General features: G+C 46.0%; 1 protein-coding gene across 1 annotated transcript; it reads right to left on the bottom strand.

Annotated features, from left to right (window-relative positions):
• Positions 1-44,583: 44,583 nt before the first annotated feature.
• Positions 44,584-123,652, bottom strand: MANEA (mannosidase endo-alpha). The gene is made up of 5 exons (XM_082248827.1): positions 123,538-123,652; positions 100,540-101,085; positions 70,244-70,353; positions 57,025-57,101; positions 44,584-45,546 (listed from the first exon to the last, which is right to left on the bottom strand). Exons 2-5 carry the CDS (start codon positions 101,057-101,059, stop codon positions 44,910-44,912), a joined length of 1,344 nt encoding a protein of 447 aa, XP_082104953.1. The 5' UTR covers positions 101,060-101,085; positions 123,538-123,652; the 3' UTR covers positions 44,584-44,909.
• Positions 123,653-144,179: the final 20,527 nt, after the last annotated feature.

Genomic DNA, 144,179 nt, shown 5'->3' with positions numbered 1-144,179 from the left:
ACGTTCTCAAGTTTCCAGGCAGAAAGAACACTAAAAGTGCAGGCAGGGCACTGGAAAAGTCACTATGGACAAAACTGAGGTGAAACGGTTTCACACAGTAATGTAATCATGACAGATTACAATGTTTTACAATGTGTATGTGTGTGTGTGTGTGTTTTGTTTATATTTTTGAAAGTCCCGCCGGGTTCTGCCCCGTGTGTCGCGGCGCTCGCAGGGAACAGAACCCAAAAGACAGATCTTTATGTTTAGTCTTTTCACGCCGGCGCAAGACAAATATGCATCCTTCGGCTTCAAGGTGTTGTACCAGGAGGATGCCTGCAGCTGCAATCACCACCCTGATAGTGTTTTTTTACAGCAGAGGGTCAGCTTTCCTGTGATAAGAACCGAGGCGGCTGATTAGCTGCTCGGCTGTTATCACATGCAGTGGGAGAGTACGCTCCCCCCTGCTGCCAGAATTGGCTTTGATCGGGTCTCGGATCTAGTAACCCAGAACCGATGTCATGACATCACTTCCGGTTGCTGGAGCCTTAAAGACACTAGATTAAAAAAAAAAAAATTACAGTATTCAAAACAGCTAAACTTAGCATTTTGAATGCTTTTAAGTGCAAAGGAGGGATTTGGGGTCTTATAGACCCCAAATCCCTCAAAGAATACTGTCACTACCTATTATGGTCTTAAGGGTTGTTTATCTTGCTTGTGACAGCAATAAAATTGAACAAAATAAAATTAAAAAAAAAAAAAAAAAACTTAAAAAAAAGGTACAGTGTAAAAATAAAAATGAAAAAGCATGACATGTTAGGTATCTATTTATTTGGCGTAACATTATCTTTCATTATACAAAAAAATTGGGCTGAGTTTACTGTTTTTCTTTTTTTAAGTGTGAAAGTATTTCTTCCAAGAAGAAGGCTTAGGAATGAAGGGGTTAAGATGCCCGGAGGCGGGGCGTAGCTTAACCACTTTAAGACCAGAAGGATTTGCCCCCTTAATGACCAGGGCCTATTTTGCGATTCGGCACTGCGTTACTTTAATGGACAATTGCATGGTCGTTCGACGCTGTACCCAAATTAAATTGACATCCTTTTTCCCCACAAATAGAGCTTTCTTTTGGTGATAGTTGATCACCTGTGCAATTTTTATTTTTTGCACTATTAACAAAAAAAGAGCGACAATTTTGGAAAAAAATAAAAACACAATATTTTTCACATTCTGCTATATGACAGTCTCAAAAAAAATTTTAAAAATCACAATTTAACATTTTAGGCAAAAAAAAAATCACAATAAGTGTATTTTGATTGCTTTGCGCAATAGTTATTGCATCTACTAACTATGGGAAAGATCTATGTCATTTTTATTGTTTTTTTTTTTGTTTTTTTACTAGTAATGGCGGCGATCTGTGATTTTTTGCGGGACTGCGACATTGCGGCGGACAGATCGCACCCCTGACAATTTTGACACTTTTGGGGGTACCAGTGAAATTACTACAGTAATCAGTGCTAAAAACATGCACTGTTATTGTAATAATGACACTGGCAGGGAAGGGGTTAACAGTATAGGTGATCAAGGGGTTAAATGTGACCCTAGGGGAGTGATTCTAACTGTGGGGGGTCATGGCTTCTGAGATGACCATAGAGACATGTGATCCTATAAAGCAGGATCACATGGACTCTATGATCATCCCAGGAAGGAGGACGGTCGGTTGTGTTTACAACAGTCGACCGTCCTCTCTCAGTGGGGAGCGATCGTGGGTGTCAGGTGGCAATCGGAGCCGCCTCCCCATTGTATCGGCTTCCCCGCTGATGAGCGGGGCGGGAGCGTGCCGCTGGCGGCGCGCACTTGCCCCTAGACTCCCGATGTACGCCGATTTGCCTGGGAGCGGCTGCCTGCCACAGTACGTCCTTCTCTCTCAGCGGGGAGTAATCGCGGGTGTGTCAGGTGGCCGCCTGACCCATGCATCGGCTTCCCTGCTGCCAAGTGGGGGCAGGAGCGTGCCGCCGGCAGCGCGCACTCACCCCCTAGCTTCCCGCATGGGACCGACGTAGATCTACGTTGGTTTGCGCAGGAGAGCCACCCTGCCGCAGTAAAGAGGTGGCGGGTGGTCGGGAAGTGGTTAATGTCATGTCACCCGAAAATCGGCAAAGCACTATTGACTGCAATTCATGCAAATATGCAGCCTCTCTGCGCTAGAGCCCAGGCACTGAGAGGCCACATATTTACGTGCGACCGGTGGGAAGGGGTTAACCTGCTTTATTGATTTTTCAAAATTTACACACGAAAAAAAAAAACAATTAAGAAACGGTATATCACAAAGAATGCACTTTTCACCACAGGTACATTACAGGAGATACAAAGAGAATGCTGGTGCATTTAGTAAGAAAAAGGACATGAGCAAACTTTGGACCAAATTGAGGGTGTGTACCAAGTTAATGTACTCACCCATAAGGGCAGGCACATAGGCGTAAACACAATACTTTGATAGCTCTAAAAAATACAATATAGAAACAATATCAAATCAAGTATATAAAGAGCCTCTGTCAAGATCTTGAATGGCACAAGTATCAACTCTGCCATCTATGAAGCCATACCTATGTGGTAAGTTGTAAAATGGCAGATGCAAATATGTAAAATCAGTATTTTTTGCTAGAAAATTTACTTAGAACCCTGAAACATTTTTTTATTTTAAAGCAGGGGCCCTAGAGAATAAAATTGTGGGTGTTGCAGTTTTTTTATATCACACGATGTTTGTGCAGACGATTTTCAATTGCTAATTTATTTTGGGGGGGCAATAATATGTTTTAATGCACAACACAGTAGAATACCTAATCGTTTGGTAAAATTTAAATGATGTTATGCTGCGTAAATAGACACCTAACATGTCACACTTTAAAATTGAGCAAACAAATGGAACGGCACATTAAATTATCCGAAGATGATGCTTTAAAAGCCTTTGCAGGTTACTAGTTTAGTGTTACACAGGACGCTTCGTGCTAACATTTTTGCTGTTGCTACAATATTTGAGGCAATACCTCATGTAGAAATGATGTGTTTAGTCCCGCGCTATGGATCTATGTAAAGCATAAAGTTCCAGCTGCTGCCCCCACTGAAACTAACTGCCCAAGGTGGCGTCTGAATGAAGTGTACTGAAGGAAGTGGGGGTTGGCACTACTTATAGTGAATATAATAAATATGTGCAAATATCAAAAATGGTGTATGGTCTTAAAACCTCAAAATAAATGCTAATGCATATATATAATTAAATAAGTAAAATGGAAAAAATATAAATGGTATTGGTAGTTTTGAGGACTGTGCAAACAGTGCAGATAATACTTTAGAGAAATCCCATTATATTATAACATATAACTCATAGAGGTCCACTAGTGGTACTATTCACACTGTAAAAGTGCAAGTGCAATATTGAAAAAGTGACTGTGTGCCAAATCCCTAAGGTGCAAGTTAAAAATGTGCAAATAACAGATAACAAAATAAAGTGAAGTTTGGCAGCAAAAAACCCTTTTGCAGGGGGTAACTTCTCTCATAGAGCGTAGATAATTTCCAGGAATAAATAGTTCATACAATTGTGCTCAGTGTCCTATTAAAGTCCATTAATCCAAAAGGTTGCTGTCCCTTTAAGGTGCTTCAAAAATGGAGGATAATTCCAGCAGAGACAGCAAATTTAAAAAAACCCTAACGGTGGTCAGTGGTCATGTTTTTGCATTGCTACATGTTCCCCAGGTCAGTACCCAGACCTCCATACACTTTAGTTGGGCAATAACTTGCATTTAAGCCTTCAAAATGAGACCGTTTGATTTTTGATGTTCAAGTTCCATAGACTTCAATGGAGTTTGTTTGTTCAAACAAACTTTTCCTCTGTTCGCGGTGTTCTGGTGTGAACTGAACTGGGGGGGGGGGGTGTTTGGCTCGTTACTAGTGAATAGTACCACTAGTGGACCTCTATAAGTTATAATATAATAGGATTTCTCTAAAATATTATATGCACTGTTTGCACAGTCCTCAAAACTACCAATATTATTTATATTTTTTTATTTTATTTATTTAATTATGTATATGCATTAGCCTTTATTTTGAGGTTTTAAGACCATACACTATTTTTAATATTTGTACATATTTATTATATTCACTATAAGCAGCACCAACACCCACTTCCATTTAGTACACTTAATAACTCATGTATGATGTGTAGTGGGAATACCATTGATATATGTGTGTGCCTTCATTCACAACCATGGGGGGACAGGGGTGCTTTCCATTTTTTTTCTATTCTAATACTTTATTACACTTCTTATTTTTTTCGTTCACTTTGATGGCTATCACAAGTGATGAACAATATCCCTTGTGATAGCTAGAGTAGTGACAGGTCCTCTTTACAGAGATCTGAGGATGTTCCAATCCTCAGTCATCCCTATGGTTAGCTGGCAGAACCGCTGGATTCAGTCCCGGGCTCCACAGTGGAACAGGAGAATACGCTTCGCCCCTTTCGCTGCCAGTGAAAGCAATCCAGCGGCTAATTAGTTCTCACTAAATTGGCCGCTAGGATCACTTTTACATTAAAGAGCATTGCTGGTAAAAAAAATAGATACTGGAATGAAGTCTGTAGCTGCAGGTCCCATCCTGCTATAACCACTTCAATCTGGCGACGTATGGGTACATTGCTGTTGCTGAAGTAGTTAAATTATCTCCTATTTTCAAGTTTACCTATGAGCCACCTATCTCACTTGAAATCTGTTAAAAATTAGACACTTGCCCTACATGACAGAAATGCTGAAATCTGGCCATTATTATTATTATTACAGGTGTGGATTCCCCAATTGCCCATTGCACACGATCAAGAACTGCTCTTCGACAGCAACGGGAGAACGTCATTTCCAACAGGAGTCGATCTCCAAGGGGGCGCATCATTGCTGAGGACCAGCCAGCAGCAGCCAGACCACCAGCCAGACCACTGGCCAGGGAGTATCAGGAACTGCCCACATGTGCCATCTGCTTGAGTGAAATGGAAGCAAGAGAGGACACTACAATTCTACCCTGCTCCCACGTATTTCATTCAAACTGCATTGGAACAAAGCAATTTATGTCCCCTTTGCAGAGCAGTAACAGATTTTTTTTTCCACAGGATGGACTTGATTTCTGGGAGATACCCAGTGAAGAAGACTACTACAACTTTGCTTTTTACATGGACCTTGCTGAATTTGGAAATCCACTTTTGGTTTCTTACTATGACCTTTGAAATCCAGATTTGGTCTTCTATGTCCACATGAAAGAGGGGGAATTTGGGAGAGATGCAAGCCTGGCGAGTCTGCAGAGAGAGGGCTGCAAGCCCGGCAGGGCTGCACATAGAATGAGAGAGCAGCAAGCCCGGCGGGGCTGCAGAGATAGAGAGAGTGGTGCGAGCCCAGCGGGGCCACAGAGAGAGAGAGCTGCAAGGCTGGTGGGGCCGCAGAGAGAGAGCCGCGAACCCAGCGGGGCCACAGAGAGAGAGCTGCAAGCCCGGTGGGGCCGCAGAGAGGGAGAAAGAGCTGCAAGCGCAGTGGGGTCATAAAGAGAAATGCAGGGCCACAAAAAGAGGTGTGAGCTCGGAGGGCCCGCACAGAGAGAGCTGTGAGCCTGGCGGGGCCGCAGAGAGAGGGGTGCAAGTCTGGCGGGGCAGCACAAAGAGCCTGAACCTGGTGGGGCCGCAGAAAGAAATGAGCCCGGTGGGGCCACAGAGAGAGGTGCAAGCCCCATTAGGGCCGCAGAGAGAGAGATGCGAGCCCGGCTGGGCCGCAGAGAGAGAAGCAAGCCCGGCTGGGCCACAGAGAGAGGAGCGAGCCTGGCAGGGTCACAGAGAGATGTGCGATCACGGCACAGCCATAAAGAGGTGCAATCCAGGCAGGGCCGTAGAGAGAGGTGCGATCCAGGCAGGGGCGTAGAGAAAGGTGCGATCCAGGCAGGGCCGTAGAGAGCGGTGCGATCCAGGCAGGGCCGTAGAGAGAGGTGCGATCCAGGCAGGGCCGTAGAGAGAGGTGCGATCCAGGCAGGGCCGTAGAGAGAGGTGCGATCCAGGCAGGGCCGTAGAGAGAGGTACGATCCAGGCAGGGCCGTAGAGAGAGGTGCGATCCAGGCAGGGCCGTAGAGAGAGGTGCGATCCAGGCAGGGCCGTAGAGAGAGGTGCGATCCAGGCAGGGCCGTAGAGAGAGGTGCGATCCAGGCAGGGCCGTAGAGAGAGGTGCGATCCAGGCAGGGCCGTAGAGAGAGGTGCGATCCAGGCAGGGCCGTAGAGAGAGGTGCGATCCAGGCAGGACTGCAGAGAGAGGTGCGATCCAGGCAGGGCTGCAGAGAGAGGTGCGATCCAGACAGGGCTGCAGAGAGAGGTGCGATCCAGGCAGGGCTGCAGAGAGGTGTGATCCAGGCAGGGCTGCAGAAAGGAACTTGCCCAGCGAGGCCACAAAGAGGTGTGAGCCCGGAGGGGCCGCAGAGAGAGGTGCGAGCCTGGCAGATCCACAGATAGAGGTACGAGCCTGGCGGAGCCACAAAGAGGTGGGGCCGCAGAGACAGGTGCTATCCCGGAGAGGCTGCCGAAAGAGGTGCAAGCCCAGCGGATCGCCAAAAGGAAGGAGCCCAGCAGTGCCGCAGAGAGAGCTTTGAGCTTGGCGGGTCCGCAGAGAGAGGTGCGAGCCCAGCGGGGCCGCAGGGAGAGGTGCAAACCTGGCGGGGCTGCAGAGAGAGGTGCGAGCCCGGTGGGGCTGCAGAGAGAGGTTTGAGCCCAGCGGGGCGGCAGAGAGAGGTTTGAGCCCAGCTGGGCCACAGAGAGAGGTGGGGGCCGCAGAAAGAGGTACGAGCCCGGCGGGGCCGCAGAGAGAGGTGCAAACTCAGCAGAGCTGCACAGAGAGGGGTGTGAGCCCTGCTGGGCTGCAGAGAAAGGTGCGTGCCTGGTGGGGCCGTAGAGACAGGTGGTAGCCCAGCGAGACCGCAAAGAGGTGCAAGCCCGGCGGGGCCGCACAGAGACAAGTGATCCCAGGTGGGTCCACAAAGATGAGCAAGCCCCGCAGGGGCGCATAAATAGGTGTGAGCCCAGGGGGGCCGCATAGAGAGACCAGTGGGGCCGCAAAGAGGAGCAAGCCCTGCGGGGTTGCAGAGATAGGTGCGTACCAGGGGGGCCACAAAGAATGGTGTGAGCCCGGCGAGGCCACACAGAGAGGTGCAAGCCCGGCGGGGCCACAGAGAGGTGCAAGTCTGGCGGGGCTGCAGAGAGGTGCAAGCCCGGGAGGCCGCACAAAGAGGGGTGCAAGCCTTATGGGGCTGCAGAGAGAAGAGCGAGCCCGGCAGGGCTAGAGAGAGGTGAGAACCCGGGGTGCCGCACAGAGACGGGTGCGAGCCTTGCAGTGCCGCAGAGAGGGGTGTGAGCCTTGCGGGGCCACAGAGAGGGGTGCGAGCCTTGCGGGGCCACAGAGAGGGGTGCGAGCCTTGCGGGGCCACAGAGAGGGGTGCGAGCCTTGCGGGGCCACAGAGAGGGGTGCGAGCCTTGCGGGGCCACAGAGAGGGGTGAGAGCCTTGCGGGGCCACAGAGAGGGGTGCGAGCCTTGCGGGGCCACAGAGAGGGGTGCGAGCCTTGCGGGGCCACAGAGAGGGGTGCGAGCCTTGCGGGGCCACAGAGAGGGGTGCGAGCCTTGCGGGGCCACAGAGAGGGGTGCGAGCCTTGCGGGGCCACAGAGAGGGGTGCGAGCCTTGCGGGGCCACAGAGAGGGGTGCGAGCCTTGCGGGGCCACAGAGAGGGGTGCGAGCCTCGCAGGGCCGCAGAGAGAAGAGCGAGCCCAGCAGGGCCACAGAGAGGTGCGAGCCTGACGGGGCCGCATAGAGAGACCAGTGGGGCTGCAAAGAGGAGCAAGCCCTGCGGGGCTGCAGATATAGGTGCGTGCCAGGGGGGCCACAGAGAAAGCTGTGAGCCTGGCGGGGGCCGCAGAGAGAGGTGCGAGCCCGGCTGGACGGAAGAGAGAGAGCTGTGAGCCCAGCGGGGCTGCAGAGAGTAAGAGAGGTGAGAGCCCAGCGGGGCTGCAGAGAGTAAGAGAGGTGAGAGCCCGGCGGGACTGCAGAGAGTAAGAGAGCGGTGTGAGGCTGTACAGCGAGACGAGCGAGCCTGGCAGGGCCAAAAAGAGGAGCAAGCCCTGCGGGGCCACAGAGATAGATGCATGCCTGGCGGGCAGCAGAGAGAGGTTTGAGCCTGGCAGGGCCACAGAGAGAGGGGTGCAAGCCCTGCATGGCTGCAAAGAGAGGTGCAAGCCCAGCGGGGCCACAGAGAGAGGTGCAAGCCAGGCGGGGGCCGCAAAAAGAGGTACGAGCCCGGCGGGGTCTCAGAAAGAGGTGCGAGACCGGAAGGGCTGCAGTGAGAGGGGAGTGAGCCCTGCGGGGCTGCAGAGGAAGGTGAGTGCCTGGTGGGGCCGTAGAGACAGATGGTAGCCCAGCGAGGCCGCAGAGAGAGAGGTGCAACACCGGCGGGGCTGCACAGAGACCAGCGATCCCAAGTGGGTACGCAAAGAGGAGCAAGCCCCCCGGGGCCGCAGAAATAGGTGCATGCCCAGCTGGGCCGCAAAGAGAGGTGTGAGTTTGGCGGGGATTGCAGAGAGAGGTGCGAGCCCGGCGGGGATCGCAGAGAGCGGTGTGAGCCCAGCGGGGCCACAGAGAGAGGTGAGAGCCTGGGGGGCGCAGAGAGAGGTGAGAGCCCGGGGGCGCAGAGAGAGGTGAGAGCCCGGGGGCCCCCGAGAGGTGCGAGCCCGGGGGCGCAGAGAGAGGTGAGAGCCCGGGGGCGCAGAGAGAGGTGAGAGCCCGGAGGGTGCAGAGAGAGGTGAGAGCCCGGGGGGCGCAGAGAGAGGTGAGAGCCCGGGGGGCCGCACAGAGAAGAGCGAGTCTGGCAGGGCCACAGAGAGAGGTGCGTTAGAGGGATTACTTTGACGCAGCTGGCCAGTTTAACCTAAAATGTATATTTCTATATATGTTATAGTAGTGCTGATTAAGGTGCGAGCCCGGCGGGGCCAGATAGAGAGACCAGTGGGGCCGCAAAGAGGAGCAAGCCCTGTGGGGCTGCAGAGATAGGTGCGTGTCGGGGGGGGGCGCAGAGAAAGGTGCGTGTCGGGGGGGCGCAGAGAAAGGTGCGTGTCAGGGGGGGGGCGCAGAGAAAGGTGAGTGTCAGGGGGGGGCGCAGAGAAAGGTGCGTGTAATGGGGGGGGCGCAGAGAGGTGCAAGCCCGGCGGGGCTGCAGAGAGGTGCGAGCCCGGCGGGGCCGCAGAGAGGTGCGAGCCCAGGTGGACAGAAGACAGAGAGCTGTGAGCCCGGCTTATTAAGGCAGGGTGGGTGGGATTTCAGCAGGGTGGAGGGGAGTAGATTAGTGTAATGTTGTGTAGATTATTATAGTGTAGTGTAATGTAGTGTAGTGTAGATTAGTATAGTGTAGTGTAGGTTTGGCCAGAGAGGGATTACTTTGACGCAGTTGGCCAGCTTAAACATGTATTGCAATGCATGTGAACTAAAAATACCTGTTTTTTAGTATTTTTAGCACCCTTAGTGAGAACTTGCTTTCACCTTAATAGTGAATTTTTACTGCAAATTCATAAAATGGTTGTGTTAATCTTGTGTGCCTTGTTGCTACAAAATTGCTAGGGTGATCCCTGGCATTACTGCTTGCACTTGCAAATCCCTACACATGTGTACTCCCTCTTCCTGGTCACAGTAGCTCTGAGCTTAGTGCTCTTCTGACTGGGACCACAAACAACGCATGTATAGGAATCATATTAGCAATATTTTAGCATTAAGGTAGGACAGGGTAGGCGCTATCTCTGAGAAGTGCGTAAATAGCCTACACCAACAGAAGGGGCATAATTCAATATTTCAATAATATTGAAGGGGCATAATTCAATAATTCAACTTTAATCACAGTGCACAGTTGGCTTTATCAGATTCTGGGAAAGGTGAACTAAAGCAGGCCATAGATTTTGCCACTTTCTTCCCTTCCACCACAGGTTGCTCTTTTCCCCATTAACAATGTCAAAACTTTTTCTTAGTTTTGAGTGAAGAGGGATTAGAACACCTGTCATGTTTTTAATGCTGTCTGTGCCCCTATCAGTTCTACATTGTGAGGAACAAATATGGAAGCCACCACTGATATATAATTTAGAAAAGTGCTCTCAGCATTATCACCTGTAAGAATCATGTAGAACAGGAGATCAGACTTGCCTGACCACTTATTGTAGGAGAGTGATGAGGGAGGAATAAAGTTCAGGAGGAAGAGGACAAACCTGGATCAGTAATGCAGAGCTAAGCACACCTCAGTCACCCCCAATCTGATCACAGCTCTTCCTTGGATCAGCTCTTCCTTGGATCAGTCCTTTCTACAAAAATGGGGGTGCTGACCACTGCCCCGGACTGCAGCTCACCCTATCCTGGCTGGGCAATTGTGAATATCTGCAGAGCAAAGGTCTAATAGGCTCTCTAGGAGGAGCATGCCAGGAAGAGAAAACCTGCTAGCTATGCTGAATGGTCAAGACGTACTCAGCGCCTGAGTAGAATGTCCTGTGACAAGGAAAGGTGGAACCTGACCTTTAATGGAATAGGCGCGAGTCACCGTCTGATCCATCTGGAGATGGTAGCCAAAGAAGCAGCCAGTCCTTTCCTTGGTCCACCCATAACCACAAAAAGCAAGTCTGACCTCCGAAAGGACTCAGTAGCTGCCAGATACACCTGAATTGCACGTAACACATCCCAGGTATGCAAAGCAGATTCCTTGGGATGAGCCAGCTTTGGACATAAGGAAGGCAACACAATGTCATCATTCAAATGGAAGTCAGACAACTTTGGGCAGGAATGATGGACAGAGACAAAGAACCACTTTATCCCTATGGCCCACTAAATAGGGACTGCGACAGGATAATGCTGCCAATTCCGATACCCTGCGGGCCGAGGTAATAGCCACCAAGAATGTCACCTTCTGGTTTGTATATAAAGTAGGTTTCTGCTCTGGTATGATGGTGAATCGCTCACATAGGGAAAGGGGAGTTGTAGGTTTTAGGACAATGTCCTATTAGGACAGTGTCACATGCTTGTGATGAATACAACATACTCCGGAAAAGCTATTTTTCTTTTTGGTAACTGAAGAACAACTATGTAATTCATGACATAACTATCATATACTTAAAGGGATCAAACCAATAAAAAGTCAAATTTACCTTCTAGGTGTATCCTGGGGAGTTGGGTCATTTTTGTCTTTTTATATAGCTTGGCTACTCCAAGATTTTCCTATAATAAATTTCAAATGACATTCCACTAGAAAGGTGGGAATCGATGGGTTAGATGAGGAGCATTGATTTTCTAAGGCCAGCCTTCGACATAGCAAATTTCCTCCAACCATAGGTTGCAAGAAAGAAAATCACTTGATTTCCCCATCAATACCGACTCCCACGGAGCCATTGTGTTCTCCTGGCGGGGGAAGCTGTCCACGGCGAGAGAACACAGTGGTTTTTGCTAGCAACTTTAAAAGCCACTAGCAATAATGACCTGTAAAATCCGACAGGCTGGTTTTACCCAGGTTGATCGATCAGCTAGGGTACATTCAGCCTGCCCATACATGGTTCCAATCTCGGCCGGTACCTGCTAGTTACCTAGCTTTCCAGTTGGTTCTCTGACTTCTATACAATGGGAGTCACAGCCGTAGAGGAACAAGTGACATCAGAAAATCTTTGCATGTGGTTCTGGGTCAGTGGCTCAAAGTGCTAAAGCCAAAAAAATGTATTTCTGTAAATAGGCTCCAAATATCTCTGTTTTGAGGGGTGTGTGTGTGTATGTGTATGTGTGTGTGTGTGTGTGTGTGTGTGTGTGTGTGTGTGTTTTCTGTGAGACTCAACTTTCAAACTTCATGCCCTGTGCTGTCCCTCATAGGGAGTTCACAACCAGGCCTATAAGCACCATTGGAAAGGAGTTCACGCCACCTAAGAGTGTCTGATATAATGCCAGGTGCTGGAACGATCTGCCTTCCACCCTCAGACTTTCTGAATACAGTAGCTCGCAAAGAGAAAGCTCTGCATGTAGGGCCTTCTTGCAGGGGCTGGTCTATTGAAACCACCCTGCCATAGTTTGGGGACCTTTGTCTTAAGCCTTCTTCCCACAGGCATTAGGGGGGGGTTCTGCTGGAGAGTTGGGAGGATGTCAGACCCACTGGACCAAAACAAGGCTTGGATGGCATGCTACCAGGTTACCATCATAGGTGGGGTTTCCTCCACCTCCATGGGCTGGTATGCAGCATCTTATGCTCTTCCCACATCTTACAGGCATTCGCAAGTTTAGAGTTTTAAATGATTTTACCCTACAAGGCTTATGGTGGTGTCTTTGAATTTGAATAAATGTTTAATTTCACCTTGGATTTTTTGAACATATGATTTATTTGTGAGATGTTACCACAGAGAACTGTCATATTGAGACATTACAGCACCAACTTGTGGTCATTTGCCATATAGCGCTCTGGTTTGTGTTTCTTTTAGATAGTTCTATATTGCCCAAATATATTTCCCAACTATAACAGAGAATGATGAATGACTGCAATAGTATAATTTGGAGAAAAAATAGCCATGTGTGGCTGTCTTCGAACTTGCTATACACATACTGGCTGAGCAGAGATGCAAATACTGTGGCAGGTAACCCAATCATATTTTTGTATTTTACAAGTGTATTTAGCTGGTTTCCTTGAAAGCAGCTTTTTAAACTACTAAAGAGAATGTCTGCATCCAAACTACACTGTAGTAGCATGGTGCTGATGGAGGCTCAAATATTGGCTGAAGGTTGACCATTATTTGTTTTTCATGGAGGCAATACAGTAAACCCCCCTCCATTGCGGGGGTTACGTTCCGGACTCAGCCGCGAAAAGTGAAATTCCGCGAAATAGAAAAACCCTATTAAAATGCATTGTAGGCATGTTTATTTTACGGTCACTGTACGTGTAGAAGCATTTTAAGGTCTTTAAACACACTTTTAAAATCATAGAAACTCATTTAAACACATAAAATATACTAAGGGACAGAGCAAGAGCTATGGAAAACACAAAAAGATTTCATTTTTAATGATTTATATAGTAAAATAACATTACAAAAAAAACGCGAATTACCGGGACCGCAAAAACTGAACCGCGATGGAGCGGGGGATTACTGTATATATTAGTGGGCAGCTGTATTTTACTGTAGGTGTAGCATTTCAAAGTGACAATAAAATGCATGCATAATATAAAATGTAAATTCGATTTGTCTGTTTTCGCAATTCTTTGCTTCTAAATTACATCAGACTACACCCGGGAAACATTCTAATAGTATGTCATACTTGAAATTAAAACAGTGAAGGCAGCTATATCAGATCAATGTTTCATGATAACACATTAATACTGTGCACATAACTATGTAAACGGTGCCTCGTCCTAAATTGAATAGTGTGAGTTTGAAGAAGAGAAAAATGGACTTTAACCACTTTAGGACCGGAGGATTTTCCTGCTTTACGCCAGGCCACTTTTTGCAATTCGGCACTGTGCGAATTTAACTGACAATTGCGTGGTCATGCAACGCTGTACCCAAATGAAATTTACATCCTTTTTCCCACAAACAGAGCTTTCTTTTGGTGGTATTTGATCACCTCTGCGCTTTTCATTTTTTGCGATATTAATAAAAAAAAGCGACAATTTTGAAAAAATAACAATATTTTTCTACTTTGACAGTTAAAAAATATCCAATATATTTTTGTCATATATTTAGGCCAAAATGTATTTAGCTACATGTCTTTGACAAAAAAATTCTCAATGAGCGTATTTTTAACCGCTTTAAGACCGGAAGATTTTACCCCATTCCTGACCAGGCCATATTTTGCGATTCGGCACTGCGTTAATTTAACGGACAATTGCGCGGTCGTGCAATGCTGTACCCAAATTAAATTTATGTTCTTTTTTCCCCACAAATAGAGCTTTCTTTTGGTGGTATTTGATCACCTGTGCGATTTTTACTTTTTGCGCTATAAACAAAAAAAGAGCGACAATTTTGAAAAAAATAACAATATTTTTCACATTTTTTTATATGAAATTCCCCAAAAAAATTTAAAAATCAAAATTTTTTAACATTTTAGGCCAATTTGTTTTCTGCTACATATTTTTGGTAAAAAAAAAAGAAAAAAATCGCAATAAGCGTATTTTGATTGGTTTGCGCAAAAGTTACTAACTACGCAAAATTTATGTCATTTTTATTGTTTTTTTTTTAACTAGTAAAGGCGGCGATCTGCGATTTTTTTTACGGGACTGCGACATTGCGGCGGACAGATCGGACCCTTGACTGACATTTTTGACACTTTTGGGGGTACCAGTGACATTACTACAGTAATAAGTGCCTTAAATATGCACCGTTACTGTAAAAATGACACTGGCAGGGAAGGGGTTAACTTATTGGTAATCAAGGGGTTAATGTATGCCTGGTGCTTACTGATGTGTGTGGGGGGGAGGGGACTGTGTGACACAGGCACAGATTTCAGGTTCAGCTATGCTGAATCCTGTAATCTGTCCCTGCCTGTCACTTAGGAGATCCGCCCGCTTTGTTTACACAAGCGGGCGGCTCTCCTCATTCGATCCCCGATGATCGGGGAAAAGCGGCGGTGATCACCCCCGCTCCTCCCCTGGCCCGACTCCCACTGTGACTGAATACAGCGGGAGCGAGCCTCCGGCGGCTCACGCGCGCAAGCCCACAAGGGGAGGAGTCCAGCGACGTAGACCTACATCGCTGGACGATAACGAACCACTTTGCTGCAGTACGCTCCATGTGAGCAGTCGGCAAGTGGTTAATGGCACAACACAACTCAAATATCATTAAAATGTAAACATTTTATTAATACAAAAATTGCTTAAAAATTCATATCTGTATAACATCATGTATAACTAAACAGTTTCTTGTTGCCTCCATCAACCCCAATATAGAGTGGAACTCCCCAAAAAGATAAGATAGATATAAGGGTATGATATCCAGACCTACTGGTACAGGGGGGTAACCACTTAAAGGGGTGGTGATATCCAGCTTGAAGTCCTGCTCGACATGATGGCGCAGACATGCTTCTTCAGGTATCTCCAAGAATAAACAAACTTGTTCTACATGAGATAAAAATAGTACAATCAATGTCAATAAAACACAATTATCTCTAAGTACTGCATATAAAGTTTCTTAGTGCCAGCATGGCTGTACATACAATATAGTAACCAACGATGTATAGAGAGAGAGGCAGGTGGAGACGTACAGGTAGGTGATTTGGCAAAGCGTGGTTAAAGTTTAGAAAGATACATGGTATAACCTGTACAACTGTTCAAATGTAATCAACGATGTATAAAAGTACAGAGTGCGGCTGTGAGCCATAGAAAACAGTAACGGTTATGATCATACAGATCATTAAGTATGCATTTAGGTTTTGGCTAGAGTTGAACTTTATCATACAAAGTTTGTCTCAAGTATTGTGGTCTTGTATTTTCTGGTATACACTAGTGATTTGCACAAAAACATATATGTGTTAACACACGCTAAAGCTAGCAAATGTTTTTAATGGTGTTTTTGAAAGACTATTTGCAGTGCGTTAAATAATAAGACACTGGTTAGTATGCCAAAAATGCAACATGCATTCCCAATGCACTGAGGTTGACTTAATAAAGGAAAATAAGCTGTTTACTTTGCAAGGGAATTATCCCCAAAGGTTAGTAAATGCGGTGAAATTTTACTTTGCAAGGTATACCTGGTCAAATGCAAGGAAAATAAAAAAAATATTTTTTTTTTGCTTGCACATGATTGTATGATGGAAGTCAGCAGAGCCTCATGCCATTCACTAAGTTCTGGGGAAAATGTCCCTGCAAAGCGAACAGTCTATTTGCATTTAGTAAATCAATCCCTTTGCGATAGTGTGATCAGGTGCTAACAAAAAACAAAGCATTTTCATTTGGCTGTGTTGGAAAATACAGCAGAATACATGAATACGGGTACCAAAGTGTGTTTTTGTGCAAAATTCATGTGCCAAAGACAACTTAGTCTACAGTACAGAAAGTATTTATATACCCCACACATTCAGTGCAAAGTAGAACATTTTGCGTTAAGAAAAACTTTAAAGCAATGGGCTAAAAAAGAAAAAAAAAAAAAGCAGTAAAACAAGTGATTAATAACCGCGCTCCATAAATGTTAACAATAAAAAATATAAAACCAATCAATAAAGTACATAGACAAGTGCAATAACCATCAACCAGCCAAAGCAACTCAATAGAATAACATATGCAAGTGCAATGTCCATAAACAGCCACCAGATGTCTCCAACCAAGTGTAAATAAAATCTTCTTATAAATTCTTACACCAATATGTGAACGTTTCTGTGTCATCTTTCACCGACATTTAAGCACACGTCCTACTTACCAGATATATATGATCCCCATTAGGGGTAGTCACAAAAAGTTTGGAATAAAGTTTGGATTCCACTCTCAATGGTTCTTAAGCCAAGCTAGGAAGCTGACTTGGGATATCCCATCAGCCACCAGTAATATTAAACCCTCAGGATTCCAAATTCGATCTCACGCAGGAAAGCAGGAAGGAAAAACAAATACTTCTCATAGTGCAGTACAAAAGTTTTATTGAATTACACACTTAAAAGATTACACTTACAGTGTTGACGATCATTAAAAGCTTTTTTAAAAATGCAGGAGCGCTGGTTTCCGTTCCAAAGATGGTGGAAGTGATGTGTCACAAAGATCTGTGTTTCGTCAGTAGCGTGACGAAACTGCAGTAGCGTCTGACGTCACCAGGGGTCAAATGTACTTAAACACATTGTTAGCATGAAAGGTCAGAGGAAAATGGCAAAACTTGTTCAAGCTAACAGAAGTCCGTGAATATTATTACATTATTTATCAGCAGTCATTAGCACTACATATCGAGGCTTGTCCAAGTTTACATTCATTTTCATCTGAAATCACCATTTTGTCCTTGTAGTATATTTTAAATATTTTTACTGAATACAGAAGATGTTCAATTGTTTAATGGGAGTGTGTAGAGAAAGTAAGGAGCAGAAGGCATGCAACCTGCCAAGTTGGGCTAACGGTGGTCCATGGTTGCCAGACAAACAAATTTCCTAGGCTTGCTTCTCCTCAGAAAGGAGCATGGGTTATGTTGCCTTCAGAATCAGCAGATCATGGGTGGTATGCAGGGCTCTTGCAGACTGTGTGTAAGCTGTGTGCTCGTACTTCATACCAGCGTTCAGGTACACACTGACAGGAACGTTCAATGTACTACCACAGTGCTTAACAGTGTAACGGTAGTTCATTGTGCACTACAACCAGATAGCCGCAAAGGCTATCAGTAATAGTAGTAGTAGTTTACAGATCAATACAAAACAGCAGTGCCCAAGAGACTTTGAGAGACATAAAAGGCAAGTAAAAAGATTCAATTTTATACAAAAACTATACCCTAAAAAAAGGTATAGACCTAGTTAAATATGACATACTTTGCCAAAAAATTGCACATAAAAAGAAAATTATGGCATAAAGTACAACATAATCAATAATTCAAGAATATGAAGTACTTATACATAGTATCTGAACTCTTGATCTTGAACACTCGATTCTTGAGGAGAATTTAAAGAAAACAGAAAACAGGTTGTTAGAAAAAAGGTTGGGGGGGTTGGAGTTAAAAAATAAGAGAAGGGGGTTGCTAGAGGGGAAGATTCCAAGCAAGTGTCCACTTACACATTAAGTCGAATTTCCAAAATCACCCCAAACTGCATACAAATCGAATCAATTGGAGTGGTAGTGCCCCCTACCGTTTTTCTAATGACCTGGTTTCTGTTTTCAGATATGAGTATTTCAATTCTCCTGAAGAAGCGAGCGTTGCCTCACAAAATGCATCAAGAGTTCAGATACTATGTATAAGTACTTCATATTCTTGAATTATTGATTATGTTGTAATTTTGTGCCATAATTCTCTTTTTATGTGCAATTATTTGTCAAAGTGCGTCATATTTTAATTATGTCTAAAGCTTTTTTTAAGGTATACTTTTTAAATAAAATGTTATCTTTTCTATTTACCTTGAGTGTCTTTCAAAGTCCCTTGGGCACTGCCTTTTTGTATATATTTGTATACTTACAGGGGCTGAGACACATTATGCCAACATAGCCATTTTATGTAATCATGGTAGTTGTAGTTTCACATTCACAGAACCAGGGCTTTTTTTCAGCTTGAACTTGGTGGAACTCCGTTCCACCACCTTTGGCTCAGGCCCTCTACTTCCTGCTCATCACCATCACTCACAAACACAGAGGTCTGACTTCCTGTGTTTTCCAAGGGCAATATGTGGAAAAAGGAGATGCCAGTGCCTGGGGTGCAGTGCGAATGCTGACACCCCCACTGGATGATCTCCCTGCAAGAGGGGCGAAGCCTTCTACAGTGTGAGGGGAGGTACTAGAGAAGAAGAGGGGTAAAAGTGAGATGTGGATGGGGGATGCAGAACTAAGCTGCTGTGGAAGAAGGCTGAACTCTGTACTCTGTGTTTAGTGCACCCTTGAACCCTGCACTGTATATGTAGCACACTCCCGAACTCTGCACGTTGCACAACTCTGAACTCTGCACTGTATACGTAGATCACCCCTGAACTCTGCACTGTATACGTAGCACACCCCTGAACTCTGCACTGTATACGTAGCACACTCCCAAACTCTGTACAAAGCACAACCCTGAACTCTGCACTCTGTGGGCAACCTCACTGAATTCTGCACTCCTGGTGCAGATGCCCCTTTAAGACCCTCCCACTGTTTTGGGTGGGGGGGGGGGGTTCGTGGCTGAGTTCCTGCACCTTTTTTTCTGAGAAAAAAAGCCCTGCACAGAACACTGCTGTCACAGCGGGGATTGGGGGGGGTCGCATGGGTGCTGGTGCATTCAAAACAAGTTACATGTTAAACCCTGAATATGGGTGTAACATATTATGAAAAAGTGAACTTTGCCTTTAAGAGAGAGAGAATGGCGGTGGTCATGTTCTTTGTTATTTTCTTTAAGCACTCTATACTGAATCTAAATTGATAAAGAAGGCAGAGATGTAAACAGAGCTATTGAAGGACTAGCTTTTAGTGACTTCAGACTGTGTTCATGACTCTGCATGCAAAGCTGGTAATTCAAAGGAGGAAATTAGGGCATCAAAGTTCCAACCTTCAGCAGCTTCAAAGTGTGTACGAATGTCTGCAAATGAGGCTGGAGATTTGGAGGAGATGTATGCAGCCTTAATCGATGTCCTGAGAAAGAAAGAGAAAGAACAAGAGCCGTAGGCTTGTAACTAAACATGGGTACATGCTGTTACTTTTCATAAGTTGGTAGTTACAGATCTTATTAACTCCAGCAGTGAAGTTCAAATGGAATCAGACAATAGGAATAAAGAAGAAAGGCCAGAGATTTCCCAGGAGACAGATGTGGACTGGCTTCCTTACAGTGTATTTCCACCTTTGCGGTCAAATTTTAGAACCCCCTACTGTGTTTTCTATGTGTTCCTATTCACTCAGCATACCTAAAAAATAAATGTTTCTTACCTTTCTAGTGGTTTCTTTGGAGCAGATCTAGATGTAGAACTTTAAATGCAGTTTACAAACTATTTCAAATAATTAAGACCAAAAATAGTGAAAGTGATTGTAAAGTCCAAAAAAAAAAAATTGTTTTTAAATAACAGACATGATATAGTTACCTACTCTGTGCAATTGGAATTTCTGGCTGCTCCTCTTCTTCGTATGCCACCACAGTAAGACACTTCTTTTTGTGGCACACCTGCTGGCTCTATAGACACAGACAGTGCGGCTCAGCCCCACCCCCGTTCCGGAATTTGATTGACATCAGCGAGAGCCAATGGATCCTGCTGTCTCCGCAAAGTCTTTGAGAGCTCAGAAAAGGGAGAGAGCGGCTACAGATTGGCACTGCACTGGATTGAGTAATAGATTAGTTAAGTATAGGGGGATGGGTTAGGGGGTGATACTGGTAAAAAAAACTTTTTTTAACTTAACCACTTGCTGACCGGGCCATAGCTGAAAGACAGCTACAGAGCGGTCGGGTAGTTCTGGGAGAGTGTCCAGGGACATCCTCCCAGAATCATGCTTCCTGTGTGCCCCGAGGCATGCACATGGAAGTGTTAGCGCTCGCCAGGTCCACAGGACCTGATGCATCACGGATCATGGTAAAGGGCCATTGAGAGCGACCCTTTACCATGTGATGGCTCCATCCAATGACAGAGCGATCAGTTGTCAACAAACTGGCACATGTCTGGTTCAGTTTTCTCCTCACCTCGCACGCTGTACAAACCGATCGGTACAGCATGCAAGGAGGGAAAATAGAATTTTTGTAAGAACTTACCGTAAAATTCTTTTCTCCGAGTCCTGACAGTCACCGCCCGATGGTATTAGCCTTCACTAATGGGTAATGGCGCACTCTGCAGGAGCAGGCTAGGCAGATAATTATCAGGTTAGTACAAAAGAAAAAAAACTTTTGTACCTCAGCACGCCACTAGGGGGCCATCCCTCAGCCATTATCCAGAACCCAATCTGATATTACCTCAGTTTGTAGCAAGCAGTACAGGAAGGCAACAACCCCCAGATCCAAAAACCAGAGGGGTGGGGGCAGCGACTGTCAGAGGACTCAGAGAAAATAAATTTACAGTAAGATCTTACAAAATTCTATTTTCTCTTACGTCCTCTGACAGTCGCCACCCGATGGTATTAGCCTTCACAAATGGGACGTCCCAAAGCAGTGCAGGTATGAGGGGTGGGAAAGCAACGCAACCAATTTAGAAGGTAACGCAAATAACCAGGCTAGTAACAACCTGAGCCCACAGGAAAAAAACTGGAACAAACCCAGAACAAAAACCCTATAAGGAGGGACAGAAAAATAATGTCCCCTTAAACAAGTGCCGCACTCAAAAACTTTGCGGCCATAGGAAGAATGGCAGGACAAGGCCGCCAATTCAGACACTCTGCGAGCCGACGTGATTGCCATCAGAAAAGCAACTTTCTGTGACAACACAGAGAGGAATCTCTCTGATGTTCTCGAAAGGAGGTTTTTGTAACACTAACAAAACCAGATTCAGATCCCAGGGAGGCAAAGGAGCCCTCCTCGGGGGAGCCAAATGCCGCACCCCTTGAATAAAGGTGCGGACCAAAGAATGCGACGCCAACGCTCGCTGAAAAGATGGCCAAGGCCTACAACTGACCCTTGACCGTTGTCAGCGCCAGACGCTGATCCACGACCTTCTGCAGGAAGGCCAAGACCTTCGCCACCGAGAAAGTACGAGGATAAAGACCATTCGCTTCGCACCAAGCGATATACGCTTTCCAAGTGCGGTAATACATCTTCCTTGAAGTGGCTTTGTGAGCCTTTAACAAGGTAGGAATGACCGCCTGTGGAAGGCCCCTATCCCTCAGGACCTGGCTTTCAACAGCCATGCCGTTAAAGCCAGCGACTGTAAAGCAGGATGGAAGATCTGTCCCTGAGACAGAAGATCGTCTCGCAGCGGAAGCCGCCAGGGAGGTTCGACGACCATCTGAACAATGTCTGTGTACCAGGACCATGGAGGCCAGTCTGGGGCCACTAGAATTACTGACATCCGTTCCGATGCCACCCTGCAAAGGAACCTGGACAGCAGTTGAATCGGAGGAAAGGCATAAATCAGCCAGTAGCTGTGCCAAGGCACCACCAACGTGTCCGCGGCATCCGCCAGAGGATTGTGAGTTGTGGCCACAAACCTTTCCACCCTTTTGTTGAGGCGGGACGTGAACAGATCTACGTCCGGGGTCCCCCACTGGGCGCACACAAGGCGAAACACCCCCGGATTTAGGGACCATTCCCCCTGGTCCAAGGTCGGGCGACTCAGATAGTCCGCCTGCCAGTTTTCCACACCCGGAATGTGAACAGCCGATATCGCTGGTACATGCGATTCGGCCCAAGACAGGATCTCGGCCACTTCCATGGCCGCCCGGGCACTCTTCGTGCCCCCTTGGTGCCTTGGTGATTTATGTATGCCACGGCCGTGGCATTGTCCGTGTGCACCCGGACCGGACACCCCTGAAGCGGAGAGGACCACCGGAATAGACAAAGCTTTATCGCCCGGAGCTCCAGGACATTGATTGGTAGCGAGGTCTCCCCTGCTGACCAGCTCCTCTGGACACAGAGCATGCCCAGAACTCCTCCCCAGGCCGATAGCCTGGCATCCGTGGTGAGAAACGTCCACAACAGAGGCCGGAAAGACTGGCCCTGTGTCACAGATGGCGACTGGAGCCACCACAAGAGATCTTACCTCACCAGACAACTCAAGGAAATTCTCCTTTCCAAGGACTGGGGCGTCCTGTCCCACCTGTCCAGGATCTCCACTTGCAGAGTCCTGGTATGAAATTGAGCAAATGGAACATCTTCGAAGGCCGAGACCATCAGGCCAAGAAAGCGCATGCAGGTCTGCAAAGAGGAGAGATCGTTAAGCCTGAGGGCCCCCGATCTCTGCCCGTAAAGTCCTGAGTTTGTCCTCCGGAAGACCCGAGATTGAGCAGAATCCAGGACCATTCCCCAGGTACTGAAGACGAGTTGAGGGAGTCAGTGCCGACTTCTGAAAATTGATGGTCCACCCTAATTCCTGGAGTGTCTAAACCGTCACAGCCAGATCGCTCGTCAGGGTCACACCTGAGTTCGACCTTAACAAGCGGTCGTCCAGGTAACCGAGGACCGCAATGCCCCGTAAACGCAGTAAAGCTAGAACCTGAGCCAACACCTTGGTGGAGACCCTGGGAGCCGAAGCGAGGCCCGAAAGGCAACGCCACAAACTGATAGTGCTCCCCAGGAGATCTCTGATGACCCTCGAAAATAGGGATGTGCAGATCCACATTCTTCAAGTCTATTGAAGCCAGGAAGTCCCCGGGTCTCAGCGATGCTATCACCGACCGGATGGATTTCATCCTGAACTTGTGCACCCGCACACAGCGGTTAAGAGATTTCAAGTCCAGAATCGGACGCACCTTGCCCTCTTCCCTGGGCACTGTGAACAGGTTGGAGTAAAAACCGTGAAACCATTCCCGTGAAGGAACGGGTACAATCACTCCTTGGGCAAGCAGATCGTGCACTGCCCCCATGAGATCTCTTAGACCAGTGATGGCGAACCTTGGCACCCCAGATGTTTTGGAACTACATTACCCATGATGCTCAACTACACTGCAGAATGCATGAGCATTATGGGAAATGTAGTTCCAAAACATCTGGGGTGCCAAGGTTCGCCATCACGGTCTTAGACGATCAGGGGACAGCTGGAGATTGGACGGGAATAACCTGTCTGCGGGGCAAGATCGAAATTCGATCTTGTACCCTGAACTAATCAGTTTGTGAACCCACCTGTCCTGAATGCCGGACAACCAGGGTTCCTGAAAACAACGCTGATGTCCCCCCCACCCTGACAATGGGTGAGGGCGTCCCTTCAGGAAGAGGTGGACTGGGCCGCCGAGCCAGACTGTCCAGCTTTTGGCTTACCCATCCACCACGGTTTCTTCTGGCCACCAGGGGGTCGGAAGGGTTTGCCCTTCTCCTACGTCCTGAAGGCACGAAAGGAAGTACGTTAAGTCTTGAAGGAGGGTCCTGGCCGCGCGCGGGGGGACTTATTCTTAGTGACCTGGGGCAACAGAGTACTCTTACCTCCTGTTAGACCCTTAATTAACTCGTCCAGAGTTTCCCCAAAAAGATGACTCCGCGCATAGGGAATCTCAGACACCGTCTTTTTGGATGTGTGGTCAGCCGACCAGCTCTTCAACCAGGTAATGCGGCGGATCGCGATCCCCACCGCCGACAACTGGGCGACCAAAGGAGCCTCGTCCAAGGCCGCGTTGCACAGATACATCCCAGTTTGGATGAGCTGATCAACCATTGCAAGGGCAGTCGGCGAGGCCGACTCTGCCATCAGGGTGCTGCAAAGCCCCTTGCCCCACACCGTAAGCACCTGAGAGGCCATCACCGAGGCAAAAACAGCTTTCAACAGGGAACCTGCCACCATATAAATGTGACGGGAGAGTGCCTCCACCCACCTATCCGCCAGATCCCGGAAAACCAGGGAATCCTCTACTGGCATCAAGGTGGACTTATTCAGCCGAGACACAGCGTGATCCACTTTTGGGGACACCGTCCAACGTTTTTCTACTGCCTCCGCGAAAGGATAGCAGACGGAAAAAGCTTAGGCACCACCAATATGTGCTTAATGCGCCGCCACTGGTCATTCACAAGCTCGTGAAATTCCTCAGGGCAGGTATAAGCCTGACCAGACTTCTTGGGTCTGTCGAACACGAAAGCAGACCGCTTACGTGACTGAGATGGCTCATCGTCAAGAACAAGAGCTTCTTTAATGGCGCTAATGAGAGCATCGATCATAGCACAATCCCGCCCATTCTCGTCCATGGCAACCAATTCTGGCTCAGAGTCAGAGGACTGGGAGGGCATAGGCCATTTTTTGGAGGAGCGTTCTGACATCAGCAGATTCACCTGGGATGCCAAAGTCGCAAGGGCAGCAGATATGGAGACCATGGAGGAGGATTCAGGTGTACCCGAAGCCCCCACCAGGTCTGCGGGGAATTTGTTATCCTGGGAGTCCATTTTGCCTTAAAATTAAAAAAGGGACGCTTGCCCTTTAAATCGGCGATTCCGCGGACCCCCCCTGCCCCCTGCACTAACAGGAATCCCCTGTGAAAACACACTAGCCGCAAGCAAAATTTGATTTGGTTGAAAAATGGCAAAGGAATAAGCACAAATCCCCCCAGCCTGTCAGTACTTGCCCACCATGCGTCCTGTATAGAAGACTGTGAAGGAGGAAGTGACCTCACATCGCTAGAGGCCAGCCCTCGAGCCCAGAGAAAAGGTGCCTATTGAAAGTCTATGACAAAAGTCACAGGGAAAATGGCCGCTTGCCCTTACTAGGCATGTTGCCCACATCCAAGATGGCGCCCTACTGGGAGCATGTGCAGAATCCCAGTATGGCTGCTGTCTTCACCCAGAGCTCAGATACTGCACCCATAAAAACATGGCGCCCCCCCTAAACGGCGGCAAAATAAGTGTACAAACACATTCTGGCTAACATCAGGGACCCCAGAGAGATCCCAACAGAACCCCATAAAGCGCCCCCAGCGGGAGCAGGGAGAACCCATAACCCAGCCAGAAGGGGGATCCTACAGAGACCACCAGCCCTGCTATCCCCTAAGAGTGGGCCCACAACCCCCCAAACATCCCCAGGGACAAGGGGGTTCAGTACTCCAGTCCAGAAGCGGGCACAGATATGGGAGACCTGCCACCTTAAGTGGGGGTGCTGTCAGCCATGGAGGGGCGCTGGCAACACGCGGGCGATCCAGGTTGAGACATCCTCAGTGAAGCGCAGCTCCGCAGGCTCATCCCCATATGGAGGGGCACTGTCGTTGCAAGGCTGCGACGCTCGTTGGCAGGCTGGGACTCCATAAGGATCTATGATACCCAGTCCAAGGCCCAGCTCTGCGGTCACTTGTAGTCCTCCAGGAAAGGAATCCCTGACTAACTAGTGATAGTGAGAGAAAATAAAAATCTATTGTGTAAAGAAAAAAAACACAAATTCAAAAAAAAATATAAAGAAAACCGAGACTCTAGGTCTCAGCAGGGAAGACCTAGCTCTACTCCTGACGCTAGACAGCTTCAAACTGGGGTAATATCAGATTGGGTTCTGGATAATGGCCCCCCTAGTGGCGTGCTGAGGTACAAAAGTTTTTTTGTATTATCCTGATAATTATCTGCCTAGCCTGCTCCTGCAGAGTGCGCCATTACCTATTAGTGAAGGCTAATACCATCGGGCGGCTACTGTCAGAGGACGAAAGAGAAATCACAGCACCGCTCACTCCTGCCTGATCCATGACTCATTCATGCCTCAATCGTGCTTCAGCCATGCCTCAATCATGCCAATCTGTGCCTTAAACATGCCCACCCATGAATCAATCATGGCATCAGTGCTAATCCGTGCCACGTCCATGATATATCCATGCCACATCAGTGCTCATCTGTACCACATCCATGCCACGTCAGTGCTCATCTGTGCCACATCAGTGCTCATCTGTCACATCCATGCCACGTTAGTGCTCATCCATGCCACATCAGTGCTCATCTGTACCACATCTTTGTCACATCAGTGCTCAGCCGTGCCTCATCCCTGCCACATGAGTGCTCATCCTTGCCACATCAGTGCCACTACTGTGCTTATCAGTGCCACTACAGTTCTCAAAAAAGTAATGGGTAGTCAGGAAATTTGATTTGTAATTTTATGTCCCTAAAGCACCCGACGGTGCTTCCTGAATGTTGGGCCTCTATATGTGGCTAGGCTGTGTAAAATTCTCACACATGTGGTATCGCTATACTCAGGAGGAGTAGCAGAGTGTATTTTGGGGTGTCATTTTGCTATGTACATGCAATGTGTCAAAAACTTATTAGCCGAGGAGGGCCCACGTCTACAACAAGGGTCCTTGCTCTTAGTAGGATAGATTTTATATATATATATATATATATATATATATATATATATATACACACTTAGAGGTATATCCCTCGCGCCAATGGACTAGGTAATATGATATTTAGAAAATATAAATAGATAGTAAATGTATATCAGAAGCAGCTGCTATAGAAAGGGTAGAGATATGTTGTATATAGCCACAAGTAAAGGGGCTACCTATAGCGCTTGCTAAGAATAAATGAGGCTGATAATTGTGCTTGACTAGTGCAAACATGGAATTTTTGTAAAATCTTACCGTAAAATTCCTTTCTCTGAGTCTTCTGGCAGTCGCCGCCCACTCATTCAGTCTTCACCAATAGGTATTGACCTCTTATCCATAGGAGCAAGCTAGGCATAAGACTTGTTAAAAACAAAGTCATTTACATAGACACACCTATGGGGGCTGTCCCACTGGTCCAATACCCCCCTGCTATCAGCCATCCCAAGTTTGGTAGCAAGCAGTTAAAGTCCAAAGAACCCCAAAAGAGGGGCGGGGGCGGCGACTGTCCGAGGACTCAGAGAAAGGGATTTTACTGTAAGATTTTACAAAAATTCAGTTTTCTCTTACGTCCTCTGACAGTCGCCGCCCACTCATTCAGTCTTCACCAATGGGATGTCCCAAAGCAGTGTAGACATGTGGGGTGGGAAACGTAACCGTCACAAAGGCAACGCAGCACCCACGTCAGAGAAAAGAACCTTACGTGAACAGAAAGGTATCCTCTGGGCAACAGAAAAGCTCAACTGGAGCAACAACCCAGGAAAGCAAATAAACAAGGGGGAAAACAAACCCCAACAGCCAGGGACCAGCAAAACTAGGGCCCCCTTAAGGCACTGCCACACACAGAACTTTGCGGCCAAAGGAGGCATCTGCCGATGCCAGAACATCAAGTTTGTAGAATTTTGAAAAGGTGTGCACTGACGACCACACCTGGGCCACCGAAGCCTGATGCCGGAAGGCCCAGGACGCACTCACCACTCTGGTAGAGTGCGCCTTGACAGGGAAGGGTGGTACCCTTTCCTTAATCTAATAGGCCTGTACAATCGTCTGTCTGATCCATTTTGAAATGGTCGCCGCAGACGCAGCCATACCCTTCCGAGGTCCCTCAGGAAGGACAAAAAGAGAATCCGACTTCCGAAAGGATTCAGTGGACGACAGGTAAACCCTGATCGCCCTGACAACATCCAAGGAATGTAAGGGAAACTCCTTAGGATGTTTAGGATTCGCACAAAGCGAAGGCAAAACAATGTCCTCATTAAGGTGAAAATCAGAAACCACCTTTGGAAGGAAGGACTGGTTGGGTCGCAAGACCACCTTATCCCTATGAACCACCAGGTAAGGGGAGCGGCAAGACAAGGACGCCAACTCCGACACTCTGCGTGCAGAAGTGATCGCCACTAGAAAAGCAACCTTTTTCGACAGCAGAGGCAAAGAAATTTCCCTGATGTTTTCAAAGGGAGGACGTTGCAAAACGGACAGAACCAAGTTCAAGTCGCAAGGAGGTAGAGGCGCCCTCTGAGGAGGGGCCAAGTGACGCACACCTTGAATAAAGGTGCGAATCAAAAAGTTAAGACGCCAACCAAGGGGCGCTGGAAAAGGACGGCCAGTGCAGACAGCTGGCCCTTAATCATGGTCAATGCCAGGCGCTGGTCCACACCAGTTCGTAGGAAGGCTAACACCCTCGCCACCGAGTAGGAACGAGGAGGGAAGCCTCTGGATTCACACCAGGCAAAATAAGCCTTCCAGGTATGGTAATATAACTTACCAGACGAGGCTTTCCTAGCCTTGAGCAAAGTACGAATGACCTCAGATCAGAGACCCCTGTCTCTCAGGACCTGGCTTTCAACAGCCATGCCAAGCAGGATGGAAGATCGGTCCCTGAGACAGTAGATCGTCTCGTCACGGTAGCCGCCATGGAGGCTCGACGACCAGTTGAATGATGTCTGCGTACCAGGACCGGCGTGGCCAGTTCGGGGCCACCAGAATCACCAACTTCGGTTCCGAGACCAACCTGCGCAGGAACCTGGACAACAACTGAATCGGGGGAAAGGCATATATCAGACGATACCGATGCCAAGGCACCACCAGTGCATCCGAGGCGTCTGCCAGAGGATCGCGCGTTCTAACCACGAACCTTCCCACCTTGTTGTTTAGCCGGGACGCGAACAGATCCACATCCGGGGATCCCCATTTCGCACACAGCATCTGAAATACCTCCGGGTGCAGGGACCATTCCCCCTGGTCCAGGGTCTGGCGGCTCAGATAATCGGCCTGCCAGTTCTCCACACCCAGAATGTGAACTGCCGAAATCGCCGGGACGTGAGTCTCGGCCCAAGACAGAATACTGGTCACTTTCTGGGCCGCCCGGGCACTCCTGGTGCCCCCTTGGTGATTGATGTAAGCCACCGCAGTGGCGTTGTCCGTCAGCACCCGTACAGGGCGGCCCTGAAGACGATCCAACCAATGGAGCAGGCACAGCCTGATCGCTCGCAATTCCAAGATGTTTATCGGTAGGGAGGATTCCTCCACCGACCAAGTGCCCTGGGCAGACAGGTTGCCCAGAATGCCACCGCAGCCCGACAAGCTGGCATCGTGGTAATCACCGTCCACAGCAACGGCCGAAAGGATTTCCCCTCTGCTACGGCTGGGACTAGAGCCACCACAGAAGATCCACTCTGGTTTGGCGACTCAGACACCCTCAGGTCCAAGGACTGAGGGAGCCTGTCCCATCTGGCCAGTATCTCCACCTGGAGAGACCGCGTGTGAAACTGCGCAAACGGTATGGCCTAGAGGGCCGACACCATCAACCCCAGGGACCGCATACAGGTCCTAAGTGATGAGGACTCGTTGTCCCTGAGGGACCTGACCTTGTCCTGCAGGGTCCGGAGCTTGTCCTCCGGTAGAAACACCTTCGCTTGGGCGGAGTCCAGGACCATCCCCAAATATGGGAGATGAACCGAAGGAGACAAAGTAGACTTCTGAACGTTGATGGTCCATCCGAACTCCTGGAGCGTCTGAACCGTAGTGGACAGATCGCGCAGCAGGCTCTGACTGGCACTCGATCTTAACAGGAGATCGTCAAGAAATACCAAGACCGGAATGCCCAGTGCCCGTAACAGGCCGAGAACCGGAGCCAGCACTTTGGTAAACACCCTTGGAGCCAAAGCGAGACCGAAAGGTAACGCCACAAACTGATGAGTGTTCCTCCGCGATAGCGAATCGGAGGTACCTCTGATGACCCTCGAATATAAGGGTGGGTAAATACGCATCCTTTAGGTTGATAGAAGCCAGGAAATCTCCCGGGCTCAAGGAGGCCACCACCGAGCAGAAGGATTCCATGCGGAAATTTTTGAATGCGCACAAAGCGGTTCAGAGCTTTCAAGTCCAGAATTGGACGCACCTTGCCCTCCTTTCTGGGCACAGTGAACAGATTAGAGTAAAACCCCCGAAACCTGTCCTGATGAGGCATCGGGACGATCACCCCCTGGGCGAGGAGATCCTGCACCGCCCGATGAAGATCCTGCAATCGATCTGGGGTCAAATGAAGATTTGAGGGAAAGAATCTGTCCGCTGGTCGTGAAAGGAATTCGATCTTGTACCCTGATCAAATGATTTCCTGAACCCACCTGTCCGGAATCCGGAGCAGCCAAGGTTGGAGGAAACCGTGCAGACGTCCCCCCACCCCTGAAACGGGTGAGGGCGCCCCTTCAGGCAGTGGCGGACTGGGCGGCTTTTGGCTTGCTCGCCCAGGGCTTTCTCTGGCCACCCTGGCCCTTGAAGGGTTTCCCCTTGTCCTGCGCCTTGAAGGCATGAAAGGACCCCTGATTTGGTTTAAAGGAAGGGCCACGCTTACCGCAGAAGAACTTACCCCTAGGATTCTGGGGCAGCAGAGTGCTCTTGCCTCCAGTGACTCCTTTAACCAATTCATCCAGGGATTCCCCAAAAAGACGAGACCCCGCATAAGGGATGTCAGACACCGTCTTCCTGGAAGTCTGGTCAGCCGACCAGCTTTTCAACCAAATCAAGCGGCGGTTAAGTACCGCGACCCCCGACAGCGAGCCACCAATGGGGCCTCATCCAAGGCCGCATCACACAGATACATAACCCCATGATGAATCTGGTCCACCATCTCCAAGGTAGTAGGGGGGGCAGAATCAGCCACGAGGGTACGTCTGGGCATCTTGGTCCAATCTGCCACAGCTTGAGCCACCATGACGGAGGCGAAAATAGGTTTCAGCATGGAACCCGCCACCATATAGGAATAGCGGGCAAGGGATTCCAGCCTCCTATCCGTAGGGTCCCGAAACACCGGAGAATCCTCGGTGGGTACCAGAGTGTCCCTGTTCAATCTGGACACAGTGTGATCCACTTTAGGAGCCACAGACCAGCGCAAATCCATAGGAGACGCAAAGGGGTAACGGACTTGAAACCGTTTTGGTATCACAAAATTGCGCTTCAAATTGCGCCATTGTTCATTTACAGTTTTGTGAAACTCAGCGGGGCAAGGAAACACCTGCACCACCTTACGGGATCTGCGGGTAACAAAAGGTGGACCGCTTGCCCGGAGGATTGGGCTCATCCTCTAAATGTAGTGTATCCTTAATAGCAGTAATCAGCGCAGTCATAGCTGCGCGTTCTTCGGCCGTCCCAGGGGGGAATCATTCCTGTCCTCATCCTCCGCCTCCTCTTCAGATTGGGAAGAACGAGACCCTTCAAAGGGCACACTATCTTCAGGCAACCATATCAGAATCAGAAGGAGAAAGCCTAGGTCTTTTTCTAGTATCCCATTTAGCCATCAAAACATCCACTTTGGACGCTAAAGTCGCAAGTGCAGCAGTCAGAGCAGAAGATCCAGAGGGACCTGAATCATCCACCAAAGCGGGGGGAAATTTGCTGTCCTGGGACTCCATAAGGAAAAACTTTTTTTTTTTTAAAGGTACTGGCCCTTTAAGGGCACAGCGATCCCACCGCAGTACACCGCTAGGAAGGACTATGAAAACCGACCCCGCAAGCAGGAATAAACTGATAGCCAGAGGTATTCCCCACAAAGAACAGCAAAGACAGACTCCACAAGTGTTACGACACTCCTAACGATCTCCTCTGTAGAGAAAAAAATGAATTTTTGTAAAATCTTACCTGTAAAATTCCTTTCCTCCGACAGTCGCCGCTACCTCTAAGTCATCACTATTGGGTATTGACTTCCGCTCCGCAGGAATAGCTAGGCATAAGACTTAGTCAAAAGAACAAATACATTTGCATAGACACACCCATGGGGGCTGTCCCACTGGTCAATACCCCCCTGCAGTGATCACTCCCAACTCAGTTTGGTAGCATAGCAGTAAGTGTACAAGAAAAAACCCCAAAAGAGGGGCGGGGCGGCGACTGTCGGAGGACTCAGAGAAAGGAATTTTACAAGTAAGATTTTACAAAAATTCAGTTTTCTCTTACGTCCTCCGACAGTCGCCGCCACCTCTAAGTCATCACTATTGGGATGTCCCAAAGCAGTGTAGACATGAGGGGTGGGAGATGCAACCGTAAAAAAGGCAACGCAGTACCCACATAAGAGAACCTTCTGGGCAACAGAAAAAGCTCAACAGGAGCAACAGCCCAGGAAAGCAAATAACCCAGGGGATAAACAACCCCAACAGTCAGGGACCCACAAAAAAACAAGGGTCCCTTATGGCACTGCCGCACTGTGAACTTTGCGGCCAAAGGAGGCATCAGCTGATGCCAGAACATCCACCTTATAGAATTTGGAAAAGGTGTGCACCGACGACCATGTCGCAGCCTTGCACACCTGGGCCACCGAGGCTCGATGCCAGTAGGCCCAGGACGCACTCAAAGACTCCTGACGCTAGGCAGAAACAAACTGAGTTGGGAGTGATCACTGCAGGGGGGTATTGACCAGTGGGACAGCCCTTATGGGTGTGTCTATGCAAATGCTTTTGTTCTTTTGACTAAGTCTTATGCCCTGCTACTCCTGCGGAGCGGAAGTCAATACCCAATAGTGATGATTTAGAGGTGGCGGCGACTGTCGGAGGATGTAAGAGAAAGGAAGTGATGTCACCGCATGAGGCTGAACTAGGAAGCAGACCAAGGAAAAATGGTTGCCCATAGAAAGCAATGGGAGGCTCCGGAAAAATGGCCGCCGACATGTGCTCAGAAGAACACATTGTCACACAAAAGATGGCGCCGTAAGGCGCCAAAATACACTACATTCATTGCTGCAGAAGCGCCCACAGTGAAGCCAGCAGCTTGCCCACACCTAAAATGGCGGACCGGCGGTTTTTAACCCTGCAGCGGTCGCCACACGTCTGACCCCAAAACACACAATACAGTGGCACTCAGGAAAGGGACCCCCACATAGCGATCAAGAGGCGGTACAGCCCCCGCAGGACCGGGAGTAAGGGAGCCCCAAAACGCACAGACATAAGGGGATACCACAGACACATCAGAATGCCAGCCCCAGACAGAGGCCCCACACAGAATGTACTTACCGTACCCGATGGCGTGGGTGCCTCATCGACGGGAAGCCTCCCACCCCAGGTGGTGGGGGTGCCGTCAGCGGAAAAATTCAAGTTAGACTTACCGGTAACTTGTTTTCCAATAGTCTTTCAGGACAGCACCTTAGAGAGATGGCTCCTCCCTCTCCTCATCAGGAAACACCCCATCCACCAGATTTTAAACCTCCGGCCCATGCTGGAACACAAAAAGATATGGTTAATCACAGCAATAAATTTTATACAATAGGGCGGGACTCCTGCTGTCCTGAAAGACTATTGGAAAACAAGTTACCGGTAAGTCTAACTTGAATTTCCCCTAAAACGTCTTTCAGGACAGCACCTTAGAGAGGATTATCGAGACTTACTCAATTTAGGGAGGGACCACAGCCTGAAGGACCTTTCTGCCAAAAGCCTGATCCTCAGCTGCCAAAAGGTCCAACCTATAGTGTCTTGCAAATGTAAAGTAACTTGACCACGTAGCCGCTTTGCAGATTTGATCTGGAGTGGCACCAGCTTTCTCTGCCCATGTAGTGGCTAACGCTCTAGTAGAGTGAGCTCTGATCCCCTGCGGGGGAGACAATTTCATTTGGGAGTAAGCCTCAAAAATAGCGGATCTGAGCCATCTGGCTATGGATCCCTTTGATGCCTGGCGACCTTTTTTGTTGCCAGAAAAAAGAACAAAAAGAGAATTTGAGGATCTAAATTCTTTAGTAACCTCCAAGTAGTGTATAAGAATTCTTCTTACATCTAGGTAGTGAAAGCTTTTTTTTTTCCTTATCTCCTGATGGATTAGGACAGAAGGTTGGTAACACAATTTCTTGTGATCGGTTTCTCGTTGAAGCTACTTTTGGGAGAAACCCTGGATCCGTCTTGAGAATTATCCTATCTGGATATATGGACAAGAAAGGTTCAATAACTGATAGAGCATGTAGCTCACTAATTCTTGCTGATGTTATTGCCACCAAGAAGACCGTCTTGAGGGTAAGGTTTTTGAGTGTAATCGTTTCTAGTGGTTCAAAAGGTTCCTTTGTGAAGGCCTGAAGGACCACCGACAAGTCCCATTTGGGGAAACTTCTGATAGGCACTGGTCTGGAGCGGGCAAGGGCCCTGAAGAATCTGATTAGAGATTCTGAGGAAATGGGCCTTTCCAAGAATACCCCCAGAGCTGTTACTTGCACCTTGAGGGTACTTACTGCCAAACCTTTTCCTGCACCCTCCTGTAGGAACTCCAAAATTGAAACAATACTGTCCAATTTTTGATCTTTCGATTCACACCAGGTATTATAGGTTTTCCAAACCTTTGCATATATATTCCTTGGGACTTTTTTCCTACTGGAAAGTAGAGTAGCAATCAATGCATTTGAAAATTCTTTCCTTTTCAGCAGTTGCTCCTCAGATACCAGGCGGTGAGCTTTAGCTTTTCCACGTCTGGATGATGGACTGGACCTTGAAGCAGTAGGTCCTGCCGAAGAGGGAGCTGAAAAGGCAGGTTTGACTGATAATTGGAGGACATTTGAAAACCAAACCCTTTTGGGCCAATAAGGAGTGATCAGGATCACTGAGGCTCTTTCCATTTGGATCTTCCTCAACACTAACGGAATGAGTTGGAAGGGGGGAAAGGCATACCCCAGACTGAACCTCCAGGCATGTGCCAGAGAATCTACTCCCAGAGAGTTGTCGTTTCTGTGGAGTGAGAAAGAGTGGAAGTTTTGCGTTTTCCTTCGTTGCAAACAGATCCACCTCTGGCCTTCCCCAAGTTGTGGTTATCAACGTGAAGATTTCCAGATTTAAGCTCCATTCTGCTTCTTGGATCTTCTGCCTGCTTAAATAATCCGCCACACTGTTTAGTGTACCTTTTAGGTGGATTGCTGACAAGAAAAGTAACCGACTTTCTGCCCACTGCAGAATTTCCGTTGCCAAAAGCTGTAGGGTTTTGCTTCTTGTGCCCCCTTGCTTGTTTAGATATGCCACTGTAGTGGCGTTGTCTGAAAGGGCTTGAACATGAGTCCCCTGAAGATTTTGAGAGAAGGCAGCTAGAGCTAGGCCAACTGCTTTCAACTCCTTCCAGTTTGAGGATTTCCTTGTCTCGGTGTGAGACCAAACCCCCTGTGCCAGGTTTTGGTTCCAGTGGGCTCCCCACCCCCATCTGCTGGCATCCGTTGTTAATCTTTGGTCTGCTGGGAAGGACCAGGCCAATCCCTGAGACAAGATTACCTGATTTCTCCACCACCAGAGGGATCTCTTGACCTTGGTGGGGATCTTTACCTTTAAGTCCAAAGTCTCTGGATTGTGATCCCGAATTCTGAGGAGGAAATATTGGAGTGGTCGAAAATGAAGCCTTGCCCATTGGATGGCTGGAATTGATGCAGTCAGGTTTCCAAGGACTGACATGATCTCTCTGATCGACCACCACTGATTTGTTTGTAGCTTTGCTACCATATTCTGTATTTTGACCTGTTTGTCTTCTGGTAGGAAGATTTTGTTCCACAGAGCATAACTGAAACCCTAGGAACTGAACCCGTTGAGCCGGTGTGAGATTCGACTTCTGGATATTTACTATCCAGCCCAGAGACTCTAGATGACCTCTTGCCTTGTGCAGGTCCTCTTGAAGTTTTTCTTTTGACGGGGCAAAGAAAAGCAGGTCGTCCAGGTAAGGCACCACAGAGATTCCCTGAAGGCGGAGGGGAGCTAAACACTCTGCCATTACCTTCGTAAAAATACGAGGGGCGGATGATAGCCCGAAAGGGAGTGCTTTGAATTGAATGTGAAGCATTTCCTTTCCCAGATTTACTGCCAACCTTAGGAATCTTTGCGAGTGAGGGGCTATAGGGATATGTAGGTAAGCATCCCTTAGGTCGATTGATGCCATGAAGCATCCTTTTGTTAACAGGGTTCTGACTGTAAGAATGGAGTCCATTCAAAACTTTTTGTACAGAACTGACCTGTTTAGTGGTTTCAGGTTTAATATAAGACGAAAATCCCCCGATGGTTTCTTTATCAAGAATATGTGGAAATAAAATCCCTGATGTTGTTCCTCCACTGGTACTGGGCAGACAACTCCCTGTCGCCTCAGGTCCTTTAGCAGGTCCATCATAGCCAGGGCTTTTTCTGCATCTCTTGGGAGGCTTGTGACAAAGAACCTTTCGGGTGGCGCCTCTGAAAACCCTATGTTGTAGCCTTGGGACAGCATATCTAGAATGTATTGATTTTCTGTTATGGCTGCCCAATAGGGGAGGAATTCCCTCAATCTTCCTCCCACCGGCAATGTTTTGTCATTGTGTTTTGCTGGTTGACACAGGAGGATGGAAGAGAACACCTCCTTCCCTTTAGGTTTTTGTGTCGACCAGTTTCTTCTCTTCTCCTGGGGTCTGCTATTCTGCTGAGCTTTTTGAGGTCGAAAAAGCTTCTTTGCTGTCTGTTTTCTCTTCACGGGAAAAAACTTCTTTTTGTCCGCTGTTCTATCTAGAACAGAGTCTAGCTCAGGCCCGAATAGGAGATCCCCTTGAAATGGAAGTCCACACAGTTTATTTTTAGAAGCCGTATCCCCAGGCCATGTCTTTAACCAAAGAGCCCTTCTGGCTGAGTTGGTTAATGCTGCAGATCTTGCCGTCATCTTCACCGATTCTACTGAAGCGTCAGAAATGAAGGCTATGGCCGTGGAGAGCGTGGAGAAGGAATACAAAATTTCCTGTTTAGGTGAATCTGCTGTGATGTGTGCTTTTAGCTGGCTAAGCCAGTATTCCAGATTCCTGGACACACAGGTTACCGCCATGGCAGGTTTCAGATTCCCCATGATGGATTGCCAGGATCTCTTAAGTTGCTGGTCATTCTTCTTATCCATGGGATCCCTCAGGACTCCCATGTCTTCAAATGTTAGGTCCGTTGACCTAGAAACCTGGGAGAAGGCTGCATCAATCTTAGGCATCTTATTCCAGGGAGCCCCTGGGTCCTCATCAAAAGGAAATCGCCTTTTAAAGGCTTTAGGGAAGAAGGTTTTCTTTTCTGGATCAGCCCACTCATGTTTGATTGCATCTGAGATGGTCTGATGCACTGGAAAGGTACGACCCTTAGGCTCTTCCAAGCCTGCATACATTTTATCATGCAGGGACAGTTCCTTCTTATCCTCTTCTAGACCCAGGGTGATGTAAACTGCCCTTAAGAGACCATCCACCTGCTCTAAGGATAGTTTGTATTTGGAGGGCCTACTTTGTGCCCCTTCCTCCTCTTCTTCCTCTGAATCCTCTTTGGAATGTGAGGGGAATGATCTCCTTGGTGGGAGGGACCCCTTCTGTTCCCACCGAAGGAACCAATTGTGAACCCTGAGAAGAATGTGAGGTTGATGGCTGACTCAGGGCAGGATCCTGCAGGAATGACCGAAAGGATTGGATGGTAGCATCCAATTCCTCACAGATGCGACTAAATCGCCACATACTGCAGATGCTTCTTCCTTTACTAGTGCATCAATACACCCCTGGCAAAGTGTCTTTTTCCAGTGTTCGGACAACTTTGCTTTGCATGAGGGACACTTTCTCTTGAAAACAGTTTCAGAGCTTTTAGCCTGGAAGACATGAAAAGGAAAACATACACATGCTTCTTAAGAGTCAGCCTGATTCTCAGGGCCACCAAGATGCAAAAGAAGACATTAAGGGAAGCCCCATGTGCCCTGACAGGTCCCCATCCACCGGGGGGAAAGATAAAAGGGATGGAGAGAGACCCCACAGTAAGATAGGCCATAAAAGAGATACCCCTTACCTGGGCCTTACTGGTGCCTGTGCCTGTCCCACTCGCTGATGAAGCTGTATCCATCGCTTGGCAGCGGTAGCACCCGCGGCTTCGGTACCGGTTCCGGAGACCAATGCGCACCTGCACTGGACCGGAACAAGGCACCAGCTTGCTCCTCCCTTCTTCCTCTGCGTTCGGCGGAAATTACGCCATACGCCCCCTGCAGAACGCTGCCCTTTACGGAAACCTCACTTCCGGCCGGACGAGCGTCACTGGATCTGGTAAAATTGGCGGCAAATTTGAAAAAGGCGGCGGATGCCTAAGAAAAATCATTCCGCTCACCGAAATGCCTTCCCAGGGCTGTGCTCTGCGGGGTCCTGACTCAGCCTAGAGCACTGAAGGGGAAGAAGGAGCCCATGCACTGCAGTCGGTCGCGTGAATGGGAGAAGCAATCGTCTCCAAAAAAGGGTAGGTGGACGTAGGAAGCCCCGGTCTCTCAGGATAGCACCTTGAGAGCCCAGCTCCCCACAGAGGTGTTCCTCGGCCGGAGGAAACACAAAAACTGACGAATGGTGGGAGAAGCCTCCTTTTAAAATCTGGTGGATGAGGCGTTTTCTGATGAGGAGAGGGAGGAGCCATCTCTCTAAGGTGCTGTCCTGAAAGACGTTTTAGGGGGAAAAAAAACGCAGGACGCTAGCAGCGCACGGAACCGTGGGTGAGACGTCCAAGCGAGGTGGCCACCTCGCAGGCTGTCATCCCTGAGGACAGGGATAGGTCATTTGCGAGGCCAGGGCGTACGCATAGCCTGCTAAACGCTCGATGGCGGACTGGGACTCCATAAGGTCCTCTGTCCTGGAACACCAGGACGACCAGTGCGACTCCCAGATCTGCAACGCCGTCGTCATCCGAAGATTTGACTAACTAAATGCAGAGAAATAAACAGCTAGTAGTGTAAAGAAAACACACTTGAGAAAATAAAATCATAAAACAGAAGAAAGGCTGAGACATGTAGCCCCAGCACAGGGAGAGCCTATTTCACTCCTAACTAGGCAGAAGACAAACTGAGTTGGGATGGCTGATAGCAGGGGGGTATTGGACCAGTGGGACAGCCCCCATAGGTGTGTCTAAATTACTTTGTTTTTAACAAGTCTTATGCCTAGCTTGCTCCTATGGATAAGAGGTCAATACCCATTGGTGAAGACTGAATGAGTGGGCGGCAACTGTCAGGGGACTTAAGAGAAATTGTGATTCCAGAGGAATAAATATCAATGGGGATGGGTAAGCCTGATTGGCTATATTGTAAATTATAAAATGCTAATAGTGCATAAATAATATATAAAAATGGGTATAAATTGTTGAGAAAAAACACTAAAGTGCTTTATGTGCTAGCAGTGACACAAATTAATAAAAAAAATATATATATATATATATATATATAAGGGGAGTTGAAATGGAATGTGTGTACCTGAGGAATTCAATTGGATTCTGAAGTGCCAGCAGTGCATATACAATAAATAATAATAAATGCAAATATCATGAATACACCAATGGTGCTTAATAAATAAATAGTAAATATCAGTGCACTGTGATTGTGAATAGTAATAATCAATAAATGCTCAAAAAAGTTCATAAGAATTTCCAAGAAAAAAAAAATCAAAAAAGCAGAGTTCATGGGTGACCTGTAATGCAAATTATACAAGTATATTCCTGGGTGCAGTAAAGTGCAGGTGCTCTGCTTCCAAAACGGTCAAGCGGTGATACTTGTGTCAACCGTGGAGGGTAGAAAGAAAAGTCACTCAACAGAAAGAATGGGTCTTTATAGTATTAAGACCAAGTAACGCTTCTTTGGCCACCTGGACCAGGATAGGTTCTGCTGAGGGATGTAGTACCCCAATCCTCAGGGCTGTCAGCTTCTAATACACCTCCATCCGTGTGTCCGGCCAGGTTATGGAATGAAAGAAAGGCTCCAGATGGTGTAGTACCGCTTGAAGGGATTTATTAAACTTCCACAATACAAACCAAAAGTATAAAAACAAGCGTGCGTTCCACCTTACACGCGTTTCGTCATAACGTTGACGTCTTCAGAGGCCAACTGTCCATCTTGCGGCTTTTTGAGAAATTACATTTTTGGAAAATGAAATGTATTTTTTGTCACTTTTCAAAACCTCAAAGAGATTGGCAAAATACTCACCAAATACTCACCATGCCCCTAATACTTTGGAGTGCCTACTTTCTGAAAAGGGGTTATGTGGAGGTGTACTATCCTGGCATATCAGGGCCCCCGAAATCAAATTGCAAGGTACGCCCTTTGAAAACCTGAAGGTGCTCATTGGCCCATACACAGCTATGCTTCCAAAAACTCTCAAACATGTGGTATCCCCATACTCAGGAGTAGTAGCAGAATGTGTCTTGGGGTGTAATGCCACATACACCCATTACGCATGTGAGAAATCTCAGTAAAATGACAACTTTAATGGAGGAAACAAAATAAATAAAAAATTTGCCCATTTTCCAAAAACTTGGGGCAAAAAATAAAATCTTCCATGGACTCAACATGCCTGTAAACATATACCTTGGGGCGTCTGCTTTCCAAGAATGGGTCATTTAGGGGTTTTTTGTACTGTCCTAGCATTTAAGCACCTCACAAAATGTGATAGGCAGTCAGTCAGAATTTTAAAAGCCGCATACATTTCCAGTATATACACCATAGGTTATAGACGCTAACTTTCACGTAAACCAATATACACCTAATGGGATTTTTTGTTTTTACCAAGGCATGTAGCAGAATACATTTTGGCCTAAATGTATGAAGAAATTGGATTTTATTGGATGGGTTTATAACAAAGTAGAAAATATTGTTTTGGTTTAAATTATTTTTTTTTATTTATATAATACAGAAATATCTAGCAGTGATCAAATAACAAAAAAAAAAAAGCACTGTGTGTGTGAAAAAAAAATTATATAAATGTATTTTGGGTACAGTGTTGCCTGACTGAGAAATTGGCAGTTTAAAGTAGCTGACAGGGCTGAATAGCAAAAAAAAAAAAAAGTCAGGGCCTGGTCATGTTAAAAAAGTGTGAATATGCATTATAGCCCTCCCTCTTCAGCTCTTTATCATATGTATGCTTACATGTTGGCATGAGGAAAATTGTATCAAATACTTACTGTACTTTTCCTTTCCTGATACCAATCCATGGCAGCATATGGATCTTTGTCAATTTTATCATTCCAACTACTTGTCGACCGTCCCACGCAGCTTTACTGCGGCAGGGCGGCTCGGCTGCACATAATCATGTCCATGTACATGGACATGGACATGATTATGTGCCCGCGGTCTCAGCGGGAGGAGCGGGCTCGATCGCCACCGGCCTCCCGCGATCTTCAGAGAAACTGACAGGAGCGGTGCCTGCTTATGTAAACAAAGCAGGCAGGTTTTCTGTCACACAGGCACAGTGAGATTGTGCATTTCAGCTAAGCTGAAACACTGATTTCTCTGTGCCTGTCACAGAGCCCCCCCCCCACAGTTAGCAAGCACATTTAGGCTTACATTTAACCCCTTGATCACTTGATCAACCCCAGTATTAACCCCTTCCCTGCCAGTGTCATTTATACAGTAACAGTGCATATTATTTAGCACTGATTACTGTATTAATGTCACTGGTCCCCAAAAAGTGTCATAAATGTCAGTTAGGGGTCCGATCTGTACGCCGCAATGTAGCAAGCCCCCTAAAAATTGCTGATCGCCGCCATTACTAAAAAAAAAAAATAAAAATAAAAAGTTTAAAAATCTATCCCATAGTTTGTAAACACTAACTTTTACGCAAACCAATTAAAATACGCTTTTTGAGATTTTTTTGTACCAAAAATATGTAGCAGAATACAAATTGGCCTAAACTGATAAAAAAATTAGATTTTTAAATTTTTTTTTATTGGGAATGTTTTATAGCAGAAAGTAAAAAATAGTGTTTTTTTCAAAATTGTCGCTCTTTTTTTGTTTATATCGCACAATCTAAAAACCGCAGAAGTGATCAAACACCACCAAAAGAAAGCTCTATTTGTTGGAATTAAAGGACATAAATTGTATTTGGGTAAGGCGTTGCATGACCGCGCAATTGTAAAAATGGCATGGTCAAAACTTTCCAGAGCTGAAGTGGTTAACATAGAATGTGGTGGGTTCTCTCTTTTTTCTTCTATAGATTTAAACTGGACCCCTTTTTTTTTTTAAGCTTTTTCTTCAAGGATGGCGTGAAACTGGGCAGTGGAGACCAGATCCAGCACCCTATGCAGCAGCAGACCACTTCTAATAGTGATCTATTGCTAGCTGAAATCAGCCAGCAATAGACCACTATAGCAGTAATCTACCACTCAAACAGAAGCTGGGCACAGCTGCAACAGCTCCGCCATAGCTCCCAACTGTCCCCAAATATCAGGGACTGTCCCTCATTTTGAACAAAGTCCCTCTTTCCTTCTTATTTGCCACTCATTTTTGGTCTATTACAGTGCTAAACTTTTCATCCAATTTCTAAATTTATAAATTTCAAAAGCCAGCATAAAGGAATAATAGTAGTAAAAAAGCACTTGTGGGTTTAACCAATCATTGTTTTTGGTATAATTCTCCTTTAAGGGGGGCATAGCAGTGGGGGTGGTGTCCTATACCTACATATTTTGATAAAAGGGTGTCTCATTCCCATCTCAGAAATCTGGGAGGTATGGCTCCCCCAAACCTCTATACTGGCAGGAAGCTCAATGACTCATGATGTGACTACAATTCTGATGTAAACAGTATGTAGAAGCATACTGATAAGCATTCATTTTATAACAGTGCTGTAGACACTCTCTCAGTGCGGTTTTAAAATGGTGCTGGGGACTTGAGTGATTAAATATATAAAAATAGGCTACCACAATATTTGTGCTGTGGTTATATTGTAAAACAATTGGGACTTCTATATACTTACAAAGCAACAAATCTAACATTCACCAAACATTCACAGCAGGTGAAAACTTTTGTACATGTGTTTTAGGGGACTGATTTATTCACCACCTGTGAATAGTTAACCACCTATGGACCGCCCTGTGCAGAAATACTGTTGCATAATGGCCCTTCTCTGCGAAATCATGTACCTGTATGTGATTTGGTGCACAGGGTCTGGACACAGGGGGAGCCAATCAGCGGGTCTGGTGGAGGCAATGTCCAGCGATCGTTCATGGGGATCTTGTGTGTCTGCTAAGCAGAAACAAGGATCTCGGTCTTCCTCCAGTTAAGCCACCCCCACACAGTTAGAAAGCACTCCCTAGGAGCACACGCTTAACCCTTTGATCGCCCCTGATGTCGATCCCTGCCAGTGTCATTAGTACAGGGACAGTGCTTTTTTTTTTTTTTAGCATTGATTACTGCATTAGTGCCCCTAGTTCCCAAAAAAGTTTCAAAAGTGTCAGTTAGTTGTCCAATTTGTCCACCACAATGTCGCAAAAAAAAAAAAAAAAAAAAAAAAAAAAAAAAAAAAGCTTATTGCTCCCATTACTAGCGAAAACAAATTGATACAAATTCCACAAAAATATCAGTTTGTAGATGATATAACTTATTATAATAAACTTATTGGAATTTTTTTTACCAGAAAATATGTAGCTAAATACATATTGGCCTAAACTGATTAATACATTTGATTTGTTCCATTTTTTTATTTTTATTTTTTATTGGGTAGGTTTCATAGCATAAAGTAAAAAAATGTTTTTTTTCTTTTCAAAATTGTCGCTATTTTTGTGTTTATAGCGCAAAAAAAAAAAAAAAAAAAAAAAAAAAAAAAAATAAAAATCGCACAGGTGATCAAATACCACCAAAAGAAAGCTTTATTTGTGGGAAAAAAAGGACACAAATGTTATTAGGGTACAGAGTCGCACGGCCGCGCAATTGTCAGTTAAAATAACGCAGTGTCGTATCGCAAAAAATGGTCTGGTCATTAAGGGGGTAAAATCCTTCCGGTCCAGAAGTGGTTAACTATAGCAAACTTGTACTGTAAATGATACCCAGATGAGAAAACATTTTAAATATTATAAATTTTCAAAAACTGCAAAAGCTGCAAACTGGACCACACGCTAAAAAGGTTTTTGCCTCTCTGTGGTTTAGCAATGGGTTTAAGGTTCGAAGGATGCAGGTTTTAATAGTTTTGATGTTTCGTTGTTTTTAATGGACGTGGTTTTCTTTCAAATTTATCATAAATACTAGCATAAAAACACATGAAGTGACAATCATTTGGTGAAAAAAGCCCAGCATTTACATACATGAACAGATGATTGCTACATGTCTACCAATGTTGTTAAGATTGTTTATTAGAACTTATGAATGCCTTAGGATCTGAGTGCCAAGATTGCATGTCGTAATATTTCCACTTGGTCTACAATGTAAATACCTTCAACAAACAAGGTATAACATTACTATACAAAAACTATATAGTACAACAGTGGTTTGCAAATTAGATTGCAAGAAATTACTTCAATTTACAATTATAATTTAATATAATTTTAAAATATGAATTATAATTTCTTGTATTTCTGAAGCTTGCAAAATCTGCAGCACTAATGTTTACCGTGGTAACTTGGAGGTTTCGCCTGCTGCAAATGATACAACCATAGAGGCTTAATGAGGATGTATAAAGTGCAATGAATGGGCAAAGTGGGCATTTAGTTTTTCCCAGATTTTGCCAATCCAATTCATTTTTCCCAGAAAACTGAATCAGTTTGCTTGTTCGGGGTTACTGCACAAAGTAACTGCACTTTCTTGTTCTAGGCCAACTCAAGATAGGCACTGATGGATAGCATGTTTTACATTTCAGTGGGTAGATTTACCCACAGTCACAGCAAAAAAGCATCACTCTTGCACCTATGGTTTTTAGTTATTTATCCTACATTACTGAAGAACTCACTGGGAAAATAAGTCCAGTGGTTGCAGCCAATGGAATGTGTTTGGGGAGTCTGCAGACAAAAGCTTACCACTTAGGTTTCTAAGAAGAGTTTCAAATTTCCAGCAACTATACAAAAGCAGTTATCAATTAAAAAAACTGTTTCATAAGGAGGAATATCAATGTCCTGAAAGCCATTTAACTCAACATAAATCTAACTATCATTTAAACCAGCCATTGTTCACGTTCCTTCATGTATTTTTCAGACCATTTTTTGGTGATTTCCAGATAAATGCTAGGTTTATGGGGCAAGTAGTCCTCATACTTCATCTGTGGATTCTTTTTTGGAACCGCTGCTTCAATCTGAGTTCCTTCATGCCATTCATTGAAAGATGTAATAGAAACAACACTTGGGCGCACAAATAATGCTGCATTAAGAGCAGTCTCATAGTATTTCCCATTAATTCGGTTTCTTGTATTTTTAAAATTCCAAGGACGTATGCTGGTATCTATGTACCCAGGTCCAACACTTGGAATAAATATCAAATTATTAGAATCGCAAAACTCTTTTAAACTTGGCCAATGTTGATGCGAGGATCCATATGTAAAACCATTGGTGGCAAAGTATGTATAAAGTCCATCAAAACCACTTCTTTTTATATCATACTTATGTTTTTCTTCTACAAGCAAAGCAATAAAAATCCCATCATATGGCGTATTCCGAATACTTAGGGATCCTGATGCTGTGAACAAATTAGCCCACTTGTCAGGACTTGTTATGTAGGAATCATAAATGTAAAACATGGGCACATTTTTGCCAGAATTCGTTTTATATCTGTAAAATGCAGGATGGTTTCCATACCTAAGATAAAGGGTAGAAAACAAAAAGTTAGCAAGCCGAAGTCAACAAACTAATATGCAATAAAAAAAAACAGAATGAAAATTAATAAAAGAGATTTAGATATACTGGCTAAAGTTTGCCTGCATCTAAAAATGTGTCTATTTTGTATTTCGCTCTGTTAACACGGTAATAAATCCAAAAGCAAAAAATGAAGTATATCACAGCTTACCAACCATTAACCCCCCCCCCCCCCCCATCCCTTCCGTTTTTTAACTAGTGATCTGACCAGTAACACCTCCTGTATTAGGCTGCCCTTACATTATACAATTTTCCTCTACATTTATCCTTTATATTTACCAAAAACCATATAAAATTAGGTCAACCTAAACACTTTCAATTTATATGCAAACAGGCAGGCCCTTTCACTACACAGTTGAAGGTAAAACGCAAGGAAATTGCATAAGAAAATTGTATAATGTATTAATGTATGGCCAGCCTTGATGAGACACAACTGTGGATGAATAAGCACAAAAGGCTCAGTAGACTGAAGCACTGTCAGTCTGAGGTGGAAGGTGGTAGCGTTAGGTGTATTAACATAAATTTAAGCCAAATGCAAGCTCACACTTTATTAAAATCGGTTACAGCGAACATTTTGGTCCTTTTTGGGATAAAGGTTTTACACAAATAAAAGCTGATAATTTTGATCACCCCTGCCATGTCTTTCTCTATAATAAACGATTCAGCTCTTCATCCTCGCTAACTTAAACTGTACACAGAGCTGCACATGTGTACCATGTGTTAAAAAGTATCCTGTTCTCTTTGCTGTGCTTCCTTTGTGTGAAATACCTGGTGTTCCTCCTGCAAATTCCCCTGCTTTCCTATTTCAAACCAGCCACACTAAGCATGAGAGCAAATCTTCTCCACTGTTGGCTGTGCTGGGAGAACAGCCTGCCTTTCCTTCAGTGGCAAAGATTTGTGTTGCCCGCCTCCCCCCCCCCCTGCACAGCCATATACTGGGAAGATCAGTGTACTGCTGTTTCCCTAACTCCAATGTTTCCAAGTCCCTTATGCAGTTGAGAACAGAGATATGTGCATTAAAAAAAAATGGATTTTTGTACTTACCGCAAAATCCATTTCTCTAAAGTTTGACAGGCACAGCACTCCATAAATGATAACTACTGGGTTATATTGCCTCCACCAGCAGTAGGACTAGGCAGAACAAAAAACACCTGGTATGCCCTGGGCCATTCTCAGCTGGGTATATAAAACCCTCCTCTCTGCTCTAGGTAATCAGTTTAGCAGCAAGCAGTATTAGAAGTATCAGAACTCCAGGGGTGAAGGCTGTGTCCGTCAAACTCAAAAAAATGGATTTTATGGTAAGTACAAAAATCCAAATTTTGTCTTTTGTTCATCGACAGACACAGTGCTCCATAAATCATGTGGGACGTCCAAAAGCAGTGCCAAAAGAAAAATGAGGGGTGGGGAAAATAAGCCAAGGCTAAACATAAAAGAGCCCTTACTCAGGACACAAGAGCGTTCACTGGGTCACAGGAAAAAGCACTCAAGCGGGAACAGCCCCTCCTAAACAGTAGCCTGTAAAACTTTGTGGCCAAAAGAAGCATCCGCAGATGCCAAAGTATCTACCATATAGAATTTTGTGAAGGTATGCACCGACGACCAAGTGGCCGCCTTGCAAACTTGTGATATTGATGCCTGATGACGCAAGGCCCAAGAAACACTTAGCGGCCTAGTAGAATACGCCGTGACAAGGAAAGGTGGAACCTGACCTTTAATGGAATAAGCCTGAGTCACCGTCTCTCTGATCCATCTGGAGATGGTAGCCGAAGAAACAGCCAGCCCTTTTCTTGGTGCGTCCGTAACGACAAAAAGCGAGTCTGACCTCCAAAAAGGACTCAGTAGCTGCCAGATACACCCGAATCGCATTAACCACATCCAAGGTATGCAAAGCAAATTCATTGGGATGAGGCGGCTTGGGACACAAGGAAGGCAACACAATGTCCTCATTTAAATTGGAAGTCAGAGACAACTTTGGGAAAGAATGATGGACAGGGACGAAGAACCACTTTATCCCTATGGACCACTAAATAGGGACTGCAACAGGATAATGCCACCAATTCCAATACCCTGTGGACCTTCTGGGGTAACGTAGACAAGGGAATCTCCTCATTATTCCCAAATGGAGGGTTCTGGAGAACGGAAAGTACTAAATTTAAATCCCATGGCGGCAAGAGACTGTACAGGTGGAGCCACATGTTGAACCCCCCGAATGAAGGTACTGAATGAAGGTACGAACTAAAGAGTGTAAAGAGTGCGTGGCTAGGGGTTCGCTGAAAGAAGATTGCCAGGGCAGACACCTGGCCCCTGGTGGTACTCAAGGCCAACTTCTGATCAACGACCACATCAAGAAATGTACGCTTTCAATGTACACTTTCAATGTACGTTGGTATATCTTGCTGGAAGACGACTTCCTCGCCTTCACCATAGTAGAGATCACTGATCCAGAAAGATCTCTATCCCTCAGTACCTGGCTTTCATTAGCTAAGCCATTTAAACCAGCGACTGTAAAGCAGGATGGTAGATCAGCCCTTGGGGTAACTGGTCTTCCCTGAGAGGAAGCCCCCAAGGGATGTTTATGACCACCAGACTGATTGGAAGATCCTCGCCCTTGATTCCTCGCAGGAATTGTGGAAGATGCCTGACTCAAGGAAGATACTGGCCTTACCGTGGCCCTTGGACGCCTGGGGCGTCTTCCAGAGGAACCCGTGATTTCGCCACGAACCTCGGTATCCTCCTGTGGAGCCGAACCTGCTAAAGGGGCTGCAAGTAGGACTGTGCAAATAGATCTGTCTTTAAGGTGGAACACCAGACTCAGAACCTGTATGCAAAAAGGGAGACAACCATTTGTGTGACAGCAGCCGGTGAATCACGGCCTGTGGTTCCTGATGTTTGTCCAAAGGACCACACTGGTAACGATTAGAATCAGACCTAGATAAAGCAATTCCCTGTACAGGTATAGGGGGGACCTTCGGTAGTTCAGACATCACCTGAACCTTTGCAGGAATTAAACCCGCACAAGGAGACTTAGGACCTAAAAAACCTGAAAAGGACAAGCTTTGTCCCCCTTTCTGGGTACCTCCAAAAGAATCATTTCATGGATCTCTTGACACTCATGAAGGAGGTCCACAAGGCCGGAAACCAGCGAAGATGTCCCCCCACCCCAATAATAGGGGAGGGCAGACCTTTCTGCTAAAGGGGTCTTGTCTGCGGATCCAGAGAAGCTAGCTCCAGGCTTACCAGACCAAGGATGCTTGGAAACTCCCGGGGAAGATTTGAAAGATCTATTTCCCTTATTCTCCGTCCCAGAAGCACAAAATCATTTTTTATGTGCTGAGAAGGAGGGCCCGCGTCTGCGCCGAGGCTCCTTCCTGTTCCTAGACTATGGCAGGAAGGTACTCTTTTCCCCCCTAGACTATGGCAGGAAAGTACTCTTTTCCCCCCGTGATACCCTTCATGTCATCCAGGATAGCCCCAAATAGGCGAGCGCCTTGAAAGAGCAGATCAATGAGAGCTTTCTTAGAGGTTTGGTCTGTGGACCAATTCTTAAGCCACAGCATGCGCCTAATCACCACCACTGAAACAGAAAGTTTAGACAGCACAGGAGCTATATGAAGGCGATTCACAAATAAACTGCAGCCCGCGAACCAACTGGTCTGCTAAAGCAACATAGGCAGCAGGGACCTTCTCACCCCCCAGGCCCTGGCACAAACGCTTGGCCCATTCAGTTAGGGTCTGAGACACCAGGGCTGAGGCAAAGACTAGCCGCAATAGTAAATAGTAATAGTAAACATGCTGCATGCCACAGCCTCCGCTTTCCTGTCAGCCGGGTCCTAAAAGGACGGGGATTCCTCTACTGGGATCATGGTAGTTTTCAACCTGGAAACAGGAGGTGTAACGGATCAGGACCCCCCTGACTGGGTACCTCCATTGACAGATGCTCCTAGTGCTTCCAGAGGGCTCCAAGCACTCCACCAGACACTGTAACCACTTCAGACCCCACGAACCGCCGCTGGCTGGTTAGGGTCTCGCCGTCTCCTACCAACCCAGGACCTACGACAAGGCTCCAGGTTCCCATGGGTGAACCTCCCTTTCCCCAGAGAGTGCAGCAGAACAAGCTCTTACACAAGCTCTTACAAGAGCTTAGCGATTATCTAAGGGAGTATATGGAAGACCATAGCAATCCCTTGTAGCATATTCCTCCAATAAGAGACAGGACTCTAGATTGAGGGTGAAGTAACTCTAGAACAACTTTATTGAACAAGAAAGACTTATTTACAGTTTTTCCCCCACAAGGTTACCGCCCAGGTGGACCTTGTTGAAGACTGGACGTGACATTCACAATCCAATAGAAACAGGTTCTTAAACTCCCATACAGTGTACACAAACTTACACAATGTGGGACAATCCCCCCTCCCCCTTAGCATCCACTCCACATACATATATACATCCCATACTAAGTTTCTCTTAAGGCATACAGACAGAACAATGTGAGGTCATTAACATTTAACAATGGAACAGACAGGTAAACTTTAACACAATACACATTCCCTTCCAATACACAAACAATAGGGAAGTCTGCGAATGACAGTCTGTGTGTCTCTTTCATAGTCAAGCATGGAATACACTGTGTAAGGTGGTATTAAATCTTCATATTTCTATATGAAGATTTTGCTGACAAATATTGAAGCAATCCAAACCATTACTTATTTGTCTTTCACTCATAGTGAGTGTTAGTACCGTCACATATCTTCCCCCCAAAGGTAGACGAACCAGCGTCTACTATCACTTTTTAATTTACTGCTGCGACCACGGAGGAATCATCCTCACTATCGGATTGATCTGGGGGTGTGATATTAAGCCCCTCCTGGAAGGGCCACGTTCATGGCGGCATCAGGCTTAGAATCAGAGACAGACTAAGCAGGGAATGGCGGGAACGCTTCCTCCTGGGCCTTTGCCAACATGCCACTTCAACCCGGGACACTATGGACTGCAGGAGCACCGTCAGTGCAACCGTAGGAAGCTGATGTTCCGAGGGATCTGCCACATCCATGAGGGCGTCAATGGGGGGAGATGTGACCCTGAGGCTCCGTTAGGAAAGGAAGACCTTGCAGTACAAAAACAATCTTTTGGAGCCACTAAAGTGGTCAGCAGAGAGATAACAAGGACCCCCAAGGACTCACCCTACCGATTGGAGTGCCAAGAATTCGGACTCAGCATCACCTTGGATGCCATCCCTGTTCATATGTCCCAGGCACAGGAAGAGGAAATTGAAGAGGAAGAGGAGGAGCTTCGGCATCCCCGCGAGGCTTCGGTTGTCTCCAGCATCTCCTGGTCTAGGGGAAAATGGCCCCCGTGACATCATCCGCTATACAAACATGGCCGCCAATTGGAGAACAGCCAGACTAAGGGAAAATGGCCGCCATCAGCTACAGCAAGCTGCCAGGATCTTCCCTGTTCCCTCTGCAATGCTGCGCCCTCTGCAAGGAGACCCCCTTCTGAAGGTAGGGCACATGTTAGTGTAGACTCCACTGCACCGGCCTCTGCACTGGGACCACCCTCCCCCGCACAATACCCACACTGCAAACAGTGGGGCATGCACCTAGGGGTCTCCTACACTGGGACCCCTCTAGACTACCAGGGAAGGCAGACTATCCCAGAATCCTTACAGAGTGGGGATACTGGGGGAACCCCCAGGGTCTCAGCTGCATCCTCTGCCCTGGGACCCCCTCCAGACTTCAGGTCCAGAAAGGTGGGAAAGGGAGTGGGAGAAGCCCGGGCCAACCTCTGTCTGTGAGGCTATGTTGAGGCTGACCTAGCGCGTAGCGGATTGTAAATCTTTCCGAGAGAAAAAACAGAAACAAAAAAAAGATGTAAGGAAGGAGACAAAAATTGCTAGGACCAGAGATCCCAACCGGGAGCCTAGGTCCTTACTGCTGACTAAACAGAGTAAAAAATGATTACCTAGAGCACAGAGGGGGTTATATACCAAGCTGAGGATAGCCCATGGGCGTAGGAAGGCGTTTTATGTTCTGCCTAGTTCTACTTCTGGAGGAGGCAATATAACTCAGTTATGATTGATGGAGCGCTGTGTCTGCCGAAGAAATAAAGAGAAAAAAAGAAATACACACATATACAAGCATACACATATATATATATATATATATATATATATATATATATATATATATATATATATATATATATATATATACACACACACACACACACACACATATATATATATATATATATATATATATATATATATATATATATATATTACATACATACATACATACAAACTTTGAAACCACCTTAGAAGGAAGGATGGATTCGGATGAAGAACAACCTTATCCCTATGAACCACCAGATCTGGGGAACAACAGTATAATGCAGCCAGTTCTGACGCCCTGCGTGCAGAAGTGATAGCCACCAAGAAGACCACCTTCTGGGATAAAGTAGGCAAGGGAATCTCCCTGATATTTTCAAAGGGAGGTGTCTGAAGAACCGACAGCACCAAATTAAGATCCCAGGATGGTAACGGCGCGTGCACTGGCAGAGCCAGGTGTCGCACCCCCTGGATGAAATTCCGCACCAAGGAATGAGTAGACAAAAGCTTCTGAAAGAAGATAGCAAATGCTGAAACCAGACCCTTGATAACACTCAAGGCCAGCTTCTGCTCAACTCCCTGTTGCAGAAAGCCAATATTCGGACTACCGAATAAAGATGTAGATGGAACCCAAGGGATTCACATCACACAATATAAGACTTCCATGTACGATGATAATCTTTCTGGAAGTCGCTTTCCTTGTTTTAACTAGAGTAGGAATAACTGAAGCTGACAATCCCTTGTCCTTCAGCACCTGGGTCTCAATAACCAGGCCGTTTAAAACCAGCGATCGTAAAGCAGGATGGAAGATCGGTCCCTGAGACAGTAGATCCTCCCTGAGAGGAAGTCTCCACGGGACGTCCGCCATCAGTCTGACCAAGTCGGCGTAACAAGCTCGACGAGGCCAGTCCGGAGCTGCCAGGATTACTGGAATTCCTTCCTCCTCTATCTTGCGAAGAAGTCTTGGCAGTAACCCAAGAGGAGGGAAGGCATACATTAGCTGGTATTGCCCCCACGGGGCGATCAGTGCGTCTGCGGTTTCTGCTAGAGGATCGCGGGAGCGAGCCACGAATCTCTGAACTTTCCTGTTGAATCGAGATGCCAACAGATCCATATCCGGGGTGCCCCATCGTAGGCACAACTGGTGGAAAACGTCTGGATGGAGGGACCATTCCCCCTGATCCAGAGTCTGACGGCTGAGATAATCTGCCTGCCAATTCTCCACCCCCGGAATGAACACCGCAGAGATTGCTGGAACAAATCGTTCCGCCCAGCGAAGAATGCAAGCCACTTCTTTGGCCGCTCGGACACTCTTGGTGCCCCCCTGGTGATTGACATAAGCCACGGCCGTGGCGTTGTCCGACTGGATCCGAACCGGGCTGCCCTGGAGCTGCTCGGTCCAGTGAATCAGACAAAGTCTGATCGCTCTCAGTTCCAATACATTTATCGGTAACCTGGATTCTTCCGGGGACCAAAGTCCCTGGACAGATAACTGACCGAGAATTCCTCCCCATCCGGATAGACTGGCATCCGTGGTCACTGTCGTCCTATATTTTGGCAAAATGACTTTCCCTGGCTGAGCATCGGAGACCGAAGCCACCAGACCAGAGACTCTCTGGTCTGTTTGCTCAATCGGATCTGATTGTCCAGGGATTCCGGATTCCGATTCCATCTGAGAGGAATCTCTTGCTGAAGAATTCGGGTATGGGACTGGGCAAATGGGACTGCTTCGAAGGAAGCCACCATCAACCCCAGACCCCTCATGCAAGTCCGAAGGGAAGACCAGCTGTTGGTGGACTGCTGATTGAATCTTTCGGAGTTTCCCTACCGGAAGAAAAAAACTCTTGTCCTGACTGTGTCTAGAATTAGACCCAGATATTCGAGCCTCTGGGTGGGAACCAGAAATGACTTTTGCTGGTTCACCAGCCACCCGAATTCCTGTAAAGAAATCATAGTAATTTCTATGTTTTGTAGCAAGGTCTGAGGAGACTCTGCATGAAGCAGAAGATCGTCTAGGTAACCTAGAATCGATATGCCTCTTTGGCGCAGAAGTGCCAACATTGGGGCCAACACCTTCGTGAAGACCCGCGGAGCCGTGGCGAGACCGAGAGGTAACGCCACAAACTGATAGTGGTTCTCTTCCATGGAAAAACGTAGAAACCGCTGATGTCCTGCGAAAATGGGAATGTGAAGATATGTGTCCTAGATGTCTATGGACGCTAGGACATCCCCTGGATGCAGAAAGGCTGCTACTGTGCGAATGGACTCCATTCTGAATCTTCTTATGTAGACAAAAGAATTGAGTGCCCTTAAGTCCAGAATTGGACGCACTTTGCCCTCTTTCCTGAGTATTGTAAATAAGTTTGAATAAAAACCCCTGAAAGCGTTCTGTCCAAGGAACGTGGACTACCACTCCTTGTTGTAGTAAATCTGTGACTGCTCTCCACAGATCGTCTAAACGATCCGGGGATAGTCGGCTATTTGAAGGGAAGAATCGCGCCGGTGGGAGAGATCGAAGCTCGATCTTGTACCCTGACCTTATGACTTCGCAAACCCATCTGTCCGGGATTCTGGAAAGCCATGGATCCGGGAACCAGCGAAGACGTCCCCCCACCCCAGTTATGGGTGGGGGGCGCACCTTCAGGCTTTGGACGGTTTATCTTCAGGTCTAGAGGGGGCGGGCTTTTGCTTGCCCGACCAACGACCCCTGACGCCTCCTGCAGGAGCTTTGGAGGACTTAATTTTTTCACCCGCGGGACGAAAAAAAACCTCTTGTGAGCAGAAAAAGAAGGCCCTCGTCTTTGACGAGTTCCTTTACCTTTAAAATTTTTCGGTAAAAAAGGTGCTCTTTCCACCCGTGAGATCCTTAATGATCTCATCTAAGTTGGCTCCAAATAGACGCTCTCCTAAAAAGGGGAAATTAGCCAATGCTTTTTTGGAACCTTGGTCGGCTAACCAACCTTTTAGCCACAGTGTACGCTTGAGAACCACCGCTGAGACAGATGCTCGCGCCAATAATGAAGTGGCGTCTAACGCCGCATCACACACAAACTGTAACCCCTGTATCATCTGTTCCAACAAATCTGATACCGCCTGAGGGACCTCTTCTAGGTCCCGGAGTAACCACTTGGTCCATACAGTTACAGCCTGCGAAACCAGACCAATAGCAATTATTGGTCTGAAAGCTGATCCAATCAAGGTAAACATGGTGCGAGACATAGCTACTATCTTGCGATCCACTGGATCTTTAAAAGACGGAGCGTCTTCTAGAGGAATAACCGTGGCTTTATTCAATCTAGCAATTGGTGAATCCACCACAGGTGGTTCTGTCCATTTCTTAATGAGGGTTTCCTCAAACGGATAACGCCTGTTAATGCGTTTAGAAATAGTAGAAATGCGTTTTGGCAGACTCCATTCTTCTTTGATTGGATTGCCAAAACATTTGGGCAATGGAAAAAACCTTCGCCACTAGATGCGTTTTTAGTCCCAAAAGGGATTTCAGTTTCAGCTATTTCTGACGGAATACCCTGTAATCTTAAGGTCTCTTGAACAGATACCATGAGTGCGTTTACCAACGCTTCCTCTCTGGCTATGGCGGATGCCGAAACATCCTCCTCACTGTCTGAAAAGACAGTACACGAGACACCAATACCAGATGAAGTACCTGCAACTGCAGAAATAGGCTCAGAGTCTGAATCCGAGGTTTCAGATAATAAGGGGTTAGGTGGGGGTCGCTTTCTTGCGCCCTGTCCCTGACAAGCCACTTCCACCCGGGACACAAGCTTCCATAATAGTGGACAATGATTTAATCGTCAGTGGGGTGCTGGAGGATCCCGCAGACCCCTCGAGCGGATCCGGAGGAGATACATGAGTGGCAGGGTCCATGATAATTCAGGACACCTTTGCCAGAAAACACATTTTTAAAAATTTTTTTTTTTTTTTTTATGTGTCTCCCCCTAGCGCAATAGCGCCCCTCAGAGTACCTGCTTCTCGATCCCACAGAGAGAGAGAGGGACCCCCAAGGCTCACCAACCGATGCAGTGAAGTTTCCAACCAACTGCAGTCAGCGTCTGTCTTTACAGACTGGAAGGAGCTGTTGCTTTTTCCCGGGTAGAAGGACGTGGCTCCGCCCCCTGTGTACGCCTTCCGGCGTTCCCAGCTCTCCATGAGGTAGCTGGGCTCATGAAACATGGCCGCCCCCATATAGGAGACATTAGACTCCAAAAACATGGCGGCCGGCGTGACCTGAGGACATGCATGCACCTGGTCTACGGCAAAATGGCGGCGGACCGCCGAAAACGTTTTTCCCAGCACATCCACCTGCATCTCTGCTGAGTGGCGATTGATAGATCTACAGGAGATACACTACAAATAAGGTAGGATTATACCTCCTATGTCTGCTGTAATGCTACAGTCTGCTGGGTAGAGTGTTAGCTCTCAAACCAAGTCCACTTCCCACAAACACATACTGTATTTACAAGGGGGACTTTTAGTGTCAGATATATACTGACCATGTATGGAGGGGCCCATAATTCATACTGCCTCATAACGAGGAAAGAAAAAAGGGAACGTTTACTCACCATACCGAACCAACAGGCACCCTCTCTTCACAATACCCTCTCCACCGGGGTGGGGGTTTGTGGACCACTCCGGACGCCTCGACTCTCAGGTTCCTGGCGTCCAAGCGAGACTTTTAACTCGCAAGGTCAGTCCCTCCACTGGGACTCCGTCGCGGCCGACCCAGCGCGGAGCTCTGGTCTGCACGCGCTCGTAGGCAGAAACCGGGGTGACCACTGGATCTCAACATCCAGCCCGTCGCCCGGCCCCGCATACTTACTTGAATGTGTCGCGGCCGACCAAGCGCAATGCAATGGTCTGCGCGCGCTCGTAGGCCGGCTGGGGTGACCACTAGTGTCGCCCAGTCCGGCGTTTTTTGCTTGAAGATCTCACAGGAAAAACACTGGAGAAAAAAACTACCTAAAAAATATTTCTTCTAAAGAAAAAATCTTGCCAGGACCAAAAAGATCCCAGCAAGGAGCTTAGGTCCTTACTCCTGACTAGACAGAATAAAACTGATTCCCTGTAGCAGAGAGAGGGAGGATATACCCTCAGGGACTGCCCCTAAGGTGGAGCCAGAACGTTTTGTCTTTCTGCCTAGTCCTACTCCTGCGGAGACAACATAACCCAGCTCTTGAGAATCAAGAAGACTACGTCTGTCAATGAGCGATAGAGAAAAAAACGTGCTGAGCAAAATAAAACAAAGTAGTATGGCTCACTGGCAGTAAAAAAATAAATAAATAAAAAACACATACTTGTCAACAATATATTTAATATTGTCACGTAGATTAACATCATCTCTGTCTTTGTATGGCTCAATATGAAAATTAACCTACAAAAAAGGAAAAGAAAGGGCAAAAATTACATTAAAACATAGAAGTACATTTTCCGTGCAAGCAAAAAAAAGATGTGGTTTAAACAGAAAGTGTAGTTATTTATCTTTCACAGAGGACAGTCAAGGCTGAAATTACAGTGTAGGACATATCTGCAGTGTCATTATAATCAACACATATGCATTAGAGGCTATAATTTAAAGGTCATTTACCACACTATGCATACTGATAAAACAACAACAGGAAAGTGAAGCAGAGAATAAGGTTGCCTTACAACAAATGATGCCATCAGTACTGTAGTATTACAATCATGGCCAAAAATATTGGCACCCCTGCATTTCTGTCAGATAATGCACCATGTTGCCTAGAAAATTGTAATGCTTATTTCTTTTGTTTGTATTGGTAGGACACAAAAGTGTCGAGAAACAAAAACCCAAATCTGTCACATTTCACACAAAACTCCAAAAATGGACAGGACAAAATTGGCACCTTCTCAAAATTCTAAGGAAGAATTGCATTCCAAGTCTGTGATGCTCCTTTAATTCTTAATTAACCTCACCTGTATTAATTAACCGGTGCTGGCAATATAGAAAGAATACCAGCAACCTGTTAAAATGGTGAAAAATTTACTCAACCTTTCTGTTGTGTCTTTGTGTGTCATACAGGGCATGGAGAAGAGAAAATGCAGCAAATAATTGTCTGAGGATTTGAGAACAAAAATTGTGGTAAAGCATGGACAATCTCAAGGTTACAAGTCCATCTTCAGAGATTGTAATGTTCCAGTGTCTACTGTGTTTAACATTGTCAATTAGTTGCTAATCTTCCTGGAAGTGGATGAAAGAAAAATGTATCAAAGATTGCAATTTAGGATTGTTCAAATGGTGGATACCTCAATCAATTTCCAGACAAATTCAAGCTGACCTTCAAGCACAGGGTGCAACTGTATCAGCTTTCACTATACATCACCATCCATCTGAATGAAAAGGTTGCTATAGAAGGAGACTCAGAAAGATCCCACTGCTGACTCAAACATTAAGCCAGATTGGGGTTTGCCAAAACCTGAAACAAACTTACAGCTTTTTGGTAAAGCCCATCATTCTACTGTTCAGAAAAAGGAATGAGGCCTTTAACCACTTCCAGACTGCCCGCCCCAGTTATACGTCACTAGTTTGACGTTAAATACTGGGGTTATGGCAGCAGACAGCTGCCATAACCATGGTATTTTTTTACTGGACAGGAGGTCCTCTTTCTCATAAAAGTGGTCCCAGCTGGGTCACTTATGGGCGGTGGGTGCCCCCCCCTCCCGCTGCTTTCCGGACGTTTTCGCCACTACAGGAACCGACGGTAGTGGGGAAAAAAATCTGGTCCTCTCCCCTTCTAGGCAGGAAGTCAAGTGAGGGCAAGCTGGCCCCCACTAGGCTATGGCCTTGGAGGACCAAAGCCCATCTTTTCATGATGAAAAAAAAAAAACTTTTTGAGCTTTTTAAGGTAGATGTGAGATTTGAGGTCTTTTTGATCCCAGATCACACATAAAAAAAGAGGACCTGTACTGCTTATTTCTATTACAAGGGATGTTTACATTCCTTGTACTAGGAATAAAAGTGATCAAAACTTTTTTTTTCTTTAAAAGGGACAGTGTAAAAATAAAAAAGGTAAAAAAAAATGCTCTTACTCCTTCCCTCAGAGCATTGAAGATGGGTCGTGGCTGGGTTTTCCAGCATTACAACAACCCTAAACACACAGCCAGGGCAACTGAGTGGCTCCGTAATAAGCATCTCAAGAGGTCCTGGAGTGGCCTAGCCAGTCTCCAGACCTGAACTCAATAGAAGATCTTTGGAGGGAGCTGAAAGTCCGTACTGCCCAGCGACAGCCCCGAAACCTGAAAGATCTGGAGAAGCTCTGTATGGAGAAGTGGGCCAAAATCCCTGCTGCAGTGTGTGCAAACCTGGTCAAGAACTACAGGACACGTATGATCTCTAATTGCAAACAAAGGTTTCTGTACCAAATTTTAAGTTCTGCTTCAAATACTTATGGCATGCAATAAAATGCAAATTAATTATTTAAGAAAAAAAAAATCATACAATGTAGTTTTCTGGATTTTTTGTTTTAGATTCGGTCTCTCACAGTTGAAGAGTACCGATGATAAAAATGTATGTATGTATGCATGCATGCATATATATATATATATTATATATATATATATATATATATATATATAAAATGTTTGGGGGTTCCAAGTCATTTTCTAGCAAAAGATAGATGTAATAGAGGCACTAGATGTCTTGACAGTGTGCATGGCATTATGGAATCTAAAGACTGCCAAAGACTTCTGGGGTGCAATATAGAGTGCAACTGGTTAAAGTGATTGTAAAGTTTCGTTTTTTTTTTTTTTTTTTTTCTCTTCTTTTCCATTAAAATAACAGACCTGTTATACTTACTTCCTATGAGCAGTGGCTTTGCACAAGGCAGCCCAGATCCTCCTTTTCTCTGGTCACTCTTCAGCTCCCCTGGCTTCTACCACTTGTTAAGTGCCCCCAGAGTAAGCAGCTTGTTATGGGGGCAACCGACCCGAGCTGCAGCTTCGTGTATCTATTCAGACACAGAACCGCTGTTCGGTTCCGCCCTTCTCTCTCCTGATTGGCTAAGTTTAATTGAAAGCAGCGGGAGCCAATGGCTGAGGCACTCATGGACATTGCTGGATAGAGATGGGGCTCGGGTATTAGGGGGGCTGCTACATACAGGCTTTTTATCTTAATGCATAGAATGCATTAAGATAAAAAAAACCTTCTGACTTTACAACCCCTTTAAGTCGAAGAAGGTTTTCAATTCCTGAGTATGCAAGGTTTTTTTTTCCTCTAAATCCTGACTGCCATTCTAGTTTGGTCAATACTGAAAATCAAAAAATGAAATGTGGTTAGAGTTAGGGAAGTGGACATTTGCCAGGATTAATGTATTTGGCATTATGTGCCACCACCATGTTTCATGGTGCGTTTAGGGTGATGTGTAGTGTTAGTTTTCCACCACACAGCATTTTTCTTTTAAGCCTTCAAGGCTGACAAACAAAAATCTGTCCTTGTCTGAATCTAAGACCCCTGAATCTGGAAACTGCCATAGTATCAATTTGGAAAGTAAAATGCTCTGTTCGAATCCTTGGATTTTGTACACAGAAATGCGCTATGATAAACAGTAGGAAAACTATTCTGTAATTTTGGGGTTTTGTCAGCTCGGAAATGTGTTTCTTGTAAGACCTCAATGTAAGCTCTTGGTCTCCAATGGCATCCAAACACAAGGTCCACTTTTCAGGTAGATTTAGCCCTAAACGTTCCATGAGACATCATTGGTAATGGGCAGAGGATAGGAAGAAGAAAAAAAAAAAGAAAAAAAACACACAAAATCCTAGAACTCGTGTCTCAGGAGAAAACCTGAGAATACAATGCAAATGCAATTATTTTAGTAAATAAAACTGCATATCTTTTCTCATCAACAGTCCTTGTAGGAGGAGTTTTCTGACTGTGCTATGAGACTCCAAGACCCCTGACCCTCTGTCTGGACAGTGTTTATTGCCCTGTGCTGATCACATGCACTCTCCCAAGCAAAATAAAAAAAAAAAAAAACCACTCTCTAGCAATACACACTGAGCATATGCAGCCCGACTCCATAAACTCTGTTATCAGGAAATTATCAGGGGACAGTGGAAGGAGGGGATGATCAGAGAAGACAGGATCAAACAGCCTTTTTACACAATGCTGAGGATTAACCCCTTTGGTTCCACAGTAAGTAAAACAAGCATGCTTTATGGCATATACAGACTGATTTTACTGTTGTGAGTTAAGTAACACTTTAAAGCATACACAAATTCAGAGTAACCCAAGGGACTGTTGCGTGATGCAAGCATAGCCCATCTCCTGTTATATTCCCTTTAATCTATATATAGTGCCTTGAAAAATAAATGATTCATACCCCTTGAAATTTTCCACATTTTGTCATGTTACAACCAGAAACGTATTTTATTGGGATTTCATGTGATAGACCAACACAAAGTGACACATAATTTTGAAGTAGAAGGATAATGATAAACGGTTTTCAAAATTTTTAAAATATAAAGATCTGAAAAGTGTGGTGTGCATTTGTATTCAGCCCCCTTTACTCCGATACCTCTAACTAAAATCTAGTGGAACCAGTTACATTTAGAAGTCACCTAATTAGTAAATAGAGTCCACCTGTGTAATTTAATCTCAGTATAAACACGGCTGTTCTGTGAAGCCCTCAGTGGTATGCTAGAGAACCTTGGTGAACAAACAGCATCAGGAAGGCCAAGGAACACACCAGACAGGTCAGGGATAAAGTTGTGGAGAGGTTTAAAGCAGGGTTAGGTTGTAAAAAAAAATATGCCAAGCTTTGAGAATCTCATAGAGCACGGTTCAATCCACCATCTGAAAATGGAAAGAGTATGGCATAACTGCAAACCTACCAAAACATGGCCGTTCACCTAAACTGACAGGCCGGGCAAGGAGAGCATTAATCAGAGAAGCAGCTAAGAGGCCCCGTGGTAACTCTGGAGGCGCTTCAGAGGCCCACAGCTCAGGTGGAAGAATCTGTCCACAGGACATTAGTCGTGCATTCCACAAATCTGGACTTTATGGAAGAGTGGCAGGAAGAAAGACATTGTTGAAAGAAAGGCAATTGGAAGTCCCGTTTGCAGTTTGTGAGAAGTCATGTGGGTGATACAGCAAACATGTGGAAGAAGGTGCTCTGGTCAGATGAGACCAAAATTTAACTTGAAGGCTTAAAAGAAAAAACGCTGTGTGGTGGAAAACTAACACTGCACATCACCCTAAACACACCATGAAACATGGTGATGGCAGCATCATGTTGTGGGGATGCTTTTCTTGGGCAGGGACAGGGAAGCTGGTCAGAGTTGATGGGAAGATGCATGGTGCCAAATACAGGGAAATCTTACAGGAAAACCTGTAGAGTCTGCAAAAAGAGTATGGAAGAGAAGCGGTTTAACCTTAAACTGTATAGAGGCTTCTTTACTGTCAGAGCAGTAAAGGATGTGGAATTCTCTTCCACAAGCAAGTGGTATCAGCAGGGAGTGTAGATAGTTTAAAAAAACTATTAGATGGGCACCTTAGCAAGCACAATATACGGGGATATACAATGTACTCATGGCAAACACATACACACACACCATAGGTTGAACTGCATGGACTGGTGTCTTTTTTTCCAACCTTACAAACTATATAACTTGAGACTGGGGTCGATGTTCACCATCCAGTAGGACAACGACCCTAAACATATAGCCAGAGCTACAATGGAATGGTTTGAATCAAAGCATATTTATGTGTTTGATTGGCCCAGCCAAAGTTCAGACCTAAATCCATTTGAGAATCAGTGGCATGACTTGAAAATTGCTGTTTACATATACTCTCTGTCCAATCTGACAAGGTTTGAGCTATTTTGCAAAGAAGAGTGGGCAAAAATTTGACTCTAGATATGCAAAGCTGGTAGAGACATCCCCAAAAAGACTTGAAGCTGTAATTGCAGCGAAAGGTGATTCTACAAAGTATTCTCAGGGGGGGCTGAATACAAATGCATGTCACACTTTTCAGATATTTGTAGAATTTGAAAACCATTTATCATTTTCCTTCCACTTCACAATTATTTGCCACGTTGTGCTGGTCTATCACATAAAATGCCAATAAAATACATTTATGTTTTTGGTTATAACAAGACAAATTGTGGAAAATTTCAAGGGGTGTGAATACTTTTTCAAGGCACTGTATCTCTTGTCCACCTGAGCAGACAGTATAGTATACCCAGACCATGAGCTCTTGGTAGGATATGGGAAGGTGGGAGTACTGCAACTAATAGAACAACATGCATCAGCCAACAGTGGCAGAACCCACAATTGAAAACAGGAAATATTCAATAGCAGTTATGTGAATCAACAGTACAGGGTCTTTAAATAATAAGTGTCAGGCCTGTCATACTGCAGCTCCTGAGGGGGGGATGGTGGGGCTGCCACAGACTCCGCATAACCAGAGGGAGAAGCAGTCAGGCTGAAAATTTAAGGAAAGAAGCTAGACCCCAACCCCTAACGTCCCAGCTGAAAGTAGATAAAGTGATTGTAAACAATCAGCTTGTAAAACAATCCATTCAGTTTAAAACATAAAAGGCAAAACCATTTGTTTATAGATATTAAAAAACATCAATTCCTTGGTTTCCTTTTTTCGGAAGCAATCACATTCCCGCTGTTCTCAGCTGCATAAGAGATGGGGCGAGGAGAAGCAACAATATACAAAGCTTCCCAGTAAATGGTTGGGCAGGGGAGGGGTGTTAGGACATGCTAGCACGGAACCTATAGCAGTAGGGGCAGACATTCTGTACCAGGGTCTTTACATTGCCGTTACCTCGACAGCTAACCACTTTGCCAGGAATAGGCCTAGCATGGAACCTCTAGCAGTAGGGGCAGACATTCTGTACCAGGGTCTTTACATTGCTGTTACCTCGACAGCTAAACACTTTGCCAGGAATAGGCCTAGCATGGAACCTATAGCAGTAGGGGCAGACATTCTGTACCAGGGTCTTTACATTGCTGTTACCTCGACAGCTAACCACTTTGCCAGGAATAGGCCAGGTTTAATAGGAACCTCTGGTCCCTCACAGCACTGCATAAAAATAAATCCTGAAATTCAATCGACTTATTATTACTTGTTCTAGGTCATTGCGAAAGATCCAAAAAGGAAAATACAGGATTAGCCAGAACCCGTTGAAGACAGGTCACTGACCCCCGCTAACTATCAAAGAAAATACAACAGGAATTCGTTAAAAACAGGTTCCATCCTGGGAGTTCAATGGATAAAGGTATTAGAAAATCCAAATCTTCCAAGAAATGAGGTAGGGATTGTTGTAGTAGGCCTCTACCATTTGTTACTATTTGGTGTTATAGCTGGACCCCCTTGGTGGTGTTGTACCCTCCATCTTTTGCCAGCTCTGTCAGCAGGCACAGGCAGCTGAGGGGGTGGGGAGGTTGAGAAGTCAAACCAGTTCGGAACCTGGAGAGGTTCTATATCAACAAATTCAAACAAAACGGGTATCGCCGAGGGATGTTTCAGCGTACAAGAGCTATTACCATTATGAACACTGAGGTGAAATGGGTGACCTAATTTGTAAGGCAGGCCTTGAGATCGGAGCTCATCCAGGGGAGGTTTAGGGATCATCTCATTTGCAGCATTTTCTTGAAGACATCCCTTATGCCAGGCCCTTGGTAGGTTTCATCTTTCATGGTAAATTAATGCAGACAACGCAACACATCCTGGGGATGGTCAGGGTTGGTGGAACTGGGTCCCATCGCTCTGTGGATCCTAATGATCGTAATATCGGTCTGAGGTGAGCGATCCAGATATCTTTTAAAGATCACAGTGACCATGGCCTGAAGTCTGTTTTGTGGCTTCTGGGATACCCCTCAGCCTGATGTTATAACGGTAGCTGTAGTTTTCTAGGTCATCAATTAAAAGATGCAGCTGTGTCACCTGTGAACTAAGAGCCCCCTGTGAGCTTTGGACATTGGTGAGAACATGTCTTAAAACAGTAGTGTCTTGTGCTGCAGCAGTTAGTTTACCATCTATTGCTGCCAATTCTTGTTTCAGGAACAGCATGTGCCCCCTTATGACTGTTTCTGCTCTGCTCACCAACATCCTAAAGTCATCCTTAGTGGGCATAGTGTGAAGAAAGGACCAGAGGGCATGTACCCCTGGATTTGCTGAGGCCAGCCAGCTGGTTTTAGAGCAGGGCAAGGAAGCTGTACTCACTGTGGGATGTAGCTGCTCCCACAGAGTACAGGAGGCCACACAGCCTTAGGTTAGCATCGCAGCAGATGGAGTGGAGCTGCCATGCCTGCGTCCTGCCTGTCCTTAGTGGAATGTAAACACTCTGCTTCCCCATAGCTGGCGTCCAGGGACAGTGTAAAGTGTGGGAGGCAGGTAACTGATCGGGGGGAAAGGAGGCAAGGTGTGATCATCTTCCACCTTGTGGTGGTAGAAATAGAGGTAGAGGGGGAGGGACTTATCCACCCTTTTCCCTACCTCAGTCTAGCTCCGGAGGAGGGAGGGAGACCATATCATGATTATCCACCTCCATATAACAATAGTTATCAGGGTACACCAAATCAGAAATTCCTATAATTATGGCCCTCCTGTTAATTATAACCATAGGAATGTATATCCTCATCCGAGAGAGCCAGTCCCTGTTCAAAATAGACTTCAACCTCTGAAAGATGGAGATGGAGTAGACTATTCCCATTTTTTAGGGACTCCGGGCCTAATGAGGGAGGGGCCATTCCAATATACTCCCAGAGGAAAAAGAAAAGCACGAGAGGGAGGAGATCAGGAAGACGCTACCAACAGCAAAAGGTCCCGATAGGAGCGGGTATCTTTAACATTAGTGACTCAGATTTGTCTAGAGAGGAACTAAGGTCCTGGATAAGGGACTTAAGTTTGCCCCTGTGAGAAATCTGCAAAAATTTCATACTTTTATCAAGGTTCAGAAGTTCATAAGAACACTAAACATGAAAAAATATTTTTTGAGTAGACCAGGGGAGATATTGGCATTGCCCCAAGGAGGTAGTCATTCCAATCTCTCAAATAAATCTATTTTTAATCCCCTTGTTAAGATAAGCACCTTGTGGTGTCTAAAAACATGGTAGCAAAAGACCCGGAGGAACTGCAGATCACCACAAAAAGGTGCAAGACCCTGTTTATGTTAAGCGGGGGATAAAATCACTTGAACAGAAGCGTGATCTCGTTATCCATCCTGCTGACTAGGGGGGGGTGGGGGGGGGAGGGTTAGTTGTGATGTCCAAGTCCTATTACAAGGAGGAAATGGGACTGTGACGAGACCAATCTCGCCACTGGGCGTTGGAGAAGCCTGGTTGCTCGCCTCCTGCAATATGACTATGGACCCTCTCATCAGCCCAGGCTAAACGTAAACCCCGTGGCAATTTGACTGTGTTTGTGGCATCTGAGCGCTGTTGGAGCGCTCAGATCCAGGCTATCTGGGGATGGGTTGAATGTGGGGGTTCTGTTCAGTAGACTGGGAGTTATGCATTTTTGTGTCTTTTTGTGTTTCTTTAAACATGTGGCTAATGGAGCCTTGCCTCTCCTGGAAGCTAAAACGTATTCCTGTAAACTGTAAGGAACAGGAAGCCAACTCCTAATATGGGCATTACAGGAAGTTCTGAGGAGACGGGTGGTCTATTGACACGCAGAGTAATGTGTATTGAGGGCTCGTTAGGGAACCATTGTTCTGTGTCTGACTATTGTGTACATTGATTGCCCCCTGGGGCTTCTGTCTCCTTGAGTTGGTCAAAGCTATCTGACCAATCCCTGTTGACTCATTTTCAAGCCCTCATTTGCATATGCTGGAGAGGACCTTAGTGAGAACTGCAAGTACTTTACAATTGACCAATGGGAAAGCGGTTGTTGGGGGAAGGATGTTCCAATTTCTGTATAAAAGTGTGCTCTGTTCTTCCAATAAATGTTGTTCCTGTTTTACCCTCATCTCGGAGCTTTGTCTCGTTATTGGGGGAATCTGCTGCAGGGATTTCTATGGTCTTCCATACTCCCTTAGAGAATCACTAAACTCTTATAAGAGCTTGTGTAAGAGCTTGTTCGTGCTGCACTCTCTGGGGAAAGAGAGGTTCACCCACAGGAACCTGGGGCCTTGTCGTTGGTCCAGGGTGGGTAGGAGATGCCAAGACCCTAACCAAGCTGCGGCGGTTCGTGGAGTCTGAAGTGCTTACAGTGTCTGGTGGAGTGATTTGAGCCCTCGGGAAGCACTAGGAGCATCTGTCAACGGAGGTACCTGCTCAGGGGTGCCCTGTTCCGTAACAGGGACGGTTAGTGGGAGATCAGGACACCTATCAGCCTCTTAGAAAAGACCCGGTGTTTGACTTCCAGAAGGAGTTGCATATTCTTATTAAGAAAGGAAAGGACTTGAATATTCTAAATAAAAAGGAATCTCTGTTCCTTGACCCAGTTTCGTGCAGCACTCCCATTATTTACTTTCTCTCCAAGGTACACAAGGATGCTCTTCGACCTCCGGGGAGACCGATTGTTAATGGGATTGGGTTGGTCTCTGCACGTCTGGGTTAATACATAGACCACTTTTTGAAGCCACTAATTTATGACACTAAGGCCTATTTAAGAGATACTAGACATATCATCCAAATTTTGGAGAGGACTACAATACAGTCTGATATTTTTCTTGTGACTGCTGATGTAGGGTCACTCTACACCATTATCGGTCACGAGGACGCTATGGCATCAGTCCAGTGGGCATTGGAAGCCTCGACTTTGAGCAATGAACATCGGTCCTACCTATTGGACTGCCTTAATTTTTGTCTACATAAGAACTACTTTTGGTATGACCATCGTTTCTACCTTCAAAAGAAGGGAGTTGCGATGGGAGCCTGCTTTGCTCCCAGTGTGGCCAATTAATTTATGGCCCACTGGGAGGAAGCTGCGGTGTTCCATCATCATCCAGAAGAACTTGTCTGTTACCGAAGGTACATTAACGATGCTTGATTTGGAAGGGCGACATTGACGGTTTAAGATCGTTCATGAACCAGTTAAATTCCAATGACAGAAACATCGTCCTCTCCTGGAATATTGATCCATACAAGATTCTTGATTTGGAAATATTCAGGGAAGGTGATGCCATCAGGACTCGTAGCTACTTTAAGCCTAGGGAACGGATATGGCTACATTCCATTAAGTAGCTGCCATCATAAACTGTGGCTGTGTAACATTCCCAGAGGGCAATTTGTCCGATTAAAAAGAAATGGTTCCTCTGAAATTTATTTTTTGTCTCAATCAGCACAGTTGTCGGAAAAATTTCTACAGAAGGGTTATCAAAAAGCAGATCTGGATAAGGAAATATCACGAGTGGCTGGCCTTGACAGAACGTCGTCGGTGTCAGGGGCCACAAGGAAAAAATAGAACACCCAGGAATTTATGATGATTTTAGACTAGTGTACAGCATAAACAATTTGAGAGGATAGTGGCGAAACATTGGGATATCCTTCTAAGGGACAAGGATTTAGGTCCCTTCTTGCCTCCCCGTCCTCGTTTTATCTACAGGAAGGCCAGGGCGTTAAGAGATAAGTTAGCTCCTGGAGTGGTAGATCCTCTGGTTATGAAGGAAAAACTTTTTTCTTTCTTGTCAGGCCTTTATGCTTGTGGTCGATGCCAGGCGTGTGAACATTCTAGATGCAATCTTTAAGAAACGTAAGGAGTTCTCGGCATCTACCACTGGCAAGTCCTATCCAATACGGGAACTCATCACATGTCAGACGCAGGGGGTAGTCTACATGCCAGAGTGTGATTGTGGCCTCCAGTATGTGGGCAGAACCTCCAGGGCTCTACATGTCCATATTGGTGAACATGTGAGCAACATTAAAAAAGGCCTCAAGTCTCATAATGTGTCTAAACACTTCAGAATGTTCCATAATCGTGACCCTAGGGGTTTGTGTTTCTGGGGCATTGAGAAGGTTAATAGACACTGGAGAGGGGGACACTTCAGATTTTTGAGTCAGAGAGAATTCTATTGGATTTATGAGACAAAGGTTTCTTATCCGTCTGGCCTGAATGTAGAATTTGATTTAAATTGTTTTATTTCAGATAGGTGATTTTTCATTTGTGTCTTTTTTCTATTTATGTCTGGGTTTTGATTTAATATTTTACTTTTAATATTTGATGATTTTTTCTGTATTTGCATTTTTAATACGTTTTTAATATGTTTTTATTGTACAGTCTACATGTGTTTGATGTATTCTGTTAAAACAGCAACGGTTGATGTCATGTTTTTAGCATATATTTTAATATATCTGGATATACATTATATTTAACAGGTCTGTGACCTGGGAGCAGTATTAATTTTAAAAGCTACTATTTTAAAATATATTTTTTTGAATTATTGGTATCATTCCCTTTTGAGACATCCGTAGTGGATGTATTAAACATATTAAGCCACTAGATGTCCTCATCAGTGTACTTGGGATGAACGTACTGACATCATTGAGCAGTGTCTTGTTATATTAGAGCATTGGTGACTCCACCCCCGTTGACGAAGTCCCGTAGGACGTAACGCCGCGTATGGGAGGCGGAGTCACTTTCTCTGACGTCACCCGCTGCGGGCTCGAGTGTCTACTGGGCTGGCTGCCGTTGTGCAGTGCCCGCGGCGCTGCTTCACCCGATGGATGTTTTACTGCGCTCTTATGCCTTTTATGCAAGTGTGATTCTTTTTATTAAAACTTTATTATAGCATACAGTTTGCACTTAGAGGCTTTGTTTATTTCTTTCATACACATCATATGGAGCCTTTGCCCTAAATGACTCGAGTATAGGAGGTCAGCTGCTTTCTGAGTCCATTGGAGGAATTTGCAATACTGATTTGTTTGACCTGCTGGTGAAACAGGGGTCAAACCTTGAGGTGAGCGCATTGGTGTGCTTTTTGGTGAAGGGAATTCACTGATTGGATTCTGTGTGATCTACTTCTTCCAGCACCTTAAGCGGATTTAGGAGCCTTTGAGGACTCTCTGGGACTTTTTTTATACAATACATTCTATGGACAGTTCTCATTCTTCTGTCATAATACTGTTATAATATTTGTTATGTATTTCTATTGATTTGCGCTGCACCATTTTTTGCATTATAAGGTGTGATCAGCAGCAGGCTCACCTGTCTGTAGGAGTACTAGGGGCTGTGCTGAAATAGGGGGGAGCTCACATGGCTCTAGGGGATCCACTGCCAACTCCATCTTGCCAGCTATCAGAACAGAGGCTGCCAGCTATTTGCTTCAGAAAGCAGTCCATAGCTGTGGTGGGGAAGTGTTGCGGAAGCTTCTTAGGCCTCTTTTTTTGTCATCCCTTCCTGAAGGTATACTAGGGCTGGTAGGCGACTGCAGGGTAGAAAGTAGATGGGCGGGGGGGGGGGGGGGGGGGGTCGGCTACGGTGATAAGACCATGCCCCCAACTATACGTTTTTAGTCACGGTCACATGATGTATGTGAAAACATTCAGATAATTAAAGAGAATTAAATGAAGACCAAAACATACATGCACACAAACATCTCAACTTACCTTCAGGCCATATTTATGAGCCATGTCTAAAACATGTGGCACCAAATCATCAGAAGGGACACCACTGTCATCACTCATTTGCGGTGGATACCATGATAAAGATAGCACACCTGTAATCAATATTGATAAACACAGTTGATATTCAAAGCTACACAGATCGCCTGTAGAAACATTATATATATATATATATTAGTTCAAGGAGAATATGGGGTTGATTTACTAAAGGCAAATAAATTCTGCACTTTGAAACTGCAGTTGCACTTATTTTCCCAAGAGCTTAGTGAGCGTGGTAAAGCTTCACTTTGTAAAGAATACCCAATCAGATGCAAGGAAAATAACTAAACAGCATTTTGGCTTGTACATAATAGAATGGTGAAAAGCTAAGGGGAAAAGGAGTGCAACTGCACATTCAAAGTGCACAGTTCATTTGTCTTTAGTAAATCAACTCCTATACATTTTATATACACATATTTGAACTTTTGAATTTGAACAACGCAGTCCAGATAGTGAAGATCATTTTGTGTTCTCAAACAATGCATAGGTATCTATCTTTTATTCCATTTTCTGAAAATGAGAACTTTGGATTGATTCAAATATCTAAGAATTATCATCTTAGTTGCTATGATCAAAAAAAGTAACAAAGTTCGTACAGTACATCCTGGGGCCAAGCTTTGATATGTCAAGGTTAAATAGAACACACTCTGCTTGTAATTTCCATTGAAACTCCTTAAGAGAACATCAGTGGAGCGCTTTATCACCCAGTGACAAACAAAAAAAATATTTCTTGTAAAAAAACAGACATTACTGTACGACGTTGATATCCTTTTCTATATCTTTCCTTGCTGTAGGAAGGATTATACATTTCTCCTTTTTTTTTCTTTAGATGGCGGTGTGTAAATTCTGAAAGCAGAACCCATTCACATATGCAAGGTTTAGATTAGAAAGGTCATGGGTAGAAGAATGGGATTTTTGACTTACCGTAAAATCCATTTCTCTGATGTTCATTGACGGACACAGCTCCTGATCTTCTTAACCATTGGGTTATACTGCCCCCTACAGAAGTAGGACTCTAGGGAGAAAAAAAAAAAGTCCGGCTACGCCTATGGGGAGTCCCAGAGGGCATACTCCCTCTCTCTGCCATAGGTACCCAGTTTTGTTACAAGAAGTGTCAAAAGAAATACAACTCCACAGAGGGGTGGGTGCTGTGTCCATCAATAAAAATCAGAGAAATGGATTTTACGGTAAGTCAAAAATCTAATTTTTTCTTACTCGTTTATTGACGGACGCGGTTCCTGATCTTCCGAACCATTGGGACGTCTCAAAGCAGTGTTAAACATAAGGGGTGGGAACAGCAAAAAAAATTACCAAGACTAAACAGTAGCCAACTAGCTAATAGGAGCTCAACCAAAACAACTGGCGCCCATCTGAAAAAAACAATACATCCTCAGAGGACCAGGTCGTGTAAACAGCAGCCTGCAAAATTTTGCGGCCAAAGGAAGCATCCGCAGATGCCAACACATCCACCTTATAGAACTTTGTGAAAGTGTGCACCAACGACCAGGTGGTCGCCTTACATCGACTACGCCTGATGACGGAAGGCCCAGGAGGCACTGAGCGCCCGAGTAGAGAGTGTGCCTTAACAGGGGAAAGAGGAAATTGACCCTTGATGGAATAGACCTGGATCCCCATCTGTCTGATCCATTTGAAAATGGTCACAGAGGAAGGGGATAATCCTTTCTGAGGCCTATCCGTGAGCACAAATAGTGAGTTTGACTTCCTAAAAGACTCAGTAGCTGCCTGGCACACCCTAATTGCCTGGACCACATCCAAGGCATGCAAAGCAATTTCCTTTGGATGTTTTGGCCTGGGACACAGGGAAGGCAACAAAATTTCTTCATTCAAATGAAAATCCTAGACAACCTGATGAAGGAAGAACGGACAGGGGCGAAGAACCACCTCATCACCATGAACCAACAAGTAAGGTAAATGACAGGCTAACGCCACCAATTCCGACACCCTGCGAGCAGAGATGAAAGTCCCAAAAAGGCCACCTTCTGGGACAGCGTAAGCGGGAGAATCTCCCAAAGATTCTCAAGAGGAGGCTTCTGGAGGACCGAGCACACCAAATTGAGGTCCCTAGGTGGCAAAAGAGATTGCACTGGATGGGTCAAGTGCCTAACTCCCTGAAGAAATGTACACACCAAGGAGTACGTGGCCAAGGGCGGTTGAAAGAAGACCGATAAGGCCGACACCCAACCCTTCATAGTACTCAAGGCTCAACCCGCCGTTGAAGGAAGGTCAAGATACGAGCCACCGAAAAAGAGCCGAGGATAAACCCCAAGAGACTCACACCATGCAATGTACGTCTTGCATGTAAAATAGTAGATCTTCCTAGAAGTATATCTTCCTAGAAGTAGATTTCCTAGCTTAACAGCGTTGGAATCACCGACTCAGACATACCTCTATCCATCAGCACCTAGCGTTCAACAGTAAGGCCGTCAAAGCCAACGACTGTAAAGCAGGATGGAAGATTGGTCCTTGGGACAGCAGATCCCCCCTGAGAGGAATCTTCCAAGAAACGTCGCTGACCAGCCGCACCAGATCGGCGTACCAAGCCGGTGAGGCCAGTCCAGGGCCACTAAGATGACTGGAATACCTTCTGCCTCGATCCTATGTAGAAAGCTTGGCAGAAGCTTGAGAGGCACGAAGGTGTAAATCAGACAATACTGACCCCATTGGGACACCAGCGCATCTGTGGCATCCACCAGAGGATCCCGTGACCAAGCACAAACCGCTGCACCTTTCTGTTGAGCCGGGACGCCAACAGATCCACCTCGGGAATGCCCCATCAAAGAGACAACTGATGAAACCCCTCCGGATGAAGGGACCACTCCCCTTGGTCCAACGCCTACCGACTGAGGTAATCCGCCTGCCAGTTTTCCACCCCGGGAATGCGTACGGCAGGGAGGGCCGGAACGAACCGTTCTGCCCACCGTATGGTGCTTTTCCACTACATGGAACCGAACGGTACGGCTCGCTTAAACAGTACCACCTCAGTTGTGGTTCCAAGAGGGCCGTACCGGTACCATATCCCACAATCCTTTGCATGCAGCCTTGACTTTTTGTCACTACTAGCTACTGATTGGTCAGAGAATTGTTATCCCACCCACTTACTTTAGTACTACTTTAGTGGAACAGCAAACCGTACCAAACTGTTCCAACACCGTACCATGTGGTACCATGCAGTGGAAAACCAAACCAGGCCAAGCAGGGCCAAGTGGAGCCCAGCCGGTACTTGCAATGGAAAAGTGCCATTAGAATGCTGGCTACCCTCAGAGCAGTTAGGACATTTTTTGTGCCCCCCTGGTGATTGACATAAGCCACGGCCATGGCACTGTCCCGTTGAATGTGCACTGGACATCCCTGAAGACAATCCGTCCAATGTTCCAGGCCCAATCTGATCGCTCAGAGTTCCAAGACATTGATAGGAGTCTGGACTCTACCAGTGTTCAGATCCCCTGAGCAGAATTTTTGCTGAGGACCCCTCCCCACCCGTACGGGCTGGTATCAGTGGTGAAACCTGTCCAATATAAGGGGAGGAAGGATTTGCCCAGCCGAAGCACAAAGCCACCATATCAGGAACTCTTTGGTTCCCTGCCACAGCCGGATCTGATTGCCCAGAGACTGCAGATTCTTGCCCCATTTGGCCAGAATCTCCCTTTGCAGGGACCTCGTATGGAACTGTGCAAAACGGAATTGCCTCGAAGGTAGACACCATCAGGCTCAGCACCTGCATGCAAGACCAGAGGGATGACCATCTGCTTGACAGCAGGAGACGAACTGCCGCCTGCAGATTCTGGAGTTTGTCTAGAGGAAGGAGCACTCTGGCTAAGGACCAGAGTCAGACGCAGATAGTCCAGCTTTGTGGATGGAACCAGGAGCAGACTTCTGAAAACTCAGAATCCAGCCAAACTTCCTCAAGAACATATGGTGGTTTCCAGTTTTTCCACCAGAGCAGTAGGAGTTTCGGCTCGCAGGAGGAGGTCATCCAAGTAGCCCAGTACCACGATCCTCCATTGGCGTAACAATTCTAGCACCGGGGCCAACACTTTCGGGAAGACCCGAGGAGCAGAGGTGAGACCAAAGGGTAATGCCACAAACTGATAATGCTCCTCTTCCACGGCGAAGCGGAGGAATCACTGGAGACCGACACATATTGGAATGTGAAGGTAAGCGTCCTTGATGTCGATGGAGGCAAGAAAATCCCAGATGAAGGGAAGCCACGACCGTGCGGAATGGACTCCATACTGAACTTCTGCATCCGCATAAAGCAGTTCAGCGCCATAAGGTCCAGAATTGGATGCACCTTGCCTTCCTCCCTGGGGACAGTAAACAGGTTTGAGTAAAACCCCTGAAAACTTTCCAAAGTCGAAACCGAGACCATCGAACAAAGGTCTTGCACCGCCCCAAAAAGAGCCCGGGAACAGTCGCACGTTAGAAGGAAGTGTCAAGTGAGTGTAGCGGAGTACCAGAGGGTGAGAAGGTAGGAGTTAGGAAGCCAGGAAACAGCCACACAGGACAGACTTTAATTACTAAATCCCCATTAGATTGATTAGTAGGTACAATGCCCGGCGGGTGTGGAGATGCGACTCGGTGTACATCTTGTGGTATCAGGGTTCATACACATTTTCACCAATGAAATTACATGACTTTTCCATGACTTCACGTAAATATTCATGACCTAATGTTTCATGAAATGTCATATATATATATATATATATATATATATATATATATATATAATCAAAGTGTCAGGCACTGGTATTTATTTAGGTTTTTTCTTTTATCCGTCCATTTTTATAGATAGATATAAAAATAAATAAACGGGAGGATCAAAAAAAAAAAAAAAAAAAGCTATATTATATATATACATATATATACACACACACACACACACACACACACACACACACACATACATATACACACACACACACACGTATATATATATATATATATATTATATATACATACACACACACACACACATATATACATATATACACTGTATATATCTAATATATCTACACATATCTATATCAGGAAATACCGCCATGGCTAACAGAAGATAGACTTAGAACTAAACTAGGGAAACTTAACATAAATAAATCACCGGGACCGGATGGCTTACACCCGAGGGTTCTTAAAGAGCTCAGCCAGGTGATTGCCAGACCATTATTCTTGATCTTTAAGGATAGTTTACAGACGGGTATGGTGCCAGCTGAAAAAAAGTCAACGTGGTACCAATATTTAAAAAGGGTCTGAGATATATCCCGGGTAACTATAGGCCGGTCAGCCTAACATCAGTAGTATGCAAGATTTTGGAGGGAATGTTAAGAGACCACATACAAGACTTTAGTAATGAAAACTATTAGTAGTAATCAGCATGGATTCATGAAAAATCGTTTTTGCCAAACCAATCTATTAACCTTCTATGATGAAGTGAGCTGCCACCTAGATAAAGGTAAGCCTGTGGATGTGGTGTACCTGGACTTCGCAAAGGCATTTGACACCGTTCCCCACAAACGCTTACTGTTCAAACTAAGGAAGGTAGGTATGGACCATAAGGTGAGTACCTGGATAGAGAGCTGGCTCCAGGGGAGGCTGCAAAGGGTGGTGATTAATGGGGAGTACTCAGATCGGGCGGGTGTGGAAAGCGGGGTTCCCCAGAGTTCTGTCCTGGAGCCAATCCTGTTCAATTTATTCATAAATGATCTAGAGGAGGGGATAGAGAGTAAAATTTCAGTATTTGCAGATAATACTAAACTAAGCATGCCAATATCTTCTGGGCAGCATGTGGAAACCTTACAAGTGGACCTGAACAAAATTATGGGGTGGGCAACTACATGGCAGATGAGGTTTAATGTTGAAAAATTTAAAGTAATGCAGCTGGGTGCCAAAAACCAGAAAGCAAGCTACTCACTGGGGGGGGGGGGGGAACCTCTGGGTGAGTCTAGGATGGAAAAGGACCTGGGGGTACTGGTAGACAACAGGCTTGGCAGTGGCATGCAATGCCAAGCCGCTGCAAGCAAAGCCAACAGAATACTGGGATGTATTAAAAAGGGGATTCACTGCAGAAATAAAGAGATTATTCTTCCACTCTACAAGACTCTGGTCCGGCCACATCTGGAGTATGCTGTCCAGTTCTGGGCACCGGTCCTCAGGAAGGATGTGCTGGAACTGGAGAAAGTCCAGAGAAGGGCAACAAAAATAATTAGGAGAATGGAGGACATCAGCTATGAGAAAAGACTGCAAGCACTGAACATATTCTCTCTGGAGAAGAGATGATTGAGGGGGGATATGATATCAATGTACAAATTTTGTACTGGCAACCCTAGCATATGGAAAAACCTATTCAGAGAAAGGAAATACAACAAGACACGTGGCCACTCACTAAAACTAGAGGAAAGGCGGTTTAACCTTAAAATACGCAGAGGGTTCTTCACTGTAAGAGCAGTAAGGATGTGGAATTCTCTTCCGCAGTCGTATCAGCAGGGAGCATTGAGCAGTTTCAAAAAACTATTAGAATATAACCTTAAGGGCACCTTAAAGACCACAACATACAGGGGTATACAATGTGCAGTTAACAACACACACACACACACACACACACACACACACACACACACACACACACACACACACACACACACACACACACACACACATCATAGGTTGAACTGGATGGACTGATGTATTTTTTCAACCTCACTAACTATGCAACTATGCAAGGAAGAACCTTACTGGAGGATAAGAAGGAAACTTGATCTTGTACCTGGATCAAATGATCTCATGGACCCACTTGTCTTGTACCAGGGGAGTCCACGGGTCCAGGAAACAGCAAAGACGTCACCCCCACCCCAGATACTCGTTACGCGCACCTTCATGCTGAAGGGGGACTTGTCCGCGGGTCTGGAGAAGCCCTCTCGACTTGTCAGACCAAGTTCGCTTGGATCCTCCAGAGGAGGCCCCGAAGGGCTCCAATCCCTTGTCAGTCAATCCTGAGGGATGAAAAAAATTGATTTTTGTAAGAACTTACCGTAAAATCCTTTTCTCTGAAGTTCATAGACAGACACAGCTCCATCTTCTTTAGACCAATGGGTTATGCTCCTCCAATCAGGAATAGGTACGAGACAGGAAAAGAGTTTAACCATGCCTATGGGGCTGTCCCTGCAGGCATAACCCCGCACACTCTGCTATCAGGAATCCGTTTAGTTGCAAGCAGTGTTTAGAATACAAAAAAAAAAATAAACGCATTCACTCAAAAGTAGAGGGGCGGGTGCTGCGTCTGTCAATAAACTTCAGAGAAAAGGATTTTACAGTAAGTTCTTACAAAATCCATTTTTCTATCGTTCGACAGACGCAGCTCCATCTTCTTTAGACCAATGGGATGTCTCAAAGCAGTACAATCATGATGGGTGGGAAGACAATGCAAGAAGACGTAATTCCCCAAAGGCTAAACCTAGCCAATCAGGTAACATGGAGCTCAACCAGGAACAACTGGAGCTCACCATGAAAAAAAAAACATAAACCTTTAAAAGAGAAACAAAAAAAGGATTCTCTTTAAATAGCAGCCTTGCGGCCAAAGGAAGCATCTGAAGATGCCAACACATCTACTTTGTAGAATTTTGTGAACGTATGCACAGACGACCAAGTTGCCACCTTGCAAACTTACAGCACTGATGCCTGATGGCGAAAAGCCCAAGAGGCACTCAGCGCTCTAGTAGAATGCACCTCCACTGAGAAAGGAGGAACCTGACCCTTCAGTGAATAAGCCTGAACTACCGTCTGCCTGATCCACTGTCTGCCAGATCCATCTGGATATGGTCGCAGCAGACGCAGTCAATCCTTTACGAGGTCCTTCGGTAAGAACGAAAAGAGCGTCCGATTTTCTAAAAGACTCAGTGGCCTCCAGGTAAACCCTGATCGCTCGTACCACAGCCAAAGAATGCAATGCCATTTCCTTGGAATGCTTGGGCTTAGGACAAAGTGAAGGCAGCACAATATCTTCATTCAAATGAAAATCAGAAACCACCTTAGGAAGAAACGAGTGATTAGGTTGGAGTACCACTTTATCTCTGTGGTCCACCAGATAAGGTGAGCAGCAGGAAAACGCCGCCAATTCAGATACTCTGCGGGCAGAAGTAATAGCCACCAAAAAGGCAACCTTCTGAGACAAGGCAAGCAGAGAATCTCCCCAATGTTCTCAAAGGGTGGTTTTTAAAGAACAGAATACCAAACTCACATCCCACGGTAGCGGGTATCGCGTCGGGGGAGCCATATGGCCAAACCCCTGAAAAAAGTGTGAATAAGGCCCTTGCGTAGCTAAAGGGAATTGGAAAAACACAGCCAGAGCCGACACTTGGCATTTGAAAGTGACCAAAGCCAACCGCTGTTCAACACATTTTTGAAGAAAAGTCAAAACCCTAGCCACAAGAGAACAAGCTAGGGTGTACCATCAATGATTCACACCATGAAATGTACGATTTTCACATACGATAATAGATCTTCCTGGCCTTCAGTAGTGTAGGAATCACTGAATCAGAAAGACCTCTATCCTTCCATACCTGGCTTTCAACAGTCACGCCGTTAAAGCCAGCGACTGTAAAGCAGGATGGAAGATCGGTCCTTGAGACAGCAGATCTTCCCTGAGAAGAAGTCTCCAGGGAGCATCGGCAACCAACTTTATCAGGTCTGCGTAGCAAGACCGGCGAGGCCAGTCTGGGGCCACCAGAATGACCGGAACCCCTTCCACTTCTATCCTGTGAAGAAGCCTAGGCAGAAATTTTAGCGGAGGGAATGCATAAAATCAGCCGATACTGACTCCAAGGAGCCACCAGTGCGTTCTGTGGCATTGGCCAGAGGATCCCGAGACCTGGCTACGAACCTCTGAACCTTCTTGTTGAGTCGAGAAGCAAACAAGTCGACTTCGGGTGTCCCCCACCGGACACACAGGACATGAAAACACCTCCGGGTGTAGGGACCACTCCCCTTGATCCAACACCTGACGACTCAGGTAATCCTCCTGCCAGTTCTCCACACCTGGGATGTGCAGAGAAGAGAGGGCTGGAACAAACTTTGGCCCAATCCAGGATATCGGCCATCTCCCGGATTGATGTAAGCCACAGCCGTGGCATTGTCCGTTTGAATCTGGACTGAACAATCTTGCAGACGATTTGTCCAGTGGCTCAGGCAAAGCTTTATCGCTCTGAGCTCCAAAATACTTTATCAGAAGTTTTGGACTCTTCTGCTGTCCAGGACCCATGGGCGCAGAACTTCCCCAGCACTCCTCCCCAGCCTGACATCCATGGTTATCACCGTCCAATACAACGGAAGGAAGGACTTGCCCTGGCGTAGTGCTAACGAGTGAAGCCACCATAGAAGAGCAGTCTTTGTGTTGTGACTCAACCGAATCAATGCGTCCTAGGACTTTGGATCGTTGTTACATTTGACAAGAATCTCCCTTTGTAATGGTCTTGTGTGAGCAAACGGAACCGCCTCGAAGGTAGACACCATCAGACCCAAGGCCCGCATGCAAGTCCGCAGAGGACAGATTGCTTGTCAACAGCAAACAGATCGCCCCTTGCAACTTGTGCAGCTTGTCCGGAGGAAGAAAGACCCTCGCCAAAGCGGAATCCAGTATCAGCCCCAGATAATCCAGTCTTAATGAAGGTATCAGGGCAGATTTTTAAAATTGATGTTTCAACCGAACTCTTGCAGAGTCCGTACAGTGATCATCAAGTCGCCCAACAGGGCTGAATGAGAGTCAGCCCTTAGTAGGGGATCGTCTAGGTATCCCAGTAATGAAATCCCCCATTGGTGTAGTAATGCCAACACTGGAGTCAGCACCTTGGTAAAGACCCTGGGGGCGGAGGAGAGACCAAAGGGCAATGCTAAAAATTGATAATGCTCATCTCCTACAGCGAAGCGAAGAAAACGCTGGTGTCCAGTGTAGATAGGGACGCGTATAGAGGCCAAAGAGTCTCCTTGGTGTCGAGACGCCACTAACGCTCGAATGGATTCCATTCGAAACTTCTGTACCTCGGTTCACCTTGAGATCCAGAATTGGACGTACTTTGCCTTCTTTTCTGGGCACAGTAAACAGGTTTGAATAGAATCCCTGAACGCGTTCCAGAGAGGGAACCGTCACAATCACCCCTTGCTCCTGCATGCCGAAGGCATGAAGGGGCCGCCTGTGTGCTGAAAAATAAGTGCCCCGTCTATTACGCGGTGACTCGCACTTAGCGGATTCCAACAAGGACTCAAATAGGCAGTCCCCGTAAAGAGATCTGTAGAGCCTTTGTGGAAGCCTGATCCGCAGACCAGCTTTTTAGCCACACCAAGTGTGGTTACCATTATTTCATTTAGAACAACGCCACTAACATGCAACAATTTTGTCACAGTAGGCGGGAAAATGGTGTACTTTTTCCGCCTTTAGGGGACCTGCGGGCCCCAAGGGAACAGCCGACCCTCATGTTAAAATTTTCTGCACAGATACAATCAGTGCATCCACCAGCACCCTTGCATGCGCATATGCAGTAAAAGGAATCATCCTCACTGCAGAGCACCCGAAGTGTGTGGACGCAGACCCATTAGAGTCGCTATATGCTAAGCTCACCCTGGGAGAATATTAAGCAGGGGAGGTCGCCGACCACAGTCCCACAAGGAGACGCCGGGGGAAGGTGAAGAGGGGGCAAGCCGTGACACAGACATGCAGGCAGAGTACCCCCACACAACAATGTTCCCATGGCCCCCCTGGTTCAAGGGAGGTGCCAGGCAGTCCATATGTCCACCCCCCTGAGGGCGGGGGAGCTGCAAGCAGGCCGCGGCCTCAATTTTCGGCTCAATCTGGCCGTGTGACTTGATCCATCGGCATTCGCCGGTCAGCTCAGTCAGGCACTTCAGACAGCTTCACATGGTACTCGGACAGTTTGGCATAGCATCTGAACAGCCGCGAGTAGGCCGTAAGCCGCGGCCTCCAATTTTCGGCCCAAACCAGCTGCTCCCCCTCAAGCCTATAACTGCCGCAGGGAGCCCAAAAGACATCCCTGCCTCAGTCACTAATAACCAGGGGGCTGGGAACTTGCGCAAAGACCCCCCGGTGAGATCCGGACAGCTCGGTCAGCAACATCCGCCTCCATCCCCCTTACTGGAGCAAGTGGCAAAGTCAGCTCCTACCTACCCCGGGAGGGAGGGAGGTGGGGTGGGGGGGGTAGGATGAGGCCAAAGACTACCATGACTGTTAGGCTGGGGGAATGGAAAAGAACCAGGGGGTCCGACCATTCCAAGGAGGGACCAAAGTCCATCCCGAGACCGCCAGAGGTTTTGGGGGATAATCTACTCACCATACCACGGTACCAGGTGGGTGCCACACCAAAACAGAACACCTCCCACCCGGGATGGGGGTGCTGTCAGCCAGGGCGAAGCTGCAACTCAGGGCGTTCCAGGTCATCACGTCCCAGCGAGACGGTCCACTTGCAGGTTTGTCTCCATACGTTGGGGCACAGTCGTGGCGAGGCCTAGTTCTGGACTATAACCTGCTCATGCTCGCAGACCAGGCTGGGAGACCTTAAGGATCTAGATTATCCAGTGTGAAACCACAGTTGGCTGTTGCTTGTAGTTCCTCTGGATCTAGGCCCGTCAGGAACTTGTGTAAAAAATACCAACACACAAATTTCCCTGTTAAAGAGGAAGTAAACTCGGCTATGAAGATCAAACTTTTACAATGTATTAAACAGACATGCAATATAATTACATTACACATAAAATATATACATCATAACCGTTTAAAAATACCTTTATTTCAAAGTTAATATTTCTCCTACTTCCTGGACTCGGCCGCGCCATGTCTTCTCCTGTTTTATGCTACCCCCGCTGACGTCATTTCCGCCCTTACTGCATTACTTGCTGAAATCTCACGCATTGTAATTGTAATGCAGACGCTCTGTATAAAAGACTGGCTCTCACTGTCTAGGAATGCTTCCGTTTTCACTTACTCCCCCTCCCCTTGTGTAACTTCTCATGGTCACTCCCCCTGTGAGAGAGATAAGGAAGCTGGAGAGAAAGGTATGAAAGGGAGAATCGCGAGACTTTAGCTGTGCCGTTTTGAGAGATACAGGAAGAGCTCAGAGATTTTCTTAATGAAACGGCACGCATATCGGGGATTGGAATAGACACTGGGCATGTGCCGATGACGTCATGAAATATTACAGAAAGGATTACAGGAAGAATATACAAGTAAGAAATCTTTTACAGGCATCTATCGTTTGCTTTGTTTATGCAGATTACAATGAGCTGAAGTGAAAATTGTGAGTTTACAACCTCTTTAAAAGCTAAGAACGAAGTCCCAGCAGGGAGCTAGGTCCTATTCCTAAAACTGGGCAGAAACTGATAGCAGTTTGTGTGGGGTTATGCCTGCAGGGACAGCCCAATAGGCGTGGTTAAACTTTTTTCCTGCCTAATGCCTATTCCTGACCGGAGGAACATAACCCATTGGTCTGGATCTGGGTCTGTCGAACAATAGAGAAAACTTCTTGCGCCAAGAAGGAGAGCCAACATCTACGACGAGGGTGTGTGCCCTTAGTAGCCTGCAGAAGAAAGGTACTCCCCCCTCCGTGAGACCTTTAATGATGTCATCCAGGGTAGCACCAAACAGGCGATCTCCTTGAAAGGGAAGATCAGTCAAAAATGGATTTTTGTAAAATCTTACCGTAAAATCCTTTTCTCTTAGCTCATCGACAGACGTAGTCCTCGGTGATACACCACCTTCGGGTTATGTTACCTCCGCAGGAGCAGGACTAGACAGGAAATTAAAAAGCTCTGGCCACACCCTAGGGGCAGTTCCAGAGGGTATATCCTCTCTCTCTCTGCCTCAGCAAATCCGTTATGTGAAAAAGCAGTGCTTAGAGAATTTAACCCAACCCAACTCCAAAACAGAGGGGCGGGGACTACGTCTGTCGATGAGCTAAGAGAAAAGGATTTTACGGTAAGATTTTACAAAAATCCATTTTTCTCTAGCGCTCATCGACAGACGTAGTCCTCGGTGATACACCACCTTCGGGACGTCCCAGAGCAGTATCACAACTGAGGGGTGGGAAAATGGAAATCAAATCCCAATCTAGAAGGCCCAACCGGTGCCAACTAGAAGTTTACAATGCTCATCCTTAATGATGAGACTCAACCAAAAAAAAGAGAAAACAATTTTTTTTTTTTTTTTTTTCAAACAGAAAAAAACCCTCGAGGTAGACCACCGGTCTCCTCAAATTGCGGCCTGCAAAACCTTGCGGCCAAATGAGGCATCCGCCGATGCCGTCACATCAATTTTATAGAATTTTGTAAAGGTATGTACCGACGACCAGGTGGCCGCCTTACATACCTGGACCACTGACGCCTGATGGCGAAAGGCCCAGGAAGTACTGAGTGCTCGAGTGGAGTGCGCCCTAACAGGGAACGGAGGACTCTGACCCTTAATAGAATAAGCCTGTACCACCGTTTGTCTAATCCATTTGGCAATGGTCGCGGCAGATGCAGGCAAACCCTTTCTGGGGCCATCCGTGATCACAAAAAGTGAATCCGTCTTACGGAATGATTCCGTAGCTTTCAGGTATACCCTGATTGCCCGAACCACATCTAAGGAATGCAACGCATGTTCCCGATGATGCTTGGGCTGAGGACACAAGGAAGGTAGTACAATATCTTCATTCAGATGAAAATCTGAAACCACCTTGGGAAGAAAAGATGGCTTAGGATGAAGTACTACCTTATCCCTATGAATTACTAGGTATGGTGACTGGCATGATAATGCAGCCAGTTCTGACACCCTGCGAGCAGAAGTAATAGCCACCAAGAAGGCCACCTTCTGGGATAGAGTAAGCAAGGGAATCTCCCTGATGTTTTCAAAGGGAGGTTTCTGTAGAACCGACAAAACCAAATTAAGATCCCAGGGCGGTAAGGGCGCGCGGACTGGAGGAGCCAGGTGCCGCACCCCCTGGATGAAATTCCGCACCAAGGATTTGGTAGCTAAAGGCTTCTGAAAGAAGATTGCTAATGCTGAAACTTGACCCTTGATGGTGCTCAAGGCTAGCTTCTGCTCAACCCCTTGTTGCAAAAAGGCCAATATTCGAGTCACCGAATAGGTACGTGGAGGAAATCCTAAAGATTCGCACCACGCAATATAAGTCTTCCATGTGTGATAATAGACTTTGCTGGAAGTCGCTTTCCTTGCTTTAATAAGGGTAGGAATGACTGAAGTAGACAAACCTCTGTCCTTCAGTACTTGGGTCTCAATGGCCAGGCCATTAAAACCAGCGACTGTAAAGCACGAAGGTAAATTGGTCCTTGAGACCACAGACACTCCCTGAGACGAAGTTCCCACGGAACGTCTGCGACTAACATGTCCAAGTCGGCCAGGCCGGCTTGAGGAGGCCAGCCTAGAATTTCTAGGACCACTGGCGCTGATTGGATCTGAACCAGGCGTCCCTAGAGCTATCTGGCCCCGACCATCCGAGAAAGTCTGGTCGTTTTCTGTTCCCACACATTTATCAGATACCTGATAGTTATCAGGAAAGGTGATCTTTTCTGGTTGAACCTCAGGGACCGAAGTCACCCGACTAGAGGCTACTTGGCCTATCTGGTCAACCAGATCCGATTCCTGTGAGGTATCGGGACTAATCTTAGGAAAAGGTAAAGGAAAAGATCTTTTCAGGGAACGGTAACTACCGCTTCCTGTGGTACTTAAAATGTTGGAAGGGAAGAATCGCACCGGTAGTAGTGGTTGATGCTCGATCTAATGTCCTGAATACCGGTGAAAACGTCCCCCCACCCTGAAACCGGGTGGGGGCGCACCTTCAGGCTGTGTACTCCTTTGCTTCGGGTTTGGCTGGGTTGGTCCCCTTCTTGAACCCTCCTGGAGGAGTCTTGCCTTTCCCGCTAGTACCAGCCGGGCGCCCTTTATGGGCGGTAAAGAAAGGTCCTCGCTTGTTGCGAGGTCCCTTAGCTTTTGCAGCCTGTGGCAAAAAAGTGCTCTTGCCCCCAGTGGCATCCTTAATGATTTCATCTAGGTTGGCTCCAAATAGACGATTCCCCTGAAAGGGGAGATTGGTCAAGGTCTTTTTGGAACCTAGGTCAGCTGACCAGCATTTTAACCACAGCACACGTCTGAGGATCACTGCTAACTTAGATGCATGCCCTAATAGGGGAGTAGTGTCCAAGGCTGCGTCACAGATAAACCGTAGCCCTTGTATGATCTGTTCCATCAAATCAGATGTCTCCTGGGGAATATCTTTTCCCCTAAGATCTTGGCGTACCATTTTCGCCCATTCCGTAAGTGTCTGGGAAACTAGACCAATAACGATTACTGGTCTAAATGCTGACCCTATCAGAGAAAAGATAGTGCGGGACTCTGCTTCTATCTTTCGATCCACCGGATCCTTAAAGGACGAAGTGTCCTCCACTGGAATAACCGTGGCTTTATTCAGCCTGGAAATAGGCGGATCCACGACTGGTGGTACCGTCCATTTCTTAATGATGGATTCCTCAAACGGATAGCGTCTAGCAATACGCTTGGAAATAGTAAAGGTACGTTTAGAATGCTCCCATTCTCCTTTAATCTGATTACCAAAACATTTAGGTACAGGAAAAGCCTTCGCCGTCTTGATGGGCTTATTAGTCCCAAAAGGCCTCTCTGTTTCAGTTGCCTCTGCCGGTAAAGCCTCAAGTTTTAAGGTTTCTTGCACTGCCACAACTAGTGCGTCCACCAATGCTTCTTCCTGAATTATAGCAAGAGAAGAAGCGTCCTCCTCACTGTCTGAGGGGGCTTTACCTGGGATAACAGCCCTTGCAGAGGAACCTGCAACTGCCGTGACCATCTCTGAATCTGAGTCAGAGGTGTCAGATGGTATAGGGGTAGGCGGGGGTCGCTTCCTTGACCCCCGTCCCTGACAGGCCGCCTCCACCCGAGCCACCATAGACTCCAAAATTGCTGTAAATGACTCTATACTCTGTGCACCGGCGGGTCCCGAGGCCCCCTCGAGGGAAACAGGTGGGGGAATATGTGTGGCAGGGTCCATAATAACTCCAGTTACTTCCTGGATAATATAATTCAAAAGTAAAGAAAAAAACTTTTTTTTTTTTTTTTCTGACCCCCAGCGCCACAAAAAAGCCCCTTAGTGTTACCTGCTTAGGGATCCCTATCGATCGAGAGAGAGAGAGATAGACCCCCAGGCTCACCACTTGATGCTCAGAGTTAAACTGCAACAGCTTACAGCGCTGTCTTGACAAACAGGAAGTCTTTTGGCTGGCTGCCCAGGAAGAAAGGAGGCGGCTCCGCCCCTCTGCACGCCTTCCGGCGCCTCCCCCAAGCTCCACGAGGTGTAGGATCACCTCAAACATGGCCGCCCCCATGCTGGAGACACGAGGCTACGCCAAAATGGCGGCTCGTGCGATCCAGCAAAAAAAATGGCGGCGGCCTAAACTGAATAGCGGTGTGCTGCAGGGCACACAACACTCTCTCTGCATGGGGATATGGCGTGGTTGGCGGTACCGGCCCTGGCGGACCGCGTGGCCGTTCGGGAGGCCTGCTAATAGCTGGAGATCTGATTTGGAAGGCAGTCTACATGTCCGTGGCTTCTGACTGGTAGGTAGCTTATACTTAACCCATAAGATTCCCAGAATGCCACAGATTACATCTTTAAAACATGTATACAATAGATTGTTAGCTCCCAAGCCAAGCCTCCTGGCTTTTGCACACATAAATCACACTCAAAGTAGGAGGATTTGTGACATGTTATAGGATAGAAAGGACTCTTTCTTACCATACAGAGAGGGGCCCGCGTTCACCACAAAACCCGTCAGGGAAAAAGGGGGAACATACTACTCACCATACCGAAACCAGGCGGGCACCAACTCCTGACAGTACCCCTCTCCACCGGGGCGGGAGGGCTGTCGACCGATACGGACGCCGTGACTCATGGTCTTTGGCGTTTCGGCGAGCGTTTAACTCGCGTGGACAGTCCTTTAATGGGACTTTGTCGCGGCCGACCCAGCGCGGAGCTATGGCCTGCACGCGCTCGTAGGCTGAACTGGGGTGACCACCGGATCTCAACATCCAGCCCGTCGCCGAGTTCAGCTTTCTTGCTTGAAGATCTCACAGGAACACTGGAGAAAAAGCTGTCTAAAAAAATCCTTTAAGAAAAAATTCTTGCCAGGACCTAAGATCCCAGCAAGGTGTCTAGGACCTTACTCCTAACTAGACAGAAAATAACTGATTTGCTGAGGCAGAGAGAGAGAGGATATACCCTCTGGGACTGCCCCTAGGGTGTGGCCAGAGCTTTTTAATTTCCTGTCTAGTCCTGCTCCTGCGGAGGTAACATAACCCGAAGGTGGTGTATCACCGAGGACTACGTCTGTCGATGAGCGCTAGAGAAAACCTTTTTAGAAGTCTGGTCCGCAGACCAGCATTTGAGCCAAAAGACATGCCGACGTACCACTGCCGTAACAGAGAGCCGAGCCGGATCCAAAGAGGCATCACAAACTGCAGCCCCTGGACCAGCTGGTCTGCCAGCTCAGCAAAGGCAGGGGAAGCTCCTCCCACTCCAGGTCACAGCGAAAAAGAATAGCCCATTCGGTCAGAGTCTGCGACATCAGGGCAATGGTGACTACCAGCCTCAGTGCCAAACCAGCCAGGGTGTACATATTTCGGGCAAAATCCTCGGCCTTCCTGTCAGCCATATCCCTAAAGGCAGAGGACTCTTCAACCAAAATCATGGTTGCCTTGTTTATTCAGGTAACTTAAGGGTCCACCACCAGTGGAACAGTCAACTTCTTAAGAAGAGACTCCTCATAGGGGTATCGCCTAGCAAATCACTTAGGGACCCCTAGGGGATGCTTTGGTCGTCCCCACCCTTTAGTGACAATTCTGTTAAAATAGGAGGGAAAAGGGAACACCTTTTCTGCTCTGGCTGGCTTGTGAATGCCAAAGGGAACCTGCGGCTCTGTCGCAGCTGCGTCCATCTTTAAGGTCTTACGGCACAGCTACAATCAGTGCGGCGGTTGCAGAAGAAGTGGAGGAATCCTGCTTACTATCTGAGGTGTGCGTGTTCTCAGACCCAGCAGGGTGACCCACATCTGCGGAGGCCGAATCAGATTCAGGATCGGATGAGACAGATGAGGCAGGGGCGCTTTATGCCAGCCCATCACCAAAAAGCCACCTCCAGGAAAAAAGGACTCCAGGACTGCCGTCAGTGCATAGATGGATGGGACCCAGAGGGCCCTGCAGCCCCAGAGAGGGGGTCAGGTGGGGAGATGTGCTCCAAAGACTCCACGAGTCACCAGGGGGACCCCACAAAAAAGTGTAAAACACTGCTAAGAACACCCACCACTCTGGCAGCACCATCCGGTTGCCAGTCACAGAGCACCAAGCGGTCCTCAGCAGAGAGGGAGAGGACCCCATCAGAGACTCACCACCCCTCAGAAACCAGCCACCGCAGCCACCAGGAGAATCTGCACTGCACGAGCGGCGATCTGGAAACAAAAAGGATCCAGGAGTCAGCACCAGGGGGTGAGGGGCTCCCACTGCAGAAATCACCGCACAGAAGGCTCCACAGATATGGCTGCCGCTGTTTTCTATGGCAGACCACTGCAAAATGGCTGCCAGACTACACAAACATGACCGCTGTGCATTGCAGCACAAGGCTACAACAAAATGGCAGCACCATTAGGCTTCCAGGGACACAGGAGGGATCCCTAGGTCTCAAGGACAGGCCCAGGCAGGACAGGGGGCCCTGGCAGGAGCCCCCACCGGGTACAGCCCACCCCCCCAGCACAGCCAACTGTCCCGTCGTTGGCAACGCTCCCTCTTGCCCCCATAACGCCCTGCCCCCACCCCAGGAGGTGGAGCTATGTCAGAGCTGAGGTCTGCAGGTGCTCGCTAGCCAGACTGGGGTGACAGCTAGATAATTATCCAGCCTGTCCCACAGTCCCGCAGTTGACATTAGATCTCACAGGGAAAAAAAACACGAGGAAAAAAATCTATCTAAAAAGAAAAAAAAAAAAAATGCCAGGACCACAGATCCCAGCAAGTAGCTAGGTCCTTACTCCTGACTCGGCAGAAAAAAACCGAGTACCTATAGCAGAGAGAGGGAGTATACACCCCCTGGGACTGCCCATAGGCATAGCCAGACACTTTCTGCCTAGTGTCCTACTCCTGTAGGGGGCTGTATAACCCAATGGTTAGGAAGATCAGGAGCTGGGCCCGTCAATGAATGAAAGAGAAATAATATTTTATAAAAAGGTGTTTAAAGGTTTACATGTGAAAGACTTATATTAACTGACTTCCCTAAGGAGATTTTGCTTACTATTTATCCTCATTGCACACAGATAGGAAATGATACAAGTGTTGTCAGTACAGAAAGGCACAACAGTTTTGTTGCAGTTAGCCCTGATCCACACTGCCGCGGCTTGTCATGCGACTAGAAAGTTCAAAGTCACACCCCATTAACTGCAGTGAAACCATTCTTATTGGTTAAAAAAAAAAAAAAAAGGTTCCTGCTTTTGGTGTGACTTCAATCCGACTGGTATGGACTTCTGTTAAAGAAGTCATATGCAAGCCACAATGAAGTCGCACAGGAATGTCAGAGCGCAAGTCACGTCAGTGTGAACCCAGACTTAAAGGCCAAGCCTATCTTTTGCAACAAAACAATACATGCATCCATAATTAAAAAAAAAAAAAAAAAAAGTTAATTTTTGATTTTTTGCCTTGGAGAATTCAAAGCATTGCAATGGCAATCCGTGCATCTGAACTGCAATGCTTTGCCTCCTGAAGATTATTTCCCCAGCAATAGGTTGGTGCCAAGGTATGAACCTTCAGTTACGGAGCTGGAGGAAGTACTATTGGACTACAAGTGTGGTGACATCATCGTTCTTCATTGAAACTACAAATCCCTCAGCTGAGGTGAAAAATTTGACTTTTAGTACTTCTTTTCACATACCTCAAATAATGTCAGGAGCTGGTGGAGAAAAACCCCCAGTTTCTGTAAGAAGAAGAGGGAATTTTTTTTATGGGGGGGGGGGGGGGGGTTGGGAGTCCACTGTCCATGCTTCACGTTACATCCTAGATATGGGTGTAGAATGAAACATGGTTATATTGAACTGAAAAGTACCATACAAATGGGAAGAAGATGTTTAATAAATGTTTCCCCGAGAATAATGTACAGGTCATTCTCATACACAATACCAATGGAAACTCCTGCTCAAAGCCAGCAATGAGCCCATCTCTTAGGTTGCAGGTACTGGCTGATTGAGATTGACAGCGTTCCCCACATGGAATAAAATAAGCTGGCTGCACGACAACAGACTTTAAACAATTTTATTGTTCCAGATCACAATCATGTCTTGTTTATTCAGTTTTTCATTGTTTAATCACTTGAAAACCGGGCCAATTCTGACACTTCTCACATACATGTAAAAATCTGCATTTTTTTCAGTCCTGAACCCTGTTTACTGAGCGTCACGCAGTCCTGAACCCTGCATTCTGAGCGTCACGCAGTCCTGAACCCTGCATTCTGAGCGTCACGCAGTCCTGAACCCTGCATTCTGAGCGTCACGCAGTCCTGAACCCTGCATTCTGAGCGTCACGCAGTCCTGAACCCTGCATTCTGAGCGTAATGTACTCCGGTACACTGCACTCTAAACATAGTGCACTGCTAAACCCTGCATTCTGTGTGTAACACACTCCCAAATGTGTTCTGAGCATTATCCACTGAACCCTACACTTTGTGCATACCCACTCTTGAACCCAGCACTTATGTGTTATGCACCCCTGGCTTTACTTAATACCACTTTAGGACCCTCTCACTGGTGCAAGTTGGTTCCTGTGCCTCTTCTCTGAGAAAAAAAGCCCTCCTGAGAGATGCCATACAAATACAAGGAATAGTAATTATTCACATCCAATTGGACATGTTCTATATAAAAATACATAATGAAAAGAATAACCCAATAGCAGACTAGAAAGGGTTCATGAAAGTCAAGTCATGTCTAAATGAATCAGCTTTTATGAGGATGTAAATTCAGGATGTTGGTACTACTATTGTATTACATTTAGTATCTGACAAAGCATTTGGCACAATTCCTTAAAGCAGTATTAAACTTAAAAGCAAACAAACATTCATTATATTGCAGCTTACCAATTCTTAGATGTGATGGCTGTATTCGTTTTTTTTAGGCTCTTTCTATTTTCACCCGGTGATCCAGCCAGTATGTCAGTTGTCTCTCAAAAGAACTAGCACTCTTTCCAGATCTCAGTTTTCAAAAATGAGACAAACCATTTTACACTGGCAGGGGAGCTTACAATGATTTTTTTTATTATGTAAAACCATTTTTTTTTTTCTTTTGGGATAAAGGTTTTCTCTTATCGAAGGATTGGTAAGCTGCAAGGCATTACATTTTTTGGTTTTAGGTTTAATATCACTTTCAATGGTAAAATTAGGTGAAAAGAAACAGTCCAATGTTGCGGTCTATTTCAAATAGGCGCATAGGCTTGCCAAAAACACTAGAAGAATTTGAAAAAAAAAAAAATAAAGAAGAGCCAATGCTTACAGATCACTTGGCGCTTTTAAATTTAATAATGCATCACATTTGCACTAGAAGTTACTTTATTTCACACAGGCGTAGTAATGCGAGTCTATACACTGTTCAATTTGTCCTAAAAATTTCACATCTTGTTGCAGTGATGGGGAAATCTAGAAATTGTGCACTGCAATGCAGAAGGATAATACACAATTTAAAATGAGTTTAAATGTCACTCATTTACTTGCAAAGCCCTTTATGTGCAAACGTGAAAGTTTTATAGCCATTCATATTATAATCCTTGCTAACTCAAGAAAATATGAAATTCAGTCGTCATATCACTTACACCTTAATTTCTGTAACAAGTCCCCTGACCAGCAATAAAAAAAAAAAAAAACTGCATTTTTCCACATGGTAATGCAAACTAATGGGAAACATGTTCAGAATTAAAAGGGTCCAGTAAAAAAAAAAAAAAAAACACAATATCCTTGGTTTTAGATAGTATATTTCGATTATTTAGGTATATGTGTGAAATCATTCATTTGCTTCTATGCTGTATTAGGTTATTTAAAAAAAAAACAATATTAGGTGACTACAACTGTTTGGAATCATATGGACTTATGCCTCGTACACACGTGCAGATTGTCGGCCGAACGATCGGTTGTCTTTTGTCCAAGGTCTGTCGTGTCTGTTGAAAAGTGCAAAAGACTGCACACGAATTTTGTCGGCCAACAACAGCCGACTGCAGAAGTGATGTCATGTGATGGTTAACTTTCCCTGCGTTTTTTCTTTTCTGAGCATGCCCAGTCTTGCAAATCTGCTGTCTGTCGGCCGAAATCTGTACTGACTGGCGAACAATCGGCCGTTCTGGTGTCGGCATACAAAAATTTTTATGCTTGCACGACAGATTCTGTTCGGCCGAAAGTGCGCTGTCGGCTGTCGGAAGCATCATACTAACAAGCCTACAATCGGCCGATCGGTCGCGGCCGACAATCTGCACGTGTGTACGGGGCATAAAGGTCAGTTCACACCACATGCAGTCCAGGGAGGTTTTTTTCTGCATCATAAATGCATGGATAGTAGGTTATATGGTTTTCAAAGGCATAGTTCAAACCAGTGCAGTCAGTTCCAGAAAAAAAAAAAAAAAAAAAAGTAGAATGCTGCATTTTTTTTGCACCAAACTGTACTGGTAAAACAGCATGGTAAATAGCAAAAAAAAAAAAAAAAAAAGGGGATGGGAAAAATGCACTGGAAAGCATCAAAAATGCACCAGGAACAAAAACATGCATACAGAAATGCATTTGGAACGTAACCGGACTTTGCTTCTATGATGTGAACTGACCCACTGGTGCAGAGATGTACAGGACAGTGCAAACCCAAATAAGGGCTCCTACAATATAAGGCTACATGGTACATGCACACAGGCAATTTGCATCAAATTTTGGCATTTTCAGGTGCCTGGGATTCACAGGTGCAGAGTCCGGCCTCATCAGTCTGTCCAAATCTATGACAGAAAGTTAGAACTAGATCAACTAGACTACAAGATAAACAGTAAGGGTCCTTTCACACGGCCGCTCCGTGTGAAAGGTCCGCTGCGGGACTTTTTTTTTTCCACTTTTTTCCAGAAATGTCATCCGCTCCGTGTGCCCGCATATCATCCCATCCGTTTGCGGATGATATGCGGACATAATGTAAGTATATGGCACTGCGGGTGTCAGCGGATGACACCGCTGACATCCGATTTTCCTTCCTTTCCGTTTTTTACACGGAAGAAAAAATAGGGTTCTGTTCCATTCGAAAAAACGGAACAGAACTGAAAGGAGGAAAATCGGATGTCAGCGGATGGTATTCCGCTGACACCCGCAGTGCCATTCACTTACATTATGTCCGCAAATCATCCGCAAACGGATGGGATGATTTGCGGACACACGGATCGGCCGTGTGAAAGGACCCTAACTTTTCTGTACTTGCAGAAATTATTCTTAGCAGTTAGTGTCAGTTCACACTAGGGCGACTAATGCCTTCGCCTGTGCACCGCGACTTCGGCGCGGCTTGCAACGACTTCACATAATGGAAGTCAATGCAAGTCGCTCTGACTTTGCAAAAAAAAGGTGCAGGAACCTTTTTCTAAGTCGGAGCGACTTGAGTCGCTCCTATTAGAACGGTTCCATTGCACAGCATTGTGCGCTACTTGTCAGGCGACCAAGTCGCCTGACAAGTCGGAACAGTGTGAACCGGTAATCAATGAAACAAATGCAGCTACTGTATCTTTGTTTTGCTTTTGGGTGTAGATTTCCTTCAAGGAATAAATGTTTTAAACAATCACGGTTCTTGGTGGAAAAAAGTATGGGATCATCCAGGATAATGATGAGATAAAAACGAGGTAAATGTGACCTAAGAGAACCTTAGGAAAAGAATTATAGAAAAAAAAAATATCTACAGAAACTACATAGAGAAGGCTATATGCATAGGTTTTCAGCAATCCACAGTAAAACAAACTTTACAAAAGAAATACACTAGGGTTACTTTTCCCCCTGCAAAGTGTGAGGCAAGCAATACAAGAACCCTAGGGTAACAACAGAATAAATCTGTTATTCTGTCCACTAAAAACACTAAAATATGGATTATGCTGACAAAATGACTTCACAGAAATAGTCATCACTCTTAATAACAGGTGATGTATGAAACAAGTACATAGAAGAGTACCTAGATTCTCCACAATACTTCTGAGACTGGAATGATTACACAAAAATCTGGACTATATGGCAGAACTGTGCAATTTTATGCTTGGGATAAAAAACAGACAACGAATGTGAATGCCTCACTTCAATTGTGAAGCATTAAAGTATAACTAAAGTCAAAACTTTTTTTTCTTTTCGTTTTGGATGGAGTGCAGAGGGATTAGAATGCCTGTCAGGTTTTTATTGCAGCCTATGCTCCCATTAGGGAGATTCACCCCCTCGGTTTGTCCTGTTTATTACTTTCAATGTAAATGATAATGGTAAAGGGCAAATCTTCCAATGCTGGAGAATATCAGGGTTCTGGTATGTGCCCTGAAGAGCTAATAGAGATTGGCTGAGACAGAAATAAGACACCAAAAATCTTTAGGATTCAAAAAGAAATATCAATGAACTGATTCACTATCATGAGATACAATGGTCCACATCACTGTTTTTCAACTGGGGTGCTACGACAACATCCTGGTCTGAGTGTGAGCCTGTTTTAACTCCCATGCACAGAGAGGAGAGGGGGAGCACAACCTGCACTTACTCCCTGCTGCTATGTGTACTATAGCTGGCAAAACAGAAAGCTGTGTGCGCCGCCTGACATGTCCTTAGCAGCCTACATTATCAGTTGGTAGGACGTTGGCAGCCCGGCAGCTTTCTTATTTTTCCCGGCAATAGTACACATAGAAGCAGGGAGGAGGTGCAGGCTGTGCCCTCTCTCCCATCTGTGCACCGGAGTTTACACAGGCGCACACTCACATCTCAGTGTGCAGGTTTGATTTGATTACTACCTCCTGTACAGGAAGTAGGAGGGGGGATTGTGTTTGTACTAAGAGTGGGAATTTGGAGGGTGAAGAGTTACAACCTAAGATCACTGAACTCCCAGACTACATTTTAGGGCTTGCTCACGCCAGGTGCAGTGCAGTGCAGTAACACATGCAAAATCGCATATTTTCCTGTACCACAGAAAAATGTGCAGCTGTTTGCAGTCACGCATGGGTGCCATTAATTCTTAACACCACATGCATGTATCAAATTTGCGTAGGACTGCGCCCATTACAAAAATGCAATGTGCTGGAACATTTGAAAAACAAGCGCGCTTGGACGCACCTCCTGGTGTGAACGAGCCCTCAGACTGGTGTGCCCCAGGATTGTGCACAGTTCTTAAGGATGTCTTGACTAAAAAAGGTTGAAAAACACTGATCTATATTGATCCTAGCATCCTGTGTATTTCGGGTTCGTAGCTACAGTAAACAATTGTTGGAGGCTATTGCTATTCAAGTTGGTTTGAACAAATTACCAAAAACACAGATTTACACACTTTTCCTGCATGGACTGGAAATATACTGTAAGTACAGGCTTGTTTAACCACTTACCGACCGCTCACGTTGAGGGCACTGCGGCAAAGGGGCTCGTTATCGTCCAGCGACATAGACCTACTTCGCTGGATCCCGCCCCCTCTCGGCGGCGCGCGTATGCCGCCGGAGGCTCGCTCCTGCTGTATTCAGACACAGCGAGAGTCGGTCCAGGGGAGGAGAGGCGGTGATCGAGTGTGGAAATCCGCCCACTTGCGTAAACAAAGCGGGCGGATCTCCTATGTGACAGGCAGGGACAGATTACAGGATTCAGCATAGCTGAACCTGCGATCTGTGTCACACAATCCCCTCCCCCCACACACGTCAGTAAGCATGAGGCATACATTTAACCCCTCGATCACCAATAAAGTTAACCCCTTCCCTGTCAGTGTCATTACAGTAACAGTGCATATTTATAGCACTGATTACTGTAGTAATGTCACTGGTACCCCCAAAAGTGTCAAAAATGTCAGTTAGGGGTCTGATCTGTCCGCCGCAACGTCGCAGTCCCGCGCAAAAAAAAAAAAAAAAAAAAAAAAAAATCGCAGATCGCCGCCATTACTAGTAAAAAAAATAAATAAAAATGACAAATCTTTCCCGTAGTTAGTAAACGCGATAACTTTTGCGCAAACCAATCAAAATACGCTTATTGTGATTTTTTTTTACCAAAAATATGTAGCAGAAAACAAATTGGCCTAAAATGTTAAAAAAGTTTGATTTTTAAATTTTTTTGGGAATGTTATATATCAGAATGTAAAAAAAAATTTTTTTTCAAAATTGTCGCTCTTTTTTCAAAAATTAAAATCGCACAGGTGATCAAATACCACCAAAAGAAAGCTCTATTTGCGGGGAAAAAAGGGACATAAATTTAATTTGGGTACAGTGTCGCACGACCGCGTAATTGTCCGTTAAAATAACGCAGTGCCGAATCGTGAAATATAGCCTGGTCAGGAATGGGGTAAAATCTTCCGGTCTTAAAGCGGTTAAAAATATGCTCATTGAGAATTTTTTGTCAAAGACATGTAGCTAAATACATTTTGGCCTAAATATATGACAAAAATTGAATATATTGGATATTTTTTAACTGTCAAAGTATAAAATGTCAATTTTTTCGCAAAATTTTTGCTCTTTTTTTATTAATATCGCAAAAAATGAAAAGCGCAGAGGTGATCAAATACCACCAAAAGAAAGCTCTGTTTGTGGGAAAAAAAGGACATAAATTTTGTTTGGGTACGGCGTTGCATGACCACGCAATTGTCAGTTTAAGTCGGGCCGTGCCAAGTTGCAAAAAGTGGCCTGGACGTAAAGCAGGAAAATCCTCTGGAGGTAAAGTGGTTAATCAAAACTAGGTCTATCTTTTTTTGCAACTTGGTTGACGATCAGGTCACATTTTAAGAGCCACATCACACGTACTGTACACATCCAGTCATTTCAAAGTATTAAAGAGGTTATAAACCCCCCCCCCCCCAAATTTTTTTTTTTGCAACCTGCAAGAGAAACACATAATGAGCTAGTATGCATCACATACTAGCTCATTATGAAATACTTACCTTAGAAAGAGCCCCCGCCGTGCTGTCCGCTTACCTGTATGACGGGCGACATGTTCAGTCGCCTGTCTTCCGGGATCGCGGCATCCAGCCATCTGATTGGCCGGAGCCGTGGGAGCCGACGGTCACGGCACGGTGCTCTGAAGGAACAGCACGAGCGGCCGTTTCTTCAGAGCGCATGCGCCAGTGACGTCACTGGCTGCATGTAAGGTAAATATCTCCTAAACGGTACATGTTTAGGAGATATTTACAGTACCTATAGATAATCATAGGCTTACCTATAGGTACTGTCGGGGTTATTGGGGGTTGATTAAAATAATAGGTAAAAAGAAAAATGATTTTAAAAGCCATGTATATTTCATATTATGCATAAGAGATTCTGAACAGGATGGCTTCCATGTTGTTTCTAAGGTCAAAGAAGGTTCATTTTCAAAATGTCTCTCACAGGCTTACAAAGGGTCTGTGGTTTCAACAGAGATCTTTGTATTTCTATGTAATCGTAAATAAGATTTCTTTTGACATATTTATCAGATAAGACTCAGTCAGTCTGACGCTATGTTAAGGGGGGATATCTCAATCTGTCTATAAGTATATAACAATGGACAATACCCCAGTATATTCTAGCAGACATTTAAAGATGAACCATATACGTTTTTATAGAAAACATCATCATATGTAAGATGTATATTAACGATAATACATTGTATTCTTATTAATATAGAAGTGTGAACTTGATACTTATATAATATTAGATTATATATATATATATATATATATATATATATATATATATATATATATATATATATATATATATATATACATAAGTATACTTTTCTATGATGTGTAAGGACTTGTGCGTCTTAAAAACAAATTACTTCATGTTAAGGCATGTGGTAGGAGTGTTTATATAAGCGTTGTTTTAGAATAGACTAAGTAATAGATCTTCCAATTCTAGACGCTCTGACAGCCCTTTGGCATGGTCAAATAAGTAATGGCTATTCACTAGCTAGAGGTCAGAGGTCATCAGATAAGGATATAATGGTAATTGTTTCTAAGTATGTTAAATACAAAATCTAATGAACGGTACGATACTGCCCTCTGGAGGCGAAATACCAGGTGCAGTCTTGAGATAATTTTAGATATTCCCATATAAAAATATTATATTGTGTTAAATAATATAATTATTGGAATGGCATTACTTGCCCAGGTGAATGATGGAGATACAGGTGGACATTTATGTATGTACTGGGAGTCTGGACAAAGTTTTATGTTGTGTTATATGATTAAACTTACATATAGAGAAATCATTTAATTTTATTATACCAAGTATGGGGTTAATTATCAAAAGAGGTGTGTCTCTGACCTCACCAGTTTAGGTATAGAATATCCTGACCAATTGGGATAATGTTTCATCCCTCTGGGTTTTACTTATGGTAATTTTTATAGCGCTTTGTTCTTACCATATAAAAGACCAACCCAGAGGAGAGGGGGACACACATTACACTGCCCATCAGACAATACACTTACATCACACACACTATTACATTACTCAATAGACTCATCCAGACATACTCCATTTTGTCCATCATTCATCTGAAACTTGAAGGGAAGCCACCATCTTAAGAAAGGCGTCCATCTTAGGACTTTGGTAACGCCCAATTGAAGCTAGCGGCCATCTTAAGTGTGGTAATTATGCCTTGCTGTATTATTTGATTTTATTCAATAATTGTTTATTTCCTGCCTTATATGTTTTATATTGCATATTTAAGGGTAATGAGATTACAATCCCAGCCGTATAAGCCATGGTAGATTTTTCTCTAAAAAGCTGATTTTTGTTTTTATACATTTTTATTAATATCAGATTTAGTGCATTATTTGCAATTCTAAGTCTTCCGTTTTGCATGGCTTATTCTCACTCATCTGCAGTGACGTGACTTTCGGCTATGCATTACGCAGACCATTGTAGTCTGTTTATATAGAACATTAATTTATGGCTTATACTATACCTGGAAAGAAATGGTAATCTTGCTTTAGTTTTACTTTCACTTTGTTTTATTTCACTTTGTTTCAGTTTCACTTTCATTATTGAGCTAAACATCACATTGCATTGATTATTTGAAGTTAGTATTTTTTCTTTAGAGTTATTTGTTTTGTGTCACTTCTTGTTTGATCATATATTGTGATTTACATGTCTTGAGAATAAATATTTTATATTATATATATTCCACCCTGTAGACTGTACTCACTAAGATTGGTATATGCTTTTAAAAAGAAATGAATCAATTAAAAAGAATTCACGACATTGATTTATGGCAATAGGTGAAGACTCTCCTTTTTCACAGATCTTTGCTTATTAACCATAAATAAATACACTGCTATATTCAGAGCAGTATAAATATTCTGACATAAGTACGAGCGCGAGATATTTATTATTAAATATTCTTACAGTACAAGTTACAGAGGAGGGTTTACTTCCTCTTTAAGAAGCCTTTTTTTCAACCGGTAGACCTTGTTCACATAGGTGGTAAAAAAAAAAAAAAGGAGTGATTTGGTTGTGTTTTCAATGTCCCCCAATAGCCTAAACAAGGCAGCCAGAGGGGGTTGGATACATGCAACTTTAACTTGGTTTGCTAAGTTCAATAGATAGCACCCACCTGTCAAACTCACTCACTAAAGTCAATGGGGCCATGCAACAACCCTGCACCAAACACTTGGCTTGCATTTGCAGGAAAATGACCTACCACAGATTGCTTCTCAGAGAGCATTAAAGACTGCCACATGTGTGACCTTAGTCCCAACATCTAAATTTTTAATTCCTTTACAGGCATGTGAACATTTACATGCAGTATTCAGAATATTTCATTATTTGCGTGTTGGTGTTCTGGCCAATTAAAAAGCACTTTATCCAGCCTAAAAACTGGTTAGCCATAGTTTTCTGGAGCAAGCATAGCATTTTAGCGTAGGATAGTCTTCACAATATTTATCGGTTACAGTAAGCTAGAGGGCATAACCAAGTTGTGTATTAGGTTTTAAAAATGCATTACCTATTGCAGCTGATTGCATTTGCTTCATGTGGGCTTCCAAAACAGAAGGATCCTTGGAACTGTACGGTCCAAGTTCTGGATAAAAATTAGCTCCAATATCTTCAGGAGGATTGTGTTTTCCAGTGGGGTAATTACCAGCAATTTTAGCATCCCAGTGTTTCAGTAGTTCGTGATTCCAGTGAATGTATTTACCATCAAACTGAGGGTTTCCATACCATGTATAATAAAAAACATGAAGGTTATAATTAGGGGCTGGTGGGTTTTCCATCTTTATATTGGCAGGCTTCTGGGACTCAAGCATGTCAGCTTGAGTTTTTTGCCCTGACTGAACATTGAGTTTTACACCATTTTTCTCATGAAGAGCAGTCACTTTCTGAAGTTCAGGTAAAAGACCTAATGCAAAAGGACTTCCAAATGCAGCTGTTTCAGGCCTCAATGATTTCAAGGCCAGCATAAGACTACAGACAATTAAAATGACAATTCCTAATGTGATGCATGTTCTTCTGCGAAATCTTGTCATGATGACATAGCTCCATTCATTTTATGCTGCAAGAGAGAAAACACAGTTAATGAAGATTACACAAAGCCAAGTCAACAGCAAAGCCTAATAAATGGTAGTTGTAACGCCATTACGTTGAGGTGTTCCTTTAATCCTGTTTAAAAAGGATATTAGTTGACATAAAAGGCCTGTAACTAAAATAAACACAAACCGATCATTTATCTCTTGGTATAAAACATGGTAGGTGATGGCAAGGTTTTGTACACATTCAAAAAGGGAGAAAATGGATTTCTCCTTTTAGTTTTTTATGGATCACTGGAAAACACGACGACTACAAAAATTAGATTAGTGTGTGAAATAAAGAAAAACAGCTTAGGGTATAGACCAAAGATTATTGTAGACAAATACAAAATGTTTTACTAGACAAAAGATCTAACAGCATGTTAAATGCTTTTAAGAAGATGGTCATTTTTGCTTACCTTTTTTTAAAATACCTTTGTCCAATAAGACATTTTTATATTTTGTACAATTACCTTTGGTCTATATCAGAGGTCTTCAAACTTTTCAGTATGAGGGTCACTTTGTATATTTAAGGCTCCATGTACACTAGCTGAAAAACCGCTCCTAGCAGCAGCTTATTGTTGTCCTATGTGTCCATGCACACTATTTTAGAAGTGTTTTTGAAGCTTCAGCTTTTAGGAGCAAAAAAAAAAAAAAAAAAAAAAAAAAAAAACGCTAACCTCTCCTAAACGCTGCTAAGGGCCCTTTCACACTGATACATTTTTCCTGCGTTTTTAACCTTGCAAGAAAAACCACTGCTTTATGGGTGCGGTGCGTTTTGAATCACTGCATGCTGCATCTTTGGTGTGGTTTTTAAAACCGCACCAAAAAACGCAACACCCCATTGAAATGAATGGAAAATGCATCAAAATCGTGATAAAAAAACAACACACCGCGTTTTGCATCATGTGCATTTTTCACAGGTACAGGCAACCCAAAAATGCACAGAAAAAGCAACTGAAACACAGCAAAATCGCAATAAAAAGGCATATGCATTTTTACCGCAATTTTGCAACAGAGCAGTGTAAAGGGGCCCTAACTGATGGTTTCCATTTTTTTTTTTTTTTTTTTTAAGAACTGCACAGAAAAAAAAAAAAAAAAAAAGGGAAAGGGGACGGGTCACATTACAGGAAATGCCAATAAAGGCTAACGCTCCCAAAACACTGCTAAAAGCTGGCACAAACACACTTATTATGCGTTTTTCAGGCATTTTGTTTTTAGCTTACCGTGTGCATGGAGCCTTAGAGATATTTGCGGGGTGAAAGAGTCCATCCTTACAGCCATCATTTGGGCTGGGGGAGGTTCATGGCTGGCAGTGGGGAATCTACTGCGAGCCAGTTGTGGTATTTTCATGGACCGCTGCTGTGGGCCAGATAAAATGTTGTAGTGAGCCATGTGCGGCTTGTGGCCCGTAGTTTGGAGACCCCTGGCCATAGAGGTGTAGTTTATTTTCATTTTTCCGTTGCAAGATTCTATCAATCAACTTCTGCTGAACAGTAATGGCCACACATTGGTTGAAATTTGACCAGACCCTGCTGAAGCAGATTTATTTTAAGCTTTGGTCAGCCTAAAGAGGAAGTGAACTTCCCTCTAATGTTTGTACCTTTAGGTAATCCTATAATAAGGTAATCCTATAATAAGGATAACCTATAGGTACTGTAAATATCTCCTAAACTTGCACAGTTGCTCTGCCCTGTGCCATGACCAGGCAGCTCCCATGTGCATGTAAGGGGGTGATGTAACGCGGCTCTGGGCCAGTCACACAGCCAGTGTCCGTGGACCCGGAAGGAAGATGGCCAAAGATGGATGCGGCCTGCAGCTGTGATGATGTTTGCTGGGGTTCTTCATCTGCTGGTAAGTTCACATACAGTGGTTATAAAAAGTCTACACACCCTTGTTAAAGTGTCAGGTTTCTGTGATGTAAACAAAAAAAAAAAAAAAAAATGAGACAAAGACAAATCATTTGAGAACTTTTTTCACATTTAATGTGCCCTATAAACTGTACAACTCAATTGAACAACAAACTGAAATAGTGTAGGTGGAGGGAAGTAAAAATAAAAAACTAAAATAATATGGTTGCATAAGTGTTAACACCCTTAAATGAATACTTTGTTGAAGCACCTTTTGATTTTATTACAGCACTCAGTCTTTTTCGGTATTAGTCTGAGTCTATCAGCATTGCACATCTTGACTTGGCAATATTTGCCCGCTCTTCTTTATAAAAACACTCCAAATCTGTCAAGATTGCAAGGGCAACTCCTGTGCACAGCCCTCTTCAGATCACCCCACAGATTTTCAATCGGATTTAGGTCTGGGCCATTCCAAAACTTTAACCACTTCTGGACAGGAAGGATTTGCCCTCATAATAACTAGGCCATTTATTGCGATTCAGCACTGTGTTATTTTAAAGGAAAATTGCACAGTTGGGCGACGCTTTACCGAAATAAAATGCATGTCTTTTTTGTTCCCCACAAATAGAGCTTTCTTTTGGTGGTATTTGATCACCTCTGCAATTTTTATTTTTTACTCCATCAACAAAAAAAGAAAAAAAAAAAAAAAAAAGAAGAAGAAAAAAAAAAGAAAAAATCGACAATTCTGAAAAAAAATAAAATAAAAACAATATTTTTTACATTTTGCTAAATAACAACATTCCCAAAAAAAAAAAAAGAAATTAAATGTAGCAGGTTTTTCAGGCATTGGGCCTGATGTGGGTCTGCCATTGTTACCGGTTACCTCTCCAGCCCATGTGAGCTGCGACCCTGGGTGTGAGAACTGAGACATTGACAACTCCGGCATCTTTGGTTGCATTATTGTAGTTTTAGGGGATGGGAGAAGGGAATGAGTGGGATACTCCTTTGGCTCCACTATGTACAATTCTGAGAATTCTATAGCAAAAATGCCCGTTAGCGCTGTCTTGACACCAGCCGACGCTAGCCAATGCTTACTGATGCTTTGAACACACTGCATCTCTGAAAGCTGTGCTGGAACTCCGACTTTAGTCCTGAAGATCCAGGACTGTAGAACATTGAACGTCTGACACTGCTTGCACTGAAAAGTCACTGACTACTCCCTCCAGCCTTGCACTGGCTTGAGGTAGCTTGTTGTGAATTCCTGTATGAATTCAACGCTCAACTGATGCACTACACACTGTGCACTGACTCTTCAGGGCCCAAACAGCAGGCGCCCCCTTTCACACTTCAGGGTCCTCAACCTAGGTACCCCCTCTATCACTTCAGCATCCTCCAACCAGGTACCCCCTTTAAAGCTAGCTGATACTTGGATCCTAGAACCTTCTCCAGAGTGGTCCCCACTGACAATAGGCAGACCCCCAGAGGCAATCCTCAGTATTCACGACCTGTGTAGGCTTTCCTGGGACTGGACCCCTCTTGCTCTCCGCTGGTTCTTGGCACACCGGATCCCCCTCAGCTCAACTCAGCACTCTGGATTCTCCGGCAGCACCCGAGACATCGGCTTTCTCGGACAGGAGGAGAGACAGCCGTCCTCTACCTCCAGGGACTCCGCTTCCCGCCAAAGACGCTCAGTCACGCACTCCCCTCAGACTTATACCCACTCGCAGAATCTGCATTCTGGGGTAGTTACAAGCCTGAATGTGTCCCTGATTGGGTTTCCTCCAATGCCCTATGAGAAGCCTCTCAGAGAGCCAGTGGGGAGACTCCCCTCTCAGCAGACACACCTGGAAGCCATGACACCCTAACCAAAACGCAATCATGGCCCTGCTGTTAGGCAGACAAGGCCCACCTATGCATTTACCTAGCACCTACCTGTAAGGTGCTACATAAATATCAATTTTTTTTCATCTTTTTAGGCCAATTTGTATTCTGCTACATATTTTTGGTAATAAAAAAAAAAAAAAAAAAAAAAAAAAAAAAAATTCCAATAAGCGTATTTTGATTGGTTTGCACAAAAGTTATCGGGTCTACAAACTAGGGAAAAGATTTGTCATTTTAATTTTATTTTTTACTAGTAATGGCGGCGATCTGCGATTTTTAGCGGGACTGCAACATTGCGGCGGACAGAGCGAACCCCTAACTGACCTTTTTGACATTTTTGGGGGGAACCAGTGACATTACTACAGTAATCAGTGCTAAAAATATGCACTGTTACCGTAATAATGACATTGACAGGGAAGGGGGTTAACCTAGTGGGTGATCAAGGAGTTAAATGTAAGCCTAGGGACCTATTTACTAACTGTGGGGAGTTGGGCTTTTGAAATGACCATAGAGACCTGTGATCCTAAATAGAAGGATCACAGGCGCTCTATGATCATTTTAGAGAAGAACGATCAGCTCGGTTTACAACAGCTGACCGTCCTCTCTCAGAGGGGAGCCATTGCGGGCGTTGGCCCCGTGCATCGGCATCCCCGCTGCTTAGCAGGGGCACCAGGCGCGGACCGACGTACCCCTACGTTGATTCGCGCATGAGGGACTATCTACCACAGTATAACTGCGGAGGGCGGTCCGTAACTGGGTAATCTTCTTCTGGTGAAACCATTCCTTTGTTGATTTGGATTTACGCTTTGTGATGCTGAAAGATGAAGTTCATCTTCATGTTCAGCTTTCTAGCAGAAGCCTGAAGGTTTTGCGCCAACATTGACTGGTATATGTAACGGTTCATAATTCCCTCTACCTTGACTAAGGCACCTGTTCCAGTTGAAGAAAAACAGCCCCAAAGAATGATGCTGCCACCACCATGCTTCACTGTGGGTATGGTGTTCTTTTGGGGATGTGCAGTGTTTTTGCGCCAAACATTGTCACCCATCCTCCAAACCTTAATAAAGTCACGTGCGTTGTGACGCGTGATGTCACTTCCGGTTTTCGGCCAAGACCAGAAGTTTACATTCAGACACACCATGCGATCCAGGGACCCTGCGGGTCCTACCTGCTGTTTGTCTGCATCTTTGTATTTTATTGTAAGTTACTAATTTTATTAATAAAATTGGTGCTTCTAAATACTACACTATGGAGATGTTTGCTTGCTTTACATGAGCCGATTACTCACCACTGTGGAGGAATTTTCCATTATTGGATTACTCTGAATGTGCATAATATCCTTTATTAAGGTGAGCGTCCATTGCACGCATTGGTTGGATAAGTGCCCATTTGCTTTGGGATTGTGCACAGAAGGCGCCCTATTATTATGGGTTATCATCACTTATCTGTGGACTTTTTTCAACTTTGATATCTTTCTTCACGATTTGATGGACTTTGACTATTAGCATTTCCTGAGAATATTTATCACATTTATTGCACCATATACGTGTGATGTTTCACTTGTGTTTTCAATCCTAGCATGTTTTTCACTGTATTTATGTATGCACACTATTGGATTTGAAAACTTTGATTTATTTGTTGGTCCTTATATGTCACATGTTGCCTTTTTGCCTCGGCGCTGATTTTTTTCCCCCTTTTTTAATGGATATGGATAATGTGATATTTACCGATTCTTACATCATAGGGCATTATAATAATACATTTATAAACACATTTATAATGAAACCTATATAGCATTAATGTTAAAATATATTGATAAGTTAGGTTGATTATACGTACACACACAAATGTATTATCCATATTGATTAGTGAAGCTAAAATGATGCTTGCGTGTTAAAAACGCGTTTTTACCAAGATTTGTGACAGGGGAATACCACTAAGGATTCTTGCCCCATACCAATGTCTTGAAGTTGTGATAAGAAAACCCCGAATGGCCCCTTTCACACGGCGACGGAGTCCGTTCTGCTCAGCGGGGGAATCGACCCGCCAATCCCCACTGAGCAGGTGGATGACAGCTCCGTCTCTGCTCTGTGTGCAGAGACGGAGCTGTCAGATCCCCGCTGTCCTCTATGGGGAGATGGGATGAGAATGGACCGTCTGTCCACTCTCATCGGAACCCATCTGATCCTCCAGATGGATGGAAAATAGGGTTTCCAATAAAAAACCATACAGCCTTTGGAATACAAGAGTAAAATAAATACAGATCAATAAACTATTTTAACCACTTAAGCCACGGAGGATTTGGCTGCTAAAAGACCAGGGGGTATTTTGCGATTCGGCACTGCGTGACTTTAACGGACCATTGCGCGGTCGTGCTGTACCTAAACGAATTTGACGTCCTTTTTTTCCCACAAACAGAACTTTCTTTTGGTGGTATTTGATCACCTGTGCGATTTTTTGATCATGCGCTATAAAGAAAAAAGGAGCGTCAATTTTGCAAAAATAACAATATTTTTCACATTTTTTTTATATGAAATTCCCCCCCAAAAAAAATGTAAATCAAAATTTTTTAACATTTTCGGCCAATTTGTTTTATGCTACATATGTTTGGTAAAAAAAAAAAAAAATTGCAAAAAGCGTATTTTGATTGTTTTTTTTTTGCGGTACTGCGACATTGGGGCGGCGGACAGATCGGACCCTTGACACTTTTGGTGGGGTTACCAGTGACATTTCTACAGTAATCAGTGCTATATATATGCACTTACTGTAAAATTACACTGGCAGTGAAGGGGTTAACTTTATTTGAGAGGGAGGGGCTGTGTGTGTCCATAGGGGCGTGCTTTCTACTGTGATTGGCTGTGGCTACTAGTGTAGGAACAGTGATCAACGGTCCTACATAGTAGAACCGTCTGATCACTGTTTCTACACAGGGGAGAATGACAGGCGGCTTGTTTACATCAGCCGCCTGACTTTCTCCCTCTGTACCGACGATCGGCGAGTGACCGGCGGACATCGGGTCCGCCGGTCACACGCACTAACTTCCCTGTGAACGAGCCGGTACGTCACTCTGCCTGGCCGGGGCTGACCGCCGAGTATATAGTCATGTGGCGGTCAGCAACCGGTTAAGTTGTCATACAAATATTTATATTTGAAATCAAATCTTTATTATATTTTGGCAATAACATGATAGGAGTGGATTTATGCCAGTCACAGGCTAGGTCACGTCCCCCCCCAACCTGTGTCTTAGAATAAAAAGGGAGGTGAAGCCACCATTAATCTAGATGTAATACCCCACCCCCATTGTGTTTAGCTGGTTAATGGGCATGGAGGAGGGAGGGAGTGGGCTGTCATTTACCACTGTGTATACATCCACATGTTTAACAGGGAGGATATGCTCAGCATAGAAACTCACTGAAAACGGAGCACGTGCAAAGTTGCCACCACAGTTATAAAATCCCTAGCTGAATTTGGGACATGAACAGAAGGTGGAGATAGAGAACAGCATGATCAACTAGGTTTTCTGCAGAATATGAATCTCATAGTAACCATGAGTATGAACAGCATGTAAAACGCAATTTTTCATGATGTGGGTTTAGTGACACTAAGTAATCAGAATCAATGCTAATAAATCGACACAGTCTATTTTTGTTCATCCGGACAATATCACACACACCACAAGACATACCCTGTAAAGCCAATTCTATTAAAAAGGTAATTAGGGGGAGTGGAGAGGTTTACCAACTCCCCATCATTAATGTAAGTACATCCTGTATAAAATGAGAGAAAAGCACTTGCTGAATTCTGTCAGCAGCACTGGTGGCTTCATGCAGACTTTCATTTTGATACCTACAGTGAGCATACTCCATCTCCTCTCTGCTGTTTTCCTCAGTGTTTCACACCTCCAAAAACACTCACAATCTAAAGATATATACACAACAGTAAAAGAACAGTCAGACCCGTACAGGCTGTGTACGCCCGCGCCTCTCCCCGCGCGCAACCCGTGCAGGCTGTGCACTCCTCTAACTGTTAGGGGGCATGGCTAGTGAAGTAACCACAGAGACATGTGATCCTACATAGCAGGATCGCATAACCTCTGTGCCTACTTCTGTGAGACTGACAGATGGCTGTGTTTACATCAGCTGTTTATCTTTCTCCCTCTCCTGCGGGAGATCGCGAGTGGCCGGCGGCCATGGGAGCTGCCGGTCACACGCGCTGGCTAGGCAGGGAACGAGCCCCCTACAGGCTCTTTGGCAAGCGACGTAGTACTACGTCAGTTTGCCTGTAAGCAGCTGCGTGCCACAGTAAATATACAGGAGGCGGTCGGCAAGTGGTTAATCACAAATAAGTATTTTGCACGAGGACACACAAACATCCCTTCTGGTCTGGCTTGCTAATAATTTGAAGCCATTTCAGTCATTATAAACTGCAGGAAGACTTCTTTGTAACCTGAACTTTGCTGCCGCAATCATAAAAAAACAGGCACGATGTTGATGATAGTTTATGGCAAAATTGAGAATGAGATCAGGCAATTATGGGTTTTCTGCAGCAAGTTGAAAATCTAAAAGACAACTATGAAGCAAATCAGATAATTTTATGTGTTACCGATTAATGAATTCTTGTGCTAAGGGGAATTAGGCTCGCCCCCCTTATACAAGCACCCTCTTATTCCCGGCATGTCCCTCATTGTCATGCATATGTAGTTATTGTTAGATTTGGTTTGGGGGTACTGGTAGACAACAGGCTTGGCAGTGGCATGCAATGCCAAGCCGCTGCAAGTAAAGCCAACAGAATACTGGGATGTATAAAAAAGGGGATTCAATCTAGAAATAAAGAGATTATTCTTCCACTCTACAAGACCCTGGTCCGGCCACATCTGGAGTATGCTGTCCAGTTCTGGGCACCGGTCCTCAGGAAGGATGTGCTGGAACTGGAAAGAGTCCAGAGAAGGGCAACAAAAATAATTAGGGGAATGGAGGACATCAGCTATGAGGAAAGACTACAAGCACTGAACCTGTTCTCTCTGGAGAAGAGAAGATTGAGGGGGGATATGATATCAATATACAAATATTGTACTGGTGACCCTAGCATAAGGAACAAACTATTCAGAGTAAGGGAATACAATAAGACACGTGGCCACTCACTAAAACTAGAGGAAAAGCGGTTTAACCTTAAAATGCGTAAGAGGTTCTTCACTGTGAGAGCAGTAAGGATGTGGAATTCTCTTCCACAAGCAGTGGTATCAGCAGGGAGCATTGATAGTTTCAAAAAACTATTAGATGGGCACCTTAGAGACCACAACATACAGGGGTATACAATGTACGGTTAACAGCAAACAAACACACACACACACACACACACACACACATCATAGGTTGAACTGGATGGACTGTTGTCTTTTTTCAACCTCACTAACTATGTAACTATGGTTTGAAAGCAGATGGTGGTGACAGGGTTGCCATATTCTAAACCAGTGGTCTCCAAACTTCAGCCCAGGGGCCAGATGTGACCCTTTGCTTGCCTTTATCCAGCCCTTGAGGCATGTTTCTGCCACTGACACCACCTATGGGGCATTGTTTACTCCCACTGGGCACAGTCTGGCCCCCCTAAATGCTTAAGGACAGTAAACTGGCCCTTTGTTTAGAAAGTTTGGAGACCCCTGTTCTATTCACTTACACATTACTCCATTTCTTAGACAACTGATACACAAATGAATCAGAGAATCCAATTTCTAACAAATAAAAACAGGTACTTAGCACATGTTTAAATATGTAAGTTCAGGTTCGGCATGATCAGCATTTAGACTATTGCCTGTTGGTTTTATTGTGTGTCTGGTGCCCAGCTGTCAAACAGAAATAGGGAACCAAAGTACAAGCAAACTGATCTATACAGTTAATTATTAAAAAGCAATTCCAGGCAGCAAATTTATTCAATTACGGAGTTTCTAATGCTAGCCATTGTACACCCAGCAGACGTGTTAGATTCTTCGGAGTCCTAAATAATAATAATAAACACTGTATTCAGATTCTACACAGCATCTCAGAAGGCCTTGGAGTATATAAGGGATGATTTACAGAAGGCAAAAGACTGTTCACTTTGCTAAGAGAATTTTCCCCATGGCAATGTGGTGAAAAATGGGATTTTTGACTTACCGCAAAATTAATTTCTCAGATGTTCTTTGACATACACAGCTCCTTAGATTCTTGACCAGTGTGCTATACTGCCCCCTACAGGAGTAGGACTCTAGGCTGGAAAAAAAAAAAAAGAGACACCTACACATATGGGCATTGCCAGGAGGTATACTCCCCCTCTTGGCTATAGGTAATCAGTTTTGTTACAAGCAGTGTCAGAAGTTACAACTCCATAGAGGGGTAGGTGCTGTGTCCGTCAATGAACATCAGAGAAATGGATTTTACGGTAAGTCAAAAAATCCCATTTTCTCCTTCATTCATTGATGGACACAAGCTCCTTAGACTCTTGACCAGTGGGACAACCCAAAGCAGTGTCAAACAGGAAGGGTGGGAACAGCAAAAAATTCCCAAAACTAAACCGTAGCCAACCTTAACAGGAGCTCAACAAAAAAACAACTGGAGCCCACCTGAAACATCACTTCCACAAAGAGGGAATAGACCCTCTAAATAACAGCCTGCAAAACCTTGGGACCAAAAGAAGCATCCGCAGATGCCAACACATCCACTTTATAGAACTTTGTGAAAGTGTGCACCGACGACCAAACGGCCGCCTTGCAAACCTGCATCACTGACGCTGGATAACGGAAGGCCCAGGTAGCACTGAGCGCCCGAGTAGAGTGTGCCTTTACAGGGACAGGAGGAACCTGACCCTTGAGCAAATAAGCCCAAGTCACCATCCTTCTGCGACCATTTCCAGATGAATCAGACAAAACGGACCGTCCTTTCCGAGGCCTATCCCTAATCACAAATAAACAGCGAATCTTACTTCCGAAAAGACTCCGTAGCTGCCAGGTCTACTCGAATCGCCCGAACAACATCCAGGGCATGCAACACAATTTCCTCAGGATGTTTTTTGGCCAGGGACACAGTGAAGGCAACACAATGTCTTCATTCAAGGAAAATTAGAGACCACTTTAGGAAGGAATGACAGGCGGGGTGAAGAACTGAAAGCACCAAGTTCAGATCCCAAGGTAATAGAGGAGACCGCACCGGTGGAGTCAAATGTCGAACCCCCCCGAATAAAAGGTACGCACCAGGGAGTGCGTTGCCAGGAGTAGTTGAAAGAAGACCGCTAAGGTGGACACCTGGCCCTTGGGGGGGGCACATCCAAAGAGGGATCACAAATAAACTGCAGCCACTACACTAACTAGTCCACCAGCACAGCAAAGGCAGAAGGGAGCAGTTCCAGGTCACGGCATAAAAAGTTTTACCCAGAGTCTGCGACACCAGGGCAATGGTGAAGACCGGCCTAAGTGCTGAACCCGCCACAGTGAACATATTCATGGTCGCCTTATTTATTTAATTTAGAACAGTCCACTATTTAAGGAGGGACTCTTCAAAGCGGTACTTCATCACAAAGCGTTGAGGAACCACAAAGTGGACGTTCCCACTATTTTGCAACAAATCTGTCAAAAAAGGAGAGAAAAGGGAACACCTTTGCCGCTCTATATGGCTTGCGAGTGCCAAAGGGGACCGGTGCCTCCGCCGCAGCTGCGTCCTCCATTTTTAAAGTTTCACGCCAGACACAAACAGTCTGTCCACCAGCACCTTTTTGTGCACAGCTACAGGAGCGGAGGAACCATCCTCACTATCCTAAAAGTCTCGGCGCATGGCTGCAGACTCCGTATGGTGGGCCACGTCCGCGGCGACCAAATCAGATTTAGAATCTGAGGAGAGAGGTGTGGCAGGGGAAAGCAGGGGGCACTTTTTGCTAGCCCGCCACCCAAAAACCATCTTAACCCAGGACACAAAGGACTCCAGGACCTCCGTTAGTGCATCAATGGATGGTTGGGACCCAGAGGGCCCCGCAGCCTCCGACAGGGTCAGCTGGGAAAAAGTGCTCCAAAGCCTTCATGAGTAAATAAGGGGACCCCCAAAAGTGCCAAACACTGCTAAGGGACACCCCCACCATACTAGCAACACCACTTGGTTGCCAGCAACAGAGCACCCCTCGATCCTGCAGCAGAGGGAGGACCCCACCAGACTCACCACCACAAAAGGTACCGGCAGCACCAGAATAAACTGCATTCCACATGTGGCGTCCAGGAAATGAAGAGACACAGGAATCTGCACGAGGGGACAAGGAGGGGCTCCAACAGCCTTAAAGAGGAAGTAAACCCTCCTCAGGAAGTTGTACCTATAGGTAAGCCTATGATAAGGCTTACCTATAGGTACTGTAAATATCTCCTAAACATGCACCGTTTAGGAGATATTTACCTTTAATGCAGCCAGTGACGTCACTGGCGCATGCGCTCTGAAGGAACGGCAGATCGTGCCGTTCCTTCAGAGCCCCGTGCCGTGACCGTCGGCTCCCGCGCGCGGGAGTGACGTCACCGCGGCTCCGGCCAATCAGATGGCCAGATGCCGCGATCCCGGAAGACGGGCGACTATACATGTCGCCCGTCACACAGGTAAGCGGACGGCACGGTGGGGGCTCGTTCTAAGGTAAGTATTTCATAATGAGCTAGTATGCGATGCATACTAGCTCATTATGGGTTTCTCTTTCAGGATGTAAAGAAGAGAAAAAAAAATTTTCTTGGTGTACAACCTCTTTAATCACTACCCAGAAGCCCCCCTTTTTTAATGGCTGCCCCTGATTCATATGCCAGACCACCCCCCCCCCCGCAACATGCCCGAGCAACAGCCCAGACCACCATACTACCCCAGATGAAGGGGGCTGGATGGGGGGCTAGATGACCCACAGGGACCACCAGAGTACAGGGGGGCCTAAGGGGAATCCGAGGATCTTACCGTCCCATGGAGGGGCCCGCGTTCCACCCCAAACCCCACGCGGGGGAGAAGGGGGGACAGCTACTCACCATACCAGGCTGGCACCACTCCAGACAAAACCTTCTCGCCATAGAAATGGGGGGCTGTCGGCCAGGAGGAACGCTGCGACGCAGGCCGAGACCCGGTCATATGCGACTTTGTGAGGCATTAAACTCGCAGGCTAGACCCCCAGCTCGGCATTGCTGAATTTGTACAAGGAGCTGCGCATGAATCAGAAAGCTAAATTTAGAACCTCTACATTTTAAATAGGCTGAAATGCCTTTAAAATACAAAGGAGTAGGAGTCTTACTAAGAGAGCCCAGTTGCCTAAGGCAATCACAAGGTACTTTGTACGGGCTCATGAGGCAGCTCTGAATGTAAAAGGTGGACCCCAATCTAGCCTGCACAAGAGGCTTAATTGCTTCCGGATGGTTCCCCACCTTGCTCCACAGAGGGGATTCTAGGACCCACTCAGTCTAGGACTCACTCCTGCAGCCTGTAGTATTCATTAGCCCAACGCCGCCCTATCAGCCACTTTTGGTAGGAGTCTGGTATGAAAAGGCGCCCGAACAGCTGTGCTTTTACGTGACTGGGCGGAAAAAAAAAAATGGATTTTTGACTTACAGTAACAGTAAAATCCTTTTCTCTTAGGTTCATTGACGGATGCAGTTCTCTCTGATTCATATCAGTAGGGTAATACTGCCCCCTACAGGAGTAGGACACTAAGCAGGAAAAAGTTCTGGCTACGCCTATGGGCAGTATCGGAGGGTACACCCTCTCTCTTCCTGCATAGGATGTCAGTTTTGTATCAAGGCAGTGTCAGAAAGTAACACCAACCCAACTCAAAATAGAGGGGCAGGTACTGCGTCCGTCAATTAACTTAAGGATTTTACGGTAAGTCAAAAATCCAGTTCTCTATCGTTCATTGATGGACGCAGTTCTCTCTGATTCACATCAGTAGGGACGTCCCAAAGCAGTACCATAAAATGAGGGGTGGGAACAGCAGAAAAGAACAAGTCCAATGCCAAACATAGCCAACCAGGCAACATAGGACTCATCAGAACAAAAGATGAGGCCCACCTGAAAACAAACAGTAAAACACCCTCAAGGAAGGACAAAAGCCATCCAAACAGCAGACAGCAAAAAACCTTGTGGCCGAAAAGAGGCATCTGCTGATGTCAGCACATCCACCTCATAAAACGTAGCAAAGGTGTGAACAAACGACCAGGTAGTCGTCTTGCAACCTGAAGCACAGATGCCTGTATGGCAAAAAGCCCAGGAAGCACTAGGCGCCCAAGTAGAAAGCGCCGAAACAGGGAAAGGTGGGACCTGACCCATAAATCAAGAAGCCTGCACCACGACTGTCCGATTCACCTGGAAATAGTCGCTGCAGACACAGGCAGCCCTGTCCTTGGGCCATCCGTGAGCACAGATCGTGAACCTGACTAGGGGAAGACTCAGTAGTCGCCAAGTACCCCTCGAGTGCCCGAACTCCATCCAGAGTATGCAGCACACATTCCGTAGGATGAGGGGGCTCAGGACACAAGATAGCAACACAATGGCCTCGTGCAAGTGAACACTAGAAACCACCTTCGGAGGGAACTATCATATAGGGAGAATGACAGGACAATGTCGCCAGTGCAGACACCCCGCGTGCAGAGTGACAGCAACTAAGGCCACCTTCTGCAATAAGGTAAGCAAGGGATACCCTCGATACTCGCAAAGGAGGGTCTGGAAGAACCGACTGCACCAACCACGGTCCCCAGTTGGCGACGGAGGTCGCATCGGAAGAATCAAGTGTCGCACCCCCTTGAAAAAGTTACGCACCAGGGAACTGGCGGCCAACGACCTGTGGAATAAAAATGATCAAAGCCGAAACCTGACCCTTGACCGTACTCAAGGCCAACTTTTAAACAACCCCCCCGTTGAAGGAAGCCAATACCCGGTCACTGAGCAAGAGCGAGGGGGAGCCCAAGACTACTCACACCACGCAATACGCGACTTTCTCATATGATGAAAAAAATCATCATCATAGAAGACGCTGCCCACGCTTTACACAGGGTGGGAATCACCGAAGCAGACAACCCCCCGTCCTTTGACACCAGGCTTAAAACAGCCAAGCCGGGCCGGCAAGCCAGCGAGCGTAAAGCCGGACGGGAGATCAGCTCCGGAGAGAAGAAACCCTCCCGAGAGGAAGCCTCCAAGGAGAGTCAGCGGCAAGCCTGACCAGGTCGGTGTACCAAGTTCTGCAAGGCCAGTCCGGAGCCACGAGAATGACCAAAATCCCTGCCGCCTCGATCCTGCAAAGGATTCTTGGCAGCAACTGGATAGGAGGAAATGCAAACAGCAGCTGACTCTGACCTCGGCCCATCCGCGAGCACTCTCGCACGACCATGGCGGCGTCAACCTTGCACAGGTGACCACGCTAAACATCTTAGCATCGAACATGTTGAACCAAGCGAATGTTCTTGCCCATGACAGAACCCATGGGGCCACCATTGCACCCGCCAGAGGGTCCCGGGAGCGGCCATGACCTCTGCACTATCCCGTAGATGCGATGCCAACAGGCCCACATCCAGAGTGCCCCCAAACGAAGGCACAACTGCTGGAACGACTCTGGAGGAAGGGACCATTGCCCTGCATCCAGGGCCTGTCGACTGAGGCAAACCGCCTACCAATTGTGTTGTTTCCCCCCTGGAAAGGGAACAGCGGATAGAGCTGGAACAGGGTGCTCTGCTCAACGAAGAAACATCACTTCCAAGGCCGCAAGGACACTTTTGGTGCCCCCATGGTAAATGACAAGCCACGGTCTCGGCAGAGTCAATTGAAAGTGCACCGAACAGCTGCAGGTGCCCGATCTGGTGAACTAGGCAAAGCTGGATCGCTCTCAGCCCCAGGACATTAAGTGGTAACCTGGATCCTCCAGGGACCATACTCCCGAAGCAGAAAACCTGCCGAGGACTCTTTCCCACCCAGACAAGCTTGCATCTGTGGTGACAATTGTCCAGTAGATGGGGAGGAAGGATTCCAGAGCAAGACTCCCCGGGCACCCGGCCCAGCCGAATCCGCAAGTCCAGAGAGTTTGGATTCCAGTCGCCTTTGAGAATGAATGCCTCCTGGGGGATCCCCAAGAGGGATTAAGTGAAAAGGACCTTCTTGAAAAACACCATCGGTCCCAGAACTCGCATGCAGGTCCAAAAGGGAGGACCATTTGCGGAACAGCAACAGTCGACCGCAGTCTAAAGAGCCAAGAGTGTTGACCCCGGAGGAAGAAACACCCTGACCAAGGATGAGCACAAGTCAGGCTCAGAAAGTCCAGTCTCATGGAAGGGACCAGGGATGATTTCTGAAGGTTCAGAACCCACCTGAACACTACCAGAGTTCTCACAGTGACAACCAACTTCGTTGTCAGCACAGTAGGGGACTCTAAACGGAAAAGCAGAGCGGCCAGGAAACCAGGGCCGATATGCCCCGCTGCCGCAACAGCGCCAGGACTGGAGCCAACACCGTCTTGAAGACCCTAGCAGCATAAGGAAGAACAAAGTGTAACGCCACAAACCAAGAGATCCTTCCCCACGGCAAAAAAAAACTGAGAACCCGTAGCTGTCCAGAACATACGAAAAACGTAAAGGTAGGCAGCTTGATGTCTATGGAGGCCAGGAAGCCCCCTGATGTAGAGAAGCCACCACCGTGCGAACCATATCAACTTGAATTTGTGATCTGCACTGAACCATCAAAGGACCAATAGGTCCAGCTTGTTGAACCAGAAATAAACGGATCGAAACTCGATCTTGCAACTGGATCGCATGACCTCCTGAACCCAGTCAGCCTGGGATTCGGGCCAGCCCCAGGTCCTCGACCCCCCTAATGGGAGAGGAAGCACCTTCAGGCCGAGTAGGCCTTGTCCGCAGGTCTGGAAAGAAAAAAAACCTATGTATGCCAGACCAGGGTCGCCTGGAACCCACGCGGAAGTTTGGAAGGACTTCGCCACATCGACTGTCCCCGAGGGACGAAGAAACTGTGAGCCGAAAGGGAGGAACCCCGACTGCGACGAAGGCCCTCACCCTTGACAGCTTGTGGAAGAAAACACTCTTCCCCCGTGAGGCTCTTATAATGTCATCCAGGGCAGCGCCAAACCGGCGGTCCCCTTGAAAAGGGAGATCCATTAAGACCTTCTTAGAAGTGTGATCCGCAGACCAACACTCCGGTCAAGTAGAATCCGGTCAACCACCGCCGAAAACGACAAAGTGACTATACAAGGGAGCCTCGACCAGTGCGTCATCGCAAACAAAATGCAGCCCTTGTGCTAGCTGGTCCAACAGCTCCCCCAGGGCAAGAGGGACATGCCCCACACCAAGTCGCGGTGTTGGGACTCCACCCATCAGGCTCAGTCTGCGTGGCAAAGGCAAACATGAACACTGTTCCCAGTACAGCCTGCGCCATCCTATCCCCCCCCCCCCCCCAAGTCCTTAAAGGACGGGGATTCCTCCACCGGAACAATGGTAGTCTGTACCAGAGACTCCCCCAAAAGGGCAACGGCTAACGGCCACAAGACACCCCAGGGGAACGTCTCAGACGGTCCCCTCCTACATGAGCAGCCAGCAAAATGAGCAGCTCTGGGTGGCATGCGAGTGCCAGATGCCACCTGCGCCCTAGGCGCAGTTCCCGCTGCGACCCCCAAATCGCAGGGTGCCACGCACCGAAAACAGCCAGTGGGTCCACCAGCACCTGTCGCGGCAGGGGAGGTGGAAATGTCATCCTCATCATCCGAGGAGACAGGGGGGCGCGAAGTAACAGACCCGGCAGGGAGGCCCCCCCCCCATCTGCGGTGGCTGAGCCAGACTCAGACTCCAAGACATCAGAGGCAGGGGTGGGTGGAGAAACGTTTTAGCACACCTTCCACCACCCCCCTGGGCCCAAATGCATCCCAAACTGCCGAAAAGGCATCAACGTGAGGGGGTCAGGTGGGGAAAAAAATGGCCTGCAGGGTCCATACTGAACCTGAGGAACCTGCCAGAAATAAATAAATAAATAAATAAAATAAATAAATGAAAAAATTACATAAAAAAAAAAAAAAAAAAAAAAGGCCCCACAGCGCCCCCTGGAGGTCAGGCACGCGCTAACAGACCCCCACAGAGAGGGAGAGACCACCCTCAAGACTTACTGTCCTTCAGGCAATCCCACCGGCCTTCACAGCAAAAGATCTTAAGCAAAATGGCCGAAAACGGGTGTTCCAAGATGGCTGCCTCCATAGAAGCAGACAGAGGCTACAACAAAATGGAGGCCCACGCGGTAATCGGGACCCCCCAAACGCCCATCCATTTCAGAAGAACCCCAGCACGATCATTGAGCACCGCGGAGAGTGCACTCCACTTGCCCCCCATGCGGCTTGCACACTAGGCCCAAACAGTCCCCCACGAGGGGGGGTGGAGAGGAGGGGGGGGGGGTCACAATAGGACAGAGGGAAACCCAGGAGTATGAGGGTCCGACCAACCCAGGGAGAGGGCCCACGTCCACCCCCAAAATCCGCCAGGGAAGAGGGGGGTACATTTACTCACCATACCGGGAACACAGGTAGACGCCATCTCTTGTCAGGACCCCACGCCACCGGAGTAGGGGGGGCTGTCGGCCAAATAGGAACGCTGCAACATCAGCCTCAACCCTGTCGCGTGCGTCCTGGCGAGACGCTTAACTCGAGGGACCAGTCCCTGTCCAGTGGGACTATGTCGCGGCCGACCCAGCATGGAGCAAAGGCCTGCACGCGCTCGCAGTCCAGACTGGGGTGACCACTGGATATGGGGGTCCAGTCTGTGGCCCAGCCTGGCATAATTGCTTGAAGATCTCACAGGAAAAAAGTTCTGGAGAAAAAAAGGCTAACTAAGAAAAATCTACATTAAAAAAAAATACTTTTATGCCAGGACCAGAGATCCCAGCAAGGAACTAGGTGAACAAGGGATATGGCTAAGATTTGATTTTTTAAAATCATCTAACCTTAGCACTTTACTGCATTGTTAATTTTAAAGCAGACTTTAGTTCAGCTTTGAATGTATTTGACATAGCACCTTGGTCTATAGGACTAGCCTCATGTAATCCCCTACATACAAGCATTCAGTGCAGTAGAAATAGTAAGATCAGAGTCCTTACTTTCCTCTATTGCATCTGTGTTGTGAGGCCAGAAATAACCAGAAACTTCAAAACTGAAGAAAGCTATGGTCATCTCCATGTTTCGCTCACTATTGACTGCTTTTAAATATGAGAATTGTGGAACTGTGACAGACTACTAACATTAGCTACATTTTCTTTAACTACTGTTACCCCTGTGTAACATATCAATTCTTATCATATCCGTTCTTGAGATGCAGGCAGCCCTTTGGCACCTGTGTACCTGAGGAGGCACTCTAAGCTTGACGTTGGCTGAAAGATGTACACGCTGTACCTGATCAGAGTTCACTTCAGCCAGACCAAGTAGACTAGGGCTGCTTGCTAGGTGTAGCATCTATGGATGCAAGAGATATAAGAGTCTTATAAGAATTCCCATAACTCCTAACCCTCTGGAATAGGAAACAGGGACAACTTTAACCACTTAAGCCCCGGAGGATTTTCCTGCTAAAAGACCAGGGGGTATTTTGCGATTCGGCACTGCGTGACTTTAACGGACAATTGCGCGGTCGTGCGACGCTGTAACTAAACGAATTTGACGTCCTTTTTTTCCCACAAACAGAGCTTTCTTTTGGTGGTATTTGATCACCTGTGCGATTTTTTGATCACGCGCTATAAACAAAAAAAGAGCGACAATTTTGCAAAAATAGCAATATTTTTCACATTTTTTTATATGAAATTCCCCCAAAAAAAAATGTAAAAATCAAAATTTTTTAACATTTTTGGCCAATTTGTATTATGCTACCTATGTTTGGTAAAAAAAAAAAAAAAAATCGCAAAAAGCGTATTTTGATTGGTTTGCGCAAAAGTTATCGCGTTTACTAACAAAGGGAAAGATTTTTGTCATTTTTGTTGTTTTTTTTTTTAACGCGTAATGGCGGCGATCTGCGATTTTTTTTGCGGTACTGCGACATTGCGGCGGACAGATCGGACCCTTGACTGACATTTTTGACACTTTTGGGGTTACCAGTGACATTTCTACAGTAATCAGTGCTATACATATGCACTGTTACTGTAAAAATACACTGGCAGTGAAGGGGTTAACTTTATTTGGGAGGGAGGGGCTGTGTGTGTCCCTAGGGGCGTGATTCTTACTGTGATTGGCTGTGGCTCTAGCTGTAAGGACACTGATCAACGGATCTACATACTAGATCCGAGTAATCAGTGTCTTTACAGCGATGAGAATGACAGGCAGCTTGTTTACACAAGCTGCCTGACATTCTCCCTCTTCCCCGACGATCGCCGAGTGGCCGGCGGACATCGGGTCCGCTGGTCACACGCGCGGGGGGGGGGTGCGTGACCGCGCGGGAGCGCGCCTCCGCGGGCGCGCGCTCGCTCCCCAGACCCTCCCAGGCTAGTGACGTTAATTAACGTCACTCTGCCTGGCAGGGGCTGACCGCCGCAGTAAATCTACTTGCGGCGGTCGGCAAGCAGTTAAAGTGGACCTTCCATGCCCAACCGAAGATCCACCTTTTTTTTTTTTTGCAAACCCCCTACCCCTCAACACAAATGGGTTTTACCCCTTCACATGTGCTTTAATTGGAGGGAGGCAGTGTGGCTTTCTGATCACATGACCATTGTGATTGGCTCTCACAGTGATCACATAACTGATAACTCCTGCTATGCTTGCTAATCATAAGTCTTGACTGAGAGCTGTCATTGACTCTTCAGTCAGTGTGCTGAGAGCTCTTTCTCATAATACAACCAACGACTGCTGTGGATGCATCTGTGGGACAGCTGGATGCTAAGGCTCACCCCACCTGTTGCAGTATACCTGTGTTATGCTGTTTGGGAAGAATGTTATAAGCCATCTGTAAATAAAAAGGGAAGAACTTTGGCCAATGCTTCTGGGAGGCACAGGTGACATTACAATGCCACCTGCAGAGCTGAGCGCTCCAAATCCCTGTTACAGGAATGCATTCCAGCTCACAATAAGAGTTCATTGGACTGCCCAGCTATCCCCGGATGCAGTGAGGAAGGTGACGATCACCCATCATGTGCCCAAAGTGTAACATGCCAGGACCGAGCTCTTTTTTTTTTTTTTTTTTTGAGCGATCTGTTTACAAACAGCTTTTTAAACCATTTGTGTTTAGAAGATAGAAGGATAGCATAAAAAAATAAAAAAAAGTGGACCTTCTGTTTGGCATGGAAGGTCTGGAGTAAAGTACAAATTAATAAAGGCCGAGTCACACTTTAGCGATCCACTGCGTGAGTGTTGCGCCACTAGTAAAAACATGTTTTGTTATTTTGAAATTCCAACACTCCTGGCACAAAGATTATTCACATTTGTACACTGCGATTTTGTGCGATTACATGCGACTACGTTTATCTGCAGTAGTAAATTCTTGCCTTTTGTATAGCAACTGTTTTAGGCTCCTTTCACACAAACGATCCGATTAGATCCGCCTGTCAAGTTTTTTAGGCGGATCTGATCAGATCCTCCATGCATCCCTATGGGGCAGCAGATGTCAGCTGAGACATGTCCGCTGACATCCGCATCTGATCCTGTCTGTGAAATCTGGACGGATGGAAACCCTATTTTCCATCCGTCCAGGGGATCGGATCAGAAGGGACAGACGGTCCGTTCCCATCCGATTCCCCCATAGAGAGCAGCAGGGCTCTGACCTTTCCCTCTCCGCACATAGTGCAGAGATAGAGCTGTCATCCACCTGCTCAGCAGGAATCGGCGGATTGATCCCCGCTGAGCAGAGAACAGTCCGCACCATACAGCGGACCGTGTGAAAGGACCCTAACCATTTTTTTCTCTTTGTACTGCGATTAACTGTGTTTATATACAGATAGCTGCGGTACATCGCTCCTAGAAGCTGTCAACTTTATTTTTCTTAAATGCACAAAACCGTATGTTATGAAAACGTTGCTAAACGCAGAGTATGAATGGAGCCATAGGGATGCGTTGTCTGCATTTAGTTGCGGTAAAAAAGTTCCTCTTTCCGTAGCTAAAAGCTGAATTCTAACCGTTGTGAAAGGGGCCCGTAAAGTATACGTTTTACTATACAAATGAACATGCTATGCGATAAATCAGCCTATTCATTATGAATGGACTATCAACACACAACAGATGGGAAAACCCCACATGACCCTTTTTAATAATGTATGGTATACAGTATGTGGACTGTGCGCTGCCTTGAGATGTCACGTTCACAATGAACGCACCGCAACGTGCCACACGCTGCATTACAGGAACACACACATTGCCCCAATATACATGTGTGCCCCAATATACATGTGTATAGAAGCCACTACCGTACAAACCATGTGTACAGCACCCCAACCATGCAAACTATATAGGGGGCCATCTAATGCAATGTATAGGAAGGGATACAAAGTCTAAATAACTATGGCAGGTAAATGTATTCATATAGAGGAAGAATGGAGGGACAGAGCCATCTGATTCCATATACTGGATATCAGGGGATGTGGATGTGATACTACAGGACAATGAGCTCACAAAGTAAACATCCTGCTGTATGTGTCCCCAGTCATGTGATGGGGGTCCAGTACTGGCTGACACATCCTAGGACAGCCTGTACATATCCCTGGGATGTATAGGCGGCCCTCTATCAGTAAATACCTGGAGCTGAGCACAGGAGGTGTCAGGAGAAGTGCAGGCTTCGTCCGGGCGCTGGGATATCTGTGAAGACAGCTGAGCACGCACAATACACTGCACACTTCCTGGATGGGAGGGGGAGGAGGAGCGCTCACACACAGGGAGGGGAGGGGCTACCATAACATTCTGCTATCACAGCAAGGCTAGCTTAGACAGGTGCACAGAACAAGCAGAGCCTGTCACAGCCACGTGTTTCTTTTTAATTGGTGGTTTTTTGGTTTCCTTGTTATGTAGATTTCGGTTTGATGCAGCCATGTCAGCTCATCTTCTTTATGTGTATCTTCTTCCATTGTACACCTATGAACATAGCAGGGCTGTCTTGCTAAATATGGGCTCCTAGTAGGGTTGGCACCTCATCCCTTTAAAACTGAACACCTATGAATTACACAGGTTCTGTGACTGATTAAGGTGGTAATTCAATTCACTTATGCTTTATGTGCAATAAATTAGCCCCAGAACCTGTGTAATTATTAGGTGTTGGGTTTTAAAGGGATGAGGTGTCAACCCTGGCTCCTAGTATAGGGTGACCAGATGTCCCTGGTTTCTGGGGACAGTCCCCGGACCAAGCATTCCCCGGTTTTGTCTCCGGATTCAGGGCCAGAATACCATAGATGGGACATCCCATGCTGGCTGAGAGACAGCCTGGTGGCTGGAATGCCGACATCTCTGTATATTATGTAGTCTTTGTCCCCAGTGCTCTGTGTATTATGCAGTCCTGTGCCCAGCGCTCTGTGTGTTATGCAGTCTTATGCCCAGGGCTCTGTGTATTATGTAGTCCAATGCCCAACGCTCTGTGTATTATGCAGCCCTGTGCCCAGCGCTCTGTGTATTGTGCAGTCCTATGCCCAGCGCTCTGTGTATTATGAAGCCCTGTACCCAGCGCTCTGTGTGTTATGCAGTCTTGGGCCCAGCGCTCTGTGTATTATGCAGTCCTGTGCCCAGCGCTTTGTGTATTATGCAGCCCTGTGCCCAGCGCTCTGTGTATTATGAAGCCCTGTACCCAGCGCTCTGTGTATTATGCAGTCTTGGGCCCAGAGCTCTGTGTGTTATGCAGTCCTATGCTCAGCGCTCTGTGTATTATGCAGCCCTGTGCCCAGCGCTCTGTGTATTATGTAGTACAGTGCCCAGCGCTCTGCATATTATGCAGGCTTGTGCCCAGCGCTCTGTGTATTATGCAGTCCTGTACCCAGTGCTCTGTGTATTATGTAGTCCTGTGCCCAGCGCTCTGTGTATTATGTAGTCTTGTGCCCAGCGCTCTGTGTATTATGTAGTCCTGTGCCCAGCACTCTGTGTATTATTCAGTCTTGATCCCAGCGCTCTGTGTATTATGTAATCCTATGCCCAGCGCTCTGTGTATTATGTAGTCCTGTGCCCAGCTCTCTGTGTATTATGCAGTCCTGTGCCCAGCGCTCTGTGTGTTATGCAGTCCTATGCCCAGCGCTCTGTGTATTATGTAGTCCTATGCCCAGCGCTCTCTGTATTATGTAGTCCTATGCCCAGCACTCTGTGTATTATGTAGTATTGTGTCCATCGCTCTGTGTATTATGCAGTCTTGTGCCCAGCGCTCTGTTCATTATGTAGTCCTATGCCCAGCGCTCTGTGTATTATGTAGTCCTGTACCCAGCGCTCTGTGTATTATGTAGTCCTGTGCCCAGTGCTCTGTGTATTATGCAGTCCTGTACCCAGCGCTCTGTGTATTATGTAGTCCTGTGCCCAGCGCTCTGTGTATTATGTAGTCCTATGCCCAGTGCTCTGTGTATTATGCAGTCCTGTACCCAGCGCTCTGTGTATTCTGTAGTCCTGTGCCTAGCGCCATGTGTATTATGTACTCCTGTGCCCAGCGCTCTGTGTATTTGTCCGTCTTGATCCCAGCGCTCTGTGTATTATGTAGTCTTATGCCTAGTGCTCTGTGTATTATGTAGTCCTTTGCACAGTGCTCTGTGTATTATGTAATCCTGTACCCAGCGCTCTGTGTATTATGTAGTCTTGTGCCCAGTGCTCTGTGTATTAAGTAGTCCTGTGCCATTTGCAAATAAAAAATGTCCCCGGATTTCATTTTAAAAATCTGGTCACCTTATCCTAGTCGCTATACAAAGAAAAGATCAGGGTCTGGTCTTTGGTGAATGAGAGGAAAACTTGTCTGTTTTGTAAACTGTATGTTAAAGAGGTTGTAAACCCTCTTGTATAACTTTTACCTATAGGTAAGCCTATATTAAGGCTTACCTATAGGTGCTATAAATATCTCCCAAACTTGCACCGTTTAGGAGATATTTACAGCGCAAACTGCCGATGACGTCATCGGTGCAGGCGCTCTGAGGGAACGGCCACCCGTGCCGTTCCTTCAGAGCTCAGTGCCGTGAACGGCGGTTCCCGCGTGCATGCGCGGGAGTGATGTAATCGCGCCTCCGGCCAATCAGATGGCCGGAGGGCGCGAACCCGGAAGCGGGACGGCAGGACATGTCGCCGTCCTGTCGCTGAGGTGGCGGCACGGTGGGGGCTTCGTTTTAAGGTAAGTACTACATAATGAGCTAGTATGCGTTGCATACTAGCTCATTATGCCTTTCTCTTTACAGGGCTTTTTTTTTCTCGGATTTTTTTTTGGACTTTACTTCCTCTTTAAGTGTTAACGATAGTCATATATAAACACCGCACAAGGCTGCTGTCCATGTAGAATTCCCTATGTCTGTTCATCACATGGGAATGTGACCCAACACCCTCACATCCTCTGGTTGAATTCTCTGGATCTGTCCTTATGCTGTGTGATTGGACCTTTCACAGTACCATCTCTTTCGTCCTACACTATATTACCAAAAGTATTGGAAGGCCTGCTTTTAAACGCACATAAACTCTAATGAAATCCCAGTCTTAGTCCATAGGGTTTCAAAATCAGTGGTAATGACATGTTTTTTGGAGGACGCAAACAAACCTCTCCAGGTCCTTACCTGCAGCCTCCAGCCTGGGCTGTCACGGCTCCCCTGATACCTGCCAGACGGCAGATTCTGCATTCCAAATCTTCCAGGACGAAAAACCGGAAGTGACGCAATGGCGAATGTGAAAGGAGGGAGAGTTCGGGCGCAGTGCCCCAGACAACATTAACCACTTCAGCTCCAGAAGGTCTTACCCCCTTCTTGACCAGGAGATTATTTCTTCATCAATTTAGGCCAATATGTATTCTGGCACATTTTTGGTAAAAAAAAAATCCTAATAAACGTATATTGATTGTTTAAAAGTTATAGTGTCTACAAACTATGGAATAGATTTATGGAGTTTTATGTTTTTTATTTTTTTTACTAATAACAATAGCGGCTTTTGGCAATTTTTCTTTCAAATATTTTATTTTAATAATGCAAAAGCAAGAACATAAAGAAGATAACAATCGAAACATTTGCAATCTGGGTTACATAAGATTGTTGTACAATAAAGCAGATCCAACATTGATGACAATGCGTAGATGAGGCTAGAGTGAGAAATACAACAGAGATGTATCTGGGAGCTGTGATACCAAGTACGCACCAATTAAGTTAACAATAAGGAGAAGGACTGACTGCATAGAGTAATTACAGTCTAAGTTATGGCTAAAGAGTCCAAGCTCCCTCATAGCTGAGTAGGTGGGAGGAATCTACAGCATCGTCGGGTGGGTCAAGGACTGCATAGAAATATAGTACAAATTTGGACCTATCTAAGATAAAACTGACCCAGACTGCTGAACATAAGGAAGAAGAAAAGAACAGAGAGAGTGAAGCTAGAAAGGAAAGGTGAGGGAAGTAGAAAAAGGAAGAGAGAAAAGGGGGGAGGGGGAAGCAGCCGAACTCCAGAGAGGCACGCCCCAACCTCATGGCCTAAGTCAATCCCGGAACAAGGGATATTCCCACATAAGCAGCCCATGGTTCCCAAATCTTTTCAAACGTAGTTACCGTGTCTGTCAGGGATGCCACCATCTTTTCTTGGGACATAATCCACGTGATTTTGTTTCTGATTTGTCTCATGGGCACCTTTCGTTGCTTCCAGGCTGCGGCAATAGTCATTTTTGTGCCCAGAAAAATAAAAAATATTAGTTGTTGCAGGTGTTTAGAAATCTTGGGCACTCTAGATCCCAGCAGGGCATAAGCCGCTCGTCTGGGGATTCTAAGTTCGGTGACTTTGAATATCATGTGGTGTACTCTATTCCATGTGCTCCGTAACCTCGGGCAATCCCACCACACGTGGAGCATGTCGCCAGGAACCCGGCATCCTCGGAAACATAGTGGAGAGGAGGAGGGAAACATTTTATGGACTCGCGCGGGTACTAAGTACCAGCGAGTTAAAACTTTTATATTTGCTTCTATCAAGGATATGTTTCTGATGCCCCTGAAAGAGCGGAAAAACATGTTTCCCCACTCCTCCCCCCCCCACGCCTCCGCCAGATCCCTTTCCCATGCTTCCATGTAGGGTAGTTTGGAGTCTTCCGACATTAATGCTAAGTATATCAGAGATATGCCACCCCTTTGTGCCGCTGAGTTTCCGCACCACGTCTCATAGGCCGTGAAAGTAAATGGGGGAGTCATCCCTGTAGAGATCGAGCGCAGAAAATTAGAAATTTGCAGAAACCTATATGCTTCCGACGTGGGCATCTGCAGTTTATCGTGACAATGTTTCAGAGTGTATGGGCCATTAGTGGTGAAAAACTGCCCTATGCGGTAGAGGCCTTTGTCGAGCCACCATTGAAATGCTTTGATGTTCAGGCCCGGAGGGAATTGTGGATTGTTGAATATATGTGAGAGCGGTTGGAGAGAGGATGTCAGAGCCGGCAGGGTTCGCAGAGAATCCCAGAGTGCAAAAGACGCTGAGAGTGTGGGGGACAGTATGGGTGGTCTTTGTCTAGGGGAGGCCCAGAGGAGGAAGTCCAGAGTGTATGTCGGGACCGTCTGCCTCTCCATTTGAACCCAGTCCGGTTTTTCGTATCGGGAATATACTATTGAAAGTTGCGCTAGCCTCGCCGCCCGGTAATAAGCCCAAAAATTTGGTACGCCCAAACCCCCTTGTTTCCTAGGCCGGAACAAAACTTTGCGGTGCAGCCTATGCCCCGTTTTGCCCCAGATAAATTTAATTACTGTGTTTTGAAATTTTTTGAGCTGGTCCCTGATTATGGGAACAGGTAAAGCTCTAAATAGGTACAGGAGTCTGGGGAGTACATTCATCTTAATTGAGTTAATTCTGCCAAGCCAGGATAGGTTATAGGAAGACCAGTCCGTCAAGTCCCTCCCCAGGGATTGATAGATTGCTGTGTAGTTCAATTTGTGAAGGAGTTCAATTCTGGAAGGTAAATTTATGCCTAAATATTTAATGTGAGAGTTGCTCCACTTAAACTTAAATGAGGGCTGGAGTCGAAGAGCTTCTTGGGGATTGATGGATACATTAAGGATGGAAGATTTCGCGAAGTTCACCCGTAGGCCTGAGATTTTTGCAAATTTGTCTAATAAGGAACAAATGTTCGGAAGAGAAGTAGTGGGAGACGTAACGAATAGCAAGAGGTCATCTGCGAAAAGAGCACACTTATGTTCTGAGGGTCCGCAGGAAACCCCTTTGATGTTGGGATCCGCTCGGATAGCCAACGCCAAAGTTTCTATTGCTATTGCAAAAAGTAATGGTGAGAGGGGACATCCCTGTCTCGTGCCTTTGGAAATAGGAAAGGGGTCAGAGTAGAACCCCTGGTACCTAATCTTGGCTGTGGGTGTAGAATACAGGGAGTGCATGATACCTATGAATTTGGGACCAAAGCCCCATTTGGACAGTATCGCAAAGAGGTAAGGCCACTCGACTGAGTCGAATGCCTTCTGTAGGTCCACTGAAAGACTTTTGGCAATTTTTAGCAGGATTGCGACATTGTGACAAACAAATCTGACACTAAGTATCACTTTTTGGGGACCAGTGACACCAATACAGTGGGATCAGTGCTAAAAAAAATGCACTGGCAGGGAAAGGGTTACCATCAGGGGCGATGAAGGAGTTAAGAGTGCTCCGAAGGAGTGCTTTCTAACTGTGGGGGGAATGCTGTGAATGGAGGAAAACAGAGCTCCCTGTTTCTGCTTAGCAGAAACACAAGATCTCCATTTTCCTCCTTCACAGAATGACGGTTTGCCTTGTTTACATAGGCAGATGCCCATTCTGCCTCTCCTGTGAACGGTCAGTGGCTCCCAGCGGCCATCTCGGCCGCTGGACCCGCTGATTGGCTCCTGTTGTGTCCAATCACAGTGGGAGCAGGGCTCTCGTGGCACCCATGCCAATCAGAGGAATCACATACATGTACATGATTTTTCACCTAAGGGCTGCCCTACCGCAGTATATGTACGTGGGGCGGTCCTTAAGCAGTTAATGACATTCCTGTCTTAGTCCGTAGGGTTCAATAACAGTGGCGGCTGGTGATTAAAACATTTTTGGGGGGCGCAAACAAGCCCCTCCAGGTCCTTACCTGCAGCCTCCAGCCTTGGCTGTCATGGTTCCCCTGATACCCAGCAGGCGGCAGCTTCTCGTTCCAAATCTTCCAAGAAACAGGAAGTGACGCAATGACGAATTTTCATTCGCTAAAGTCAAAAGTGGGATTGTTGGGGATGCAGAAGACAACATTAAACAAGCCAATTAGAGCCTCAGGCAGCTATTAGTCTGGCGCCCTGCACAGTGGAACGATTTATTCCTAAATAAATTATAATATGACTAACATTTTTTAACTTTAAGATGTTAAAAAATGTTAGTCATAATATCATTTATTTAAAAATAAATCGTTCAATGAATATAAACTTTTGGGGCAGCGCTGAACTTTGAGAGGGCGGCGCCCCTGCCGCCATTGTTCAATATTGAGTTGGCCCACCCTTTGCAGCTATAACAGCTTCAACTTTCTGGGAAGGCTGTCCACAAGGTTTAGGAGTGTGTCTATGGGAATGTTTTACCATTCTTCCAGAAGCGCATATGTAAGGTCAGGCACTGATGTGGACGAGAAGGCCTGGCTTGCAGTCGCCACTCTAATTCGTCCCAAAGGTGTTCTATCGGGTTGAGGTCAGGTCTCTGTGCAGGCTAGGGAAGTACCCCCCCCCCCCCAAAATCGCTTATCCATGTCTTTATGGACCTTGCTTTGTGCACTGGTGCGCAGTCATGTTGGATTAGGAATGGCAAACCCCAAACTGTTCCCACAAAGTTGGGAGCATGAAATTGTCCAAAATGTCTTGGTATGCTGATGCCTTAAGAGTTCCCTTCACTGGAACTAAAGGGCCAAGCCCAAGCCCTGAAAAACAACCCGACATCATAACCCCCCCTCCGCCAGATGATTTGGACCAGTGCACAAAGCAAGGTCCATAAAGACATAGATGAGTGAGTTTGGGGTGGAGGAACTTGACTGGCCTGCAGAGAGTCCTGACCTCAACCTGATAGAACACCTTTGGGATAAATAAGAGTGGAGACTGTGAGCCAGGGCTTCTCGTCCAACATCAGTTCCCTGCCTCAAAAATGTGTTTCTGGAAGAATGGTCGAACATTCCTATAGGCACACTCCTAAACCTTGTGGACAGCCTTTCCAGAAGAGTTGAAGCTGTTATAGCTGCAAAGGGTGGGCCAACTCAATATTAAACCCTACGAACTAAGACTGGGATGCCATTAAAGTTCATGTGCGTGTAAAGGCAAGCATCCCAATACTTTTGGTAATATAGTGTATATCCACTTGCCGACCGGTTCACGTATGAGTATGGCAGCAGAGTGGTTCTCCTGTGTTCCGGGTAGGGGGGTGCGAGGGCTCCACTGGTGTCATGGCTGTGCTGTGATTAGACACAGCACAAGCCGATCAGTGGGTGACGGCCAATGGATGTCCTCCAGCACCCGCTGATTGGCAAGGAGGAACACAGAACAGAGCATTGCCTATGCAAAAAAGGCAGAGCTCTGTTCTGTCAGCAGGGATGTGCTGGATTTTGTTTCCCTGTAAAGAGGATAAAATCCAGCACATCCCCTAGGGAAAACAGCACACAGTGCACACAAAAACACTGGTTAAGCACACATTTAACTCTTTGATCGCCCTAGATGTTTAACCGATTCCCAGCCATTTCACTGATCACTGTATTAGTGTCACTGGTTCCCGCAAAGTGTCAAAAGTAACAGTTAGTGTCCTATTGTCCGCCACAATACCACAGTCCTGCTATAAGTCGCTGATCACCACCATTACTAGTATAAAAAATAAATGAATAAAAATTCCAGTATATATACCATAGGACCCTTTCATACATGCAGGCTTTCTGTCTGTTTTTCATCCATCCGTTGACGGATGAAAAACGAACATCAATGCATTTCTATGGAAAAACGGATGTAAATGGATGATTATCCATTTACATCCATTTATATCTACTTCCATCAACATCCATTTTGGAACAGATTAACATTTTTGCATGAAAAAACGGCTCCAGGACCCAAATGGTTAAAGCGCCCAAAAGTGGAAGCTCTGCTTATCTGCTTCCTCCCCCCCCCCCACCCCCCTCTGGTTGGCACCTTTCGGGGAGAGAGGGGGGGAGCAGATACCTGTCAAAAACAGGTACCCGCTTCCACTTCCGTGTAAGGGCATTGCGGCGACCTATGTCATCTGAGGCCCCTCCTCCTTCCCTCTGCCGCTGAGTTTTTTTTTTTTTTTTTTTTGCGATATAAAAAAAAAACGAACATTTTGAAAAGATAAAACCAAAATGTTTTACTTTCTGCCATATAACATATCCAATTATAAAATGAAAAATGGCCAATATTTAATCTGCTACATGTTTGTGATTTAAACAAAAATCCCAATAAGTGTATATTGATTGGTTTGCTTGAAAGTTATAGAGCGTACAAACTATAGTATATTTACTGGAATTTTTATTTTTTTTTCATACTAGTAATAGACGCGATCAACAACTTATAATGGGACTGTGATATTGCACCAAACAATCTGACACTTACTGATGCTGGGGGGAACTGACTAACTGCCACTGACATCACCAGTGACATTATTACAGTAATCAGTGATAACACTATACTCTGTCACTATATAAAACTGACTGGGAAGGGGTTAACATCTAGGGAGATTAAGGGGTTACATATGTGTCTTACTGTGTGTAATGTGTGTAAAGTGTGCTGGTTTTACTAGTTGATCTATACGTTTCTCATCTCTGCTTTGCAAAGTTGAGAAAAAAAGAGATCTTTCCCTGTCTACAGAGCTCTGTGTTGAATGTCTACACAGAGCTCTGGGCTGTGAATGTGCACAGCCGATCAGCAGGTCCTGTCTGTGAATCATTAGCCGGGACTTGCTGACAGGCCCGGGATGCACATTCCCTAAACCCAGGATTAGGCAGTGCCGTACAGGCACGTTGCTTTGCCTATAGTAGCTGCTCGTCCGCAGTACAATGTGGGCGGGTAGGCGCTGAGTGAGTAAATAGAGAACTCTTTCTTTTATATAAAGCAGTGGTCTCCAAAATGCGGCCAGATGGACCCCTTTGCTTCCCATTACCTGGCCCTTGGGGCACTATTCCTTCCACTGACATTAAAAATGGGGCATCATTTCTGCCACTGACACCAACAATGGAGCATAATTCTTGCCACTGACACCAACCATGGAGCATAATTCTTGCCACTGACACCAACCATGGGCAGTATACCTCCCACTGACACCAATGATCAGACACTCTTCCTCCCACTGAGACCAATGATGGGCACTGGCCACAGTCTGGCCCTTCTAAAGTCTGAAGGACAGTAAACTGACTCCCTGTTTAGAAAGATTGGAGACCCCTGATATAAAGGATTGTCACAGTATGTGTATATTTATGTGGCCCAGTCTGCAGCTCTGGCTGAAAATGGACTCTTCTGACTGACAGCAGAGGAAACTTTTACACAAGAACAACTACAGGAGGGAACTCTTAGGCCCTTTTCACACTGACACGACTTGGGATCTGACTTGTGAGACTCCAAGTTGCATGACACGTGAAACCCCATGTTAGTCAATGAGAGCGTACTTAATTAGTACTACTGAATTTGTTTTGACTTTTAGAAAAGGTTCCTGTACTACTTCAAGGCAACTTCTATCACACTTGGGCCTCAAAGTAGTACTCAAGTCGCCTAGAAATCTGGCAAGGTCCCACTGTAAGTCACGTGACTATCAGTTTGCGGCAGGGTGAACCAAGCCTTGTTGTAGAGCTGTGTACAGCCAGTGTTAAGACCACCCTCTACCCAACAGGAAAGAATGCAGTATAAGGTCAACAATGATTGTGGGAGGTGTCGGCTGGTGTGGTGAGCTGGAAGGAATAAATTGCAAATTCCACATGGCACTGGAGCAAAGAGGGCAAATTGATCCCTGCTGTTCTCCCAGGCTAAAGAGAGGAGGTGTGGAGTTTCTGAGAGGACTGTATGGACAGTTGGCTGCTGGCAGACTGCTCACCTCTGCACCTGAGAGTGAGAGAGGCATAGCGCCAGACATCTGAGGACATTTGTGATGGTGGAGCCTGCTACCTGACCAAGCGGGAAGGACGCTGCAGACACAGACTGGCTGTGTTTCGCCCAATGTACAGAGGAAGAACACCTGCTAACACAAGATGTTAATATGTGTCTGTTGGCTAAATCCATGTTACATTTTGACAGAAGAGGGACATTGTTGGTGGTAAGTACCACAGAGTAAGGGGGCATTATCAGTGCTTAAAGGGACCTTGAGACAGTGCCATTATCACTGCTTATCCCTTACGCTACCAGAGCCATTTTTGCATTATTTTGCACACATGTCTAAAAAATCATTTTAGCCCTGAAGAGTACATAAAACCCCCAAAACATTAGATATTTTCTAAAAACAGATACCCTAGAGAATAAAATAGTGGTAGTTTCAAATTTGTATGTCACACGATATTACCGCAAAGGTCTAGAAAATTCCCAATTTCAGTAAAAAATACACTAAAGTTAATTGTAGGGCACATAAATGCAATAAATTACCAATTTATTTTGGTAAAATATAAAAGACAAAGTTGCACCGAGTAAATAGATACTCAACATGTCAAATCTTAAATTTGTGTGCCCCTGTGAAACGGTAACAAACTTTAGTACTCTTTATTTTCCATAGGTGATGCTTTAAAAGACCCCTATAGGTCATCAGCTTTGTGTTACAGAGGAGGTCTGGTGCCAGAAATATTGCTCCCACTCCGGCTTGCGTGGAAATATAGTATGTAACCTGTGTATTGCAATTTACTTTTCCATGTACTTGGAAGATCACAGCTATCTCTGTAGTAGTGCCGAGTACTAAAGTGATCGTCAGCTTCTCTAGTAACCTATTAGGTATGCTATAGACATAGTTAGGCCGGCCATACACGGAGCAGTGTTAATGCAGGAATCCCTCCTGCCGGGCCATTGTCCTCTCCCATCTGGAGGGTGGGGGAAGCTGTAAAACAGTGATAAGCGCTAGCGGTTATAGCAACCGCTAGTGATAATCGCAGGAGAATCTGGCAGGCTGGTTGATCAACTTGGTACATTCAGCCTGCCCATTGACGATTCAAAATGTGTATGGCCGACCTTACATTGTGTCAAGCTGGACCAAGCTAAGTATTCAATAAAGATCATACCTTGAGTTCGGCTTTAAAATCAGAGTAAATAAATTCCCTTGCTTTTGCCTAGGACAATCAGGGATCTGTCTGGAGGTATTTAACGTGGACTATGCTTGTGTACCAATGTTGGCTTATACTTTGCCAAGGCTAAACCTAAAAAATGCAGACGTTGGGGGCCCTCTTCATAGTTTGTGTCTGGGATCCAGGGCCTTCCTAGTTACAAAGAAGTACACTTGAGGATTAGCAGAGAATGGGATGCCTGCCCTTTGACAGCAGTGCTCATTTTGGTATTGTGTCGGGTTTACTTCAAGGCTCCATGTTTTTTTGCCAAAGCTCCTAAAGTCAACTCAATAAAAACTGTAGTTTTGCAGCTGGTATCAACTCCATAAAAGCCTATGTGTCAATATATGCATAGGTTTTAGGATAGTTTAGGAGCTGCTGCGGTTAGGGGAGGTTCAACCTCCCTCAACCTCCTTCTCCTGAACAAGGAAGAATTGTGTTCAGGAAAATAACGTTTTAAACTCTGGCCACGGGAAACCGCAAAACACGACAAAATCGTGGCAAGATTTTGCTGCGTTTTACGGTTTGCCACCGCTGGGGTACATCACGGCCAAGTGTACATGAACCCTAAGGCATGCCACTAAGTGGTTCTGCTTCTCATTTAAAACTCAAAAGTAACCTTTAGGTTGTAGAAATATTTGTCCATTGCATTCTGCTTTGAATGCAGTCAGCTGTCAAATAAGGAATCATGCCATCATTTGCTTTTCTTTGTATATCTAAATTAAAAATTATGAAGTACTTTAAACATTTCTTCAATGATTATAGAAACTAAAACATCTGCCAAATGATGCTTGAACTGTGTAAAAGGACTTCACTATAAAGTTACTTTTATCCAACTGACTGAACAAATGTGCCATTACTTTAAAACTATATTCATCGCAAGGGTAGCAGTTGGGTAGCAGCATACTTTTAAGTGTACTGCTTGAGGAAATTGACAGAAATACCACTAATTACAAAAACTATTTCTCTAAAGTGCAATCATCTCTATTTTCATCTTTCATATCACACGCTATTTACTAGAACAGCTACAATTAAATCAAGGATGATCCGTTTAAAACACTTTGTAGTGGCTTTTCAGTTCATTTGCTCACACTATGGTTGGGAATTGATGCCGGTTCTCAGGGTGACTGTCATCATTAAACTGCACAGAACAATTGGAACCATTGAAACATGGCAAGAAACTGTGAGGTGCACAGAGAAAAGCAGATAACAAGAAAACTGATTTGGCTATTATCACACCTTAAACTGGCATGTATAAAGGTTTTGTTTTCTAAAAGGGAATTCTAGGTCATGATAAATTTACCTGCAACCTTATATCGCAAAAGGAAAACCTGTTCTCCAGCCTGCAGGAGCATCTAAAAACACTGATGGGTCCCGGGTACGTGCCTCCCGTGAGTCGACTCCCTTGCCATCTTTGCACTCTTCCAGCTCAAAAAGCATGTTGATTAGGGTTGAGCGGACACCTAGATGTCCGTGTTCGACGGGTTCGGCCGAACTTTAAAAAAAAGTCCGGGTCCGTGTCCCGGACTTTTACCGAACTTTTCCCGGACACCGAACCCCATTGAAGTCAATGGGGACCCGAACTTTAAGGCACTAAAATGGCTCTAAAACACCAAAGGAAAGGGCTAGAGTGCTGCAAATGGCAGCAAAACGTAATTAAGAGCATGGCAAGTGCTCTGCAAACAAATGTGGATAGGGAAATAACTTAAAACAACAAAAAAAAACAGAAAAATAAAACAATGTTCTTCTTCATCTCTGAAGGACGAGGCCCATATGGAGTAGGAGGGAGGTTGAGGTGGTGGTGGATGTGGCGGTGACATAGGCGTGCGCACAGGGTGTGCTGGGTGTGCCTGGGCACACCCTAATCACCTAGGGCACATAGCATTGCCAGTGAGGAGATGGGAAAGATCTCCCTGGGACCTGCTCTGCTCTATTTCTCCTTGCCTACAGGTACATGGCCCCGATACATTACTCTCCCTGCTGGCAAACACATGCATGTGTATTTCAACTTTGGGGTGCACACCTTAATGCAATAGGCTGCGCACACCTATGGGCGGTGTAGGTGGAAGCGGCGGTGGAGGAGGACCAGGGCCGGATTAACAGCATCATGGGCTTGGTGCTGAGGATTTTGAAGGGCCTTAGGGCCGTGCCTTGCCATGCACCCAGAGGAGGAAGGGTGCAGCCATGCATGCCTAATTCAACATGGGATGCTGTCTCTGAAGCCCATAAACACATCCATGCATCGCCAACTGTCCCTCCTTGTCCGGCCTTCACGCTGTGTGGGGAGGTTCTGAGGGTGCTGCCTGGGGAAGCGAGCATAGAAGCCAGACTTCTGTGTTTACAAGTGACAGAAGAGCGGTAACAGTGAATATGGCCAACCCGGGGCCTATATAAAAGGTAGGGGCCTGGAGCTGCAGCTCCAATAGCCCCTACATTAATCTGGCCCTGAGGAGGAGGACGAGGTAGCCAACACTGCTTCTTTTCACAAATTTTAAATGAGGGTACACCCCAAAAGAGTGAGAAAGAGCAAAAATGGAACAATGGGTGGGTAAGGTCGGTATCCATTGCTATTCTGCATAAGGTACGGAAAAGTCCCGTGGGATCCATGCCTGGTTCATTTTAATGAACGTGAGCTTGTCCACATTGTCTCTGGACAGGCGGCTGCGCTTGTCTGTTATAACGCCCCCAGCCGTGCTAAATACCCGTTCAGATAATACACTGGCTGCAGGGCACGCCAGCACCTCCAAGGCGTAAAGGGCAAGCTCAGGCCATGTGCCCAATTTGGAGACCCAGAAGTTGAAGGGGGCAGACCCGTCATTCACTACATGTAGGCGTGTGCACACATACTGCTCCACCATGTTGGTAAAATGCTGCCTCCTGCTAAGACGTTCCATCTGAGCTGCTGGTGCTGCTGTTTGTTGTGGCGTGCTGACAAAGCTTTTCCACATTTCGGCCATGCTAACCCTGCCTTCTGAGGTGCTGGCGGTGCCCTGGTTGCGTTGGCGACCTCCTCCTCCTCCTCCTCTGCCTTGTGCTTCCACTGTGGCCCCGCTGTCAGATGGGAATGCCAGCAGCATGGCGTCTACCAGCGTGCGCTTGTACTCGCGCATCTTGCGATCGCGCTCCAGTGAGTGAATTAAGGACGGTACGTTGTCCTTGTAACGGGGATCCAGCAGCGTGGCCACCCAGTAATCAGCACAAGTTAGAATGTGGGCAACTCGGCGGTCGTTGTGGAGACACTGCAGCATGTAATCGCTCATGTGTGCCAGGCTGCCCAGAGGCAACGAAAGGCTGTCCTCTGTGGGAGGTGTATGGTCCGTGTCCTCTGTATCCCCCCAGCCACGCACCAGTGATGGCCATGAGCTGGCCTGGGTGCCACCCTGCTGTGAACATGGTTCCATCTCCTCCTCCAGCTCCTCCTCCTCCTCATCCTCCTCATCCTCCAGAACTGTGCCCCTGCTGGACAATTGCGTCCCTGGCGTTTGCGTGTGCAGGAACCCACCCTCGGAGCCCCTTGCGAATGACTGCCCTGAAAGCCTTGGAAATGTTACCTCTTCATCCTCCTCCTCCTCCTCATCCTGTGCCACATCCTCTTCCATCATCGCCCGAATTGTTTTTTCAAGGAGGCATAGAAGTGGGATAGTTAAGCTGAGAACGGCGTCATTGCCACTGGCCATGTTGGTGGAGTACTCAAAACAGCGCAACAAGGCACACAGGTCTCGCATGGAGGCCCAGTTATTGGTGGTGAAGTGGTGCTGTTCCGCAGAGCGACTCACGCGTGCGTGCTGCAGCTGAAACTCCACTATGGCCTGCTGCTGCTCGCACAGTCTTTCCAGCATGTGCAAGGTGGAGTTCCACCTTGTGGGCACGTCACATATGAGGCGGTGAGCGGGAAGGCCGAAGTTACGCTGCAGCGCTGCCAGGCGAGCAGCAGCAGGGTGAGAACGCCGAAAGTGCGCACAAACGGCCCGCACTTTCTGCAGCAGCTCTGACATATCGGGGTAGTTTTTAAGGAACCTCTGCACCACCAAATTCAGCACATGCGCCAGGCAAGGGATGTGCGTCAAACCGGCTAGGCCCAGAGCTGCTATGAGATTTCGCCCGTTATCGCACACCACCAGGCCGGGCTTGAGGCTCGCTGGCAGCAACCACTCATTTGTCTGCTGTTCCATGCTCCTCCACAACTCCTGCGCGGTGTGTGGTTTGTCCCCCAAACAGGCAAGTTGTAAAACTGCCTGCTGTCGTTTACCCCTGGCCGTGCTGAAGTTGGTGGTGAAGGTGTTACGCTGTCCGGATGAGGAGGCGGTAGAGGATGAGGAAGCGGAGTAGGAGGAGTTAGGAACAGGAGGCAAACTGAAGCGCCCTGCAATCCTCGGTGGTGGAAGGACATGCGCCAAATTGCTATCCGCCTCAGGCCCATCCGCCACTGCATTTACCCAGTGTGCCGTTAGGGAGATATAACGCCCCTGACCGTGCTTACTGGTCCACGTATCCGTAGTTAGGTGGACCTTGGCACAGATGGCGTTGCGCAGTGCACACCTGATTTTTTCCCCCACTTGGTTGTGCAGGGAAGGGATGGCTTGCCTGGAAAAGTAGTGGCGGCTGGGCACGACGTACTGTGGGACAGCCACCGACATAAGGTTTTTAAAACTGTGCGTCTCCACCAGACGGAATGACAGCATTTCAAAGGCCAATAATTTTGAAATGCTGGCATTCAGGGCCAGGGATCGCGGGTGGGTAGGGGGGTACTTCCTCTTCCTCTCAAGTGTTTGGGAGATGGAAAGCTGAACGCTTCCACGGGACATTGTGGAGATGGTTGTTGGTGACCCAGGTGGTGGTGTTGCTGACAGATCGTCTGTTTGCGGGGTGGCAGGTGCCGGTATCACTACAGATGTGGCTGGAGCGGCCGAGACTGCAGCAGAAGAGGAAGCAGGATGAGCCAGAGACGTTTCTTGGTTTTGAAGGTGTGTACTCCACTGCAGCTCGTGCTTTGCACTTAGATGCCTGATCATGCAGGTTGTGCTCAGGTTGAGAAGGTTCATGCCTCGCTTCAAGCTCTGATTGCACAGGGTGCAAACCACTCGTGTCCTGTCATCAGCACATTTTCTAAAGAACTTCCACGCTAGAGAACTCCTTTGAGCTGACTTTGGTGCGCTCGTTCCCTTGCTGCGTTGGGCAGTAGCGGGCGTAGTGTCTAGGGCACGGCCGCTCCGCTTCTGCACCCTGCTCCCTCTTCTGCTGTGCTGGTGGCTCTGTGCGACCACCGCCTCTTCCTCCAAACTACTCAGTTCACCTGCATGACGTTCATTCCATGTGGGGTCGAGGACCTCATCGTCCTCCACATCATCTTCCACCCAGTCTTCACCCCTGCCCTCCTTGTCGGTCTCCACAATGCTGAACGCCGCAGCAGTTGGCACCTGCGTTTCGTCATCATCGGAGACGTGCTGCGATGATCCTTGCATGTACTCATCTTGAGAAATAAGTGGTTGGGCATCGCTGCACTCAATCTCTTCCACTTCTGGGGCAGGGCTAGGTGGATGGCCCTGGGAAACCCTGCTGACAGAGTCCTCAAAAAGAATAAGAGACTGCTGTATGGCTTGGGGCTCAGACTGCTGGCCTGATTTGCAAGGGGGTGAGGTGAAAGACGGTTGGACATTGGCTGCAGGTGCCAACTCTGACCTTTCTGCAGTAGACTGGGTGGGAGACAATGTGAAGGAACTGGAGGCACTGTCAGCAGCAAACCAATCTACTATCGCCTCAACTTGTTCTGGCCTCATCACTTCTAGGGGCGTTTGATGCCCTACCAAATACTGATGCAGGTTCTGTCGCCTACTCACACTTGAGGAAGGTGTTTCACTTGTGCGTGTAGCTGGCACAGATCGACCATGTCCTCTCCTTGCAACAGGAGCTCTACCAGCAGCACCACGACCCAGGCCACGGCCCTTATTTGACGGTCTCCTCATATTTCTGTAATTTAAGATCTTGCCCTAGAAAGGTTTTTATTGAATAGCGGAATAGAAAATATGATCCAAAAAAAGTGTATGTATATCACACGTACACAACCACACTAGGCCCCAATTACTATTGTTTGTACCCCTAAAAGGCTAGATGAGGAGTAGGGGGAGTATGGAACAGGCAGCACCCTCAAACCTTCAGAAGTATGAGATGAACCCCAACAACTTGGAAAGGTGGATCTCTCTCACACGTACCGACACAGACTATCCCGCAATTCAATTGATCCTCAAAGGTTTTTATTGAATAGCGGAATAGGAAATATGATCAAAAAAAGTGTATGTATCTCGCACGTACACAACCACACTAGGCCCCAATTACTATTGTTTGTACCCCTAAAAGGCTAGATGAGGAGTAGGGGGGGTATGGAACAGGCAGCACCCTCAAACCTTCAGAAGTATGAGATGAACCCCAACAACTTGGAAAGGTGGATCTCTCTCACACGTACCGACACAGACTATCCCGCAATTCAATTGATCCTCAAAGGTTTTTATTGAATAGCGGAATAGGAAATATGATCAAAAAAAGTGTATGTATCTCGCACGTACACAACCACACTAGGCCCCAATTACTATTGTTTGTACCCCTAAAAGGCTAGATGAGGAGTAGGGGGGGTATGGAACAGGCAGCACCCTCAAACCTTCAGAAGTATGAGATGAACCCCAACAACTTGGAAAGGTGGATCTCTCTCACACGTACCGACACAGACTATCCCGCAATTCAATTGATCCTCAAAGGTTTTTATTGAATAGCGGAATAGGAAATATGATCAAAAAAAGTGTATGTATCTCGCACGTACACAACCACACTAGGCCCCAATTACTATTGTTTGTACCCCTAAAAGGCTAGATGAGGAGTAGGGGGGGTATGGAACAGGCAGCACCCTCAAACCTTCAGAAGTATGAGATGAACCCCAACAACTTGGAAAGGTGGATCTCTCTCACACGTACCGACACAGACTATCCCGCAATTCAATTGATCCTCAAAGGTTTTTATTGAATAGCGGAATAGGAAATATGATCAAAAAAAGTGTATGTATCTCGCACGTACACAACCACACTAGGCCCCAATTACTATTGTTTGTACCCCTAAAAGGCTAGATGAGGAGTAGGGGGGGTATGGAACAGGCAGCACCCTCAAACCTTCAGAAGTATGAGATGAACCCCAACAACTTGGAAAGGTGGATCTCTCTCACACGTACCGACACAGACTATCCCGCAATTCAATTGATCCTCAAAGGTTTTTATTGAATAGCGGAATAGGAAATATGATCAAAAAAAGTGTATGTATCTCGCACGTACACAACCACACTAGGCCCCAATTACTATTGTTTGTACCCCTAAAAGGCTAGATGAGGAGTAGGGGGGGTATGGAACAGGCAGCACCCTCAAACCTTCAGAAGTATGAGATGAACCCCAACAACTTGGAAAGGTGGATCTCTCTCACACGTACCAACACAGACTATCCCCCAATTTAACTGATCCCCAAAGGTTTTTGATTAAATAGCGGAATAGAAAATATGATCCCAAAAAAGTGTATGTATATCACACGTACACAACCACACTAGGCCCCAATTACTATTGTTTGTACCCCTAAAAGGCTAGGAGTAGGGGGAGTATGGAACAGGCAGCACCCTCAAACCTTCAGAAGTATGAGATGAACCCCAACAACTTGGAAAGGTGGATCTCTCTCACACGTACCAACACAGACTATCCCCCAATTTAACTGATCCCCAAAGGTTTTTGATTAAATAGCGGAATAGAAAATATGATCCCAAAAAAGTGTATGTATATCACACGTACACAACCACACTAGGCCCCAATTACTATTGTTTGTACCCCTAAAAGGCTAGGAGTAGGGGGAGTATGGAACAGGCAGCACCCTCAAACCTTCAGAAGTATGAGATGAACCTCAACAACTTGGAAAGGTGGATCTCTCTCACACGTACCAACACAGACTATCCCCCAATTTAACTGATCCCCAAAGGTTTTTGATTAAATAGCGGAATAGAAAATATGATCCCAAAAAAGTGTATGTATATCACACGTACACAACCACACTAGGCCCCAATTACTATTGTTTGTACCCCTAAAAGGCTAGGAGTAGGGGGAGTATGGAACAGGCAGCACCCTCAAACCTTCAGAAGTATGAGATGAACCCCAACAACTTGGAAAGGTGGATCTCTCTCACACGTACCAACACAGACTATCCCCCAATTTAACTGATCCCCAAAGGTTTTTGATTAAATAGCGGAATAGAAAATATGATCCCAAAAAAGTGTATGTATATCACACGTACACAACCACACTAGGCCCCAATTACTATTGTTTGTACCCCTAAAAGGCTAGGAGTAGGGGGAGTATGGAACAGGCAGCACCCTCAAACCTTCAGAAGTATGAGATGAACCCCAACAACTTGGAAAGGTGGATCTCTCTCACACGTACCAACACAGACTATCCCCCAATTTAACTGATCCCCAAAGGTTTTTGATTAAATAGCGGAATAGAAAATATGATCCCAAAAAAGTGTATGTATATCACACGTACACAACCACACTAGGCCCCAATTACTATTGTTTGTACCCCTAAAAGGCTAGGAGTAGGGGGAGTATGGAACAGGCAGCACCCTCAAACCTTCAGAAGTATGAGATGAACCCCAACAACTTGGAAAGGTGGATCTCTCTCACACGTACCAACACAGACTATCCCCCAATTTAACTGATCCCCAAAGGTTTTTGATTAAATAGCGGAATAGAAAATATGATCCCAAAAAAGTGTATGTATATCACACGTACACAACCACACTAGGCCCCAATTACTATTGTTTGTACCCCTAAAAGGCTAGGAGTAGGGGGAGTATGGAACAGGCAGCACCCTCAAACCTTCAGAAGTATGAGATGAACCCCAACAACTTGGAAAGGTGGATCTCTCTCACACGTACCAACACAGACTATCCCCCAATTTAACTGATCCCCAAA

The sequence above is a fragment of the Pelophylax lessonae genome (genome assembly GCF_965119305.1).
Source record: "Pelophylax lessonae genome assembly, chromosome: 3".
Lineage (NCBI taxonomy): Eukaryota > Metazoa > Chordata > Amphibia > Anura > Ranidae > Pelophylax > Pelophylax lessonae.
This window is presented reverse-complemented; position numbering and strand designations above follow the sequence as displayed.

Coding starts and splice junctions, on each gene's coding strand:
- MANEA (XM_082248827.1), bottom strand. CDS start 101,059: ATGACAAGATTTCGCAGAAGAACATGCATCACATTAGGAATTGTCATT. Junction 70,354..100,539: donor AATGCAATCAGCTGCAATAG/GTAATGCATTTT, acceptor TATTGATTACAG/GTGTGCTATCTTTATCATGG. Junction 45,547..57,024: donor ATTAAATATATTGTTGACAA/GTATGTGTTTTT, acceptor CCTTTATCTTAG/GTATGGAAACCATCCTGCAT.